General features: G+C 41.9%; 6 protein-coding genes and 2 long non-coding RNA genes across 10 annotated transcripts; 2 read left to right on the plus strand and 6 right to left on the minus strand.

Annotated features, from left to right (window-relative positions):
• Positions 1-3234: 3234 nt before the first annotated feature.
• On the minus strand, positions 3235-39196 carry CUL4A (cullin 4A). Of its 3 annotated transcripts, XM_032100506.1 has the most exons (20): positions 39001-39196; positions 38355-38470; positions 34979-35082; positions 32839-32908; positions 31001-31074; positions 29446-29608; positions 27596-27685; positions 26404-26486; positions 23277-23344; positions 19024-19142; positions 16335-16527; positions 14838-14942; positions 13016-13126; positions 12535-12620; positions 11443-11550; positions 10128-10241; positions 9106-9211; positions 5933-6105; positions 4928-5080; positions 3235-4650 (listed from the first exon to the last, which is right to left on the minus strand). In XM_032100506.1, the coding sequence occupies exons 1-20, from the start codon at positions 39164-39166 to the stop codon at positions 4555-4557; spliced, it is 2298 nt and encodes a 765-aa protein (XP_031956397.1). In that variant the 5' UTR covers positions 39167-39196; the 3' UTR covers positions 3235-4554. The 3 variants fall into 3 exon arrangements, 1 of the variants encoding a protein (XP_031956397.1); XR_004238422.1 differs by lacking the exons at positions 3235-4650; positions 4928-5080; positions 5933-6105; positions 9106-9211; positions 16335-16527 and having other exon boundaries at positions 10155-10241; XR_004238421.1 differs by lacking the exons at positions 3235-4650; positions 4928-5080; positions 5933-6105; ... (1 more) ...; positions 14838-14942; positions 16335-16527 and having other exon boundaries at positions 10155-10241.
• Positions 7681-14192, plus strand: LOC116440140. Its single transcript, XR_004238424.1, has 3 exons — positions 7681-8708; positions 10102-10912; positions 13360-14192. It is a non-coding gene; the product is annotated as an uncharacterized LOC116440140 (long non-coding RNA).
• A 930-nt stretch (positions 39197-40126) lies between the features above and the next one.
• Positions 40127-52583, plus strand: PCID2 (PCI domain containing 2). The gene is made up of 14 exons (XM_032100509.1): positions 40127-40291; positions 41814-41903; positions 42486-42559; positions 43252-43317; positions 43825-43866; positions 44350-44404; positions 46013-46116; positions 46764-46839; positions 46958-47099; positions 48166-48266; positions 50318-50391; positions 50556-50681; positions 50894-51017; positions 51990-52583. The coding sequence occupies exons 1-14, from the start codon at positions 40256-40258 to the stop codon at positions 52080-52082; spliced, it is 1203 nt and encodes a 400-aa protein (XP_031956400.1). The 5' UTR covers positions 40127-40255; the 3' UTR covers positions 52083-52583.
• A 207-nt stretch (positions 52584-52790) lies between these two features.
• PROZ (protein Z, vitamin K dependent plasma glycoprotein) lies at positions 52791-63737 on the minus strand. The gene is made up of 8 exons (XM_032100508.1): positions 63609-63737; positions 61850-62013; positions 60445-60469; positions 57523-57636; positions 56021-56152; positions 54680-54765; positions 54477-54600; positions 52791-53947 (listed from the first exon to the last, which is right to left on the minus strand). The coding sequence occupies exons 1-8, from the start codon at positions 63673-63675 to the stop codon at positions 53436-53438; spliced, it is 1224 nt and encodes a 407-aa protein (XP_031956399.1). The 5' UTR covers positions 63676-63737; the 3' UTR covers positions 52791-53435.
• A 6009-nt stretch (positions 63738-69746) lies between these two features.
• Positions 69747-74854, minus strand: LOC116440139. The gene is made up of 3 exons (XR_004238423.1): positions 74840-74854; positions 74062-74194; positions 69747-71542 (listed from the first exon to the last, which is right to left on the minus strand). It is a non-coding gene; the product is annotated as an uncharacterized LOC116440139 (long non-coding RNA).
• A 1474-nt stretch (positions 74855-76328) lies between these two features.
• LOC116440143 (coagulation factor X-like) lies at positions 76329-84324 on the minus strand. Its single transcript, XM_032100512.1, has 7 exons — positions 84307-84324; positions 83529-83661; positions 81916-82029; positions 81207-81347; positions 79335-79585; positions 78462-78579; positions 76329-77670 (listed from the first exon to the last, which is right to left on the minus strand). Exons 1-7 carry the CDS (start codon positions 84307-84309, stop codon positions 77129-77131), a joined length of 1302 nt encoding a protein of 433 aa, XP_031956403.1. The 5' UTR covers positions 84310-84324; the 3' UTR covers positions 76329-77128.
• A 1478-nt stretch (positions 84325-85802) lies between these two features.
• F10 (coagulation factor X) lies at positions 85803-96730 on the minus strand. The gene is made up of 8 exons (XM_032100510.1): positions 96493-96730; positions 94128-94288; positions 92696-92720; positions 90377-90490; positions 89668-89808; positions 88807-89057; positions 87935-88052; positions 85803-87143 (listed from the first exon to the last, which is right to left on the minus strand). The coding sequence occupies exons 1-8, from the start codon at positions 96560-96562 to the stop codon at positions 86602-86604; spliced, it is 1422 nt and encodes a 473-aa protein (XP_031956401.1). The 5' UTR covers positions 96563-96730; the 3' UTR covers positions 85803-86601.
• Positions 96731-98708: 1978 nt separating this feature from the next.
• Positions 98709-109797, minus strand: F7 (coagulation factor VII). The gene is made up of 8 exons (XM_032100511.1): positions 109637-109797; positions 105019-105179; positions 104429-104453; positions 104224-104337; positions 103172-103312; positions 100233-100339; positions 99607-99727; positions 98709-99416 (listed from the first exon to the last, which is right to left on the minus strand). Exons 1-8 carry the CDS (start codon positions 109704-109706, stop codon positions 98878-98880), a joined length of 1278 nt encoding a protein of 425 aa, XP_031956402.1. The 5' UTR covers positions 109707-109797; the 3' UTR covers positions 98709-98877.
• Between the last annotated feature and the right edge of the window lie 5428 nt (positions 109798-115225).

Consider the following 115225-nt stretch of genomic DNA (forward strand, 5'->3'; position numbering starts at 1 on the left):
AATATGGTAAATAAAGAACATAAGGTTATCAGCAGAGAATGATGTTGACCTTCCATGCTGTGGATCATTAGCTCATTAGGCCTTTAATAATGGTGCAGAGATGGCACAATACCAATTTCCACCTCCTTTCAGTACAAGTATTACCAGGGTGTTTGTTAGACAAATGCATCAAGTCTTGCACAACCATGTTGGCCATCAGCCCCACTGCTTGGTAACTTGTTGGCTGACATCAATCAAACTTGATAGCAGGGTGAGACATACACAAACAAAGTTACAGCTTCTGTAAAAGCTGCTATATACACAGCCTGGAGGTCCAAATTAGTGCTGTCACTGAGGGAAGTGAAATGTAGTCCATACCTAGCCCCTACACATTTCATTTGACAGAGCTGCTGGCCAGCCAACAGGCTCACAGGCCCAGACACAAACCATGATGCACTGCCTGGCCTTTTTTCAGAGCTGTGGATGCAGAAGGGGCTGCTCATGGGAAACACCCAGGAGATGTAGGAGCCATTACTACAATAAAAGCTGTCCTCTGATGTCCAGGCAGACTACAAGCAAGGGAGACAAAATACAGGCTAGGAATTTTTACCAGGAAACAATTTCTGCATAACATGACTCTATTTTCCCACAGCCTTTTGCTGAGTATTACCTGACTTCACACAGTTACTTCCTTTCCAAAGAGACTTGCTAGGAATGGCTAACCAACTTCATGGTACTCTCCTGAACATACCTGCCAAAGATAATAAACCTGCAAACAGAATGGAACTATTTAGGTTGGAAAAGACCTCAAACGTTACTGAGCTCAACTGGTAGCCCAGCACTGCCTAGTATACCACTAAACTAATGTCACTAAGCACCACATCTATAGGTCTTTTAAATACCTCCAAGGATAGTGACTTCATCAATTCCCTGGACAGCTTGATCCAGTGATTGACAACTCTTTCAGTAAAGAAATTTTTCCTAACAAAAATTTTTGCTAAACCTCTCCTGGCACAGCTTGAGGTCTTTCCCTCTCATCCTGTCACTTGTTACTTGGGAGAAGAGACCAACCCCCATCTGGCTACAGCCTCCTTTCAGGCAGTTGTAGAGAGCAATAAGGCCCCCTCCCTGAGCCTTGTTTTTTCCAGCCTTAACAACCCCAGCTCCCAAGCTGCTCCTCATGACTTGAGCTCCAGACCCATCACCAGCTCCACTGTCCTTCTCTGGACACTCTCCAGAGTGTCACTGTCATGTACTGAGGGGCCCAGAATCTGAGATGTGGCCTCTCCAGTGCTGAGTACAGGAGGGACAATCACTGCCCTGGTGGTCCTGCTGGCCACACTATTGCTGATGCAGGCCAGGATGCCACTGGCCTTCTTGGCCACACTCTGGGGCTCCTGTTCAGCCACTGTCAACCAGCACCCCCAGCTGCTTTTCCACTGGGCAGCTTTCCAGCCACTCTGCGTCCCTGCCTAGAGCAATGCATAGGTAGATCTGCGTAACAAGCTGAGACACTGAAGTTACCTGACAGGTGTGTAAGTTTTGGGTTTTTTTGTCCCAAAGCTGTATAACAGAAAGAAAAGATGAAAAAAGCTGCAGCAGATCAAGGGAGTTAAATGATAAACCCAGGTTCAGATACAGTAATCCAGGAGAAGCCAAAATACAGAACTAAGAAAAAAAAGACCCAAGGAGGGGGGAGGAAGGAGGCTGGTAAGGAGAGCTGTAACGGCCAGGCTTAGGAAGCACGTTTAAGTCAGCTCTCAGCCTACATTCCCACACTTGCTTTCCCTCAGGAAATGTTGGGCTATAGAACAGTGTGTCACACTTGGGAAAACTGCTTCTAAAATGCATATAATGTATGTTTGGATAAGTTAGAGCCCCCAGCTGTATCCAGACTCCTGCTGTTATTTTTGTCATTCCATAGAAGCTGCTATACAGTTTGTTCTAAGGACGCTGAATTGCCAAGACCCAGGTTTCCCAGACATACCTGAACATAGATGCTCTACACAGGACATCTGTTACTTTTGTTACTGGCCAACATCTTCAACTCTGGGTGATCTTCCAGGAAGAAATGTTTAACCTCACCCCTGTGGGTACAGGTACACTCAGGGCAATATGACACCAAAGAACCAAGTGATTGAAGCACGCTGCTCAGCCAAATTCCAACACCAACTACTGAAAAGCAATCAAATGCAGCTATTTCACTTTAGAGAAGTGATTTCCATGCTGACTCAAAGTAACTGCTTACCTGTTTGGTTCAGCACATAAAAAATCCCAGTAAGAAAAATTTGAGGAAATCAAATTAAAAATGAGGACCTGAGAAAAAGAGTCACAATGACCTGGCCTGTCAGTTTGTCCCAAAGCTTTGAACCTCTGAAGCCACTTGCAGACTAATCTGGAAGAGTAAAAGTCTTCAGGGATCATTACATTCTCTGTAGGTTCAAGGGGTAAGGGGATGGGTAGAGATCAGCAGCTGGATGAAGGACACAACCCCCGCTCCCACAAGCAGAAAGGCAGAACCAAGGAGAACCCCTCTGAGTACTGCTGCTTGAGGTTATTTGTAGGGGAAGATACAGTCAGGGACCAAGGGCATACAGCACAGAAAGACACTGTTCATAATTTCCACTGCTGTGGAACAACTAATTTTTAATTGCTAGACCAGAAAAACATGGCAGAAGTTCTTTGTCTGTGGCAATTAAGAAAAACGGCACATCTCAGCACTTTTAATTAACATTGCTGCTTGAGGCAGAACCATTTCAGTCATCGTCAGGATAACACCACTGCCTTAAGCTGTTGTTGAAAACCACTGAACCAGAACATTTGGGTTCGGAAGGTGCAGGCAGTACATTCTCACTGCTTCAGAACAGCTACTGCACACTACTGCCAGCTCTCAGTGGGGATAAAGCCTCTCTGGCCATCACATTTCTGTCAGGCACATATTCTGTGAGGCACAAAGTCTGCTAAGATAGAGTTCATTGGTTTCCATACGCACAAAAAGTGAACTACAAAGTGAATGGTGTACTAAAGAACCAACCACACAAACTGAAGTGCCACATTCTCAAAAAGGCTAAGAAATGAATACTTAATATGCATCAAAGATTTTATTTGCATTAACTGAAGATTCAAATATTAAAATAAGTCTATATTAAATTATAATATTAAATATGCTTTAAATACAATAAACTAAACGTGTTTAGTTTTGAAACAAAGGGAACAAAAATGATTCAGAATGCAATACAATTAATGACACCAGAGGACAGAATAAGGACTTTTAATATGTAGTTCCACAAGATGTCAACTCAGCACTGTTTACTTCAAGAAGAGGTGGCCTTTTAATTGATGCACAAACCCCATGTTACATAAACTTAGTAAGGTATCTCTCAAGAAGCTCAGTTAAATCCTCATTTATGTAGTGATCAAAACTCCTTTGGTAGCTCTTTTTCAGAATGAAACACACCAGCAGACAGATGAGGAAAATAAACAGTCTTGCAAGTATTACCAGAAAAGGTGTCTTCTTTATAGTTACAATTATCTAACAGACCTACAGTGTCTTTCACTCTAATTCAAATCAACTTACATATGTACAATATGTAACAAAGTACTCACAAAATCCTTAGTCTTTCAAGACAAAAAGCTATGCTTTCCCAATATTGAGACCATAAAAGTATTTTTTAAAAAAAGGTTTTGTTTTCTTAAAGTGGAGCACACTGTACAGTAGGTTCCCTGGATGTTATTTTCAAGGCAGAATTGAATGTTACAGCAATTACAGAAACAGTGAAATACACCTGCTGCCCTAAAATGAGGTAGGGCCTCTGACTCAGATCTAATCTTTGCCACCCAAGCCAGCAGAAGTAGTAGTAATAGAACAATCCATATTTTAGCTAAATAATCCAACAGCTCAGTACACACATGAATGCAGTTGTCCTCTTGGCACTTCAAGGATCTCACTTCAAAACCTGATTTATCCAAACCAGACTGAAGTTTGCAATAACTTGGAAGAAAATTAACTGAACACAAGTTTAAGGGTTTTCATGGTGCAAAACTGCCAAACTTCAGTGTATTTCAACAACACTGCTTACACATACATGTTCATCAATTAAGGGTTTTAAAAAAGTTACCCAAGTTGTCACTGTAGCTAAAGAATGCAGCATTTAGGGACTTTATGGATGCAGTTAGGAACACCTAAATGAAGAAACCAGACTTGCATCCATCGCAGAAGTATTTCTCACACAGGTGATTTTACCTTTCCATCCAACTCCAATGACATTGTTAAACAAAACTGTAAAACTAAATTCTGAAGAACCCAAGAGAACAAAAGATTAACTAAAGAGTAAAAAAAACCCAGGACATTTAAAATTAGTAAGAAGTCTTGACAAAGGCGATCAATTAACATGTCATTTTGCTGCTTTTCCACAGCAGTGCATGCAGCTGGTTGAATAATATACATCAACCTGAAATCTGCCAAAACAAAAGTCTGGAACAGCATAGGTATTTGGTGTCCTGAAGATATATGTGGATGATTTTGGTTTTTATTTCTTTGCCTTTTAATTTCTTAAAAATAAAACTATTTCTTCTTTATGCAACATAGTGGTACTGATTGGGGTTGTCTTTGTCTCTCTCCATGTAGTCTCTGTCAATGAGAGATTCAATTCTCTTTTTCAAGTCTCCAGGCTACAAGAAAAGATGAGATTAGTGTAACAGTTAGTAATATAAAGGCAAATATATTTTTTAAAAATACTGCTAAAAACTACATAAGAAATGCACCACAGTATATAATTAACGTACTATGGATACTCTGGCTTCTTTCTCTTCACATAATACCTTAATCTTTATGTTTAATTCTATGATATTTCATATTTCTTGCTCTTATGGACAAGCTGAATAGAAAAATATATTACATATATTTAGATAAATCTAGGATGGTTTGACAAACAAAAACGTAAGTTACCTTTACAGGAAATTTCAGCTGATTATACAATTCCGAAACAAGAAGATTATGACCAAGAGTCTTTCTCATCTTCATTATTCGTACAATAGCAGCATCAATCTGGTATTGCCTGTCCTGAAATACTCTTTCAGTTGTGCTGACCTGTTCCTCAACCTGAAGAACAATACAACACCATGAATCTTACCACCTTCTGCTACTACTTTTTATTAATTACATGTCTATAGTTAACCTTTGCAGTAAAATGAAATTCATGCATTCTTACTCATTCTTGAGACAGATGCACACATTACTGCATTCTAAGAGCTAAGTGATTCTGAAGTACTGCTAAAGCAAGTAAAAGAGAAAATTAACAATAATGTAAAGGAAAAAATAATGTGTCTTATTTTACATTATTTGATAAGTTAAAGTAAGTATTAAAAACTTCCTTCAGATTTCTGAGAGAACACAACAGTTTGACAACTCAAATACAGCAGCATTTTGTGTCAAACTCCAGTGTGACTTTTACGGAATTCAATACACAAAGGCAAAAAAGAAACAAGCCAATGTTAATTAAAATATGTCATCTTGTGTCAAGAATGGGGATTCAGATACAACAAAGATATCCACTGCAGAATCAGGGACTACCCTGACTTTTATAGCCCTCTTACCTGCTAAATATAGAAGTGACATGGTGACATTTGATTCATGAGTTCAATATAGTACCAACACTTCAGCAATACCACAGAAACTTCTAAGATGGACTGAAACTTCTACATCCTTTTAGTTTAATATATAGGCATTTAAATTTGCAAGTGCAAGAAGCAACCTAAGTCGTTTTCAATTTCAGTGATTTTAAAGTCTTTATTGCCTCTCTGAGTCATCTTGACTACTCTAAAAATTAAATAGCCTTTAAAATTAAATATTCCTTTCTTTATATGCAAAAATTACAAGAGATTATGTCTTTCCATATGGGACATGTAGATAAACAGTTAATACATAAACTGAATGAATGCAAAAAGTACGTACTGTTTCTTTCATTTGAATCTGGTTGATCTTTATTCTAAACAATTTATGCTTGAAATCACCATTAAAGATGAATTTATCTCCATCTTCTACCTCCTTGCCCTTTGGATTTTTAATCAATACTCGTGCTTTCCCGCAAGCTAAAGACTGCAAGGTTCTTCTTAATTCACTGTCCTCTGTGAAGGAGTTCAAATATGGGAGAAAGCAGAACAAAACATTTACATGAAGTGTTTTATGTGATTAATCTAGAAATAAAATTGAAAAGCTAGTGGTTTTATGTTAATACTTTCTTCCAACTAAGTTCCAATTAGAAAGTAGCTCACAGCCTTCATACTTCATCTCATCTTTCACAGGTTAAGTGCTGAGAGCACACACAGGATTATATAAATCATAAAAGACAGACTTAAGCTCATATCAGTGAGTTTTCCATCCAAAATAGTTTCAGAAAAGACTTCACATTAACACAAACTTAGTTCTATTGCTTTAGTTGTGTGGTAGTAACAGAACTTTATACCAGAAAAGGTCAGTATGACAAGAAACTCAAGCCCCTTATTTTAGTGTTTTTGTCACACAGCAGAAAACATATAATAGAATAAAATTACAGACATCTAAATTGACAGGAAGATGTTTTGTGGGAGGGTAGAGCTGACAGCTGTTATAGTCAAACTTCCCCCAAAACAGGAAAGTAGTAGACACAAGTATGTGAGGAAAACTTTACCTAGTAATATTTAAGGCTTAAAAGCATTTAGAGAAGAAGATAAAATGAAGTCTTAAACATTCTAATAATTATGTAGCCAAGTCTTGTATCAAGATTTTGCATTGAAACAGCCTCTGCAGTCTCTATAATACTTTATTCACAGAATAAAACTATCACTAAATGTGTTGGATCTCCTGAACAGTTTTAGTCTAAAAACTGAAAGAAAGGTTTTGCAATCTAGTGCTGAAGTACAGCTGAGTAAAAGATTAACACTACTGCTATTTTTAAAATACTTAAGCTTTCACACAGAGCAACCTTTTATTTTTTTTTAAGCTTCCAACTGTTCTATGATTTCTAAAAAAACCCCTTTAAACCATGTGGGCTAAACAGGCATTTATATTGTTTGAGACATTTTGTGTGTTTCAACCTCAGTAAATGCAGATTGTTGTGTTTTTGTCCAAACACAAGGATGCTGTTAAAACACAATGGAGCTTTGCAGGTCAAGTCACAGGTTACAGTATGCCCAAGGGAAGGAATTTACAATTACCTATCAATCCCTGAAGTAAAAGCTACTACAGCTCCTAGCGGCTTCCTTGATAATAAGGCAAGTAAGAACATGGAGTATATTTGGACAACACATCTCAAAGCAGCACAATTAGCAGAGAGAAGGTGAACATTCTTTCTCTGAGTAACAGTTTATGCATTTTCTCACTGTCCTAATGTACCAGGGACAATCTCATTAAAGAGACTGAAGGTAGTTTATTTTAACAGTGACTGGAAAACACAAGTTCCAACCATGGCCAGTTAATCCCTACAAGAAAAATGGAGAGGGACTTGTAAATTTACAAGACCATGTAGTGACGTGGACAAGGGTGAATGGCTTCAAACTGAAACAGAATAGATTAGGTATTAGAAAGAAATTCTTTATTGTTGAGGGTAGTCAGGCACTAGAACAGGTTGTCCCGAGAAGTTCTGGATGCACCTTCCCTGGAATTGTTCAAAGCCAGGCTGGGTGGAGCTCTGAGCAACCTGGTGTAATGGAAGGTATCCCTGCCCAGGGCAGAGGGCTGGAACTAGATTATCTTCAAGATCCCTTCCAAGCCATTCTGTGACTCTAAGCCATTCATCCTGGCCTTCCAGAAACCCTGTGGACCATGAACTGTCCTTACTACCTAAGTCTCTATACCTAAATTCTCCATAGGGGAGAGAAATACAGACATGGTGCTCAGTGCAGTGACATATAGGTAGCTCCCAACTATCAATTCCAGCCAGGTGGCTTAAGAACAGTCTACTGAATTCCTTATTCTGTGCTATAATGGAATGGATTTCCATGCAGCAGCTTTATCAGTTGCTGTCAGGCAGCCAGAATGCAAGCTCCAAGGGACAGCAATCCAAGATGAGAAAGCAGGACTTGGATCAGGGCTTGCATGAACCTGTGTTTATTCTGTAAACATTGTACTCCAACCTATTGAGCCTCTCCAGACTATCCTGATGATTACTATCACTGGCATGGATTTTCTTCAGCTCCCTTACCACTAATGGAGAGGATGACTAAGCAACTTGAAGCACTGACACTGAGACAATGGAGCTGTACTTCCTTCTCCCAGGCTGTACTTCCTTCTGCAATGCATCATTCTGAACTGCAAGGATTCTTGGTATCTCCATTTTACAGTATTTTAGTAAATATATTACAATATTTTAGTACTTGTATGGGCTCAAATTCTCTCAGATACTGCTGTATTAGGTTGATCTTAAGTTTCACATGTGAGGGACTATTGGGTATAAGCTGCTGATTGATGCAGAACTTTCAGAGAGTAGTGATGACAGTGTTTTGGCTAACTATTTCAAGAAAGTGTAAGAATTTGGGGGGAAAAACCCATCCAAGAACATAAAAACACAGAAGACAGATACTGCAGATGGTTAAAAGGGAAACTCTACTCTTCCTCAGTTTTCTTGGTCCTTCAGGTTCAAAAGTACAGGGGCAGGCAGCTATGAAGTACACACCCAGCACACACTGCTGCTCTGAACACATCAGACCTGCTGTGAAGGGGCACCCCAGCAACAGTAATGGGCAACAGGCAGGTGAGCTCTCACAACAGTTCCACTGAAAATACTCTCTTGAATCACCCCCAACTGAAAGGGAGCAAAACTAATCTGTACACAGAACAGTCTTTATCACCATTTAAATTTTAAGAATTGCAATGATCTATTTTGTAAATCTAATAGGTTGTTAGGAGTATCACATGCCACACAGCTCTTACTAATAATTTTGTGAAGCATCCATTTTACACACTAAGAAAATATACTAAGAAATACCTGCAGTATGTTTTCCTCATCTTTTGTTGTGTGTATGCTATTGGAGCATAAAGTTAGGCCTAACAACCATGACAAATTTCTTTAAATTAGGCCTTTACATACCAAATCATAATTGGCAATCACTTGACAAATAAATTTAAGAATCAGAAAGTATTCTTCTTACCTACGCCAGTGGCCATTTTAATTTCTTCAAAACTGAATTCATCCCCTTCATTAAACATAAGCAATACTAATGTCTGAAAGAGCGATACTTGAAACTCCTTCTTCCCCTAAAAGAGAAACAACGAATAATAGTAATATTCAGAGAATTTTCAGTTGTACCCCCTACATTTGACAGTTACAGAAAGTATACACTAATTTTTCTATTTCTACAAGAATGGATATGCATTTTAGAATGCCTGGCACACAGAAGAATCAGACTGAATATAGTATTGAGGAAACAGGATATTTTTAAAACCTCTTTTTTTTGCTCTTCTAACAGTAACAATACAGTACACAGCAGAAGCTTGTTAGAATGGCCTGGTATTTACTTCACATCCTTTATTTTAGTTACAATACATGAAATTTTGGTGTTGCCACCATCAATAGTGAATTTCTCTGTACTTTATATTCACAATGAGTTAGTAAAAGAATTCAAGGGTTGTTCTGTCTTTGCTGTGGCTCACTGAAGCTGCACTATTACAAAGCAAGATACTGCATGAGACAAAACAAAACCACATGAACAAACAATGCAGTTATTTAACAGTTAAATAATTCAACAAGCATTTAAATTTTAACCACAGCCATCACATGACTAACACCCTTCAGTCTCTTTTTGTATGTCAAGCATACTAAAAGCATCACCAGGATTTCTACAATCAAAACAATTCCAGATTAAAGATAAAAAATGCTGTGTTCTTTTTCTTGCTTTAATTTCTTGCTTTATTACAACCTAATTTATTTGAATGAGCAACAATTCCTATCAAATGAATATTACCAAAAGGTATCACTGTTGTCTTGTTAGCTAGGTAGTATTTCAGTTTAATTATAGAAAGCCTACTTTCTGTACAAAATAATAGTATTGACGTGATTGTTCCTCCACAAAAATGTTACTACCTTTATAAAAAAATACAATACATTACTAGATTCCAAATAATTGACTTAAATTTTAACCCAACAGGCAAAGCATTATACAAGCAAACTTACTTCCTTAAATTCTGCCTTTAGGACAGCATGTCCTAAAGTGGTCTGCCACTGAAGTTTTCGACCACTGTGTTTCCCCAGGTAAAAGGTTTTAAATACCTCTTGAAGTTTTATCATCTGTAAAGAAAAGAGAGAAAAACATTAGCATTATACCAGTGCAGTGATACCAAATGACTTCACACATATAATTCCTTTATCTTCCTCAACCACGTTGAGGAAAAAAAAGCCACAGAAAATAATAGGCTCTTTTGTGGGAAAAACTTAATCCAAAGAGGAAAATTCTGCTCTCAAGTACATTAGTACTATTATACACATAAGAAAGCCTCAATTCAAAAATAACTGAATTTTCCTTGGGTTTTTATCTTGCTTTTGTTTTAAATAACAGTAAAATAAACTCCCTGTAAAGGGTTTTAAACCTCAGAAATAGATACTGGTTTTGTCCTGGACTTTGAATCCAACCTAGAAATCATGGGACAAAAAGCATACATCTCACACCTTTACACTGGCTAGTACCATGTGCTCTTAAGTTCTTCCTGTAAGTTGTGGATGGAATGGAACTCCAGTCCAATTCCACTAACTTTATGCCCTCTTACTTCCAAGTAAGGGGCTTCAACCCCTCCATTTTCATCGCAGATTGCTCAGGCTGGATCTTTCAGAAGTAGTCTGCCATGGAGGAAAAGATACCTCAGAAGCAAGAGCACAAGACCTTCCATATCTTTCAAACTGAGTGGGAACCCCATTATCACCTCTGGCCCCTGAAGCACTTCCCACACCTCCAGTCAAGCAAGGTATTGTAGGGGACTCCAAATACACATTTCAACCTAAATCACTACTGACAGGAGCTTTGCAAAAATCTCTCAACTTGGAAACAATCATTTTGCAGGCAAATACTATTTAAATGCAGGGGCTATTTTCTGTGTGACACATTGCAGGAAACAGGCAGGATCTTCAAAAAAAAGGAACGTGCAATAACATAACCACTGACTAGTTCAAAGTGCCTAACCAATGTAGTTAAAGATTGACTAAACTGTGGTGAACAGACCAATTACCAACTTTTAAGTGATTGACTACAATGCTGAGGCAATTTTATTCCTATTAATATAAATTATTATAAAAAACCCCACACTAAGTGAAATAATCATCTGAATAAGGTGGATTTTATCCGCTGCATTTTATTTTTTGCAATTCTGGAATCTTTAAAACTACATAAACCCCTTAAATATCTAGCAGAAAAACGTAAAATGAAGGACATTATTTCACCCTGTGACAATGATTCCATTCTGTAAAGTGCATTTATAAGAAGAATTCAAACACTAACCTCAGAATTTAGGTGGACTTCCATAGGTGTATAAGTTGGCCAATATCCCATAGTTAAAATATTTACTGTCAGGTCTATATTTCCTGGGTCACTTTGGTTCTGCATATACTAAAATACAAGAGACAAAAATTATTCAAGTATACTATCTACATACTAAATTAGAAAATGTATACACTTAAATTAGAAATTTAGGGTTAGTATAACAATAAAAAATTCTTACAGGCCACATGCTTGTTTGGACATGCTCTACTAGGATTTTGAGTAACTTTCTAATGACCCAACTTCAAAACACAGCAAGCAGGTGGGAGTCCAAAGAAAAGATCAACATGCCTTGAAATATCCTAGACCACTGTCTATACAGGGTGCTAAGGTCAAAGAAACTTTAATCACATGCAAATAAAGAAGAAAAGCTTTTGATCAGAAGCCATGGCAAGGACTACAAGATGAAAAGGATCTCTTTGGACTTCTACATCTGCTAGACAAAACTTTTTCATATAATTGGGGTAGAGCATCAGTCAAGCCAGACTGCAAAATCTGGGAGAGAAGAGTCTCTACAGTATTTTATTACAGGCATTGTCCTGGGTCAGATCTCTAACCCAGCACCCTGACTTCAGTAAGGCCCCAAAACAAGTACCCAGGGAGAAATGCAACAACACAGTGAGCATATACAGTATTTCCTGAAAGCATTCCCTCGGTCACCAACAGCTTGGAAACTTTGGGGCTGAGACATACACTGTTTCTGTGCACTCAACGACCTTCAGGGAGTTTCACTGGTGTGGGCCAATCACAAAAAATTCATTAGAGCAGCAGCAGTTTACAGAATGAAGGATACAGACTTTCACACGTCAGTCAACTAAATTACTATGTGGTATTTAAACCGATTTACTTAAAAAGGAATCAAAACTGTAAAACTATTGTATACAATAAATAAATTCTGTTGTATAAACAGAACTGTAAGTAGACATTATTATTATTACTAGGACCTGCTCAAAAGCTGTTTTGTTTAATTTTAGCTTAATCCAAGGTATAACACAATTAAATGCCTCCCCGTGACTGTGAAAAATTTAGTATACAAACAAAAGCTACATGTACCTGCTTAAACTGTACCATGACATCTTTGGACAGTTCCATGTCCTTGAACATGCCCTCCAGTTTGCTGGTAAAAGCAGCACCACATTCTGTCTCACAAAAAAAAGCAAAGATCCCACAATTACAAAGAAGCACAGAACAAGTGATAAACATTTAACCTGAGACAGCTGAGCCACATTTACCAGGTTACAGAGCACCCACAAATAGGTACATGTTTTCAGGATTTTGCTCCTCTGTAGGTATATTAAATAAACCAGTCTCATACCAAGGAAGTCTGCCCAATAGTTCTTGCTGAGCATAATGAAAGCTGTTATAAATATATACACACATACATATACACACACACCCCCCTAAGTATTTAAGTAAGAACTGTTCAGGTATTACTTAAAATCTGGCTTATCACTTCCTAAAAGCATGAGAAAATAGGGATTCCAAGTTGCATGCCAAAAAGTAATATAACATGAATACATCTGAAGACACCTACCATGCTTAAGCTTTGACAACATGGACTTCTCAGCATCTACTGATGCACTTTTTCCAACCAGCAGTCTTTTGGCCAAGTCTTTCTTATAAAATGCCTCAAACACATCTTTCCCTGTAAGGAAATTGAAACAAAAAATAAAGTAAAATTAAATGATACATTCTCTCCACATCACTGCCCTTCAGGTTTGTGACATGAGCCTTTCTCATGAAAAGCTGATGAGCAGAACAATATTAACTATGCAGCAGTGAATAAAAACACGTAGACAACTTGTTCTTTTTATATTTTAATAATTTTTAACATATTTTGCAAAATATTTACTTCTTTCTTTCTTATTTCTCCCCCAGGAACTTGGGCTGCCTTGTATTTCCCATTGGAGCAGCTGCAAAACACAATAAATTACTCCGGAGTCCAGAAGAACATTCTCCCTCCATTGGTCTGATTTATTAAGGGGGGGAGGGCAGGGGGAGCTTTTCTGTGTATTAAAGAATATACTTTAAAAGCCTAACGTGAAAAAAAATTTAACCGAAGTCTTCTTACTTGATTTGCCAATAGACTTGAAAATGAAGGAGTCATACAGATACCCACAAACTTTCACACCTTAAACCCAAGCTTCTCCCTATTGACAGTACAAAGATATCAGCAAGGTGTTTCCCTTTTAAGAGGAACAAATTCACTGTAACTCAAGCTACTGCTCGTGTTGCCTGCAATAGCCACTTGCAATTCCTTGCAAACACCTTCCAATTTAGTGCTTCTTATGATAGTCTTCTTCCTTGCCCATCCTGTCCTGGTGAAGTGATGTTTCATGAACCAGCTCCATCAAGATATTATCAAAAAGGCCAGTGCTCAGAAACTACCTAATTATCATCTGCTTTTAAAAGAGCTCTTATGTACTAGACAGTTCAAAATAAAATTTCCGCTTTTAGCTCAGTACTACAAAAAATATGAAGAGTTGGTGAAAGTTTCAGATTAACAGAAATTAATCTCTTAGGCTGACAAGCTGCCAGTACAACTGTTTTCATTCACCATCTCCATCTGACAAAAATGATGCAATTATGATTCAATTATGCAAATGATACTACTTTATGACTTGACTTTCCCATTATATTGTACTTGTTGGGGGTTTTTTATGAGGAGAGAACCCCACAGATCTCAAACAAACTAATACCGAATTGGGTAGTTCCTGCTATTCCACCCCCGCCCAGGACACACATTCCACTTCCCTCAGAACAGTGACCATGTATCTGTATTGGACTGGACCACTGGTTTTTAGGGTATCTAGAAAAAAAAAAAATCTCCTAACACATTCTAGGATTTTGCTCAGATAGAGACATACATGAGGGAAGTGCATTTCAAAGGCAGTGAAACTCAGCAGTTAACACTTTTTGCTACTATTCTGAGCCCTTCTCTGTGTTCCTTCTTAGCCATGATGAGAAAAGTCAAAAGAGAAGTTGCCGGGTTTTCATGCTTTGTACCTACAACATACATAAATGTATAGGAAAGAGGAAGTCTGTACTGTCATTAGAGGAAAGGTTGTGGTTATAGACATGGTTAATTTATGTAAAAAACTTCCAGCAACACCTCTAACTCTTAGGTCTCCACTCACAAGACTCTGAAAGGTCTGTAACTTGCCAATCTCCACAGAACTATTTGTCCTCCCCGGTATATTTATTGTGCTGCTTCAGGTGCAAAGCAACCTGAATTAAAGACCAAGTTGAGCAGAAACTGTTGCTGAAAAAGATCTCTTACATTCAGAGGAAAGCAGCCCTGCTAGTAGCAAGGGGAACAGTTTTAATTGCATCAACAGTGAACCACTATTTCTTACCATGAATGAATCTAAATATGATCATGATTTTGTCAAGGATTCTTTCCAGTTCTTCATCTGTTGCTTCTTTATTACCAGCTCTTAATTTGGAATCCACATATTTTGCTACAAATAAATAAAATTATGTAACAGCTTAAAAAAAGATCAAAAATTACCAACTTAAGCAACTCCTGCTTGAAATATTACTGTGTTAAATACTACTGTATGTTAAAATATAGGATAAGTGCTAAATTTTCTGTTTTCCCTTTTCCCATCCCTATGTTCAGTGGAATGACAGAGCCCTCCTGTATTAGTGGCATAATGGAAAAGTACTGCAAAAAGGAATAGTCCAAGGCAAAAAATGAGCAGAGTATAATAATTAAAATGAATGCATTTGAAATATTTGTGTTATAGTCATAACAAGCACATTATTTGTTGAAAGACAATGTTCTGGAAGTGTACAATGTACATGAATGTATTTTATGAGAAACAAAAAAACAACAAAGAGGACTATATTTTTGTAGACCTTTACCATGTCTCTCATGCTCCTTGGCAGGAGCACATTAAAATTTAAACAAAAGCAATGCTTTCCAGTTAGTAGTTTCAGAATGCCAGAAATAAGGTTAAGCCTTGAGTTTAGCTAAGTATTCATTAAGCCACATTAGTATCCTTATACAACCTTCCGTGTAAGAAGAAAACCTTTGTGGGAGCTGGAACACCATGATCCACAAATGACAACAGCCCATATCATGGCTTTAAACCTGTATCACTATGTTGTGCAATCTGTCCTACATAAAGCTGATTTTAGAAGGAAGACACAAAAGCCAAATAAAGGCAAAAGAAAGTACAGAGGAAAAACAAACAAGCAAGGAGCAGGATCCTCTCCTGATGTAAAATGCCACAGCTCCAGTTTTTCAGTAGGCAATACTGTTAGGACAGCTTTTGCCAGATGAGGGATAAACAAAATAATAGTATTTTTAAAGTATTTGTTATTATCTTTCCCCTTAATAACCACTAATTCTCCTGTCAAGATAGTGGGTTTTTTTCCCCTCTATTAAAACTCCTTGTATCTGAAGGCTTTAAAATTGTCATCCCAACTTCAGCCATCAAGGCAGATGGATGGGCTGTACTTAGTCCTTTTGGAGGGATCCAGAACATCCACAGAACTCCCCTACTACCACAATTAAAGCCAGTTCCCCTCTACTTGCCACAGCTGCTCTTTCCCCATGACCATTTACTCCCGTGGCAGCCCCAGAGCTCCACTGAGCAGTTGTTAGCAGCAGGCCCCGTGCAAGCGGCAGAGCGCAGGGACAGGAGGGTGATGTGCTGCGCCAGACCCCCTAACAGCACACCCAAGCTCTCGGGCCCGCCACGCACCCGGGTTAACGCTCGCCTCGGATCCCAAAACCAGTGCCTAAAGCAGGATGCGACTGCACCGCCGTTGCACTGGCACACTCAGCTGCATTATCATGCCTTCTAGAGAGTTTTGAAATATTTTACAGAAAAATATTTGTGTACCTATCAATTCTGCAGGCTTATTTGGTCTCTTGTTGATAAATGTTTCAAAGGACTCCTTCATCAAGTTTATAAATTTTTCATTTTTCTGAAAGCACACTTCTATGATATGGTCCACTTTATCCTTAAAATCTAGTAGCTCTTGCACCATATCCTTGTCTTTTTCAGGATTAACCACTATTGTTGTCCCAAAGTTCTGTAAAACAAACACTTTTGATAGTAAAATACTTCAGAGTGCTACCTATCTCCCCCAACAGACATTTACCCTCATAAAATTTATCATTAGAAAAAGTAATTTTTTTTTTTACAGAACTACTTATGACTTCAAGTTTTTAAAAAATGAGATGCATTGAAATTTAAAATAAAAACTAGACACACATTAATGGATTTCAAACATTAGTGTTTGATTCAAAGATTATTTACACTTAAGACAAAAGTGAAAAAATAATTAAATAAATACACAGTAGACATGACTATGACATGCAAGTTTACAGTGAGATACAGAACTATGATTCATGTAAAGTAAATTAAATGGAAACTGCCTCAGAAATGTTAAGTATAAAGGAAAACTGCACTGTTTTTATTAAACCCACTAGAGGGCTTACTTGATTAAACAGGTAGCAACAATTTAACTGCTGCTTAGCACTCAAAGATTCTCTTTCATCAAGGGCTCTAAACCAAAAAAATCCTAGCTGACTTGCAAGGAAACAAAACTTTCTCATGCACAAGAAACAGTCACAGACCTGACTTCCTCTTCCTGTTCCTACACTTATCTTAGAGATACAACACCATTTGTTTAATGAACCAAAATATCCTGTAAGGGAGGATTTTTACCTACTGGACAATTTACATTTGCTTAGTAACACCGATCAGTGCTCTGGACAGAATGATCACTTTTCCGAGGTGAGAAAAAGGAACATCAGCACAGCAAAAGCAAAACAGTATTCAATTGGTATATTTTCACCAACTGAAGTATGTCAGCCAAAAACATTAAAAGAGATAGGGGAAAATCTTTCTCCAGCCTCAGAATTTCCACTGTGTTATCTAATTAGCCACTGTCATCTTTCATGGAGATCTCTCTCAAGTTCCCTTTCAGAGTAAAGCTGAACACAAGGCTCCCAAGGCCCTTAGATTCAACAAGTGTATCACAGAATCACAGAATGGCTTGGGCTGGAAGAGACCTCTGATGATCACCTAGCCCATCAGATCGTTCACTTGTCACAACTTCCCCTTCATTAACACAGTATTTGGGCATCTCACAGTTTCCATCAGGTACATTTATATATTGCAGAGCTTTCTCCCCCATTCTGCAAACTGCAAACCAAGATACAGAAAGCTAAATGGCACCTCTGAAATCACAAAAAGGTGACTACAATGGAGTACAGACCTTTACCACAGTAACTTGGCTCATAAGATACACATTAGGAGTCCTTGAAGCCTCTCTTTACTGTCACACAATGTTTTCAAGGAGGAGATTTACTGACACTACAGAAAAGGTCTTCTATGTTTTTGAGTATGTACAAAACCATCTTAAAGCTGTAAGAGGTCTGATTCTGAGAGATACAGGGTATGATAAGCCAATTTAACAACTTCCTGTTGTGAAAGGACAGGTTCCTTTCCTGATTTTCTACCCATCTTAAAACTCCTGCTTCTTTCTTTTGACCAGCACATGGACTTTTCTCTGAGTCTCTTTAGCTCACTAAACCTGGGATGAAACTGACCTTGCCCAGGTATTGTGATAAAACAGATCACAGAAGATCCTATGGAGTGTGGCAGGCAGCACTAGGATTAAGAGAGGAGCCTGATCTGGGAGAAAGGAAGAAGAAAGATGATGCTCCTCAGCCACAGCAAACCATTCAACTGGGCAACACCCTAAGGTGTAAACTCCACCTCAGTTCTGGGGGCAGATGGCAACCACGTTCCACTCCCATGAGCTGCAACACTGGTGGGTCATGCTGAACTCCAGACACAGGTGTGCAGAAAAGGCACCTCTGGAATTAACTGATGTTGTGCACTTAGTCCTGAAGGTTGATGAACACATGGGCAATCCAAGGGAGAGCCACTCCATCAGGAATTATCAACTCCAGGGAGAAAAATCTTCTGTGAAGCTTTCCTGCCTTCTTGGAAGGGCACTAGAGTACAAGCTCTCTGGGCCAGCATACTACATGGATATCATGCCTAACAAACAAACCCAAAGCATCTAAATGTGACCAATGATGGATTATTTTCAATAGGAGCATTCCCTTCCCAATAGCTTTGACACTCATCAGCACTGCTGTAGGCTGGTTACAAGTAGTACTGCTAACCTGCAGAGGAATAGCGACATCTGATGTTTCACTGGTTTTGCAGGTATGTAAACAGTTGAGTGTATTTGCAGCAAAACAACACACAGTACAGTCAGCACACTCTGAACACACGTGCATGTGGCTGTATTTAACAGCAAAGCAACCAAAAACATCCTGTATAACATTCGAACTTATAAGGAAAGCGATTTCCAAGTAGAAATTTAAAACCAAAGCAGGTGTTGCTGTTTCTCATCATGTGATTGTTACTGAGGGGGGAAGCATTAACATCCCTCCCATATTTACTTAGAACAGAAGTTCGGTGATACACCTACATGTTATTCTTGGCTCTGACAGAAGAAATTTCTAACAGCACCAATTTTTACGTTAGTGATAGATCTTTGAAATACCTTGATGTATTCACTCCAATGCTGCAAAAGGATCTGCTGCCCACCTTTTACCCGGCTGAACAGCTGGTACGTCTGGGTCAAGTCTGATATTCTATTTTCATCAAGCAGGTTATCAAGTCCTAAAAAAAATTAAATTAGAAGAAAGAGCAAATTTGAATACAGTTGCATAAATACAGTTAGAGAAATGTCTATGAAATATAACAAAAGACAAGACCCTCCCTCTGGTGGCCTTAAAACATACAAATGTTGTAAGGTTAAATTTCTGAAAGCAACTGATAAGTCCCCTTGTTTAAACTGGATGAAATTATTTACTGTATACTATTTCAAAAAATATTTCAACTGAAATACTTTCCCAACAAGGTGATGATCGTAAGCCTTTTGCAGAATGGTTATGAAGAGAGCTTGACTTCAAGGGTACAGTTTTATCAAGAACCTCTAAAAAACCCAGAAAGCTAAGTAAACTTCCCTAAATGTAAACTAATGAGAAATACTCTACATGATTTTTTTCCTGTGGCACATGGGGAGCCATGTCTTTAGATCAAGAATGTGCTGGGAACAGCCTATGCTCCTACCAATGGAATGACAAAAGATTACAAATTCCTTTCAAGCAACTTTTGCTTTGTTGATTCACCCTACACATTGGACTAACAAATGGAGAAGTGAAGCTCAAGGAATGTAACAAGTAAATAACTTCATGCACATTTTTCCGTTTGAGAGTATGATGAATGGTAGTTCCAGTGTAATCAGAAGTACACTGTCTGGTGTCAGTTACAGAGGCTTTAGTAATACTGGAGCATAGCATCAAAGATTTATGACATCTTTTTTTAAAAAACAAAAAGGTTGATTTTACACACATTGACAAATCATACCATCAGCATAGCTGACACTGTACAACTGTCCTACTTCACCAAATATGTGTCATTAATGCTAATTTTAAAATGATATTAAAAACTGATTTGCAAATCACTACCAAATTAACCCATATTCTACTATATTCTTCAGCTTAAAAATACTTTCACTATATTGTAACTTACTTACATGTTCAGAAAGGCAAGCAATGTTCAAGAATGATGTCAGGTAAACTTTTTTCTACTATTTTGAGATTTCCTAAACTTTTGAGATATCAGAAGAACAGACATACTTTAAATGTAAGGTAACAGACTACACAGTCTCAAATACAGGGTTTTAGGGCTCTTTTGTCATTGAACACAGAATCAGAATCCTGGAAATCAAAGAATCATAGAAAGGCTTGGATTGGAAGGGACCTTCAAGATCATCTTGTTAAAAGCCCTGGCTGTGGGCAGGGACACCTTCCACTAGACCAGGTTGCTCAAAGCCCCATCCAACCTGGCCTTGAACACTTCCAGGGATGGGGCATCCTGAACTGGGCAACCTGTTCCAGTGCCTCACCACCCTCATAGTAGAGAAATTTCTTCCTAACATCTCATCTTGGATCTCTCATTTCTTAGTTTAAAACCATTCTACCTTGACCTATCACTATCTGCCCCCTCTTTTTTATAAGCCCTCTTTAAGTACTGGGAAGTCACAATGAGGTGTCCCCAGAGCCTTCTCTTTTCCATGCTGAATAACCCCAGCTCTCTTAATTAAGAGATGCCCATCCCAGTCAAGCATTACCTCCTATGCATTTAAAGACACCAATACACTAACTGCTTTATTATAACCTAGATCATAAAACTTAGCCTTCCCGCTAACTTCAGCTGTGTGACTGAAAAAATATTTAGTCACACATTTGTCAAATGAAAACAACATGCAGCAAAGTCCTCTGATAAAAGGCTTCAGAGAGCTTCCAGAAAGCACTGCCACAGCCTTGGAAAAATCTACTGTACTCACAAAAAAAACCCCCACCAATATCTAGTCAACAGCAGTTATACTAATGTAAGGAAAAAAAAGGTTTCTTATACAGACTCCACATTTTTAAGCTTTTTTCTTCCTGTATCAAACTCACTACTGTTGTAAAGTATTTGAACCTTGACAGTGTGTCCCAGCCAAACCATTTTTAGTTATTTTTACCAGAGCACTCAGAGTGGGACCAGGCTGGAATTACCCTCACTGGCTTCACCTGGCTTTTCCACCTTCAGCTGCAGCACATCAGCCCCAAGAGGGGTTTTTAAGCTCCAGTCTGAAGGTTCGAGAAGCAAGAGGTGGGGTGGGCATATATCTGCTTCCTGATCTTTGCTGTCTTGTTGTTTGGATTTCCTGGACTAACTTGGCTGCTGATCACTGGATGGGTGTTGTTGCTGTTATCATCTTGATGCTGCTTGCCTGGATCAGGAGCCCCACCTGTTAGAGCCCTCAGGAATTCATCAAGGACTGAAAGGTAAACTGTGCTAAAGTGGAAAAGAATTGGGAAAGAAGAAGATGAAAAGCTAAATACCAAGACATCAAGGAATAGATAAAAAAGGACTGTGCCGCACTAGATTAAAACCAATCATGTTACCAGAAGAGTGCGTGTGGAGCTCATGGACAAAACAGAGAAACCAATCAAGCAATGTGAGATCTCATGCACAGCAGCTGCAAAATGTGTAAGTACTGTCTTATGTAAAAGCTGCAAAATATATAAGTAGAGTATCATGTAAAGGTTGTAAGATGTAAGAGTAACATGTATAAGTAAAACGTATAAGTAGTGTATTAGGTAGAAGTTGTAAAAAGTATAAGTAAGAAAACGTATAAGTAGAGTGATATGTGTAAGTAGTACAAGATAAGTAGGTAGAATGTATAAGTAAGCAAAGTATATAAATAGCGTATGATTTCAAAGTTGTGAGATGTGTGAGTGGAGTGTATTTTAAACAACAAGCAGCTTCTGCGAAATCATATTGATTTGTTGATCAGAAGGCATGAGTTCCCACAGACTACTTCACATGCCTCATCTTAATGAAGAAGACCTACAAAAGGCAGTATCATCTTCTACTTGCAGAGAATACTAAGATGTTATAAGCAAATTAAAACGTGTCCTAGATCAAACGAATACAGAAAATTATGCAATGATAGAAGATTTTTAAACTTTTTTCCAGTGGAGACATACAACACAAGCTGATCCAACAATACTTGAGTCCTAATGCACAGTAACCAGAAAGATAAAAAAATGTAAAAATCTCTGTATTTACATGGATGGTTCATATACATTGTAAACCAAGAAGAAGTTTAGTTTTAAACAAGACCACATACTCCCTGTTTAAGCCACCTGATAAACAAGCTTACCACTGGAAAAGTTACTTAAAAATCATACTTGAATTAAAGAGTAAGCAAAATTGACATGTATCAGCAGGATGTAATTATTCTTACCTTCTGTTTATGATAAGTTTAAGAATAGCTAAGATGAAGTGACCAAGCTCATTTTTATCAATGAGTGAAAAAACAGTGAAACAACCTATCCCCAGGCTAGTTGAGAGAAACTGTGACTGTAAGTCATCTTTAAAGGGGACAAAGGAAGACATGGGAAAGGGTATGTGTAACAACATGAAAGTGTTAACAAACATGGATGTGATGGAGCTTGAAGATACCAGACTACCAGGGACATCTGTTTTGCAACATAAAACACAGATGTAAGGAGAATTTGCTAGAAGATCTAAAACCTAAAATATGGCTACAGCAAGAGAAGGAAAAGATCATTTAAAGTATTAAAAGATCAGGGAATACTGAACAAACCCAGAAATTCAGTGAAAAATGAGAGATTAAAATTTAAGAGGAACAAAGAAATAGTTTGAAGACACTAATGTCTGAATAAGAACTAAGAAAGCTGCAGTTCTTATCTGAAATTGCCAGACAAAACATACAGACAAAGGCATATGAAAGTTCATTGCCTTGAATGCTGCCAGTTCCAATAACTCATGATTCTTAAACTACACAATCACAAGAGTAAGTGAAACTATTGCACTTGAGCTGTGTGATTACCACATGAAAGAAGCTACAACAGTAACTGCAGCTCCCATTCAGTAGTTTACATAATTCTAGGAAATAAGCAGTTCCAAAGGTTTAATTCCTAAGCCACTGCAAGTCAAAGGAGATTTAGAGGCTTAGCAACCTCTACATATATGGAATTAGATTTTAGACATTTTCTTTCCAAATAAACTTGTCATAGTGGGTGTAACAATCACAGGGTTGGCTTTCTGTGTCTGTGGAAGTTTTTCCCATGGCTGATGTACCTCCTAAAGTAAAAGCTGTGGAATTTATAGCTATTGCAGAGTATGAGAATCCATTGCTAATCAAAGATTACATTAATTTAAAAAAAATACCTTTTTGCAAAATAGCTGATAAGTGTTCTCCTAGCAGCTGCTTCTCCACACAAGCAATCAGTGGTTTCCTGAATTAGGCAAGAAAAATATATTAGAAGCATTAGAGCATAAAGGAGTTGCCCTCTGTCACAGTGTATCTGTGTATAACTCACATTATAATGCAAAGAACCCCAACAATTTTCTACTTAAAATAGAGACTATAAATTAGGACAAAAACATCACATGATATAAGAAAGACAACAATAAACTATGTAATTAAAGAATAAATTCAGGTTTGAATACTAAAAAGAAAGTCCTTATACAGTAGAAGACATGCTTACGTTGCAAAAGTCAATACAAAAGTATTACTGGAAAAAAGTCATATTGAATTTTGGAAACAAACAAAACAAGAAACTCCAAGGGCTTGAACTCCAAACCGAAACAACACACACAAATGATCTTCAAAATTGAAACTTTCCAAGCATAAACTGAGCTAGAGCCACAAGACAAATTTGCAAAACATCTTAAATTTGTCCTTGAATATCCCATACCTTTTACTTTTATACATTCATTTTAGACAGAACTGAAAAATAATGGGAAGTTTTTCCTTACGTCTTTCATTGCCTAAAAGATGAAGTAAATGCCTGAAGTGCAAAGGGATAATTAATTTTAATGTTTAAACTTCCACCTGCTTACAATGGGACAACAAAAGACCAACGATTTCTTTATGAGTTAAGTTTTATAAAACTGGTTCTCAGAACTTTGATTGAGATTTCCTAGAAAAGAGATGTTCAACCTGGATTGATGGAAGCCTTTCCTGTAGCAGCATACAAGTTTGCTAAAACAGAAGAGTACCTTTGCTAACCCACTCTCTTTCCTGAAACAGCCCATCAGTGACATGCCTGACCTTCCACACAAAACAACAGCTTAGGTCCTCCATTTGGAAAGGCTCAGAGAAGGGAGCAGGGACAATCAAAATATGCAGCAGCAGCTACAAGAGAGACAACTGCACTTGTCAAGACTTCTTTATGGGAAGGATATGACTTAGGGATACCATTAACAGGCAGGAAAAGGGTGAAGGGAAACTGATCACTTTTCTTTCCAGTGCATGAACTGGGGTCATCAGCAATGGTACTGGATACCAGAGTTACAAGGAGATACTTTATCTCCTGGCGGCTGTGCACTGGTGGAATGCTTTGCCAAAGCCTGGCACAGACAGAAAAGTTGATGTGAATCCCCATGAGAAACTGCAAGTATTTCAGAGATACAAAGACACAAACCACAGCAGGTTCAGAAAATACACTGAGCTGAAAACAGGCAGACACTAAGAGAGTATCAGGGTATCACACACACTTTCTCTATTCATTTCCTTCAGTGGTCATGAGTGAACATGAAATACTGTTTAGATAGACCCTTGCTATTAACACACGGCCATTTTTATGGTAATTTCCATATCCTCTGCCATTTCCAACTACTGCTATCTGCAGCTGCTGGCTGTTTCCAACAGCAGGAGTCAGGGGTGTGTGAAATACCATCCTTTGCCCTGGAAGACCTACTCTGAGTACAGGAGAAGCAGGGACAATTTGTCTGCTTGAGGCCAAGAGGCAAAACACTACAGCCTAGCAAGCAAACAAAATGAGTATCTATCTTGACTGCTAGCTAAGGAAGGTGCAAGAAGGTACCTTCTGTATGACCTCAAAGCCATGTACCTCGGTCATCTACTGACTGACAAGGAGATATGCTTAATCTGGTCAGCCGTCCAGAACAGCATGTACTGCTGGGCTGAAGGAATCCCTCTGTGGGCTGCAAAAACACTTCCCATGTGTTGTTTGAAGGACATGGAATGGTGTTTCACATGATGGTTTTGTCCTACAAGTATCATTTCCATCTCAAGATCAAACCCAGTTACTAAATAGCATCCTTTCTGCTTTTTTCATGCACACACATAGAAAGAGTACGACCACAGGAAAACTCAAGTGCTCTAATTTCAAGAGCTGCTCTTTCTTAATGTAAGGAAAGGAAATTAGTGTGAAGCCTTTTAAAAGTAGGTTTTTAAGCCTTTAACTAAGGGTGAAATTCAACACGCATACTCGATGTCTATCTAGACTGAAAATGTAATGGTATCAATCTACTTTTTAACCTAAACAGTAAATAAATGCATATATTTGCTATAACTTCATAAACAGAAATAGCTCCATATATTTCAATGTGAGTGGTTTCACCAGAAAAAGCCAGTCACCCTGCAATCAGCATTTACAGGAAGAAGATCCAAGTTCAAATATGTGCAATGACACAAAACACACATACGAATGTATATGTGTATATATATATTTTTTAAAACATCTGAAGAATATAAAATGTTAAAAAGATAATTTGTATTCAGTTATCCCTTTGCCATCAAATGAAATGCCAATGAATCATCCAGAAGACTAAAACCCAATAAATTTAACGTTATGTTCTTAACGAAAGAAAAAAAGCAACAGCTTACTACAGGACAAATTATGTATGGATTTATGTAGTGCGTCAGTTCCTGCAGGAATGTGCTAACCCAACAACACATAAACTATTACTTAAAACCCAAGTGAAAAAAGGACAAGCTACCTCACACAGTACACTGGCAGCAGCCTATCTATTGTTAAGCTCACACCTTGGACATTTTACAAATGATACTCATGTCCTCTGTCCTTTTGGGTTTTTTCGGGTTTTGTTTGGTTGGTTTTTTTTGGGCTTTTTTTGTCTGTTTGTTTGTTTTTTGTGGTTTTGCTTGTTTGGTTGGTTTTTTTTCTAACGAGCCTTTCCTTCCCTCAAGGCACTTGTGGTTAAAGATGCTATCAGTACACAAATGGCTAAAATCAGCTACTATTTTGACAATGGAAATTTGAGTTCTTATGCAATGTTTTTTTAGCTGCAGTATACAGAATTAGTATTTCTGAACAAATTTCTTCTTTCTTACTGAAAATATTCTTTTAAAGAAGTAACTTTTGATAAAAATGAAGTCTAAAAAAACAAGCTATTTCACAAGCACTGTCAACAAGATAGTATCTGTAAGACAACGAAGAAATAATCTGTGTCTCTATGATCATGGATAATCATACTGATTTATGACGAATGGTTGACTTACACTGAAAATCATAAAATTTGTACTCACTGTGTGCTGTGATCTAAGTATGTTATTACTCTATCTCCTTCTTCTTCCAAACGTTTATTAACATGGTGAAGATATTCTGGGACCTAACAAGACGGGAACAACAGGTTCAACCACAATGGTATGAAAGGCAGCTAGCTAATCTTGTTCCATGACAATTATTTTAAACTACATTTTTGTCTTGGGGTGACTTTATGATGTGTATCCCATATCACTGCCCCATGCCCAGAAATTAATTTTTGTACCTTTCTATGCCTTTAAACTGAGCCTGAGAGGGGAAGGAAAAACTGAGCAAAACTTTTTCAAAGCAGTTTGCAGCTTGTTCAGGGTCACACAGAGATAGCGACTTTTTTTCTCAGCTGCTGCAGGAGAGCAGGGGAGCACCTGGCTTGCTGCTTTCCAGCCAGCTTTCGGCAGTTTCTTCCTCAGCTCTTTTTTTCCTTCGGAGAGTTGAACTTTCGTTTTCCTGGGACTTCGGTGGTTTTTTTTTTTTTTTCCCCCTTTTCTCTCTGATGGATGGTTTCAACATCAGAATACAATGGGAGAACTTTCCACCAAGGCCTCGGCCCTGGAGGTGGGCCCACCACCCATCCCAGCTCCAAGGAGGGAGAGAGAGATCTACGGAAGGACTCTGAAATTTTCCCAGGTTTCTCTCAGCAGATTGAGAGGTTTTATTATTTAGCATCATTATCCTTTTCCTGTGTGTTTGTAAAATAAATAGTTTTTATCTCTTTCACTTTCTTCGAGGAAAATTTATTTTTCCCGAACCTGGTGGGGAAGGGTGGTTGTGCCTTCTCTCAGAGAATATATTTCTAAATTTGACCAAACCAGCACAATTTTTTTAAAGAGAATATGAATCAGAAAGGACTATTCCACCAGAATGCTGTTATGTACTACATAACCTGTATTTTTATTAATAAATATTATTTCATATTAAAAGTATTATAGCTGTACGACTTCAGCTACAAAAAAATGTCACTGGGTTACTACACAATTTTATCTATCAAGTTCCATGACAACCTGGGGTCTGCTCTCCCTGTTGATATCACACCGTGGTCCACATCAAAACACATGAATACCTGTGTGCCAGTAAATTTTACTAGACATTAATACACCATAGTACAACCAAAGTTCTCATGTAATCCCACAGTCGACAAAACTATCATAAAAGCAGTCACCTACCACATGCACCTACCTCTCTTTCTTGCATTAATCTTTGGCCTTCAGCAGCATATAAACAATTTGTCTCTTCCAGAAACCTCTGTTCAAATGATTCCTTGTAAACCTGCTCAAGAAATCAGTTTAGTTACTTACATTAATCTCATAGTAACAGTAGCATATTTTGTTTGTCAGGCTTAAGAGGGCAGGGAAAATCCGATGGATGCACACAGCTGTGAGAAGTGCCAATGTAACATTACATTAACAAATTCTATTTGCCCACTGGTTTTAGAAAGACTGAGATCAGAACTGACTTTGCAGAGCAGCAATGCTTTGTCTCAGTCATCAGTACTCCAACACTCTAAATTAATAGGCTTCTGTTTAAGGCACACAGCCCAACACCAGTACCCAACATCACAGCAATGACATCTAATCCACCTGAGATCTGAACTCCTGCTGCTATTTCTGTGGCAAACAAACCACTTTCAAAGTAGTGAAACACTGGCACAAAACAGATAACTCTCATCAGTAAAACAGTAATATGCTCAGTAATACACCTTCAGATCTACCAGGTTTCTCTCAGTGGCCCAGGAAAAATAAATTGTATCAAATAAGGTGAACTCTTTCTCCAGGGAACAAATAAGGTGTGTAAAAAACAGCATCAACAACAGAAGCATTAAAAACTTTTGCATAATGACTAACAGTTTATTATAGAAAGGAAGTAAGTCAGAAAGGGCAACTACATAAAGTTGTAACAGTCTGAAGAAGGTAACTAGGGCTTAATATGTAAACAGAGGGACAGTGAAAAGTAAAAGGGAAAATTCCCAAGTGTGGTGGAAGAACAGAAGAAAATTTTCTTCCAAAACATATAACAGAGCTGTAAAACTCATTACATTCTGACCACTTTTTATCTCTTAAGGACTTCTAGTTGAAGGTTCCCTGCCCAATGCCGGGGGCTTGGAGCTAGATGATCTTTAAGGCCCCTTCCAACCCAAACCATTCTATTATTCTATCACTTTCAAAACATTAATTTTTTTAATGGCTTTCCTCTCAAACAGAATAATTTTTCTGGGATGATAGAGGAAGCTACATATTAAAGTCAAGAGGATTAACATGAAAGGCAGAAAACCAGGTAAGCTGCCTAACCAGAAAGGACTTTTTAATGTAGTCTGGCTCTTCAAACTCTTTCAAACCTTCAGCCGGTTTTGTAATGCTGTATGCCACTTTGAAATGGAGCAACCTCAACAGGTTTTAAGAATGCAAGACAGCCCCAAAGTTTCACTGCACATCACGCAAGGCTGCAACATCAACTCAAGGACAACCTATGTGCAAGCCAGAAACACAGCACTCATCAGTCTCCTTGGTTACTTACTATCCTTGCTCATGGAAAGTTCTGGTGAAGTTGCAGCTTGACATGATCTGTCTGAAAACCTTGGCCTTAATATGGCATCCTATTCTATCCTCAGCATTTCTAAGAAGTTGCCAGTAGAGTGATGTTTTTATGATACAGACCCAAGATCTGGACTTCAAAAAGTGACACCTTTTTACAGTTACCGAGAGGGATTTTTCTGTTCCTACATTTCACTGGCACTAGGATGAGACAATGAGTGATTAAGACAGACAAAATACTGCACATACTAAAAGACCTGTAAATCTATTAAGATCCGAGGCCATTACCTTTGCTAAGGAAAACAGGCAAAGAGGTCTCATTTAAAAACAATGTAAGATTGCACACAGGGTAAAGAAGAGGCAATCATACCAATGTAATAGCTGGATTTTAAGCACATTTACTAGATGAACTGAATAATTTTTGCACAAAACATGACTTAGGCAGTCCAAACCGTGTTTCTAAACAAAGCTGGTACTAGTGAATTTGGCTGTACTCACCTGCAAATCTGAGAGCATGCTCAACAAACTCCGCAGCAAACTTCTGTCCACAGCTTCACCATTTCGTTCTCGTTCAATCAGCAGGAGAATTCCATCAATAGTCTTGGTTTGAACTTGCTTGTCACTAATGATATGGTTTCTAAATAACTCTAGCCCCATATCCCTATGTGAATATTGAAAATTAGTAAATCACATTGTGTATTCTTTCAAAAAAATCATAGATACGTTTAAAATATATACACTGTATATATTATACAGAAAGAGAATATATGAATGGTGTGTATACTCTTTTTGACACTGTCCTCTAACAAAACTGTAACAAGAATTATCCTAAAAATCCCAGATCATGTGCTACCACAGGCATATACCTCAGCAGAGAACTGTGATGAGCCTATCCAACTTTCACATAATAAGACTATAAATTTCTCTGCTTAAAGAATTAAATCTGATCATACACCTTAACATAAGATTCCCTGGATCAGATATTGCATGTATAATTTACAAGTTTTGTTCCAAAGCATGAATTCGTTGTATCTTTAGGATCTTACCACCTCTATCAAATTCTTGTTTCATTCTAAGATGATGAGGAATGGCACCTCTATGCCATGAAGCAGCTAATTGTTAAACACTGAAAATTGAGCAATCTTAGATAAAACTTGTTACCTCTGACTTCTTCACATGCATCAGGTTTTCAATAAAAGGAACTTTCCCAGTAGGAGGAAAAATAAGACAAAGTATGAACAGACCTCATCAACAATATTTAGTAAAAGGAAGCCTAACACAGAGTTGGAGGAAAACTCCTGAAGCTGGGAACAAAAGATGTCCACTGGACAAGCAAGAGGCTGGAGAAAGATGCCAGGCTCCTCAGCCAGCCTGAGGAACTCACAAGAACACAGCAGCCAGCTAGGCCAAGAAAAAACAGGCTCTTATTCCAGTACTTTATCTACTTTTTTTGAGGGGAGCCTTTAGATAAAGTAACAATGCCAGAAATTTTTGGCAAAGCTTGGGTTTGTTCACTTGGTAAATGATGTAAAATGCCCCTCAGGAGGGATGCTTTAAAGCAGAATGCCCAAAGATGTGACCATGGTGGGCTGAAAGTACAAAAGCAACATCAAGTGGCCAGTGCTGGAAAGATAATCTGCACCTTGTCACTGTATCTGACTTACTTTAAAAAACACAGCAAGAAGGTGAATGTTGAATTTTGTCAAAACCAGGAGCACCTACAGTAATGCTGGGCCAGTGCTAAGGTGAGAGGCAGCAGTCAAGAGCAGGTTCCCACAGAGCCAGCCTCACCCAGGCTCTGACAGCTACACACATGACTTTTAAGCCTGTGTTCACAGACTTTCTTTTACCCTCACTTGACAATGAACACTCCTGGGGAAGGAGGAAATGACACATGCATATGCTGACACACGTATTTTCATAAACTGACACAAAATTTTAGAGATCTATTATATAGCTCAAATATAACGTGAAATATTTATTTTCAATCCTCGCAAATCTAACAGCATGTCAACACTCTAAAGATTATAGGAATGCTTACATGGATACCTACCATATAGAAGGAAGCATTGAATTCTGAAGCACATATGTACGATCCAAAAATAAGAAAATGCTTCTGATCATGATCTGAAAATATATAAAGAAAATCTTTTTCTCTTCACCACCACGTGATATTTTAAATTATAAAACAACTTCTGAAAAACTACATCACAGGCACACACCTGAATTACTGATGTAAGTATTTTAAACTTTTATGGTGACTTGTACAGGTATGCAATTTATTGAAGTTACTACTATTACTTTATGGTATTCCCAAGTACATCCAAGACACTTTTCAAATTCATAACCATTAACTAAATAGTTTTATTAGTCTGTTAGGAGTTTTATACCACTGATATACATAAGCTATTCAAACAGTACCTCTAATACAATCAGTAACACCCTGAAATAGCATGCTGCTATGTTTTTTGCTTTAAAATTAAAAAAAAAACCCCAAAAAACAAAAACACAAGGGAGCTTTAAGCAGAGACAGTAATAAGCTGTGCAACAGATCTTTTCATAATACAACTTAGCTGCCAAAATTCATGAGAAAAATAGAGATACATGAAATCCAATAGGAGAAGGGAGGTAGAAAAATGTATTATCTCTTTATTGAATTTAAAAAGTGGGAGGAGGAGGTGGTTTTTTAGCTTACTAGTCTTACATTCAAACTCCATTTTTAACTTTGCTCATAAGAAGGCTGCCCAACTCCCAGTTTAGCATTAGCGTAACTCCGGATGTCAGTAACTCAGCCCCAGGCCAGATAGAGATTTCTATTCCCAGCTGTCCACCTACTGCTTCCCTAAAAGATTTCACTGCCTCTGAAGCAATTCTCAAACTGACATAGCTTCTGGCCACACATATTAAAGTAAAACAGCAGCAAGGCTGACCTTTTTTTCTTAAATAGCACAAGTGCTAACCCAGCACATGGGCAAGAAAGCCACTTGCTACAGGTTGTTGCTTTAAGGCAGAGAAAAAAAAAAGAATGCTTACAAGTAATTAAAGCAAACAGTGTTCACAGCAAAAGTCTTTTTATGAAAACACAGGTTCTACATGTAAACTACATTTTCAAGGCAGTATCTTCAACTTTGTTTTCATCAGACTGCTGAATTCAAAGAGTTTCCGTAACACCTTCAATTTTAAATTCAGATAAAAATCACATACCTCTACCCAACCCTCACAGGAAAGGAGAGAACAGTGGATTTGGGAATGAAAATAGAAATTCAACCACATGGGGCATCTGCAGCCAAAGCTAAGCGCAGTGCAATAAAAACTCATTGTAAAATGTTGGTTTGGAATTATAATGCCGCCTTCTTAAAGGCACAGTTCTCACAAAGTGTGTTTCAGAGAGGACTTTTTCTGTAACGTAAGTCACCATGGAGGTAGAAGACAAGAAAGGTAGACAGAATGCAAGTTCCAGTTCTTTATCCTTTCTGTTTCTTAGCTCTATAGTCAGGATAATTATCTCTGCTTTGAAAAAGAAGTCACAAGCTAACCTAGCTCTTGGAGCTATCTAAAAGTGAAGATTCTAAAGATTCTCCAATTACTTAAAATTACGAACAGCAAACAACTTCAGCATTTCTCAGTTACTTTTTCTTTCCACCCACAGAAAAAAAGGTGTCAATTTATTTCGGAGTGCTGTTCAAACCTGGTATGAAGTCTACATGAGTCAGAGTTAATAGAATCTACATTTCAACAACAAAAGGTCACTCAGCCAGCAAAGGGGAAAGTGAAAAGCAATGCTGAAACTTGGAGAATATGCAGTGCAGTCCCAAGTTAAGCTCTGACAAACTCATTTTAGCCAGATTTCACACCTCAATGATATGCACTCTGAACAAACATTCAACTTACCATTTGTCTGCAATGATCTTGCCAGCATTTATTTATCTTCTTTAAAAATAAAAGACTATCCAGAGAATCTGTACAGCACCCATTAAGGAAAACTAGTTTGCCAGTATCTTTAGAGGCCAGATTCTGGAGATGATCTTTGCCAGCCATTAGGCAAAGCTGCTCCATGGATATTCCAATGCTACTGTGCCTGCCAGGGATAAACCGTTAATTGCGGAGCTGCCCAGCAGAGCGGCTGGCAGTTCTCCAAAAGGCCTCCCTGTGTTTTCAAGGAATAACATTCACAGCTCTTCAGTAATACCATCTAGTGGCTGTACTGTGTAACCTTAATATAGATTTAAACAAGAAATCCCACCAGCATCAAACATGTATTTGTCACCAACTGAGGTGAGAGGGATGGAAAGGTTTTGTTTGTTTAATGAGTTCACACTGTGCACAACAGGAGTGACCCTAATCTCTTAAAAGCAGTTACAGTTCTAAATAATCCTCAACAAATCCAAATACCACTCTTTTCATATACATCTCCAGGTCACCCTAAGTAATCTACAGAATTTTCTTCATTACACAACAGATCCAACTGTTACTTACAAATAACAGAATTCTCATGTATCTCACAAGTAAATCTAAATGAGGCTTTACTCTCCTCTCCCGCACATTTATCATCTCCAACTCATTCTGGCCAAATCTGATTAATCTGATCTCATGTCCTTGGGATACAAAGTGGTACACCTGTAAAACACTAAATTTTCAACTCTCCAATCCACCATCACCCTATCAAGATGGCAAGGTGAAAGCAAAGTTTGAAAACACTAGTTTTAAACCATTATTTTCATAACATCATGTAAAGTCTGAAAAAGCATGCAAAAGATGGCTGTACACTGCTTTAAAGAAGACTAAGATTTGGTTCTCAAAGACCAGGTATGCTTACAACTGCTGTACTAATGTGCTATGTAGAAGCCAGATGTCTTAAATGGGACTCAAAAAAAAAAACCAAAACCATACCAAACCCCCAACAAAAACCAAAACCGCACAGCCCAAAACCATGCTGGTGCTACATAACATTAAAAACCCCAAATTATTCTGAGTGTAGGCACCTACCTGGAGAATGCAGTGAACCAAGAAACTGAGTGTCACAATCCACAGCACATTTAAAGCATTCACCTGGAAAGGAGGTTCTTTATTGGCCCTAGCTCTCGCTTCTTTCTACATTATCCTGTCATTTTCTGCCAATAAAATCCATACAGAGAGCTGGGAAACAATGCCAGCAGCCACAGTGCTATAATATCTGTTTAATATGGCACTCTTCATCCAGCACCTGCTTGCTAAGGCACTTTCCAGGAATATGCGGACAGCAAGGTGGACATAGACTATTCATCTGCTGCTCCAGCAAGCACAACCCCACGGCTACTACACAAAAGACACCTATCATATAAAGCACCTTCTCAGCATGCAAAGCTTGACTGGATTCAGGAAAACAGGGCTGGCTACAGCCAGGTGTCCACAGAAGATCTACAGGCACTTCTGTGACCCATTCAGAGAGAAGTCCAGCAATGTAACTTCAGTAAACCATGGGGAAATTTACCATAAAACTTCATCTTTCTATGCATCCCAAGACAGTCAAATGATCTCCTCAACTCAGAGCTCTCTCCCAAGAGCCTCCCAAGGTACACATAATATACCTGAAGGCTTTTTGATTGCCTCTGAGACACATCACTGTTGACCAGTAGTTATTTTTGGTCAAACAGGTGCACTATGTTTGAAAATTTTTTTACTGTTGTTGACAATCACCATGATTTTTTTTTTAAGCTATTGCTGCCATAAGCATCTCCACTACTCACCCATCACAGAAATTAACACCTGCTGAGAAATCTCATAGTGATATTGACATTTCCTACATTATGTGTAAAATTTGCATCCCTATTAAAATGATATATAAATTCTTATTAGCATGCTAGACATCAATACACAAAAATTATTCACCCAGATGACTAAAGTTGCCTGTGACTGATTTAAAAACATAAGTGGTCAAAAAACCTCTTTAACACATTGACAATTACTGGTGTAATTTTTGCAAAGTGTTGTTTTAAAAAATAATGATTAAAACTAACCATTCTAACCACTTCTGTGCATCACAAAAGGATATTCTCTAAACTGAAGGATTTGTGCCTTCACATGTTCTTCACAGACTTGTCGCAACTGCTTGTACAGTGTAGCAGAGACTTTGTAGGAACAGAGATTTTCAACAGCCTAAAAACCAAAAAAGGATTATGAATGAGAAAAAAACCTTAAATTTTTGTGTTTGTGCAATTAAGGCTGACAACAAAGGAAAAAAAAAATCAGCATTATATGGTCAAGCTGTGCACAAAACCAAAACATCAAAATAAAGTTATGTAGAAAAATTAAGACTTCAGGAGTCCTTTTTGATTTTGATCCCTTCTTATTCTGCTAGATTTTGTGTACAAACAAGATCCACCATCACAATCTGGGTCATATTTCTGATGTGCTGTTAAACACTACCAGAATTCTGCCTCCCTCAATACTGCTCAGCAGTAGAACTCCTCCGAAAGGTCCATTCTGTACATCCTTCAGTATGCACACGTGCTTTTTTGGGGCAGGAACACAATCATACCAAATATTTTAATTTCTTAGTAACTTTAAGGTAGACATTTCAACCAGTCTGTCTAAATGGTGAGTACAGCTACTTTCCTGCCTTTTTATCAACTTACTTCTTCCCAAGCATTGCCACTGATTCATGCAATGATGCTAAGGTACATAAACTGAGAGGAAAAAATAATTAAGAAAAATCCCAAACAATAACAAAAAAACCCCCCAAACCAACCCCAGACTAACCATTACATAAAAAGACTTGAACTGATTTATTGGGAGCTCATAGGATTTAGTTTTTATCCTTAGTTAACTAAGGAGACCAATTCTGCCCAAAACCAAATGTTCTGGTGGTCACTATATTAATATCAACTGCCTTTATATTATGAGGCAATACTGCCAAGAGATTTAAAGCACTGCCAAGGATTTAAAGCACTATGTCACCTGGGCAACTAAAACTGACCCAAGAATGTTTTCCTCTGCTCCAGAGGATTCTAACTTACTTAACCTAATTTTATTTCACTGCACATAAAAATGGCCTCCACAATTTTGATACAACATTAAAGCATACAATCAAACAAACAAAATTATAACACAGTGCCTATGTTTTTCATCTGGTCTTAAAAAAGGTAAGTAAAATAGTAACTTACAACAAACAGTATTCAGACAATCACTTTGCAGATAGTTTGTTATGTTACCTCAAACACAGCCACTCCTATCCACGCATACAAATATAAATCTAGTCAGGACTCTCATAATTTTTTCCTTCACTGCTCTACTGTCTTTCCTTTGCTACTACACTGTCCTGTTCTACGTTCTCCACAAGGGCAGCACTGCCCCATTTCAGGTTATTTAGGACCTCGTTGAAAAGGTAATTTTCTTCTTCCATTACTTTTATCACTCACTCCTCATTCGGCAATTCTTTGTACTGCCCCACTTTCTCTATCCCATCAAGTATAAGCTACTTCTATCAAAATCTGTGCCATCTACCACCAATCCCAGACATCATTTCTATTTTAGTCACAAAAAATTGGCTGCCACCCTCCCATTGCTCACTGACTACATCTCTGCCAAGCACCTTCATGCCTTATTCCGTGCTGCCACCAGTGCCTGGAAAGGAGTATCCTTCAGGCTTCCCACACAGCCTCATCATTGTTCTTCAGTTTCTTCTCAGCCACTGTGCCAAATTAAATAAATAAATCAGAAGGTTCAACTGCAGGCTGCTACACCAGCCCGCTCAGTGTACTGAACTCTAGCAGGCCTCGCACTTCCTCCCATAATGTCAGACAAAGACTCAAAAAATCAACAAAAAGGCCTGATAATAAGAACTGATGCACCCAGAGATATTTTCCCCTGTGGATAACTCGGTGCTCATCAACAGGCAGTTAAAATGATCTGTAAACACAGATCAGGTTTCCAATGGATGCTGAACCTCATCTCTTATTCCTCCAGCAGGAGAGTAGTACCTGTCTATGCACAGGCACACTGAGCACCACCACCCACCATGCAGAAATCCTCCTGATTCACTGTGTTACAGACTATCCGACCAACCTTGCACAGTTTTTACAAATAAGCAGACAAAGAGAAAAAGCAAGAAGTACAGTTCTCCCTTCACAGTTTATCTGAAATCTCTCTCCTCTTCTGCCAAAACTCAAGTGTGTACCCTAGTGATTTCATAGCCATATTACTATAATCTCATTTCTGAACCTCTGAAAACAAGTTAGGTAACACTCAAAGCATCTGTGTTTTTTTTTTTGCTAGACATGAAAAAGCAGGGTTTTTCAAATGCTGAATTTAAAACAATAAAACACATTATGTCATTCAAATGCTGCAAGTATTAGTAGATTAATATATTACAAGTTTTCTATTTAAAGGAAATCATTATATTAAGTCAATATACATTTACATAGCCAGCCATTTTAGACCCATATATTACATACCCTAGCTAAAGAGACAAGTATAGTCAGTTCTGAAATCCATCCTGATTTTCTTGAACATGGACTCAGCATGGACTACCAGCCTTCTCCTTTCTCACAGTCTGCCCTTTGCACCTCAAGTAAACATTTAGAAAATTTTAGGTGTGCATAATAATGTTTTCAGTCCTGATCTGGCAAGGACATCAATCTGCAGATCAAATGCCTGCACCTACAGAAAACTCATAACTAACTTATGCTATGTAGCACATCATTAATTTTTTATAACATGATCACTGTAAAATGTTACTACTTCAGTTAAATACCTGAAAGCACACATATCTAAATTAACTTAGAACTAAACCACATATAATTGGAGAAAGTAGAGAGAAATGGCTCAGGACTCCCATCTCTCTTTTGCCCTCCGTAGCCCCTGCTCCAGTAGTGCAGGTGTACCAGAAATTCTTTTTCACCACTTGAATAGAAAAATTAAGATCCTGATTGTAATGAAAATGCAATAGTAATCTGAAATGTGGGTAAGGTGACAGTCTGTTGCCTGCTCAATCAAGATTCTTTTTTAATTCCTCAAAAGGTATAGAAGTGTAATGTTATGATCTAACAACATCAAATACTTCAACATTACTATTTACAAGAGACCATAGCATGTACAAAAATAATCATAAAAGATATAACTTCTTAACCCCGTTAGAGCAACATCCTGTTTTCAGCATGTTGAGTGGGCAGAGTATTGAAGATACTAAGACTTAGATCTCAGCCCTGCCCAGGAATAGCTTTTTGTGCCACCCAACATAAACTGCTTTTTCATAGGCCCAGATCCTGGTAGCTCTCCAAGGAACTGATACGTAAAACTGCAAACTGCCTAGAAACAGAGTATGTTGCGAAGTATTCGATCAGCTTTTAACAAATCAAAATACATTATGTTGTACGTTGCCAAAGCAGTTTATTTGCAAAAAAATGAAACCAAAACCCTATGTGGCTTACCTGGTAGAGCTCTTCAAGGTTGTATTTAATAGAAATACTACTCTGTATTGCTCCCACCGCTTCATGAAGTTTCTGCCAGGTGTCCTGAGTATAATTATCCGGTAATTTGGGTCTTTCTGTGAAGTAAGACACAGGAAGTTTAAAAACAGCCACCCAACGGGACTCTGCAGCAATCTCTCTCTCCCTGCTGCTCCATCAAGTTCTGCCAAGCCACTCTGCGCTTAGCCATGTAACTCTGGCACACTCAGAGGGGTCACTAATTCCACCCGAGCTTTTGCACGACGCGTTTCACCCCCCGGCTGCTGTGTTTGACACCCGTGTTACTTTTAGCGAGGCAACCTGGCTTTAATCAGCGTTAATACTAAGGTGGCTTTCTGCCCGCTCCCTACGGGCGCTGCCCCCGCGCACGGAGCCCCACGCGTGTCCCCGGGAGCCCTTACACGGCCAGGGTGCCGGCAGCGTTATCAGCCCGGCGGCGTTATCAGCCCGCCAGCAGCCGCCCCTCGCCGCGATACGGCGGCGGGGCGGGTGACAGCGGCGGGGCCCGGCCGCGGGCAAGGGGCGGGGAGCGGCCGGGGCCGCTGTAAACAAAGATCGGCCCGGGTGCACCTGCCAGGACAGAGGGCCCGGGCTGCCCCGTACCCACCTCTGAAGTTCTTGATCACGAGTTTCTTGGAGGAGGCGGTCGCGCCTCCGCCTCCTCCTCCCGCGGCGCGGGTGGCGGTGGCGGCCAGCGAGGCGGGCTTGGTGAGCCCGTTCGTGTGTCCCACTAAGGCCGACAAGTGCGGCTTCTTCTGCGGCTCGTCCGCCATCTCCGCCCCGGGCGCCGTGTCCGGCCGGGGCAACGCGCTGGGCTGGGCCGTGCCTGGGCCTGCTGGTCCCCGCCTCCGCTCCCCTCCTCCTCCTCCGCCGCCACCACCCAGCCGCCCTCCCCCACTGCCCGCGGGCAGCTGCCAAGTGCCGCTGGGCCGGGAGGCACCGATAGCCGCCCGCCCGCCTCCGCCCGCCCCGGCGGCCGGCTCGGGTGCGGGCCCGGGTTCGAGTCCCAGGTCCGGGCGGCTCGCGGCGCTCGGGCAGCGCCAGCCCCGCTCACAAGATGGCTCTCGGGCCGGGGCAGCCTCCCGCGGCCGGCAGCAGCCCCGGTGTCCCCCACTTGCCCCGTCTCTGCTGGTACCCGCCGAAGGGCGGCCAGAGCCGAAGCCAAGGAGCCAGCCCCGCTTCCCGACCAGAAAAGCCACGAGCCCGAGGCCACCCGCGCCCTGCTCACCGGCACCCCCCAAACCCAACCGAGCCCAGCCTGCACGAGCATGGAACGTGTCCTTGTCTCACACATCTCCCTAGCGTGCGTGAGCGCCTTTAGGCGTCAACCTGTTCGGGAGTTTAATGCTCGATTCAACTTTTTCGACCCAAGTTCACCGAGACCCCTCTCCAGCGCTCCCCGAGGGCAGAGCACATAGAGAGAAGGGAGGGGAGGCAGGCGTCCAGCACTCTCCCGAGAAAATTCCTGGGCCACTCCGCCACTGGGTTCTTGCCACAGGGTGGCTGTGCCGCCCGCCTCCTTTACAAGCCAAAGGCTTAACGGGCAGCGACACCCGCCACAACGGACCGGCACCCCCAACTGCGGGCCGCGCCTCAGCGCACGCGGCTTACCGCTGACGCGCGCCCTCTGCCCCGCCCATCGCTCACTCCCATTGGCTACCCGAGGTAAGCCACGCCCCCAGCCCGCGGTGGGCGGGGCAGAGGCGACGCGGACCCGGTTGGCGGCTGTCACGTGACTCTCGGGGCTGTTCCCGCCGCCGTCGGATGCGCCGGGATCCGGAAACGCTGAGGGAGTTCCGGGAGTGCCGGGGCTCGCAGGGCGGGACGGGTGTGGGGCTCCCGCCTCATCTCCTTACCCTTTAATGGCGCACATCACCATAAATCAGTACTTGCAGCAAGTAAGCAAGATTTTTTATTAATTTTTTTTTTATTAATCTGTGGGCCTTGTTTGAGTATGCGCGTGTGTTTTTTGCTGTAAATATGCTGCCTTGGTTAAGAGTTACAGCAACGTAGGATAAGTGATGTGGTGGGAAAATATGTTTCTTCAGCGTGTGTGAAGCACACCGTCTGAGTGCCAAGGATGTACACCTGGAATGCCTGAAAAGTGTGGAGGTTTCTGAGAAAACTTATCTGTAAGAGCCTCCACGGAAGGTTGTGTGTGTGTCCAGGAACAAGGGCAGCTCAGGGATTCGAGAAATACAGGGGTCTGAGATGTCCAGAAGTGCGGACACACACTTTGACATGGAGGGTGGAGGGGCAGGAGCGGAGCCCCGGGCACACCGGCTGGACGGAGCTGCCAGTGACAAGCTTTTCGTGTGTCCACTCTGGAGGGTTCTTGCTGCACCATCGTAATCTCATCACTGTTACCATCTTACTCACTTCATCTGGCATCAGTTAAGCCAATTAAGAGAAGGCACAAGAAGGGAGTAATTGTTTGGGTTTTAGTCTCCAAAAATGGGGCATCTGAGATCTCCTAGGATAGCTGTCTGCTCTAAAAAGTCCACGTCTTGTTCGGTTGACAGTCCATTGAACATTTAATATGAAAAACTATCTACAAACATCAAATTATCTTTTCTTTTTCCTGCAATAAAAACTAAACACAAATTTCTGAAGAAGTTTAAGCAGTTGATTTTCCATCTTTTGTTGCTGTTTTAGTCTATGGCGTTTTTTCCCATTTGGTATGAGCTTTCCATACATCAAAAAGATTTTTTTTTTCATATTGGCACACAAAAATATGACAAATAAAGCACAAGCAGTGGGAAAGAAACTCTTAAGAAGCAATACCTAAAGCTACTTCAAGTGAAGAAATTTCCACCTTGATTCACAATAATCTGTCCAGGCAGACTATTTTTAACAAAGAGTTATCTTTAGCAGGAAGCAGAATTAAACCATTCTCCCACAGAATATAATATTTACAGTCTTAGCAGGTTTCAAAAACATTCTATGTTTTTGATGATATAAGACTATCAATCTGATAGCAGACATTGCCTTTGAAGTGATATCTACATGTTAAATCTTCATTTTAAATGTCCTTGTTTTAAAGCATTACTCAAAGATTGTGCCTTCACATACATGTTTGATGCCTATAGCTCCAACTGGAATTTTAGAAAGCTTCAAATCTGGCTGTTGGCTGCTGTTTTACAATCCTAAACCCATGTACATACGTATGTTTGCATCCTACAAATAAGGATAAAACCACAATGGTGTTCTCTCTACCTTCTCCCTGAGACCTTTTTGAAAAACAGGTGTATTGGAAATACAAAATTATTTATTCAGTTTTAAACCTTTAAAATCTCACATTTGATTTGATGTTAATATATATGAACAGTGGTAACTAGATGGTGCCTTCTGTAGTTGTATAAATATGTTGTGTGCCTGTTACTGGGTTTTATTCTGTAATGTGACTGGTTACTTTGGTAGGTACAAGAAGCCATTGAGACCAGAGACGGAACATTTTGTGCAGAATTAGTATCATTTAAACATCCACATGTTGCAAACCCAAGGCTACAGGTGAGAATCTGGTTTTTGACCTTTTGTTTTACTTTCAGTTTTCCTAGTTCTGTGTGTGGGTTCCTTTCCATTGGAGAGGAACCTCAGAAATCTGTTTCACAGGCCGAGGCAGGATCCCCTTGTAGGTTTGCTTCCCTTTTCTTCTTACAAGGATACTATATATAATTTTTGTTTTCTGGTTGGCTCTTTGTGTTCCACTTTGAATTGTTTTCTGGATAAATACAGTTTTGAATGTCCTTTCTGACCAGGTCTGCATTAGTTACTAGCATAGCACAGTGGAAGGCACTATGGAGGAAAAAGCAGTGAGTAGTAAGGACCTGGTGTTTGTGTGTTTTGGATGCTTTTATTTAAGGCTGGCTCTGTTCAGGTTCTGGAGACAGAATGCACACTAGCAATTCATTACTCTGGACATGATTGTTAATGTAATTTAAGTTCTGGGAGGTGCATACTAGATGATCTCCAGAGGTCCCTTCCAACCCTAACAAATCCGTGAGAAATGCCATGACAAAATATGCATATGATGTTCTGTTTCTGGTGCATTGGATGTTCCTTTAATGTTTTATTGCTTTATTGTACACTTAGCTTCCATCTCCAGAGGAGAAGTGTCAACAAGTTTTGGAATCACCATATGATGAAATGTTTGCAGCCCACTTAAGGTAAAGATGGGCCCGGAATGTAAAGTCAGTTGTGAGGTGTAGAGCAGGGATGGGGAAGCATATCCTTAAGTTTACTTGCCTGTTTTAAAGGGCTTACACCTGAAAACTTGGTATTTATTACTCTTACAAATAATGTTAGGATTGCGGAAAATAAAGATTTATTTTTCCTCTCCACCTAAAGTTTGCTCTATGTACCTGGCTGTCATCTGTGTATGGCCATCAGCACAGCTTTGGCATCAGTGCCTGCTGTTTCCCTTGCTCTGCCTACTAGCTACACAAGAATTTAGAGTGAAATAAGTAAGGGAAATAAATATTTTTTAAAGGGAATTATAATCATAAAAGTACTCTTAAGAGAGCTTAGCATCTAAGCAAATCTGTGAGGTTTTACTTAATAATTTTCTGCACCTAGTCTTTTTCAACGATCTTGGATTTTTTTAGTTTCATCTTGATGACAGTTTCAACAAGCATTAGCTTATACAAAATAAATACCTACTGTTCTCTAGGATCTGTTTTCTACAATTATCAAGCTTAGTGCTCTATTAAAATACTTGTGCTAGTTTTCTAGGAATGTTTCTAATCATATTTCTTTGTGCCTTAAATAAACTGTAAAACTTCATGCCTGGTAGGACACAAAAATAAATATTTGGTTTATGTATATTTTCTGATGCACTAATGCATCTTTTGTTTGACAGGTGTACTTATGCTGTTGCAAACCATGACTTCATAGAAGCATACAAATGCCAAACAGTTATTGTCCAATATCCTTTTCCATAAATCTTGTATATTGTTTTCAGATTAAGTTCTTGTAGACTAGATTCTCTTTATGGTTTTTAAAAACCTAATAGAATGTGGTCTGCTTCCAAATACACTTCAGCTGTTCAGGTTTCTGAGCAAGGAAATGCAGATACACTCCTCTTCCAGCTTTCTGTAGGGCTAAGAAGGAATTTGGCACTTGTCTCTAAACTAGAAAATTAATTTCTCCCAGAACATAGGAGAGTCTCAAATCATTATAATACCTTGCAGTTTGTACTTGGCTAGAGGGGAAGATAAAGAAGCTTCTATCTTATCTCTGGCCAGTGTTTCTTGCTGCTGCTGCCACTCAAAGTGGCTGTGCTCACCTTCTTCCATACTGCAACTCAACTCCTCAACTTCTTGATGGTTTTTTGTTTTCTCATCTTTCATGAAGTCATATATGGTACCATTGAACAGCTATTTCTCAAATCTGTGCTTCATTTCATGGCATTTTAAATTTTCCTAAACAATACATCTTTCCTGCGAGCATTTCAGGCGCATAAAGAAGAAAATTGGTGAGTATATCATAGAAAGCTGCTACAAAATAGACTCATCTTTTCCTAGTATAATACCGTAGTAGTGAAACTAAAATTATACCTATAGTTTTTATTTATCCCCAGTGATGCTAAAATCAAGCCTAATTGGCTTTGTTGCCTGGTTGAGTTTTTATGTCCCAAAGTGTGAAAACTAAATGTCGGAGCTTAATTAAGTGCAGTGGTCCCTGTGTAAATACATGAAGGATTTGTTTGAAGAGAAGTGGTATTTTATTAAATCCACAGTAAAAAAGACTTTAGAAATAGTTATTGTAGTGTAGGATTTCTGAAATGCTGAGATCTTGAAGACCTGTCCTTTTAAGTGCATCCTTCTTTATTTAAAGTTAACATATACTTTCCTAATTGTATGACCAACTAGCAAAAAAAAGATAAATTGCTTGTTTCTCATGTGTTACATATTGCTTGATTTGCACCTACTAAGTATACTATGGTTTTCTTTTCCAGGGCCTTACCTATTATGTATTCTGTAGCCCTTGATCTTCGAATTTTTGCTAATAATGTAAGTAGATCTGATTAACAACCTCATTACTTTTGTCTGTTTGGTATTTCCACAATAGAAATATTTTTAGACTTTATTACACAGCCTAATTTTGCTCAGTTCTCTTTAACTCATTGTTTAGGATTTTGTTGACACACTAAATTCATCCAGTTCTGTTGAAAAATTAGTTGCTCAGTCTGCCCACCTCCCATTTGCAGATGGAACTAGAGGGGTTCTGAGGACCTGAATGCAACTCCCAGCAGTTGCTTAGAATTTATGAAGGGATAAGTATTTTCTTTATTGAGTAGCACATGGCTTAAGTCGCTATTTCCATGTTATCCCAAGGATTTGGTGGAAATTGGAGGTATCACGGACAACCAAGCTGATCTAACCATTCAATACATCTGAAGAGGGAAGTTTCTGCTCCCCTTTTCCAAATATTTGCACCACTTTTGATGCTCTTTGGAGCCTTTGGTGAGCCCGTACAACTGCTGACGTGCAAATAATCCCCAAATTTACATTATTTTTCTCAGATCCCTATACAAGCTACTTCAATTCACCAGCCTATTGAGAACTGCTAGGCCAAGGCAAGTGGCAGAGTTGTTCCTAGTCACTTTACCTGAAGAGTTGAAGCTGGAGTTCAAGTTAGGTTAGAGTTTGACAATATCCAGTATTTTCAGCGTTCATCCCCTCGTCACTCTCTGGTGCCCACTTACCCACAAAACCACACATGTGGAATGCTGGCACAGGGAGTATTTTTCATGTGTGTGACTGCTCTGTAACAAGTCTCAATTCTCAGTCTGAATGAGGGAAATCTGTATCTCTGAGATGCATGAGAAAGGGAATTGTTGAATCAGTCAGTGCTGGAAGTGTTTGAACTCTGTCTTCTAACCTTAGTGTATTCAGAGGATTTGGATGCAGAGAAGACTTCTGCAGCAGGATGCATTTCCATTTCTTTTTTTCACATTTCAGCTAGTGAGAATGCAAACACTGTAATAACACGTTCTAGAAAGCATGTAATAAATATCTACTTGATATATTTTTTCTGTTGAAGTTCTGCATTAATCAGTGCATGGATCTTTCCCATATGTTGACACCTGAATTCTTTTTTTCTCTTGCTGTAACATATGTTTTATCTTTCTTCTGGAAGTCTCAAGTCCCAGCAGTGTGTCTTATTACTGGAAAGTATTGAATATGGGTTAGAAATAAAATCTAGTATTTGTGGCTGTGGAGAAAAACTAAGTTATAAATGCTAAGACTCAAACTCCATAATTTTTGCAGGCTCTTGGTCTTTTTACGCTTGAGTTGAAGTGTTAATGCTCCAATTCAGGTATTAAACCTGAATTTAGGTTTCTGAGACCTGCATTAAGCTGAGTGATACCAAAGGCAATAGTGATCAGTGCTGTTTTCAAAGGACTGTCCTTCTGTATGTTGGGCTTGGTACATGTCCAGGAGCCTCTCTGAGTGTTTTGTTCTGTGAGTTTGACTGCCTTCTAGATTTGGGAGATAGCAGCCATGGCTGATGTCTTGCTATAATACTTTATAAAATGCTGTGTTAAAGAACTAAACTTTGCAGCCTAGTAAACCATGTTGTAGAATTGCATATTGTTTCTTGCTGTGTAATGCTAGGCAGATCAACAGCTTGTGAAGAAAGGGAAAAGCAAAGTTGGTGACATGTTGGAAAAAGCAGCAGAACTGCTGATGGGCTGCTTTCGAGTCTGTGCCAGTGACACGTAAGTGAAAGATCCTCTATTGAGCTTGCACTGTTAAATTGTTAAGAACTTAATGAACTTTGCTTTAGATTTTCCAGCTTACTTAGACCATATATGGGTCTTTGAATGAACACTTCTGTGGCTTGTCTTCTTATTTATAGTCTGTTCTCTCTTGACTATTAACTACAGAGGAAGAGCCCTCACTTCAGGTTGAGCATTCCTAGCAGGTATTTTTGGGAGGGACTGATTATGTGTCTGCTTCTCAGGAAAGATGATTAATGCTTCTGTGCTCTGTTAGTTGTGAAGTTTGCTCCATTAGAATTAGATGGAAAAGAGGTGACTGGTTCCCAGTGCTAGCAATTTTAACACTTCGGAAGTGGAAAAAGTGGTTTTTTTCTGGTGTTTCTTTCACCTTGAGTATTATAAGCCACCACTGTGCTTGTGTATGTGTTATCTGCAGACTGGAGTGAGGACCCTGATGCAGATGAATAATATTTTGCATGACATCTTTTCATTACGTTGAGAAAATATATAGCAGTGCTACACCTGTGTTTACCCTAAAAATGCTATGGAGTGAATATCTATGGAATGAATTTACTGTAAGGAAAAAGTCATTATTTTCTTACAATGTTCAGTACTAGCAGGTTTTTTCTTTTTTCTTGTGACAGTCGAGCAGGCATCGAAGACTCCAAAAAGTGGGGCATGTTGTTTCTCGTGAATCAGCTGTTTAAAATTTATTTTAAGGTAGGGTGCAAGTCTGGTAAGCTGTGTTTTGTACTTCATATTCTAAGTCAAACCCACCCTGCTTGTATATGATACTGTCTATCTACACTCTGATTAAAATGCAATTTTTTTTTAACAGATCAACAAGCTCCATCTCTGTAAGCCCTTAATAAGAGCAATTGACAGCTCAAATCTGAAGGATGAGTATAGCATGGCACAGAGAGTTACATACAAATACTATGTTGGACGCAAGGCCATGTTTGACAGTGACTTTAAGCAAGGTACTGTGTGCCAGTAAGACACGTTTAAAATCTTGCTGCTTGGCCTGAAACCTGGCTGAAGGTGTGTGTTTGTGTGACTCAAAGTGTGAGTAGCAGGTGCAGTTGTAATTGCATTGAGCAAAGGAAGATTCATGCTGAAAGGTCCAAAACCCACAGGCTGACACAAAACAGGGATGACATTACATGACACTTTTAATTGTAGTATATGCCCAGCTTTAAAATATTTGTGTCAGTGAAGTTCCCTGCAGTCTTATGCATTGTGTGTGTGCATTACAAAATGTATAAGCATCCAAAACAATAGGTTTGTAAAAGTTTCACAGAGGATCCTTCAACTCTTCAGGTTGCTGTGTGCCACGTAGGAAATCTTCAGCAAACTGTAATGTAGAATTAGTTTCTTGAGGGATTGATTTTGGAAGATGTAGAAACTGCATTTCCCAGACTTCTAATAGATTTCACTAACAGAAATGCATCTAGAGCTAAGGTGCACAGCTTCATCACTAACTGAAATCCCTGACCAACATCTATTCTGGTGCTGGTTCTGTTACTTCAAACAGTGTGTTCTGCCTGTCAGGCTTATCATTTTTTCTCCATCAGTGGAAGCTGCTGAGAGATCTTCATGCTATATGCTGTGTGGTCTTACTGGCACGTTTCTGCAGCTCAGGTGATGTGTGCATTGCATTCAGCTTTCATCTCTTGAAGAACCTAATCTGAATTTAGGAAATAGAGTGTATTACCAGCACTTTTTGAGATTTTCTGCTTCTGTAATAGGAGCACAATACTATTACTGAAATGAGCTGAAAACTCCGGTATTACTTGTAACTGTAATGTCTGACATCAAGACCTTGACAAGTTTTCTTTGACTTTCTGAAAGAGAACTTATCTTTTTGGTAATACTTTGTATTTTGTGTGAATCTCCAATTTTCCTTTATGTGTTTTGAGTAGTATGATGCTTTTTTATACAATTTCAAATGTCATGTGTTCAAGCTGGAGATGGATATTGAGCACAGAATTTGGGTTACAGCTTTAATCCGTTTTTGTTGTTGATTCATGTTACTTGTGTTTGCAGCTGAAGAGTATCTGTCATTTGCCTTTGAGCACTGTCACCGATCAAGCCAGAAGAACAAAAGAATGATTTTGATCTACCTGCTGCCGGTAAAAATGTTGTTGGTGAGTAGATACTACTTTCCTAGATAAGGGGAAGGGGTTACACATGCAGATAGTAAAACTGATGCTCAGTATTTTCTTGATTTTTCCTTACTGGAATTCAGAGGCTATTTTACCCCTGTAAGAGCCAGCATATGCACACCTTGTTGTGGGAGGGCAAAAAGTGTTGTCATTTATAGCAACACAGAAAGGGAAAAAACACAGCCAAATGAGAAAAGTCCACCTCAAACAAAACCAACCCATCCCTCCTTTCCCCCTGCCTTTCTCCCACGCCTTCTAAGGGTGCAACCTGATCTTACTATAATAAAGATGTATTTGAATTCTTTGGTGAAGCACTCAACAGTGTAACTTCTGTCTTACAGCAGAGTGCCTCTCTGCTGATCAACTGCACACAAAAGTCAGGGAAGATGCAGATTCACTAGAACAAATTTGTCTGCTTCTTTCACCTGGTGGAAGAAAGAAGGATGTGCAAACAGATGGCTAAGGACTGTTGAGAGGGGTTTGCCACAGCTGCAGCCTGTCTTTGGGTTTTCTATTTGTATCTCATGCATTTTCCCATTTGAGGCATCTCAGAAGGGTCATGAGGCAGAGCGTTTTGGTTTTGAAAAAATCAGTGAAGACTTGTTACTATTTTATCATTTCGTATTTCTGTTAAAAGAATTAAGCACATCTGTTTCTTGTTCCTGTCCATTCCCATGTGCTGTGCTAACATTTGTGTATCCCTGAATTAGTGGATTATGCTGAGTACTAATTCATTGTAACTGAGGGGACAGGAACTAGATTTTAGAGTTTCCTGTTCTGGCCCTGTTACCAAAATTACCCGTGGAGAATGCTGTTATGACCGGCCTCTACTGAGTTGCCATTTTCCACCTTCCCCCTGACCTGTTTGTGACCTCCCTGCCTTTTCCATTCAGTGCTCCCTTTCCAGTCCCTTGCTATGCCAAGTGGGTAAAGGGGCAGTATAGTGAGTACGATAATTGGCTTCTGTTTTCCTTTTTTAATTTGTTGACTTTCTTAGTGGTTGTTTTCAGATCAATTGTGGTAGGGTTGATAAAGGAAAACTTACTAATAGTCTTCCTAAAAACTTTGTTCCAGTCCTGACTGGCTGCCTTAAACTGGTGTGTCTTTTAGTGCCTAGAATTACTGTGGCTTTTCTGAACCAGTTTTAGTGTACAAGAGGCATTAGAGAAACTAGATAAAGGTCGTTGTATTTACAGTTGCTTTTTTAAAATCAGAGTCCAAACATTAACACTAACTTCAAACTGTACTAAAATAGCTTGTATATTGTTTTTTTGTTCCTAACAGCTCTCAGTAAACCTGCTCAGTTCTGCTCTCAGCTAATCCTCCATTCAGGAAAGGAGTTAGCAACAGCATAGCATGATGTAACTGAAGTCTGACCAAGTCAATGTGCATTCTGATCTTTGCTGTGCAGGGGATGAAAAACAACGTTTCTTCTTGATTCTGTAGATGCTTCAATCTTACCTGATCTAACAATAAGAATTAATTTTGTTTCTTTAAATTTAACCTTTCTCTCTTTTTTTGGAGGGGAGGGGCATGGTGGTGGTGTTTGTTTTTTGAGAGCACATTTTTATTTCTGCATGGAGGCATAGAAAAGAAAAGATCTGTTACAGACTGAGATAGCACTTGACAGGGCTGAGGTACTGCTTGTATTCCTGTGGAAATGCTTGGGATTCCCACGGTTCTTCTGTTTGTAGATTAGATCATACAGCCATGACATAAAATTCCAATCTGCCAAGGCCTCATGTCACAGGATCTTGATTCTACAAGTTTGATAGCTGCTCCCTAACGTTAAGTATTAATAGTCCCTAAATCATGATAAATCAGTAGTTACTGTGAGTTCTGCTATGAGGTGTTCGAGAGGGACAAGGAGGTTGTCTTACAAATAACTTTTATTCACTTCTTATTCTGTAGCACAAAAAAGTGGTTAAATACTCCTCTTTTTCTCTTAACAATTTTTTTTTATAGCTTAGCAGATTCTATTTAAAATGCATTTGACTTTACCCTGGAAAACTTGGACACCATTTATTTTTCAGGGCCATATGCCAACAGTTCAGCTCTTAAAAAAGTATGACCTTATGCAGTTTGCTGAAGTAACAAAGTCTGTGAGGTACGATGCTTGTTTTGCTGCTTTGTGTTCAAAAAATATTAAGTAAAAAGTGTTTCTTTGGGGTGGTTGAGGAAGGCAGGGGAGGCATATTCCTACCAAGTCAGGTAATTTTTTTTCTCATTGGGGTAAGACCTTCTCATTTTTTCTTTTCTTTATCCTTGCAGTGAAGGAAATCTTCTCCTACTGAATGATGCTCTGACAAAGCATGAGACCTTCTTTATTCGATGTGGAATCTTTCTTATCCTTGAGAAGCTGAAAATCATCACATACAGGAATCTCTTCAAGAAAGTGTAAGCATAAGAAAAACCTACACTTTTGCAAAAGCAGATTTAATATGGTTTCACCTGGGACTGGGGTAGAATTGTATATGCTCCTTAATTGTCTCTGAGAGAGCTGACTTCCTGTTAAGGTAAATTTATTGTAGACAGGCCATTTTTCTAAGAAACAGAATTTTTAAATTATTATTTCTCAATAACACTTCTTTTCCTGTTGTTTCTTTCAGATATTTACTACTCAAAACCCATCAGCTATCTCTAGATGCTTTTCTGATTGCTCTGAAGTTCATGCAAGTAGATGATGTTGATATTGATGAAGTCCAGTGTATTTTAGCTAACCTTATATATTTGGTACGTGTTGACCACTCATTGTCTGGTGCTTCCAGACTTCCAACAGTAAAAAATACTAGATAGAGAATAAAAGTTTATGACAAAAAACACATCAGTAGTCCCAGGTTTTCATGTGGTTTTTTTGAGGGACTTGTCCTCAAAGGGAAATATTTTCATTTGCCCTGAGGACTTCCTCTAGTTCTTGCAGGAATCAGTTAAAATTGAAGTTGAATTTCACATTATGATTTCAATACTGACATATCTATATATGCATAAACATTGATTTAAAAATACAAACCTTTTAAGTGGCACCAAAAAGATTTGTTCTGCATTTGAAGTAGGAGACTCTTGATCTTCCCAAATTAGAAAAAAATAGAGCCAGATTTCTTTGGTTTTGTTCCACATTTGTCTTTTACTCTGAAAGAATCTCAACTACTTATGAACAGATAAAAGCTTGAAATCTAAATATTTGTATTAAGTCAGGTTTTGAAGCATCATTGCAGTGTCAGCCAGAAAGTTAACCACTTCTCTGTTTCTGAAACATTATTTGGTGTGGTCTAGGTCACTGGGAGATTTCTTTCACTGTTACAACACCATGTCTGAAAAGGAAGTACTATGTCATTTAGTTTATTAGTTATGGATACTAATTAATTAAAATCCTCATTTTAAAATGAACAAGAGTGAATTTAGAAACACTTCTGTAGAGCTCTGTCTCTTCAAGGCAGTGTAAGCAGATGCATAGGGGGCCCTGGCAAGCAGCTCTGTGTCTGACAGCACCTTTAGTATACAAACGTGATGGTGGCTCCAACTTTCTGCTTACTCTCTAAGACCCACTTATATAAATTGGACCATCATGGATATTTAAGTACAGTAGTGCAGTGGTGATTGAGCATACACAGCTTTGCTGTGGTTAGCTTGTAGGTGTTTGCTTGGGTTGTGGGGACTGTGTTACCAGCTCCAAGTACTAACACCGCCTTTTTCTCCTTCTGCCAGGGTCACATTAAAGGCTACATATCCCATCAGCATCAGAAGCTTGTGGTCAGCAAGCAGAACCCATTTCCTCCATTGTCAACAGTGTGTTGTTGAGTATTGCATCTTAGCTATTCAAGTACTCTTCAGATACTCGGCTTGCCCAGTGGAACTGCTCCCTGTCACCCCAAAAACACTGTAAATGACCTGGTTCTTGTCCAGGACTGAAATACCAGGAACTGTTTGTGGCTCCTTTCCCAGAATGACCAAGGCTGCCAGTGTTACAAAGTGCATTGAGATGAAATGCTGACTTTTAAATGGTAGTTTCCACAGGCTTTCTAGATCATTCAAAGTACTTCATGAAGAAATAAAGCAAAGCATTCCAAATTCCTTCTGAACTACTTAAAAGCATTTATAAAGTACTTTGTGTTACTATTTCTGTGTTTATCTTTCAGGAAGAAGTATCAGCCTTTGTTACTTGTGTTAATCCATTCTTCAGAATGGAAATAATGGGTTTTTTTATGGTTTCCAATTTTTTTTAAGTCTCAGTAATCTTGCTGGTATTAAATACTCTCTTCAAACTTTCTCTAAAGCCTAGAGAAGTGTTTGACACCAAAAGCTTTACTGTGTCAGTAATACTTATGGGTTCAAGTACATGTGGTAGGTGCCCACAGATGGCTTTGGGATTTTTTTTAAAATTCTGGTCATATTTTGTTTTAATTTTTATTATGATGAACAAAAGCTGATGTAGCTAAATTATCCAAACTCTGTTTTATTTTGCTTCTGGGGAAAACACTGGATCCAGTATTTTAAGTGTTACTACCCTGGGAGTGGTACAATATAACTTTGTCCAGACTGATGAGATTGTAGTTTTGGGGGTTTAAAATTATTTTTAAAAGAAATTAAACATTTTTTTCTTTTCTGTCTTAGAAAGGTTTTATTTTACCCTCTAACTGACATGGACATCATTCACAAGGGAAAACATAGATTCCATGTATGAGGGGAAGCATTTTTTAGCATGATGAAAGTGTCAAGTCCTACCTCAACATAGACATTTAAAAGCTTGACATTCCCCATGTCTTTGTAAGTTTTACTTGTATGGATCCTGAAATAAAAATACGACTTTGCTGAATCAAACCTCAGGGTACTAGCAACATTTTAAAATCACAGAAAAATATTCAACATGTTTTGAGGTTTAGGATGAACAGTTCTAGGAAATTTGAAGTTAAATCAGTTTTTAGTTAAACAACTAGGTTTACTGCATCATGACTTTCACAGTACTGTAGTGTGTCAGCAGAAGGAAAGACAAACAGGCTTTTCTGTATAAACTGGAGTTAAATACATGCCATTGTTGCAACTTCCATTGCTGCGAGCTGTAGTAGAGTCTAAGGGGGGTACTGGCTGCATCCATATGTTTCCTTGCAATGATTGGTAGGGGCTCGGTGCTTGAGAGTTGGTTGTGTTTGTGTCTTACTTTACTTTGTGTTTAACCCATATCATATACCTTGCAGTGTTGGTGAAAAGCAATGTTTCCCAGTCAGCATCCTGTAGTGGCCAGGAGCCCAGGATACCAGTCAGAAACCACGTGCCCTTATACTCAGTAGCCAAAAAGCTTCCTCCAGCCAGGCGTTTGCCTACGGCCTCCTGAAGGTGCCCACAAAACTGCCTGTTTGTGAGGCTGATGTTGAGTATTTGTTTGCAGTCCTCGGCAGGAAGGTAGGAAACCTGCAGCTCTTCACCTTGAAGTTCGTCACCTTCCATTCTCCAGCCACTGACTGTCCCAGCCAGTTTTGGAATTAAAACATGTTCTGCAAAGTCTCTTTCAGGGTTGCACACAGGGAGGTGGTAGTTGTCACACTCAACGTGCTCTTGAAGCTGTAGTAATGCAATGTTGTTCTCACCAGTGTCTTCATCATACCGGATGTGTACGTGCTTCTCGCTAACTTGCATTATCTTTCCAGTTCCACTTGTTCCATTAGGCCCTGTGAAGCAATGACATTTCAGTGCTCTTAGGAATAGTTTATCAGAGACCTGAAAGCTGCATGCAAGCTGCCTGGTTGTGCTGAGAAACACGTGCAGCAGAGTAACTAAAGGCGCTCTTCATCGAAACTGCTGCAATAAAGGGAAATGAGGAATAATACACTGGCAGCTTTTTAATGCCGTGTAGGGGTATGCATAATTTCAGCAGTAAGGACGAATACCCAACTTTGATGTGAATTTTGGCATGAAACTAAAGCCACCACCAAATCCACCATGTTCAGCAGGTCCCTGGGTGCTGAGTCCTGAACTGTGCTTGAGAGGCGGTTGCCTCTGCTTGCCTTGTATAGGGGAGCATGGGGCAGCAGTAGTTCTAGCTCAGATACTTTACTGAGGTGCATACATGAAATGATAGCATATTTGTTTCCTTTAACAATATTTTTATGCAGCAAGAAGTTTAGTAAGGTGTTTTAAAATATAGCTTGTCAATACTGAAATGCCCTGCAGCAAGAGAAAATGTGTTGGATCACCTACCAGCACCAACCCTGATTTCAAAATAGGAGTGCAGAAGGGCACACTCCGCTGTGGTCAACACGAAGTTACTTTTTAGCAACACTCCTCCACAGAAGCCTTTCCCTTCTGAGTTTAGCAGTAGTACCTAAGAAAATGCAAAAAGACAATAGACAGCACTGTGCATATGGGGGTAAGTGATAGGTTTCATGAATTGCTAGGAATACCTGCCAAGGAAATCTTTCATCACTTTTCTTCCTGGTTTCATGTATAAGGTTATCACTGTCTTGAAGTCTGCCACATGCACATGCATCTACCAAATGAATTAAAAAAAAATCAAAACTTCAGGCTGTATCATTTCAAGATAGCTAATACCTGCAAATGCCATCTTGTTCCACCTTGGTTTTTTTTTACTTTGGGGTTCTGTTTTTGCAGAAAGAAAAAGGAGAATGACAATTTCTAAGCTGGTGAAAAGTGGAATAATTTGTTTGGCAATTGTAGTCATAATAGTTTAGCAATGGGCTGAACATTTTGGGTCACTGCGTTAGGCTTGTAGTGACCAGGTGTCACTGTGCCTGTCACTAATGAAATGAGGCTTCCTCTCCAGCCAACCATCAGCACAGCTTGCTTTTTCATCTTTGTGTCCTGTATTCAAATTGTGTCAAATACCTAATGGCTGTCACCCAGTCTAGACATGGTGCGTCCTGGCTGGTCCTTGTTACAGCTGTCACTCTTGGGGCATATGTGCCTTTCTCATCTGGTTCAAACAACACACACACTTTTCAGTTGGATCACCCAAACAAATCTGCATTTGTCACACTTCCGGTTGCTTTGGGCTTGGGTCCCACAGACTGGGTTCTGTTCAGGTGAAGCTAAACCACAGGACACCTTCCAGGAGCACACATGACCTGTTCTCAAAGCTGTCGGGTGCTTAGTCCGCAGGATTGAACTAAGCCACTTTGATGTAAAGCACTGAAGTGTGCACAGTGTGGACATCAGTCTATCACCACCAAAAGCATGGCTCTACAGCTGAGCTCTGATTTGGCTGCCCCACCTGTGCTAATACAGATACACGTCTAAGTATACTTCTGTGTTTTTAGTAGACCTGCTTTGTAAGGGGATGAGATTGAATGAGATACCTAGTAGAAGACTGGAGAAATGAAAAGGACTACTGCTTCAAGCTAATTAATATGGCAGCAAATGTTTCCCTTCATTTATCAGACTGTTGGTTGCCTGATGGGAATCAACTGAATCTAATTCCTAAGCAAACAGGTGTTCAGCAGAATTACTCTTTACCAAACATGGGAGTGGAAAATGTGGTCCAGTGAGAGAAATGTAGAGTGAAGCAAATCCTTTCTGCTGATTCAGATTCAATTACTCCAGTCAAATAGTGCTTCTTTTACCATTTGGCATCTTGGGTGGTGGTCCCTAGATTCCTTCTTTTTCTACCCAGCAATATTCTCATCACTTTAGGCTTGAAGCATGCTGATCACATGTGGATGTCAGACGGTGGCCTGCCCACCCCAGCCCTGAAGAGATGCCCCCTGTACTTCCATGCTCACACCTACCTAATGCGATGCACTGTTTTTTATCCTTCCCAAGCTCATAGCCATCAGCACAGGAACAGTGATAGGAATTACTTCCCGGGTAGCAGAAGTGATCACATCCTACCTTTGCTTGGTGGTGACATTCATTTTTAGCTAAACAGAACAAGCAGAGGAAAAACATTGACAACAGTTCACCTGGAGTATTCTTTCACAGCACGAGTCCTCTGGTTTTTTTCTTATTCACTTTGTGTGGAGGAGGGTAGGGACTCTGGCTTGATAGCATTTACCACTGGGTGGTTTTTTTTCCCTTGTTATGCAGAAATTGGAGAGAGCTGATTCTCTGCAGCATTCACAGACTCACTGCAAACTCTGCTCCCCCCTGCCCCTCCCTGCACCAGACATTGCACCTTTGACTTCTGGAGAGCATCAGCCCATGGGTCAAACTGGGCCTTCCATGTGAATCCATGGAAGGATTCCATGGGTTTTTAAGCAAAACACCAAGTACCTGCAGCGAGGGGAGCTGTTGCACGTGTTAAGAAGACAAGTTTTGCTTGAGGAAGAAGGCAACTAAAGTTTCTAGTTTTGAGAAATAAAAACCGCATAGCTCTCATTTTGCACACTCGTTTAAATGATCAGCCACCAAAGATTTGAAAAAAAGAAAGGGAGTATGAACTTTGAAACATGCACAATTTTCCATAGCTTGGCAAACACCTAAATCTTTAGCACAAAACAACAGCTATTTGATCTAGCTCATAGGTAGCAAAAAATCTCATATAACATGGCTGCCTAAGGCTCACACTGAGATGATCTAGTTCCCAGCACTGGTCTAAGCTGTGTCACCTTCTGTGCTCCCACAGAAGCTGGTCACAGTCACACCCCTTATACAGAAAATGACCCTGCCTTGCTGCAGCCAGGGCGTCTCCCATCCCAGGGGACCTCTGAACCAGCAGAAATACTGATGTAAGGGCTGGAAAGAAGAACCTGGCAGATGTAAAAATGTAGTATCTGGCCCAGGGTTTTCCTGTGCCAGAAAGCATCTGTTTTACTTAATGCTTCTCACTTCCACTGGAAACCGTTTGTTTTCTGGAGTCCTTCTGTCCTGAGGGACTGTCTTGTGGGTGTGTGTGGCCTCAGAGGCCCCAGGGTGCCTGGGAAGCCACTCTGGCACTGCAGCTTTGGTCCTTCAGGCCACACACCAGGGACCCCAGCAGGACAAGCAGTCAGGCAGTGCAGGTGGCAGTGGCTGGGCTGGCTTTGGGGTCTACCCGTGAGGTGGTTTGGTTTCAGCCCTTTTGCCGCATCCCCAGAGAAGGGAGGCTCAGGGCGCAGGGACAGCCTGTGTAACCTCAGGATGCCATGATGTTCTGTGGACAGGCAGCACACATCACCCCTGCTCTGCCAAGAACTGTGTGTTCTAACCACAAACATGGGAACTGGCATAATGGGGTAGCTGCGTATGGTTTCATGGGGACACCCTGTGACAGGAGGAGATGGGGCTTTTCAGAAGGGGGGCAATGCCTCACCGAAAGCACAGTTCTCTCCCTCGTAGCCCTCGGCACAGGTGCAGGTGTAGCCACGGATGCTGTCCTCACACACGCCGTTGTGCTGGCAGGGGCTCGAGGAGCACCTCCTGCCACCTGAAGAAATGGAGAGGGAGGAGTCACCACCACTGATCCCAAATTACACAGCCCCCTTTTTGGCACATGAGCTGCTCAGAGAAGTGTCGTGAGAGCAGTTTGGAAGGAAATGGGCTAAGTGTCACTGAGCTGCTCCTCAGGGGTTATTTTAGCTCAAGTCTGCTTCCAGAGACACTCTCGGAGCCCCTGTCAGAGAAGCTGGGAGCTGCCCAGAGGCAGAGTCTTCTTCTGGACAATGGATGCTCTGAGGATTCAGAGAAAAGGACTGAGTTACAGTTCCTGTTTTGTTACAAATGTGATATGAGACAGGTGTTTTAGGTCTCCCATGTTAGATTGATATGCACTGGATAGAAAAATCTGGCATCAAAATTATGTAGCAAGAGTACAGCAAACAACATCAAAATAGGAGGAAATGTAACTTTTATATATCTGCACAATTATTATACAGCAGCTCAGACACTAGCAAGTCTAATCTTTCTGATGAACTGAACATTGAAATGAGAGGGTGTCCTCACTATGAGTGAAGCACCAGGCAGAGCTGCCAGTTTCCCTTCAAGCTCCTAAACAATTTGAAAACATGCTCCAAGTAACAACTACTTATTGTAGGCATAGGCTATCAGTAAGCAAGCCAGAAAAGCCTAACCTGGGACATGTTGTCCAACCTTTCCAAAAATTAACACTGTCACAGAGGTTAACTCAGTCAGCAAGCTGCCCTAGCTGATTTCAGGGATGGAAAAGTGAAAACTGTGCCTGCTACTGGGAAAAAAACACCAATCACTATCTGATTAGGCTGTGGGCACACATATCTTTGAGTGTTAGATGTACTAAAATACTGGCTGAAAGAGTTACCACCTTCAACCCATCTGCAGTCAGATGCCACCAGCACATCCAAGGACAATGTAGGCCTCCAGGGAGGCGTTTTGGGTGAATTAGGGGGATCTCACCTACACAGTGAGCAGGCAGAATTGAGGAGCTGGAGCTAGGGAAGGGTTACCCCTGCAGCCTGAAGCAGCTAGATGGATTCAAGCCTCTGAAATGCATGCTGGGACGGAAATAAATCCAGCACCTAGCTTTATTAAAGGAGGAAAGAGAAGATTCAAGGAAGTATAGAGAAAATGGCCTGATTTCTGTTATTGAAAGGCTACTGGAATTATTAAACTGTAAGCACCCAGCAATACAAAAAGGTGGTAAGTAAAAACCAACATACATTTTTCAGGATCAAATAATTCAAACCCTTTAAATCTAATCATATTATAGGATAAGGGACCTAGGGGGAATCAGTGAACATCACAGAATAGAAATGTCTCCAATGACATTGTCATTAAGTGAGCAGACTGTTATAAGACATGCACAAGACTTTTGGAAAATGATGTTTAAAGAGAGTGATGTCAATGGCTAAGTTTCTACTGCTGATAGAAGAGGATCAGGAACCCTCTACAGGAACAGCTGTAACAAGTGTGACCTCAAAGTGCCCCAACAGCAGACATCCAGCAGATGCCACCACATCAGTTTTGACTTGAAGGGACAAAGGTGGAGCAGTATGAAACAGAGCTTGTGGGTTTCCCAGCAGTTAGGTGGGTGCTCAGCCTTTCTCCCCAGCCCTCTTTTACTCACAATGAAGATTTATCCACTGCACCCTGGACTTTTGGGGGAAAGCAACATGCATACCAGAGGTTTAGAAAATGAGGTTGTTGGAAGACAGGATGAAAAATTGTGGTTGATTAGTGAGGAGGAAAGAAGCCACTCTTCAAAATGTTAGAGAAACATCACAAAGAAGGAAACACACACTGCTGTTCTTTAGGAAGAAGACAGAAAACATGGCTTTTAATTACAGCAAGAAAGCCACCCCTGAGGCTGAAATGGGTAAGGTATCCTGATTGTGGCTAAGCTTGTTTGCAGGGACCATTCTGAACTGGTTGCCTTTCTCTCCTCCTAGGCTAGAGAGGAAGCCTGCATGACATGCTTAGTCCAAATATCCAATGACTCAAATTAGAAATTAATTCCTCCCTCACAGAAGTAATAAAATGCCAGATATTTAGCATCATTCTTCATAACATTTATAGCACTGATGGGATTCTTCTATGCAATGATTCCCAGGACTCAGTGGTTTAGTGGCTTGTGCAGAAAATTATTACTGACTGCTGGTTTTGCCACCTCCTTATCCACTCTTTAAACCTAAGATTGGAAATTAATAATAGCTAAGTTAAAAACAAGAGAAAAACTTTGGATGAAGCATACAGAAAAAAGGGAGGGAATAGGGCATAGTCACCATAAGCTGGTGCCACAGGCTCCATGTTCAGCTGACATTAATTACATCAGGCTCTCAGCTTCTACAGATTTGTTTCTCACCTTGGCACCTGACAGGGAATGATGCAATCCCAGTGTGCAGAGTTTTTAGACAACTCAGTAGCTTTTAATACCTATTTATCTCACTCAGGTTTAAGTGCTTATTCTGTATTTGGGAGATTTTGCTGGTAAAACTGTGCTGCTCTGTTGTATCAGCAAAACATACTGTCTCATGTTTCAGAACAGCTTTAGATTCAGGAAAAGAAGTAGCCTATTTACGGGGATAACCTTTACTCACCTTCCACTTTTATTATTTTTGCAGCTTTAAATAGTTTTTCCTATATATTACTTTTTAAAAATCATTTCACATCAAGAATTTTCCTTCTGCTTTACTGCAGACATGATAAACAGAGACTGTTCATTTCTCATAGAACAAACTCATAGAAAACCAGTATTAGACTGAATCATAATGTTCATAATGTGACAGTACTATGAAGGAGAGAAAGCAAGAGGCCAGCTTACCATAGTAGATATCCCAAAACATTTTCTGGATAAAAAAAAAATAAAGAAGGAAATTAGATTTTAATTCTCAAGTAATGTAATATGCCATATATATTTTGCTAAACCAAAAACATGTAATGAGAGAATACAACGGTTTAATGTTTACAAAGTTGCACACCTATGATTTCTGCCCTGCTAGCAAAATATGCATGAGAAGGGAGGGGCTTTGCCTTCTGCTTATTTTATTGTTTCTTAAGAAGCTGTAAAGGAAAAGAAGCACTTCACAGGCGAGAGAGGAACAGCTGGATCCTTTAACAATACAGTTTCCTGAAAAAACTGGCTGGCTATTGTCTCTCTGGTGTGCAGCAGCATGGGAAGTGACCCCATCCTGTCCCACCCCACTTGGCCCCCACAGGTGCTGCTGGAGGCAGAGCAATCAGCACAGAGCAGAGCTGCAGGGCACCACCACTGGTCACCACCACCATGCGCCCTGCATTTCCCTGGCTACTGCAGCTGGCCCTGATGCTTTCCCCAAAGGGACACCTCTGCCCACCCCTTCCTTCCCCAAAGAACCATGGCTACCCACAGGCAGCCCTACAGCTGCTTCCTCTACTTTCCCTGCAAACAAAACTCCACCCAGAGTCCCATTAAAGAGCACAGCATCCATCTGTACATGTCCAGAGAGCCTCTTGTGCAAGGGAATTTGCAGCTACTCTCCAAGTGAGCTTCTATCTATAGGTCCCACTACTTGCTGGTGCATTGATTCCCTCTGTCCCAGTCATAAAATCACAGAATGGTTTGGGTTGGAAGGGACCTTAAAAATCATCTAGTTCCAATCTCCTGCCGTGAGCAGGGACACCTTCCACTAGACCAGGCTGCTCAAAGCCCCATCCAGCTGGCCTTGAACACTTCCAGGGATGGGGCATCCACACCTTCTCTGGGCAACCTGTTCCAGTGACTCGCACAACTCTAACTCCTCTCATTTATTCCCCATACTGCATGCACTTGCACAGAGGCATTTGAGATGGGCCCTGATGAAGCCAATTTACTAGCTGGAGTGGCTGGAATTCCTTTGTGCTGCCCTTCAGATGCTCTTCTGCTGACCAACACCTCTTTGCCCCTCCTGGTCCCTAAGGGATACTGAAGCTGCATTTCTGTGTGTGGTCAGGACGGGACAACAACCATGTGATTTAGTAACATAAGGAGCATGACACATCATTTTCAGGAGAGGACTTGAAAAATATCAGAGCTGACCTCCTCATTTCCATTTTGACCACGGAAGACACCTGCTTGCCACCTGCTGAGATTGCAAATGCAAAGATTTCACATGGAGAGAAATCCAAAGAAATGAAGCAGTCTTGTGTTTCTTAAGTAAAGGATCAAGGCAGTAGTTTTTATTGTGCATGCAGGAAAACAAAATACTTACAAGCATTTCATCATTTTCAAACACTTCTCTTGCTTCTTCCTGTGTACATCTCTCTTCCAGGCATTCTCTTTCCAAGCTGCCTTGAAGGACCTCCTCCAGAAATAGGGAGCTGGCACGCCTCTGTCTCTTGATAACACTGTTTGCATCATTAGCTGATATAAACACTGGAACATGGTATGACAAAACACCTATGTAAGTACTTAGATTCATTTCCTTAAATACTTTGACCTTCTTTTTTAAGATAAATAATTTTGGTTGATTTGGAGTTTCTGACACATAGAACTTCCATAGAACTTAAAGAGCTCTTCTGTCTTAGCCCAAATTCAGCTGAGGAGTTGTGACCTTTTACTTTTGGGGAATGCCTGACTTCCCCCCAAGCAGGGTGAATTTGAAGCCCTTCCTGGCACATTACTTTACTACATGAGACATACAGGGCAGAGTGCAGTGCCACAGCCAGGGAAAGGGGAAAAACATTATTATAAAATGTTTTGGGAGACTGCATAGGGGTTTCAGACTCATTGGTAGAAGTGACTATTAGTTGTATTAAGTTATGATGGTGGATCCAAACTGATGCTCTTCAGTCTTAGTTCATGGCAATTTTTTTTTTTTGCTGAGCAGCAGAGCCATGACATGGCCGAGTTCTCAATAAATTCTCTCTCAAAGAGAATAAATAAAAGCTACCCCTCAGCAATGCTGGTAGTTAAGAGAGCTATATCACATACCACTGTTTATGTGGAAGACACTGCAATATTTTGGATTTGAGTAAAGAGGAGGAGAGACCAGAGACATGAGAGTTAACAGATCTTAAAACTCTTCTTTGCAAATGATACCTCCATCAGAAACTGCCTGCCAGCTGGGCAGCTGGTGCTTCCACATGAATCAATACGTGACCATGTGTGCCAGCACGTGTTTATCAGTTCTCCTGTGCTTGGAAAGTAAATGTGTTGGGGCAGGGAATATTTGGGGTTTTGTCTCTTTTATACTGTTTGGGGGGGGGGCAACACTGCTGGTTGAAACAATCAATAATCACAGATCTGGAAAAAGTGAGAGGAATAGCAAAATTATTCTGAAACTGTGTACAGATGTTTAGTTACCTTTTTGAAGGATACCCCATAAGCAACAAACTTGCACATGATATTAAAAAAGGAAAAGCTTCATGACTCTGTTCTGCACTTTAAATGCTATCTGACCCCCAGCACACATTTCTGCTGTGCAGTGATTCTGCCACATCCAGCACAGCTGGCAGTGAACTTCTGCAGGGTGTTCTGACCTTCTTAAGAGATCACCACCTTTTTCTTCCTTGCCTGGCTCCTCCTTATTTTTGACAAACCATGGAGGATTGATACAGAAACATAAATTTCTTCAAGCTATAACAAGCATAGAACCTCTTATTTTTATTTCTCTTTAATAGGCCTCTTTCATAGGACTCTCTTATTTTTATTTCAGCAGCAACTAGAAATATAAAATAAAATTCTCTTTAATATCTGGTTCACTCTAAAAATTGTAAGGAAAGACAAAATATTACCCTGGCATAAATGATGGTACTTCAAAACTACAGTACCCCATTAGCCTACAGCAGTTTTCACTTAGCTGCATGAAATAAACAGCAGAAATGTAAAGAAAATAAGGAACAGACTGTTTTCAGTGACGTCACCCTGTGCTACAAAGTAAACATTATACGAGGTACAAAATTACTGGTGTTTTTAGAAAAGCAGAAGCACAAATCAGAATTAAAGGTCCAACAAAACAAAACCCATACCTGTCTGCTCTGTCTGAAGGAAAAGGGCAGAGAGAAGGAACAATGTTATCCAAGAGCACCTTGCCATTGTTACCCTCTGAGCCTAATGGTGCCTGCCTGCATTCCTGCAGCTCTTGTGGGAAATGGCTACAGGAGAGATGTTAAAGTTTAAAGTCCAGCTGTTCATGAGAAAACAAAACCTCTAAGGGCAAATCCTGGCTGCAATGTCAACACATGGAGAAAAAAAACCAAAAAACAAACCCAAACCAAAAACTTCAACCCTTAGCTCAGTAGTGCAACAGTGCCCCGTCTCTCCGTGCCCTGGCTGACTATGGGGCCCTTTACCAGTGCCCCTGAGAGCTGCTCCAAGATTTGGGCGTTCCTCCCATGCCCCAGCATCCACTTACTGTAGCACAGCATGGGTGGAGATGGACAGCATGAACATTTCTTTGTACCATAGCAAAGCACAGGCTGGACAATGACCTTAGGGACCAATTATATGACGTGGTTCTTTTATACGTTGTCTCCACAAAACACGTACCAAGGCTTAGCTGCAATGGGCAAATCCCACCAGCTTTTGGAGCCACCAACCCCCCAAATGTAATTTTCCCCCTAGGGATGCATCTGAATGGATATGGCATTTTTCTTTTTCACTCTTAGGTTTGTAATGCTCAACCATGAAGGAGAACATGGAAAATTTTTCCTGACGTCAGGATTCCAGTCACAGAGATGCACAGACAGACAGATCCATGAAAGGAGGTGTAGGTACGGAGAGGACATAAACATTCCCTGGGCTGCTGAGCTGTGCACCCGGTGGATGGGGTGACCCTGCTTCCCAGCCCTGGACAAGAGGAAGGATAAACCCATTGGCGTGCAATGGCAATGGTGCTGCAGGGCTCCCAGCACAGGCAGCCTCACGGGAAGAGCAGGAAACCATTTCTACACTCAGAGCAACAACCAGTGAGAGGAAGAGTGGTTTTTTATTTAATTTGACTCATGAACAGAGATTATTCTGTGTTTTCATGTCATAAATCCTCAGCTATTATTTGAGTATGCAGTTCTTTTAATAAAGCATGGTTGATCTGAACATCCGTGGGTAAATCCCTGAATAAAACTTCACTTGCCATCAAGTGCACCTTTGAAAGCAAGCTTCAGCAAGTATTGAGGCTGATGAGAGAAAGAGACCACATCCCTCACCAAGGTCAGTCCTTACCAAGCCAGGGCTGATGTTACAGCTCACATCATGGGCCCTAATACCTGCTGCAAATAACCAACCTGCGCTTTGAAACTCCATTGTGGGAGGGTTTTCCTGCACAGTTTCCACAAGGCTGTTCTTCCAGAAGCTCACTTGGAGTTAAAACCCTTCTAATACCAAGCTTAATTTTATTCACAGCCAGTTCATGACCTTACATATTTGTTTTGCCCTCCTTGATATTTCTGCAGAACTAATTAATACAGCCTCCCATCCTCTTAGGTTACCTGTGTGTCCAGCTCTCCTTAGTAAATGAGCTCTCCATGCTCTCCTCAGTCGCTGAGGCCACCAAGCCCCATTGTACCTGTCTCAGCCAGAGCTTTCTTGGCTAGGAAAGGGAGAGCTGTTGCCAGTGGTCACATTTGGTGGGTGCTGGGGGCTCAGACAGCACCTCCAGGAGTCACTGTGGAGGCTCATGTCACCCTCCTTGCCTTGCACGGCAGTGGCTGTGTTGCTTTTCCACACTCCTCTGGCTGTCCATCCCCACGGGAGCACCTGCCAGTGAGGCTGCTGCTGTCATGCCCCAGTGGCCTGGGGCTACTCGCTTTTACCTTCCTGTGATAATGAATATCATCCCACACATACACAGCACAGCCAGTCTGGCTCCCTTTGGCATGAGAAATATGTCACCACTTGATGTCAGCACAGGACTTTGCAGAACCCAGCACAAAAATGTGGGTCCGCAGATTTTTTTTTTTAAGAGACTGTTTACATTTCGCAAACCTAAACCTATGTCAATTAAGGAACTATTGTAGGTGTAAGTAAGTTACTCAAATTGGTTTAATATTACTAACACAGAGCTTCAGAAGCTATATTCTCACAAGATCTTAGTTTACATGGTCTTTTTTCTCTTACTGTGGGATTTTTTTACAAAACATATCCCCTGCCTGAGCAGCTGTGTCCTTAGGAACGGGACACGGTGTACTCAGTACATATGGCAGTGACCTTGCTTCTTCTGTATTGATATCAATGCAACAGGTTTACATTTTAACTTTCATATGACTTTGAAAAACTTCATAAACAGAGGGGTTTAAAAGGGCAGTCCTTTCCTCATATGTTTCTTTTTAGTTACTGGGATTTCTTTTTCCATTCCTTTAATTACCACAGTGGGCGCATGGTGACATGTTTCATTATGGAGTCCTGCACCCTATTTCCTGCAGCCCTGTTTAGGGATTGCCTTCCCCTTGGAGGGTTACTCATTCCAGGATGAAGCCTGCAGGCAGTGTCAGGTATGAAGTCAGCAGTTCCTCAGGACGGAGCAGCTGAGGGAGTTAGTCGTGCTTTAGCAACTGGTTTGCATGGAAGTTGTTCCCTGCCCAGTGCAGCAACCCAGGGGAAGTGGGTTTGCAGACCAGCTGCCCAGACAGTGATGGGGCAGTGACGGGGCAGTGATGAGGACATATCAATTCCACCCATCCCATGCTATGGGCTGGCCATCAGCCCTGCTGCAGCATGATAGGCCAAGGGCAGCTGTCCTGAGTAACTCATCACATGCCTTTTTGGAAATGCATAGCTCAGCTAGTGAGCTGCTTTAGTGCAGTTAAAAATGGTCATGATTTCAGCTAAACACCTGGATTGCAATCAGCCAGGTCTGTTCACCACCTGCAGAAAAAAAAAAAGTTTTTCTTGCCAAATCCAAAGTGTATCAGCATTTCTAAATGCAGGAGGAACTTGCAGCTGTTTCAAAAGAGCATCAGCACTATCTTTGTGGTTTGTTTACAGATTGCAGGAAACACTGGAGGAGTGAACAGGGGAAGGAATGTAACCCCAGGGAGTTCTGATTTTCTTCTTTAGGTGCCAGGCTCACAACAAGACTGTGAGCCTACCCTCAAGGATGTGCAAGTCTCCGGATGCAGTGAAAACAAAAGCTACCTTGGAACTACTCTGACATTTGCTCCATCCCTGGAAGTGTTCAAGGCCAGGCTGGATGCGGCTTTCAGCAACCTGGTCTAGTGGAAGGTGTTCCTATCCATGGCAGGCAGTGTTGTACAAGGTTATCTTCGAAGGTCCCCTCTAACCAAAACCCTTCTATGATTCTATGATCTCTGCAGATGCAAGCTCTGACATTTCCTGTTTCTGTGCATATATTGTTAAAAATAGCAAATGCTGTTAATATTTCATTTATTGAAATACATTATTTCTTCCACCTTCATTCTTCTTTACCTTTTCCCTCCCTCAACTTTTATATTAAAATTATTTTCCCTACTAAAATTCCAACCAGTAAAACTGGTTATGGAAGAACAAGAAGATGGCAGAGCACGTACATGGACAGCACCACAGCACTTCAGCTCCTAGCTACAGTTCCAATGATGGATAAGGAGGGGTTGGTAAGGTGCTTACTTTTGCCCTGAGATGAGGAATATTGCCTCATCCCCTGTGAAAAATGAATCAAAATCACTTTATAATCTATGCCATTTGGATGAAGACTTTTTTCCTCTGATTTTGACTGGTAACATCTCCCCATTGCCTTAACCTGGAGTTCAGGATAAAAATTATTAAGGATGGCTGTCAGAGAAACCTAAACAGCAGATTTTTCAGGCAAACTCCTGGAACACTGACACAGTCTGAAGTGCACAATGAAGAGATAAGAAAGAATTTGGACTTTACCCAGAATTCAGACTTTTTAATGCAGTTTCCTGTTCCTTTGTCTTTCCTCCTGACTCTCTCCACTGAGGACATGGGGCAGGCAGCAGCCCTGCAGCTTTGTCCAGATGTTATGATTTAAATTGTTCCTTTGACCAACCAGTCACTTCTTTTGCAACAGATGCAGCAGGAAGGAAGTCCTAACCTGATCTGAAGCACCAGTGCAAAGACTGCACCTGACATCTTCCACCCACAGTCCAGACATATGTAACTGGGAGGTGGAACTGGCTCCTGCCATAAACCTGGCTTCCAAGCCATGGGAGACATGGATTCTGTGGACTTGTGCAACTGTCACACTGCTGGACTGCTTTTGGAGATTGACTTCTGCATTTATGACAGGAAAAAAAACTCCATCCATATTGAAATAGGATGGCAAAAAAGCTTATTCAAGTTTCAAAGTACATCCTCCAGGATGACTTGAGTTAAAACTCTATTCTGTCTGTGCAGACCCAAAGAGCATTTGGGTAGAGCACTGATGATATGTGCCTGGGTATATGTTTTGAGTGAGGATTGCAATTCTCTGTGCAATGAAGCAGCTATGGTAAGTGTCCCTGCAGACAGAATTTGTTCTTATCTAGTACTGAACATCTGAGGATGTCGATGATGGTGTTTCATGCCTGGCAATGCAAACTAGGAGGTGAAGGAGGAGAAGCTCAGATGACTGATTCCTCTGAATGCTTGTTGATCTAAAGACAGCAATCAAAGCCCATCAGAGGTGTCTGTGCCCTCTGTAACTGGTTATGAATAAACCAGGAGTGCTGCAGAACTGGGGCAAGCGGCCATGGAGAGCTGGGTGGGAGGAGAGATGGATGGCAATGAGGGAATGAGTCAGCAAGTGCAAGTCCTGTGTTATGGCCTCCCTATAGTCCCTGGGACACATCCAAGCATGGCCCACAGCTCCATATATCAGGTTTGCCCTCCCTATAGTTTAAGGGTGAACTATAATTAGAGGCTTCAACAGAGGTCCTATGGGAATTCACACAGGGGTATATCCTTTGAAGCAGTGATGTCAGGAAGGGATATATGCAGCCATCAGGGGTTGAACTTCTATCCATGGCTTGAACACCATGACATACAATGCACTGTCTCTCCTGAATTGAGTTCATTTAGCAGTCTGAAGTTCAGGATGTTTCAGAGGAAAATGGCAGAGAAATAATACAAATGGGACAGACAGAGTGGGTTTTCTGAGTTTTTTATAGGGAAACCAGACAGTAACCATCGCAGAACAAAGTTAACTGCTCTATTCCTTTCAAACTGATCAACAAATTCAATTATAAAAATCATCCCAAACTGGTGACTTTCACAGTTGAAAACTGGATATGGTGAAGTATTACAGGTGGTGATGGGGTCCGAGGCTGTGACCCAGGAAGAGATGACCAGTCCGGGGAGATGGTCCCAAAAGGAATCGCCTTCCTGAGGCCCGGTGTCTTCCTCTCAGCTGCTGGCAGAGGAGCCCTTGCAGAGACTGTCAGCTCTTTAGTGATATCAGCTCGTGATTCCAGCTCAGCTCTGCAGGGCAGCCTACAGGCCAAGCCAGACCAGAGAGAGAGATGAGAAGGCCCGTGTGGCTGGTTCCGCACGAAGGGAGCTTTATTGTGGGTCCCCTCCGGCGAAGGGGAGAGCTGGGGACGAGCTCTCTCTGAGCCACAGGGGCCCATTGATCTTGCTTTTATAGGGATACAGGGGATCAGCAAGGGGACCAATGGATTACAGAGGGTCTGGGACAGACCAATGGGTTACAGAACGATCTGCATAGTGTCTCCCAAAGGATTGTGGGTCTACCTTTCCTCGCCATGACCCAAAGTAGTTGCCTTTCCAGGGAGTCCAGCTGGGAGATTGCTCAATCTCCTTATCTCAGCAGACATCCCTCCAGGGCAGTGGCTGGGCACACCCCACAGTGAAGCTAGGGAATGAGGAAAAATTGCACATTTTATGTCACAATCCAATTTGTGACATCTTCTTCCTGTCTTCCAAAACATGTACTGACGCACTTTTTGAAGTACAAGACAGAGTACTTTTTCTGTAGAGGCTCAAATATCTCAATATCTGCTTCACAATTTTTACATACCACTGAACTGGCTGCAAAACACATAATTTTTTTCTCTGGATTGAAATAAGGCAGAGGATGTCAGGTTCAGCTGGTAAGAGAGTTAAGCTTTTATTAGTCTTGAAGTATTACTTCCCCTTGTAGAGTTAAAATATTTTCAGTTGCGAATTATTTAAATAATACTTCATATAAATAATAACATATAACAATATTGTAATTTTTAGGGTATGCAATGCATTCACTTTATTATAGCCAAAATCATTCTATCAATAACACTGGTGAAGAAAGTATCTCAGAAAGAAAAGAAGATATCAGAAGAGCAGTGATTTTGGTGACGATAACCAAGCCTTTCCAATTCAATGAACTTCATCTAACAGCTCATTTCACTCAGTGACATGCACAGTTAATTAGACTCTTGTGGATACATGACTGTGGGGAATCACAAAAGGTGGAAAGGATTTTAGGTGCGAGAAATAGAAGCAGACCTCAGGAAATAAAGTAAGGGATTTAGAATTCAGCTTTGCCTGGGAAAATTAGAAGAAGATACAGTTATAAGCAGCAAGGACATTAAAAGACAATGGTTAGTTCTTAGGCTTGGCCTAGATGGATGCTGAGGTTGCAAAAAGTATATTTTGTTAGAGAGGTAAGTTTAAGCTTAATAATGGGATGTTGTATGTTATTATATAAGGCATAACAAGTGACTGTTGTGTACAATGGAGGTACATGCGGTATTATAGATAGGTTAAGACAGATGTCTGTTACTTTTAGAAGCACACTATTGGCCAAAAAGGCTTTTAAGAATGCTTTGCAGCCAGGAAATCAGGGGATGTCTCTGTGACAGCATGAGCTCTGTACCAACTTTGTCTCAATTCTGTATGTGAGACTGATAAAAGCTCCTGGAACACTTGTCCCGGCCCCCCGTCCCGTTTGCCGGAGATCGCCGGCACATGAGTGGTTTTCACATTTTCTAGGTTTTTTCCTGTATACATGCTTATAGATCTAGAAAATCAGGTAGCCTTTTCAGAGGCTTTTAAAGCGCTGTCCAACTCTGATACTGTCTTGCTTTGATATTATTCTAGTCCAGCTTGTTTCTGTAAAGAATGTACTGCCACAGAAACATTGAAGTAGTTCCAACTTTCATGGCAATGGTCAATTTGAATGAAGGCAAAGTGTAACTTGTTATTAATGTATTTAGGTTGCCACGTGTTAACTGCAGAAAACCTGCAGTTGTTAGAAGAAAAGAGAAAGGCAGATTGTGTTTCTTTCAAATTGAACATGTGATATTTGACGAGAAACAAGTGAGTTATAACTCAGTCATATTATGTTACTACCACTGAGATGATGATGAATCCTTGTGAACTGTGTACTGTAAAGGGAGAAGTTTCTTGGATTTCCACTTATTTGGATCTGTAGGTGTTCAGCATGTCCCAAAGACCTTGAAAATAGACACCAACTTTTATCAATCAGAAATCTAACCTGTTACTTTCTAATAAAATCCTCCATAGCATGAAAGGCCTGTTTCAGTCTTTGGGAGAAGAGGAACCTGAGCCCTGTTGTAATCACCAGCTTCTGATATGGCTTTACCCCTGCCGGGACATGGGTTTTGTAGTCCCCTGAGAGAACACACTCAATTGCACAGAATACTTTCTTGAGCTATTTTTGCTGCCACACATCCCTCACAGCTGCATAATTTGATGTTACTTAGAGTTACGTCCTTTAGCTAAGGTCTTACTAAATTTATTATCAACAGCTTAAGTAAGCCATGTGAGAGGCCTGCACAATTAACATTATTCTTTATGCTACAGTGGCACTGCAACACATCAGCATTTCCCAAACGTGGTACAGACGTGATGTGTCCCATAGAATGAACTATAAATGTGGCTTTGTACCTACAGAAACACAGGTTTTGTCATTGCCCAGGGCATAGCCAGCAGCACAGGAATATAAGACTCCAGCTTCAGTTTTGCAGATGTGCTCACAGTTCCCAAGTTGACCTTGCATCACCTGGTATGACTACAAAGGAGACAAAGGCAGGTTACAGATCCATGGTGACCTCATAAAAGTATAAGCAGCTTGTAAAAGCTGGCTCGCAAACATCAGTCAAACACCCCACTACTTCAGGAAATACAGTACAATTCCTGCAAGAGGCCTTAATAATAACAACAGATGTATTATTATTTTAAAAATGGTAAGGTGTCAACATTAGGTAGACCACTATTATTCTACATCTAATGCTGTGTTTCCCAGCTGTAACTAACAGCCCTTAGAGGGCAGTTCAAGGAGCAATCTGTACTTGCCATAGCAGCCATCGTACTAAGGCAAAGATGAATGTGGGTGTGGGTAAGAGGCAAATATTAGCAACAACTAAAGCATCAATAATAAATGAGGTATTGGACTCTTAGTAGATCCTTGCAATATTCCTTTGTCATCTGTATATGGCTCATGCTACCTCAGCTCAGTCCTGGTATTGCAAGATCACAGAGTGAGAGAGCACTTCCTGGCTCCAACGGTGCAAGAGCAAGTAAACTGGTCCTAACAGATGTTGTCTAACCTGTTCCTACAGATTCATAATGAGATTCCACTGCTCACCCACACAGCTTAACTCACTCCTTAATTAGCCTTACAATGTCTAAAAAGTGTTTCCTAACATCTAATCTCAGTTGCCCTTATAGTGATGGGATCCCATTACTTCTTGCCCTAGCTGTTCATCCTCATGAAAATGAAGAAGTCTGGCTTTTATTATACATTTTACAAATTTCTGTGGTTGTGTGTTGTGGGACCAAAGGTGAAATTTTGGTTCTGTGTTTACATAATTGCCTTCTATCTATGCTGGACCACTGTTTCTGTTTCCCAAGACTGCCTCAATGCTCATCTCCACTTATGGTAGTCCTTCCAGTCTGAAACGAGGTAAAGAAGCAGTGAGTAAACACTCTCTTCTGTCTTGCATGTTACTGTGGAAAACACCAGTGTCAGAGGCCTTCAGGCTTGCCTGTGTGGAGCTTTGCACTCCATATGATCTTTCAACCAAGTGGCACCGTTTCTTGACCAGATTTGCACCAAATTTACAAATGTTTCTCTTTCTGTTGCGATAAGTGTCAGATGAAATGATGTTAGAAGCCTCCTTTAAAGGAGAGACCTGAGGCTTACTCCATCTTTTGCAGCCATCCAGCCTGTTATCCTGTCTTTGGAGAAAATTGATGTGATTTTTCTCTTGGAGAAATTTGATGTGATTTTTTCCTGACTAGTGGAATTTGGCAGTTTCTTTCTTCCTTCTTGAGTGCAAGTTATTTGGTACCTTAAGGAAGAAAGACTTCCTTCTCCATCGGGCACAGACTAACATTCTTCGGCTTTCTTCCTTTATTCATATACTTAGATCAGCTCTTGATTTTCACATCATGTTTATCTTATTATATTTACTCCTCGACTTTTCTGGTTTTATGTCAGGATGTTTACAATTCTTTTATACAAAGCTAGGCACTTTTATACTTCCTTTTGGAGGTCAGGTCACTGAAGGTCTCAGAGTTTTAATCAATTGTCCTGTCCTTTCCTGACCTTGGGACAGTTTTGATATATGCCTTAAACACTTTGGGGTTTTGTGGGGATTTTAAAAAGAGACTCTCTTTTAAAAATATATTAATTATATTCTCTTGTTCTTTTTCTTTACTTCATTAATGAGCTCTGTCATTTTAACAGTTACCTTTATGGAAGTCACCTTCCATCTTTGTTTTGTCAGCAACTTCTAGTCTATATGTATTAACAGTAAATGCACATGAGTGCACTCAAAATTGCTTTCTACATGTTTATATGAGAAGATTTTCCCTGAAACATTCTGAAGACTGTCAGGGCACCCTGTATCCCACTAAGTACCTCTCCCATCTCATCTTTGGGATGTCAAAATCTACCTCTAACTCATAGCTCTTATAATGGAGATGACTCAGGTGTTTGTTCAGTTGTCTCCAACCAGAGACAACAGCAAAATTAAAACATAAGGCATGCAACATATCTGCAATATGATTGATAAACTTGGTCTGTAGAGAAGATCTCAGGGTCCAACCTGAAAGAGAGGTGGGATGATTTATCAAGTGGAGATGTGAAAATTTTGTGGAGATTTACAAAAATACAGTGGGTAATGGGGTAGGGTTCTTGTTCCCCTCTGCACAGTTAAATATGGTGGGTATCATTTTGTCCCTCAGCAGCTTACAAATGGAAAGTAAGGATTATTTAGCAATCACATTTCTTGAGAATATGAAAAATAGCCCATTACTTGTGCTGTGCTTTTGAAAACACTACATGTTGACATACTGACCCCATAATTTACACTGACATAATTGTCAGTCCAAAATGGTATTCCCCATGTGCCTGAGCCCTGGATCTCATTCCACTGCAGCTGGCAAAAAGAACCAAGGTGGGTGAGACAGCAAAGCTACTGGCTGTTCACTCATGCCCCCTGCCTTGCAAAGCAAAAATATTGACAACTACCTGTGTGGTTTAGGCAAAGCAGCACAAAGCCAAGTTAAAGCAAACGTCTCTACCTGTCTGCATCATCTGAAGGAAAAGGAGGACAACGGGAAGAAGCCACATTGTCCCGCGATGACCTGCCATGCCCATCCTCCGAGCTCTCTGCGCATCACCCACCGCTTTCTCGGCAGGGCTCTGGGGCAGCTGCTAAATGAGAAACACCACGGTGCAAAGGTCATTCACTCATGAGAAAACAAAACCTCTAGGAGCAAAGTCTGTACTCAACGTCGCCATGGCACAGTGTTAAGACACACAAAAAAAGTGAGTGTGCTGCAGCAGTGCCACCCTGATAGCTTTGTGCTGGCAGAGCACCTCTAGGAGGCTTTCCTCTGGAAATTTTGACAAAGCATCCCTAAGGCAGCTGGACTATTTGGGCAGCAAGGAGCTAGAGTAAGTGATGTGGCTCTTGCCCTTGTCCCAGGGAAGGCAAAACAACCAGAAACAGAGCTTTGTGCCTCCTGCAAGCTGGGCCAAAGCAGGAAGGCACCCAAGAAGAGAGGAGCAGATCAGGGCACAAAGTTTGCAGGCCTTGGCAAGCACATTGCACAGATGTTACCCACCAGCTCCATCACAAGCACCCGGACAGAGCACACTTCCCCAGATTCATCAATTTCCATCTTATTATGAATGTTGGGGGGTGGTGCGTTTTATGTGCTGTTTTCTCTTGGTCAAACCACTCCAAGGGAACAGCTCTTGACAGGGCACTGTGCTCTGGGAATCAGCCTATGGAAGACAATCCTGCAGGGTGAGTCACCTGTGCCAGGGAGCAGTACACAGGAAGCTTGTTCTTACCATGCTAGTGCAGGTCACAAAGCCATGATCCTAACAGTGACACTTTGCTTGCGTTGCTCACCTGGAAACACAGAAAACAGGGGCTGCAGAGACCTCCAGGGGCACCCAGTCCAGCCTACTGAGACAACAGGGGGTCAAGTTGACCTCTATTATAGTTTGGCATGTTTGCCAAGGCTCCAGGGAAGGAGCTATCTGGGAAGCTGCTTCCCGTTGGACACTGAGCCTGCTGCAGTGTGTTTTTTCTCCCATACTGTAGGATACCCCAACAAAGGGCAGCTTGCCCACATTTGCTCCTTAGGGCAGCCCCCATCGTGCTGCACACCTGACAGCTACTTACATCTCCCACTCTGGAAGACAACTGGCATCAGAGACTTCACTGCCCTCCTGGGAAAATCTACTGCAGGGCTTCTCTAGTCACAGGGCTTACTTACCATCCTTCTTTTCTTCCCTGAAGTCTCAGAACTGGCTTTTCCTTGAAGGCAGAAGAAGCATGAGCACTAGAGGGTAGCTTAGAACCTCTCTGCCTGCCGTCCTTGGTACAGGCATGGAGTACACGTCAGCTTTTGCCTAAGCCAGCTGTGGCTGCTCGTCAGGAAGAATTCTGGTATCTTAAAATCCACCAGTGTACTCAGCAGCTGTGTGCTGTACCCCTTTCCTGGATTTTGCAATCTGTTCAAATTTTGCTATGTGAAATTACTCCCAAATCATTTGTCTACATTAAAAAAAAGTGTGCTTGAATTCCACCTTTTCTTGCAGGCCCTAGGGTTGGTTATGACCTTTGACAGGAGGCCCAGAGGCAAGCAGAGGTTTCACTCATGTCCTCTCAGCATGGCAGAGATGCTGGCACACAAAAAGCAATGGCCATCAAGTGATGCCTTTGGCTGCCTCAGCACCATTGCAGCCCAGTCTGTGTTTTGCTTCAGTCCTTAAGCTCCACTGAAGTAGAAGAAAGCCCTCAGCAAGAGTATGTAAACGGGATTTGGGTAGGACCCAGACCTCAGGTTTTCCCTTGAAGAGGGATCTTTCACCCTGATTGAGCACAAGGCAGAATACGAGAGGGACAAAGGATTTGAACAGGAATCCAGGGCACAGAAGAACTCAGGGAACAAACATTGCTGAATAAACACTGAAGCAAGCCCACTGAGGAGTTATAGAGGTCAAGACCATCACGCTGGGGTAACTGACCTGCCCACTCACCTTCCTGCCCACAGTTAGTGCTGACTGCAGCAATACTTGCTGTTTGCAGAGTTGTATTTTGAGTTTGTCAGCCTGCTTTGCTCACAGCACCTGCTACATGAAATGAACCAGCACCAGCTCAAACCCTGAGAAAGAAGTAGCAGGTATCTAATGAAGTTCCTCAGAGAAGAGGGGAGCATTAGAGATTGCAGGAGCCTTGGAAAACCCACCAGGATGGTTTGTTATGGGGAGAGCACACAATGGATAGAGGCTGATGGGGCTTGTTAGGACAAAAAACCCAAAAAACAAGAACAAAAAAGGAAGAATGTTTTATTTCAAATGCTGGTATACATCAGTATCACACCTAACAGAAACACCTAGAACAATACCTGTGCAAGGAGCTTTCCAAATGTCAGCCATACAAAATCCAGAACAAGATACAGAAAACGGCGACCATACACATATATTTTTTCTGATGAGCAGAGTGTTCAAATTAAACTGAAGTGAAGCACAATCCTTATAAAGCAAAACCCCTTTATAATGAGCTGATTGTGGTCTGAGCAGGCCATTTTGTGGCACATGTGGTTATTTAGCATCACACTTTGAAAAATTAGTTGTGTCTCAGCTTTTGCCACGCAAGATCCCCCGCTCCCTTATTCTTCTGAACACATCTGAAGGTAGAAGCTAAACAACTCCAGCAAGGACGAACTCCCTGCTGAGCCAGGTGGCTGCAGTATGAGGATTAACTGAGTCCTGTCCTTCCTGCTTTCATCACAACTAGTGAATGTTCATAACATGTTTAGGAGCCTCTGGCAGGAGCACTCGTGTCAACAGACAGGCACCAAAATGGCCATTGAAAAATGATTAAAAGAAGCCAAAGACCCCGCTGAGCAGCCATTTGGTTTGGGGGAATTCCCTCATTCAACCAGCTCCAAACACCACCACAGTCCACAGAGATGTGCTTTAAAGCCAGCAATAATACAAATGGAAGCAGCACCATAACTTTACGGAATCGGATCTCAAAATGGGCTTAGCAGATGCGGGACAAAAAAAGTTTCCATTTCCCATCCTGCACCATGGCAGCTAACACAAGGACCAAGGGACACACCACCTCTACATATTCATGACCGTTTTTACCCAGCGCAAGAACCGGGACAGCTTGGTATAGACACCATATTTGCCTTTCCTTGCACATCCTTCGCCCCAGCTAACAATCCCAGTAACAAAATAAGTATCCTTATACCTGGTCACATGGGGGCCACCACTGTCTCCTTGGCAAGCATCTTTTTGCTCTGTGTCATAACCAGCACAGAACATGTTCTCAGTTATCACAAAGTTAGTGGATTGCTTGCAGGTGCTCCTATTAACATAGGGGACTTCAAGCACCTTCAGTTTTTTTGGGAGTTGTCCACCATCAAATTCACGCCCAAAGCCGCTAACTCTCCCAGATCTTTGGGTCATCAGAACTTCATTAGCAAAGTCTGCTTTGGGGAGACACGCTGCCACAATGTACTCCGAAAACATGACAGGTTCCTTCAGCTTTAATAAGGCGATGTCATTATCGTAAGTCTCAGCAACAAATTTAGAGTGAACAAATATTTTGTCCACAGTATGCATTGTTTCAGACTGTTCTTTCTTCTCTCTGTCCACTTCACCTGTACAAGAGTATTAAAAGGGTCAATAATGTGCAGAAAGTATAAGAATTTAAGAACAACCTTGACAGAGGCAAAGAGTAGCATATTCATTCTGAGCACTTGGCCCAAGGCCTCAGACCACACATAGAAACTGTAAACAGGTATGGCAATATTTCTTAGCGGCAACTGGATTGGCTTTGGTCCTGAGATTTGGTCTATGGAGACTTTTGTACCAGTTCACATAAAAGCACAAGCTGATTCAGCTAGACTAATGCAACTTTGTGTGGAAGCACTTACAGGAGCTTGAGCCTGGCTTAGAGAAGAGCACGTGGTCTGGGTCAAGACTACAACAGTGACAAGATAAGGCTGGGTTGATCCTGTGTCCTGGCTCAAAAGTGAAGCAATGATAAATCTGAGTTTGTTCTTTTGTGCTCTATTCAATGGGCCATAGCTTTCCTGAGTGTTCCTGCAGGAACAAACGTGGATGCTTCAGAAGCACCAGGAATGATAAGCTTCCTGCAGAAGCACTGCTCTGCTGAACACATTGATAGCCAACATTTCTAGAACATTTGACCTTAATCACTTCCACCTAGCTGGCAGAGAAGAACAACAGGCACCACTATCACCTTCCACATCAGCTGCCCCTGTTCTTACAAAGCAGGATGCTCACAATAACAAGACAATCTAAAAAGCAGCAAAAAGGTAACAAACCTTAATGAATCACGAGTGCATCTCATGGGAGGTTTAGAGCACAGAAGGTTAGGCACAACAGATACTCCCACCTCACAGGAGTAAATTAAATAATCGCTTACCAACAACAACTTTGATTTCTTTGGATTGGTTTATGCAATGAGCTGCAGTAAGTATAAAATTTTCATTCAGAATAGTTCCACCACAAAACTCTTCTCCTTCCTCGTTTAACAGAACAGCCTGTGAAGCAAAAAGGGTAAGGGCAGAAGGAAGAAGTGCAGTTGAATGGCGATCAGCTACACACAGGTAACTGATTTCTCTGTGCACCACAGAGATGATTCTTACTGCAACATGTACGTGGCCCTCCAGGTCTCCCCTAATATTGCATTCACAGGTGCAGGGGCCACAGATTGACGCCTACTGCTACAGAGTCTCAACTGTCTTCTTGTGAAGTTAGCATTTGGCTTCCATGTTACCTCACTCCCAATGCTGAGTAATGTCCCTTAGGGCCCTGACTGACTGAGCAGGCGGAGTGCAGACGCTGGATCACCTCACGCCTTGGACTTACCTCCCCAAAGAATGTCCCAAATACAGGAATTCATTTTGGCTGGTCCAAACTCAAGAGTAAAACTGAGGCTGAGGGTGTATTTGTCAAGCAAAACACCTGCTTTATCTGCTTTATCACCCCGCTCTCGGGAGTGCTGCCTGAGTGGACGGTCTCAGACAGAACCAAAATGTAACCTGCAAAAATGGCCTGGGAGGCCAGCATGACCCCAAAATCCTCTCTGGTCTAAAATGGCACAAAGTCTTTTGTTTTGACACTGTGAGGCTGCAGTTTGCAGAACCGCACATCCAATTGCCCAGGGTCACACAGTTCAGCTACGCCTCGCTGCCACTGGCACGTGACATGGCCAACCAGCTGGAAGGAGCCACTGCTCCCCTTCCCTCAGAGACACGCTCTGACCACATGCAGGGCAAAAACTCCCACCATTTACCTGCCACGGGCATTGGCCAGGAAGACACTCATCCCCACCTACTATCCTGGTATCGACATTTGGTTTCCTGCTGTTTGTTCTGTTGTCAGGCTGAGGGGTTGGGCTTTCTGTGGTAATTACAAAGTCCTCCTCTGTGCTTGTTTCATTTGTGGGGAGGCCTTCTTGATCACTCGTTCCATTGCTATAGTCAGCGGGTAAAAGAACAGACCTTTTTTTCCTTGTCACAAAAACTTTTCCACAAGGGTATTTTACTGTAAAGAGAAGAACATTAAAATTGGAGATGGAGGGAACACCAGCACAAGAAGAAACTTCTTGGAAATACCATCTCACAACATATAGTGCAGCTTCCTTGTTTTCCAAACAATAGCAAAGTCTTGGCACATGCAACAAAGGAAAAAGACTATATGGTTTGAAAAATGAATGCTATTTTATCATCATGAAACTTCTCCTTCACCTTCCATCTCATGACAATGTTATGAAAGTACTTAATACATCATCTTCAATTATTTACGTTGATATATTCATGTAGTTCCTCTTAATAAAATGTTCTTAATTTGGAAACTGAGTGAAGTGCTTTATTTTAGGAATAGTATGGCTAATGACAGCAATTTACTATTAGCTATAAAGGATATAAAACCTGACATGATGTCTAAATGGTTGACTTACTCCTCCCCTGTGGTATTTTGAAATAAAACAAAACTGTCCATATGTACATAGCGCTAATCATAATTACCCAATCTCTTCAGTTACTAGTTGATAAGCTTAACTGCAATCTAAAGTATGATTTTTTTTGCGAGCTGCTCTTTTGTATGGCCTGTAAGTGTTTATGTAAAGGAGATCGTACTGTGATCACTTTTCTCAGTGTGTCCTCACCTTGAGTGCCATGTACAGGTTTTGGTGTCTAAATATATGAAAGATATAAAGCTCTTAGAGAGCGTCCAAAGGAGGGCAACAAAGATGGTGAAGGGCCTTGAGGGGAAGCTGTGTGAGGAGTGGCTGAGGTCACTTGGTCTGTTCAGCCTGGAGAAGAGGAGACTGAGAGGAGACCCCATTGCAGTTACAACTTCCTCCTGAGGGGAAGAGGAGGGACAGGCACTGATCTCTTCTCTGTGGTGACCAGGGAAAGGACACAGAATCACAGAATCCTTTTGGCTGAAAAAGACCTCCAAGATCATTGAGTCCAACATTTGACAGATCATTACCTTGTTACTCAGACTATAGCTCCAAGTGCCATATCCAGTTGTTTCTTGAAAATCTCCAGGGATGGTGACCCCACCACTTCCCTGGGCAGTCCATTCCATTTCTGGACAGCCCTTTCCATGAAGAAACCTGAGAAAATGGCAGGATGTTGTGTCAGGGGAGGTTTAGGTTGGATATTAGAAAAAGATTCTTCACCCGGAGGGTGGTTGTGCAGTTGAACAGGTTCCTCATGGAAATGGTCAAGGCCCCAAACCTGACAGACTTCAAGAAGTGTTTGGACAACACTTTCAGGCACATGGAGCTATTCTTGGGGCAGTCTAGTAAAAGACCAGGAGCTGGACTTTGATGATCATTGAGGATCTTTTTCAAAGCAGGATATTTTGTGAGTCTAAGAATTTTTGATTCTCTTGATAACAGCGTAATTTACTCTGAGAGGCCTCACTGAGAGGCACCTTGCAAAGGGTCCAAATCACCTAGAATTTGATCCAATCCAGCACAGCACCTCACAATGGAAGGCTTTGGAAATACAAATCACTTGGCCTCACTGCCGAGTCTGTGTCATGTAGGATACTGGTGGTTCAAAAGACATTCTTCAGCTGTGAACCAAGACATCCCTCAACACTGAAAGAAGCCTCACCACCATTGCTATTGGTTTATCTCGTGGCTTCTTACCTTTTGAGATACAGTGTTTGCCATCCTCTGCTAGAACATACCCATCTGCACAGGAACACAATACATCCTTCGGCCCATCTCTTTTGACAGTGCAGAACTGCTCACAGTCTCCGTTGTTTATTCTGCAGAACTTTGGTATGACTATAAAAGAGATGGTGGGAGAAAAGGTGTACATAAACACTGACTTCACAGAAGGTCTGGGAGTTCCCCAAAACAAAACACACTCTTTAAAAGGGATCTTTATCTCCATCTGCCAAGCACCTGAAGCACCTTTCAGGAATAATGTGAGCGCTGAACATCAGCTTGTGCCTTACAAAGCAGCCACCTCCAGCACACAAAAAGTACTTGCCAAGTCCAAGTGGGCTCAGTGGCCATGGCATGGTGAGCTTAGAAAAGCAGAGACAAATTGTCAGGGGAAGAATGAACAAACCACTAACAGAGAACACGATCGTGTAAATCCTCACACGATTCCTCCCTCCTGCCCTAAAAAACTCAACTCCTCATCACCCACCTTGGTCCTGGGACTGAACTTCAGTTCCACACTCCCACTCTTACTTCTGGGCTAATGATACCCCCTCCAGTGGCAATGTCATGGTGGTAGCTCTATGCCACACAAGCGAGACTCAGGAAGGATCTCCATGCAAAACATGCTTCCTTGTAAAGCTCCCTGGGAAGTTCACCGCCACAGTTCTCTAAAGCAGAAACTTACCAAATTCACAATTCTTGCCTTGATAACCATCCAAGCATGAGCAGGTGTAGGAACCAATTCCATCTTTACAGTGGCCACCATAGTGACAAGGATTTGAGCTGCACTGGTTCCCATCTACAAAAACAAACCAAAACCCAAATTGTTGTAGGTGTGCAAGCATTTTCAGTGAACACGGAAGGGCTGTTAGTTTTCTTAAGCCATCTTTCATCCTTCCTTTTAAAAGATAGGTCCTGTGAGCTGCCACATTCCAGATGGAACAAACAGTATAAATGCAATCATTCCTAACCTGCAAAGATTCATCTACATATCCTCAGTTTTGCAATCTCTTTTTGGTGGCCACTCTATGACGGTGTGTACACAAACATTTTTTTTGTGGGAAGGTAAAGTTATACATAGTGGTCAGAGTCTACATAATTTACAGTGAATTCTGTAAAACCAGACAGGACATTTCTACATTGCAACTACTGGCTAAAAACCATCAACTTTTGTTTCATTAAAGGTCATCTCAGGCCTTGTGCATGTCTTTTGTCTGCAGAGCTGTTCATTTAATGACACACATACCAGTATATTAAACAGAAGATAATAAAGCCCCCAAACTTTACAAAACCCTGCCAAATTCACACAAGGGGGAAAAACTTCTGTTTTGGACTGTTTAGAGCACCAAAATTTCCCCACTGTATCCACTGAGGTACGAGCTTGAGCTTCAAGTTATTACCTCTCACCTCACACTGCCCACATCTGTGCTGGCGTCTCAAGTTCTGCAGCCTTTCTTCCTTTCCCGGCCACAGCTGGTTGACCTGACTCCAGGGCCCCAGCCACACGTATCTCATAAACTCAGTTACATGGAGAACAGGGAGGTAACTCTGCATTTGGAGACACATTTCATGCAGCAGCCTTCCTCCCACCCCATCTCATTCCTTTTCTGATGCTCACTGACTGACATGGTCTTTCCCATTTCGTGCTCTCCTGCAAAAAAGGCGTTCCCCCCTCTCACTTGTTCTCTGGGATGCACTGTTTCATAAAAAGTAGGATATCCAGCAAAGTGACCGTTGCTTAATAATTCATTGCTATAGACAAGACAAATTTTAAATTTCTATATTTTACCACCTGTTCTACCTCTGTTTGGAGCAGGGTCAGAATAGCTGGGACAATTTATTTTATCAAGTACAGCTGTAATGTTTGTGTGGGAATTAAGAAAATCAGAGTGAATAATGGGTAGGGTTCTTGTTCCCCTCTGCACAGTTAAATATGGTGGGTATCATTTTGTCCCTCAGCAGCTTACAAATGGAAAGTAAGGATTATTTAGCGATCACATTTCTTGAGAATATGAAAAATAGCCCATTACTTGTGCTGTGCTTTTGAAAACACTACATGTTGACATACTGACCCCATAATTTACACTGACATAATTGTCAGTCCAAAATGGTATTCCCCATGTGCCTGAGCCCTGGATCTCATTCCACTGCAGCTGGCAAAAAGAACCAAGGTGGGTGAGACAGCAAAGCTACTGGCTGTTCACTCATGCCCCCTGCCTTGCAAAGCAAAAATATTGACAACTACCTGTGTGGTTTAGGCAAAGCAGCACAAAGCCAAGTTAAAGCAAACGTCTCTACCTGTCTGCATCATCTGAAGGAAAAGGAGGACAACGGGAAGAAGCCACATTGTCCCGCGATGACCTGCCATGCCCATCCTCCGAGCTCTCTGCGCATCACCCACCGCTTTCTCGGCAGGGCTCTGGGGCAGCTGCTAAATGAGAAACACCACGGTGCAAAGGTCATTCACTCATGAGAAAACAAAACCTCTAGGAGCAAAGTCTGTACTCAACGTCACCATGGCACAGTGTTAAGACACACAAAAAAAGTGAGTGTGCTGCAGCAGTGCCACCCTGATAGCTTTGTGCTGGCAGAGCACCTCTAGGAGGCTTTCCTCTGGAAATTTTGACAAAGCATCCCTAAGGCAGCTGGACTATTTGGGCAGCAAGGAGCTAGAGTAAGTGATGTGGCTCTTGCCCTTGTCCCAGGGAAGGCAAAACAACCAGAAACAGAGCTTTGTGCCTCCTGCAAGCTGGGCCAAAGCAGGAAGGCACCCAAGAAGAGAGGAGCAGATCAGGGCACAAAGTTTGCAGGCCTTGGCAAGCACATTGCACAGATGTTACCCACCAGCTCCATCACAAGCACCCGGACAGAGCACACTTCCCCAGATTCATCAATTTCCATCTTATTATGAATGTTGGGGGGTGGTGCGTTTTATGTGCTGTTTTCTCTTGGTCAAACCACTCCAAGGGAACAGCTCTTGACAGGGCACTGTGCTCTGGGAATCAGCCTATGGAAGACAATCCTGCAGGGTGAGTCACCTGTGCCAGGGAGCAGTACACAGGAAGCTTGTTCTTACCATGCTAGTGCAGGTCACAAAGCCATGATCCTAACAGTGACACTTTGCTTGCGTTGCTCACCTGGAAACACAGAAAACAGGGGCTGCAGAGACCTCCAGGGGCACCCAGTCCAGCCTACTGAGACAACAGGGGGTCAAGTTGACCTCTATTATAGTTTGGCATGTTTGCCAAGGCTCCAGGGAAGGAGCTATCTGGGAAGCTGCTTCCCGTTGGACACTGAGCCTGCTGCAGTGTGTTTTTTCTCCCATACTGTAGGATACCCCAACAAAGGGCAGCTTGCCCACATTTGCTCCTTAGGGCAGCCCCCATCGTGCTGCACACCTGACAGCTACTTACATCTCCCACTCTGGAAGACAACTGGCATCAGAGACTTCACTGCCCTCCTGGGAAAATCTACTGCAGGGCTTCTCTAGTCACAGGGCTTACTTACCATCCTTCTTTTCTTCCCTGAAGTCTCAGAACTGGCTTTTCCTTGAAGGCAGAAGAAGCATGAGCACTAGAGGGTAGCTTAGAACCTCTCTGCCTGCCGTCCTTGGTACAGGCATGGAGTACACGTCAGCTTTTGCCTAAGCCAGCTGTGGCTGCTCGTCAGGAAGAATTCTGGTATCTTAAAATCCACCAGTGTACTCAGCAGCTGTGTGCTGTACCCCTTTCCTGGATTTTGCAATCTGTTCAAATTTTGCTATGTGAAATTACTCCCAAATCATTTGTCTACATTAAAAAAAAGTGTGCTTGAATTCCACCTTTTCTTGCAGGCCCTAGGGTTGGTTATGACCTTTGACAGGAGGCCCAGAGGCAAGCAGAGGTTTCACTCATGTCCTCTCAGCATGGCAGAGATGCTGGCACACAAAAAGCAATGGCCATCAAGTGATGCCTTTGGCTGCCTCAGCACCATTGCAGCCCAGTCTGTGTTTTGCTTCAGTCCTTAAGCTCCACTGAAGTAGAAGAAAGCCCTCAGCAAGAGTATGTAAACGGGATTTGGGTAGGACCCAGACCTCAGGTTTTCCCTTGAAGAGGGATCTTTCACCCTGATTGAGCACAAGGCAGAATACGAGAGGGACAAAGGATTTGAACAGGAATCCAGGGCACAGAAGAACTCAGGGAACAAACATTGCTGAATAAACACTGAAGCAAGCCCACTGAGGAGTTATAGAGGTCAAGACCATCACGCTGGGGTAACTGACCTGCCCACTCACCTTCCTGCCCACAGTTAGTGCTGACTGCAGCAATACTTGCTGTTTGCAGAGTTGTATTTTGAGTTTGTCAGCCTGCTTTGCTCACAGCACCTGCTACATGAAATGAACCAGCACCAGCTCAAACCCTGAGAAAGAAGTAGCAGGTATCTAATGAAGTTCCTCAGAGAAGAGGGGAGCATTAGAGATTGCAGGAGCCTTGGAAAACCCACCAGGATGGTTTGTTATGGGGAGAGCACACAATGGATAGAGGCTGATGGGGCTGGGCTTGTTAGGACAAAAAACCCAAAAAACAAGAACAAAAAAAGGAAGAATGTTTTATTTCAAATGCTGGTATACATCAGTATCACACCTAACAGAAACACCTAGAACAATACCTGTGCAAGGAGCTTTCCAAATGTCAGCCATACAAAATCCAGAACAAGATACAGAAAACGGCGACCATACACATATATTTTTTCTGATGAGCAGAGTGTTCAAATTAAACTGAAGTGAAGCACAATCCTTATAAAGCAAAACCCCTTTATAATGAGCTGATTGTGGTCTGAGCAGGCCATTTTGTGGCACATGTGGTTATTTAGCATCACACTTTGAAAAATTAGTTGTGTCTCAGCTTTTGCCACGCAAGATCCCCCACTCCCTTATTCTTCTGAACACATCTGAAGGTAGAAGCTAAACAACTCCAGCAAGGACGAACTCCCTGCTGAGCCAGGTGGCTGCAGTATGAGGATTAACTGAGTCCTGTCCTTCCTGCTTTCATCACAGCTAGTGAATGTTCATAACATGTTTAGGAGCCTCTGGCAGGAGCACTCGTGTCAACAGACAGGCACCAAAATGGCCATTGAAAAATGATTAAAAGAAGCCAAAGACCCCGCTGAGCAGCCATTTGGTTTGGGGGAATTCCCTCATTCAACCAGCTCCAAACACCACCACAGTCCACAGAGATGTGCTTTAAAGCCAGCAATAATACAAATGGAAGCAGCACCATAACTTTACGGAATCGGATCTCAAAATGGGCTTAGCAGATGCGGGACAAAAAAAGTTTCCATTTCCCATCCTGCACCTTGGCAGCTAACACAAGGACCAAGGGACACACCACCTCTACATATTCATGACCGTTTTTACCCAGCGCAAGAACCGGGACAGCTTGGTATAGACACCATATTTGCCTTTCCTTGCACATCCTTCGCCCCAGCTAACAATCCCAGTAACAAAATAAGTATCCTTATACCTGGTCACATGGGGGCCACCACTGTCTCCTTGGCAAGCATCTTTTTGCTCTGTGTCATAACCAGCACAGAACATGTTCTCAGATATCACAAAGTTAGTGGATTGCTTGCAAGTGTTCCTATTAACATAGGGGACTTCAAGCACCTTCAGTTTTTTGGATTTTCGTCCGCCTTCAAATTCACGCCCAAAGCCGCTAACTCTCCCAGATCTTTGGGTCATCAGAACTTCATTAGCAAAGTCTGCTTTGGGGAGACACGCTGCCACAACGTACTCCGAAAACATGACAGGTTCCTTCAGCTTTAATAAGGCGATGTCATTATCGTAAGTCTCAGCAACAAATTTAGAGTGAACAAATATTTTGTCCACAGTATGCATTGTTTCAGACTGTTCTTTCTTCTCTCTGTCCACTTCACCTGTACAAGAGTATTAAAAGGGTCAATAATGTGCAGAAAGTATAAGAATTTAAGAACAACCTTGACAGAGGCAAAGAGTAGCATATTCATTCTGAGCACTTGGCCCAAGGCCTCAGACCACACATAGAAACTGTAAACAGGTATGGCAATATTTCTTAGCGGCAACTGGATTGGCTTTGGTCCTGAGATTTGGTCTATGGAGATTTTTGTACCAGTTCACATAAAAGCACAAGCTGATTCAGCTAGACTAATGCAACTTTGTGTGGAAGCACTTACAGGAGCTTGAGCCTGGCTTAGAGAAGAGCACGTGGTCTGGGTCAAGACTACAACAGTGACAAGATAAGGCTGGGTTGATCCTGTGTCCTGGCTCAAAAGTGAAGCAATGATAAATCTGAGTTTGTTCTTTTGTGCTCTATTCAATGGGCCATAGCTTTCCTGAGTGTTCCTGCAGGAACAAACGTGGATGCTTCAGAAGCACCAGGAATGATAAGCTTCCTGCAGAAGCACTGCTCTGCTGAACACATTGATAGCCAACATTTCTAGAACATTTGACCTTAATCACTTCCACCTAGCTGGCAGAGAAGAACAACAGGCACCACTATCACCTTCCACATCAGCTGCCCCTGTTCTTACAAAGCAGGATGCTCACAATAACAAGACAATCTAAAAAGCAGCAAAAAGGTAACAAACCTTAATGAATCACGAGTGCATCTCATGGGAGGTTTAGAGCACAGAAGGTTAGGCACAACAGATACTCCCACCTCACAGGAGTAAATTAAATAATCGCTTACCAACAACAACTTTGATTTCTTTGGATTGGTTTATGCAATGAGCTGCAGTAAGTATAAAATTTTCATTCAGAATAGTTCCACCACAAAACTCTTCTCCTTCCTCGTTTAACAGAACAGCCTGTGAAGCAAAAAGGGTAAGGGCAGAAGGAAGAAGTGCAGTTGAATGGCGATCAGCTACACACAGGTAACTGATTTCTCTGTGCACCACAGAGATGATTCTTACTGCAACATGTACGTGGCCCTCCAGGTCTCCCCTAATATTGCATTCACAGGTGCAGGGGCCACAGATTGACGCCTACTGCTACAGAGTCTCAACTGTCTTCTTGTGAAGTTAACATTTGGCTTCCATGTTACCTTACTCCCAATGCTGAGTAATGTCCCTTAGGGCCCTGACTGACTGAGCAGGCGGAGTGCAGACTCTGGATCACCTCACGCCTTGGACTTACCTCCCCAAAGAATGTCCCAAATACAGGAATTCATTTTGGCTGGTCCAAACTCAAGAGTAAAACTGAGGCTGAGGGTGTATTTGTCAAGCAAAACGCCTGCTTTATCTGCTTTATCACCCCGCTCTCGGGAGTGCTGCCTGAGTGGACGGTCTCAGACAGAACCAAAATGTAACCTGCAAAAATGGCCTGGGAGGCCAGCATGACCCCAAAATCCTCTCTGGTCTAAAATGGCACAAAGTCTTTTGTTTTGACACTGTGAGGCTGCAGTTTGCAGAACCGCACATCCAATTGCCCAGGGTCACACAGTTCAGCTACGCCTCGCTGCCACTGGCACGTGACATGGCCAACCAGCTGGAAGGAGCCACTGCTCCCCTTCCCTCAGAGACACGCTCTGACCACATGCAGGGCAAAACTCCCACCATTTACCTGCCACGGGCATTGGCCAGGAAGACACTCATCCCCACCTACTATCCTGGTATCGACATTTGGTTTCCTGCTGTTTGTTCTGTTGTCAGGCTGAGGGGTTGGGCTTTCTGTGGTAATTACAAAGTCCTCCTCTGTGCTTGTTTCATTTGTGGGGAGGCCTTCTTGATCACTCGTTCCATTGCTATAGTCAGCGGGTAAAAGAACAGACCTTTTTTTCCTTGTCACAAAAACTTTTCCACAAGGGTATTTTACTGTAAAGAAAAAAATGCTAAAATTGAAGATGGAGAGAAACACCACCATAAGTGAAAACTACTTGGAAACATCAAGGAAAAAGAGTGAAGTAACATGGCTCAAACGAGGAATTTGTTATTTTTATAAAGGATGTAAAGAACAACATCACGAGGCTATGTTTGACATCTCTGATCAGTTTTCTTGTAACTGGGCAAAAATGTGCAGGTGTAAGTAGCACTACATTTAACTATCTAATGTTGTCAGTTTCTATAATAAGAAAAATTTTGAAAAGAAATGTTCTGCAGGCTGCTATTTTATATGCATGTATGTATTTAAGAAAATGAGTTATTACTGCAATTAATTTTCTCTTGACAACAGCAGATTTACTCTGGTAATTTGCTTAGAGGCACCTTGCAAAGGGTCCAAATCACCTAGAATTTGATCCAATCCAGCACAGCACCTCACAATGGAAGGCTTTGGAAATACAAATCACTTGGCCTCACTGCTGAGTCTGTGTCATGTAGGATACTGGTGGTTCAAAAGACATTCTTCAGCTGTGAATCAAGACATCCCTCAACACTGAAAGAAGCCTCACCACCATTGCTATTGGTTTATCTCGTGGCTTCTTACCTTTTGAGACACAGTGTTTGCCATCCTCTGCTAGAACATACCCATCTGCACAGGAACACAATACATCCTTCGGCCCATCTCTTTTGACAGTGCAGAACTGCTCACAGTCTCCGTTGTTTATTCTGCAGAACTTTGGTATGACTATAAAAGAGATGGTGGGAGAAAAGGTGTACATAAACACTGACTTCACAGAAGGTCTGGGAGTTCCCCAAAACAAAACACACTCTTTAAAAGGGATCTTTATCTCCATCTGCCAAGCACCTGAAGCACCTTTCAGGAATAATGTGAGCGCTGAACATCAGCTTGTGCCTTACAAAGCAGCCACCTCCAGCACACAAAAAGTACTTGCCAAGTCCAAGTGGGCTCAGTGGCCATGGCATGGTGAGCTTAGAAAAGCAGAGACAAATTGTCAGGGGAAGAATGAACAAACCACTAACAGAGAACACGATCATGTAAATCCTCACACGATTCCTCCCTCCTGCCCTAAAAAACTCAACTCCTCATCACCCACCTTGGTCCTGGGACTGAACTTCAGTTCCACACTCCCACTCTTACTTCTGGGCTAATGATACCCCCTCCAGTGGCAATGTCATGGTGGTAGCTCTATGCCACACAAGCGAGACTCAGGAAGGATCTCCATGCAAAACATGCTTCCTTGTAAAGCTCCCTGGGAAGTTCACCGCCACAGTTCTCTAAAGCAGAAACTTACCAAATTCACAATTCTTGCCTTGATAACCATCCAAGCATGAGCAGGTGTAGGAACCAATTCCATCTTTACAGTGGCCACCATAGTGACAAGGATTTGAGCTGCACTGGTTCCCATCTACAAAAACAAACCAAAACCCAAATTGTTGTAGGTGTGCAAGCATTTTCAGTGAACACGGAAGGGCTGTTAGTTTTCTTAAGCCATCTTTCATCCTTCCTTTTAAAAGATAGGTCCTGTGAGCTGCCACATTCCAGATGGAACAAACAGTATAAATGCAATCATTCCTAACCTGCAAAGATTCATCTACATATCCTCAGTTTTGCAATCTCTTTTTGGTGGCCACTCTACGACGGTGTGTACACAAACATTTTTTTTGTGGGAAGGTAAAGAGATTAGCTTAGTTGGTTAGAGCATGGTGCTAATATGGACAGGGTTGTGGATTTGATCCCTGTATGGGCCATTCATTTAAGAGTTGGACTCAATGATCTTCGTGGGTCCCTCCAAATCAGAATATTCTGTGATACTGTAGTTGTGGTCAGCATATATATACAGTGAAGCCTGTAAGAGAAGAGGACATTTCTACATTGCAATTACTGCCTAAAGATATTGAACTTCTGGCCTCTTGCATTTCCTTATACTTTCTGCACTGTTTCATACAAAATGCAGGATATCCAGAAAAGTGATGCTCGATAATTTTCTGCTTTAGATAACATTATCTTATCCTCCTATTTCACCACCTGTTCTGCCCCTCTTTGGAGCCCCTGAAACAGCAATGCCCATAGTGGAAACAACATGCAAGAAACTACTCATCCTAAGGATGCAGCATGCTCCCTCTGTGGTATTTCTGGACTGTGATCTCATCTGCTGCAGCTTTGTCTGCCACAGGGAACAATTACCGGGCTTTGTGTCCTGCACCCTTACATTAAGATCCCTTTTCTACCTGCATGTGGCCAAAACCAATAGCTCTCCAAATGCTCCAGCCATGGAGGCTCTGGAAACTGATGTCCCTTCCAGAGGGAAGGCAAGACCAACATTAACCAAAAAAAAGACAGACTCAAGGCCTACATCATAACTTCTGGTTTCTTCCTCCTCTGCAGTGCCATAGCATTCTATTCTGTAGTGATCTTACCTAAGCAGCATCCTAGTGTTAGAAAACACACTTATTTAGTCTTACCCTACACTGTAGCTGCAGCTGTGGTAATGAGTTTTATATCAATATTGCACAAATTGCATAATCCCCTACAAAAAAGGAAGCAAGAGCAAATTGTTCTAGTAACTTGGCTGAACGTAGCTGTGGTTTTCAATACTTCTGAACACCCATTAAGCATTTGAGGGCTGTGGTTTAAAAGGTATGAAAACTGACATTTTTGCTAAGAGCACTGGCACTGATATTCTGCTGCTTGTATTCTCATGAGAAAATGGTTTGAAATATTCCAATCCTGTTTACTGTAACACTGACACAGGGTTTGCTTGAAATTTCAGTCTGTAGGTTGCAGAGTTCATCCCCTGCTTAGAGGATTGTGAAAGTCTGTGTCTTCTTCATGGCAACTGTCTTGGTTTTTCTGCAGATTCCAAAACACAAAGCTGAGCTGTCTTTGGTCAACATTTTTGAGGTACTCCTCCTAGGGTGCAAACTGGACATATACTTTCTGGGGAACATGTTATCAAACACTAATACATTAAAAATCTGTTCCCACACAGTACTTAAAAATACTAGAATCCTAAAAAATAAAACTCACATATTTAGATAAAAAACCAGAAAAGACTGTTAGGTAGTATTTGCTGATCTACTGGCATATTTTCCTTGAATACCAAACAGTTCTGTAAAAAACACATCCCACAAAATGCTCTATAACACTCTGGCATGGAAGGTGACAGGAAACCGGCAAGTGACTGTGCAATGCAATTTAACTTTGTGTTGGTTATGGCATTTAAGAGACATCCTTATCTGTGACTCTTTGCATCTTGAAAACACCCATCTGGGGATGCCCCTCTGAAAGAAAACTATCTGGCAGTCCTACACAGAGTTTCTGCTTCTCACTGTCCTTTGCATGCAAAGGACCACTGTTCTTTTTTTGAGAGGACAAAGGTCAGCCCAGCAACTGGAGACAGCTGAACCTTACCTTCAAATGAAGCGATTGGGTTCAAGTAACAGCAGGCAGTAAATCAGATTCCTTTTTCAGAGGAAACACAATGTGAGGGTGTCCCAGAGGGAAAAGAGAGGAAGCAAGGGAGCAGGAAGGGGTTACTTAAGAGGTGCATCCTTTCAAACTTTGCAATAAAGAAGCTTAATCTTCTAAACAAACACAGATTGTTTCTTACCTACATAGATGTTCCAGAATTCCTCCTACAGGTAAGTGTGGGAAATGGGTAATAAAAGGAAATAGAGTTAGATAAAAATTACTGGAATCCTCAGAAAAATATTAGACTTTTCATACACAGGATATTTGCAGCTAACAATTATTAAAAGAAATATTTACAATATAGGTACATACAGTGCCTTGCAGCCCACCACTACCATTTAATAACTTAAAATCATATGATCCATATGGTGCCCAGCTTTACAGAAACAAGGCTCATGCATTTTTCAGAAATACCTGAACCTCCTTAGAGATTTCCCAGTGTGACTCATTCAGCATAAGCCACTTGATTTCTTGCATAACTATCTTTCCACCAGTTTTGACTGAATTCACTTATATTCCCATAATGTCAAATTCTCAGCCTCGATCTCCACCCCATACTCCCATCAATCAGGACCTCACAGATCCTGACATTTAAAATACTTTGTCTGATTTGTGTTCTCCTTTCTGTCTGCACTGAGGACTGCAGGATGCTGTATGTCCAAGACAGTGCTTTCCAGTGACATCTGGCCACCAGGCAGAACAGGCTGTGCCGGTTCTGTTATAGGTAAGTCAACATTCATGATCTGAAGTACACTGGCGATGCACCCGCGACTCCCCACCCAGGACACCTCAGGGCCACTCCAAGAATATTCTGGCCATCGAGTAATGCTAAAGAGAAGTGAATCTGGCCTTAGCTCCAGTTTCAGAGCAGTTCTAAACAGCCACATAGCTACAGTCTATGTTTGCAATATCACCTTTTCTACTGACTCCAGGCCACACAGCTGCTCCATCTCTTTAACTTTCCCTTGAGCTTGGGAACAAATCACATTTCTGTCTAAAGTTAAGCAAGCCATTGGGGTAGGGCAGGTGACACAAGAGTCACACAAACTTCATTCCAATCAACATTGAGGCATTTAAGAACTGTTCACAGTACACATTCTCTCAATTCACATAAAGAGTGCTACAAAATTACAAGCAAAGCTGCTTGAAGTAAGTTCAGTTAAATTCCACCATGAAGTCCCATGTCAGCATTTGCCTTCTTAGACTTCCCATGGACTGCCTTGACCACAATCATGGCACTCAGCTATGTCACACAGATAGGCTGAACGTATTTCCAACACTGGGAGCAATAAAGCCATTGAAGATCAAACAACTCTCAATGGCAATTAAACAGATCAGAACAGGTAAAAGAATGGAGGCTTTAACACGGGCTGGCCTTGCAAGAGCTAAATTAAGTCTGTTATGGGATGATAAATGCCTTTGCAATTCCACCCACAGTCAGTCACTTTTTGTTCTTCATGTTAAGTGATTTGGAACAACTTGTGAGTTTTGATGACTAGCTCAAAGGACTTGAATAGTAATTTTAAAACAGGAAATATATAGACCTATGTTTAATATTAGTTCATCCTTACAGTTTTCTCCTGGTCTTCGAAAGCTTCTCTTGCTTCTTCTTTTGAGCAGCGCTCCTCATTGCACTCCCTTTCAATATTCCCTTTCTTCAATTCCTCGAAGAAAGAGTTAGCACGTTTTGCTCTTTCCAAGAACTTGTCAGCATTTTCTTTCTTGATGAATACTAGATAGCAGAGAAAAATGATACAGGCGGGTAACATTTGGTGGTGCAAAAGAGTCATGACAAATAAGTGAAGTAGAAACAAAGTCAAAACAGACCACAGCATCTGTACACAACATTACCTGTGAGGTTAGTCCTCACACAGGCTGATACATCCCAGGATCTCTCAGAGCAGTCTCTCTCTGAGAATCAGTAGTCTCAGAACAAAATGTAGGCCCCCAAAGTTCTCTCCTACTCTTTTGAATCTTGAAAATAAGAACATGCAGGTTGTCAATGAGGGCTTATATTACTGTTGCTCCTGCTCAAGACTCAGTTTTGAATAGAATGACTTTCACTGAATGCTGGGGAGATTACATTCCTTGATTTGTTTTTAAAGCTGACCGCCAGGCAACACCACGTTGTATGTGTCTGCTCCATGGGCTTGTGTTGCAGAAACTAAATGCCACTCAAGAGGCAGCAATGAGTCTTCTAACAGATGGAAAAAGGCCATGTATGAGTTCTATGGCTCTTCACCACTCCAAATCCCACTGCACTGCCCTGGGATCTTCGTACCCTCTTGACAGGACCTCCCAATTGCCTGTAAAAATGTACCTGCCTTCCTGATATATGTGCATGGAGAGCTAAGGCAGCTACCTTATAAGATTTTACAAAGAGCAGAAGTAAATGAATATCAGCTTTAGCAAGAAAGTACAGCCTTAAGTCAGTTTGCTGAGTTGTTTTATTTCTGAAAAGCTTGGTGTCACATCAGCCTGAAATCTGCTACCTTCAAGATTCAGGTAGCTGTTGATTTAAACTGGAGGATCAGAGACATTAAACTCATCTCAGGCACTTGCCTGTGTGAACAACAGCATTACTCTCCAGTGACTTGTGAACAACTTACCAGGCAGGAAGAATAAAAACAGCACTGGAGTCAATAAGTTGCCAACTACCCTGTAGAAAGTATATGTTGTAGGAAAGTGTGAAGAGTTTGGAATCTGGCATTTAATCAAATTCTGCCACCTGGAATTTACATTGAAAAAATACTTTCCAATCACAGGCTGGAGTGTGGAAGAGTGTCCTACAGATGAGACTTCAAGGACAATGGCTTATGATCATTGGGAGGCTTGCACATACCTTCTGGAGCATTCTCCATACAGTTTAATTCAATGATAAATAAACTTGCTAATAGTAATTATATACCCTAATATCCTCCAAGTGAGCACAGAGGAGACTTATTCTGCTTTCACTGAAATTGGTGGATCATCCACAGGGAGACAAATTCTATTTGTGTTATTTATATTAAGCAATCCCATGCCTAATTTGAAGCCCCACTTACTTTGAAAAGGCTCAAGGAAAGCTTACAGAAAGTGCTTTTAACTTGCAGCTCAGCAACTCTTAGTTCATTCACCCACTATCTTATTTGCCCTTAAATCCCTCTCTTCAGTGACAGGAAAGTGACAGGACACAGCCGGTGGGGTTATCACCTCCATATTCCTTTGCTTTCATGCCACCCGCGTAAGCGGATGTTTTTGAAAACTTGACCTAGACCATTAGTCTTCTGAGGCTGCTCGTTCCTTTTCCCAAGCTCTCTGTCATGCTTCCTTCTTTAGAGACATCAAGGAGCAGCAGGCATTTGTCAGCTGAAGCAGGGTTCCAGAAACATGCCAAAGACCTTGTTTTAAACCCCAAGCAGTCTGACTCATTGAAGGAAGAGTTAACAGCTTTGGAAAAGTCGCTTGCTGATGCTGCCTTGGACTTAGGCGTTGACCCTGGTGGCACAGAGGGCAGCGGGACCTGCTCCCCCCTGTGCCCTAGCCCCTCCACGGCCAAATGCATCCAACCAAGGCTTGGCCAGATTTCCCCTGACACACGAGAGCATCTCAGGCTGCGAGGGCAGCTGTCCTCCCGATGCGAACGACAGGCAATCCCATTTCCCTACCCCATCCCCGAGATGCCCGAGCAGCGCCCTGCCCCCGGCGTGCGGGGTCGGCACAGGTGCTGATAAGCCTTCAGCCGTGTGGAAACCGAACCCGCCGGGGAAGACGAGCCGTGGGGTGCCCGCTCCCTTTCCCCGCCGCCGCGGCTCCTGCGACTCTCCCGGTGCGCGCCCCCGGCCCGCAGCATTGACCCGCCACCGGCGTTCACCCGGCAGCCCCTTGCCTCCCCCCGAAGACTGCCGGGAATGGGGAATCCCCCCTCCCGAAAACATGGGAAAGGAGCCGCCTTACCGCCTCCCTGAGCGCGGAGCTGGGCGGGCAGCGCGGCGCAGAGCAGGAGGAGCAGCAGGCGGCCGGCCATGGCAGCGCGGCGCGCCCGCGGATGCCGCTCCCGGCACGGACGGACGGGACGGACGGGACGGACGGGAGCCGAAGTCTTCAACCCCTCGGGCGGGGTGAGACTGAAGCAGCGTTGCTTCACCCTGCCCAGAAATAGCGGAAGCGCCGGGACAGGGTGACAGCCTCGGCGGGATTTCTCAGTCGGGAGGGATGAGGCTCCTCTTCTTTTTGTTCTTTATTTTTTTAAAGCCCAAGGCAGCGTGGGGTTTGTTTTGCTTCGTTTTGAATGGCACCTTTTATTTTGGAGGAAGGGAAGTGAATCGTCCCCTGCACGAGCTGGCGTGGCCCCGGCCCGGCGCTGGGCGAAGCCAGACTCCCAGCCCATAGCAGCCGCCATCCCTGCTGCTCCCAGCCGTGTCCCACGTCCAGCACCGTAACCCCTGGGCTCCGCGCTTTGGACCAGTGACCTCGGCCGGGCGCTCGCCGGCAGCTGGCCTCAATCTCCCCTTTCTTGCAGGGAGTTCACAGTGCGCTGCGGAGGCCACGACTTCGGTGCTTCCAGAGTCAGCCATCAGGTCTCCTTTATCTTCTCGGCTTGCTTAAGCAAGCTGTTATATGAAAAATATATCTAAAACCCAGATTTGTTTTGAAACGTCGCTTTGTACAGCCATTATTAGTACTGATTTCTTTCAGCGTTTTACCCTTTTTCTACAAGATGATTTGTTCATAAATGTCAGTATTTTCACTGAAATGTTACAGAGGAGAAAGCATCTTGTGAATCATGAAATACACAAACTATTCTACCTTGAGGGGTCGTCAGGGATGGATTTACAGTGCCGAGCACTTAATCTAAGTGAAAATGAGACTTTATTTGCTGGTCACTACTTAAAGCTTTGTCCTTGACAGTTGACTCTCTTTAGGAGTAAGGAGAACCTCTAGTGCAGGTTTGAATACTGTAACGTCTCTTGTTTTTCAGGTCTCTGAAATTTGCTGCCTTTCCCAGTTCATTTCACTACTTCAATGAACAGTATAACTTTCTTCTCCGCCAGTAAAGTGGGTATAGGATGTTCAGTATTGCATGGTATATGTGCCATACAATGACACTGTTTTCCCCTAATAATAGAGTATGATCAATTGTGTTCTATTTGCTGATAAGCTTTTGTGATTGAGTTGATATTCTGCATTATTTGAACAATCTAGAACATAGATTCTGCATGAGATAGTTAAACTGTTTTCCAATCTTCTAGTTCAGTTTTATCTTCCTCACCTTATCAGTGTTTTCATGCTAAGGTTAGAAAGTACATTTTTTAACTGTATATGTTTTCAGAGAGCTTCAGGTTCTATCATTTATGCCTTAAGACTTTACTGAATGGTATTTAGTCAGTGTTTCACAGAGAGTTAGACAATTACCCTGTTCTGGATTTAGATCTCAGGATAGAGAGTACAATTGAGATTATACTGGACAACTGATAAAAAAACCCCATTCCCTTTCATTTGTGCTCTTTGTATTTACAAGCGTAATACCAAGGCAAACATAAGATTAAATCAGTGGTATTCTTCACCACTTATAAATATAGGGTTAAATATTGCACTTACTAGCCTTACAGCAATAATGCTTGGTGCAACAAGATTTAAATCAAGTTTTCTTAGCAGACCTGTAAATATGGAATCAACCTTTTCCCAGATTTCTTGTCCTGGAGAGTGTCTGCAGTTCCTCCCCCTCAAATCTCCCTGTTGCCACTGCAACTGCAGGAGAAAGCTATTTTAACATAAGCTAAAAGAAACACATTTTCAATTTTTTTTTTCTGCTATTTCATCATTATATTGCAGGATCCATAGCATAGGAAGTTATGAAAGCCAGAAGCATAAATGTGTTCAAAGGAGATTGCATACAATTACGGACAACACGTTCATTCATGACTGTTCAATCTAATGCAACTTCTGGCTCAGGAAGTCTGTACTTCACTGATTACCAGAAGTTGAGAGAGTAGCTGGAGGAAGGCTTATGGTCTGCATGACGTGTTGCTGACAGTCTTTCTCTCAGCATCTAGCTCTGTTCTTTAGCAGAAATGGATGCAGAACAGGAGGAACATTGTGCCTGATTTGTTATGGTCATTCTGTGCCTGCTAGACAAGATATAAAGTTGACAAACAACACTGAGAGGGAAATTATTTTATGTATTCAAGTAGGCCTTAGGCTTACTCCAAATTTTTAATAGTGTTGTGGGTATGACATATATCACATATCTAAGATAATGAAGAAATCCTTCAATAGGAAAATGGTACAGAGGGATTGGGGGGCAATAACACAACCTGGAAATGTTCTGGCTCAACATCATCAGTCCATGTGCTTCTTCAACCAATCAATGTATTTGGATACCCTTGTGTAAACCCCATAGCTGCCTTCAACAGCACAGCCCTTTCCCCAGCTGACAATCCCAGTCAGAAACCAAGTGTTCTTGTACTGTGTAGCATGAGGACCACCGCTGTCTCCTTTGCAGGAGTCCTTAGCCCCAGACAGGTCTCCTGCACAGAACATATTCTCTGTAATATTTAAATTGGTCTCCTTTTCACATTCTTGTGTCTTCACACGTGGCAGATCAACTCTCATCAGAACAGAAGAGGTGGCACCTCCATCTATTAGGCGTCCCCATCCGCTTACTGTGGAGAACTTGATGGTGGACAGTTCATACACAGCAAACCTTTTCTCAGGCAAACATATTGGTACCACATAGTCAGTGAGGTTCACTGGTGTTTCCAGGTTCAGGAGGGCAATATCATTATTGACTTGTCCATTTGTGTATCCTTCATGAATGATCATCCTGGCGACTCCACTTTCTTGCTCGGTTTTCTCATCGACATTTATTTTGTGTTCACCTGGAAAAGTTATTAATTGCAAGTCACGTCAGGTAGCTCCTTGATTCCTGAGAAGTTTGAGGATATAGAGTGTTTCTTGTTTGACACCTCTAAGGACAAGTACCTTGTACTACCAAAGCCTTCAAATCTGGTTTTATCAGGATGAGAATCTGCCACCACCTTGATAAGATGAGGAGGAGAAGATACATACCCAGTCTCACCCGAAGCTGTTTAGGGTGCATATACTCCAAACAGTGAGCTGCAGTGACCACCCACTCTGGGGAAAGCAGGGTACCACCACACTTTTCTCTCTGATCCTGTATTATAAGGGCCTGCCAACATAAAGCAAATTTGTCTCATATCAAATGTGCTTGACATAAATCTCAGTAGAGATGGGTTTCATATTGCTTCTTTCTGTCCCTTTATGCAACTGTGTTTGACAATACCATGCTGACTGCATGGAGAACTTAGCAGGGGAAATCTTCCCATTGACATTTTCTTCATCTTGCAGTATGGACCCTACCTATTATGGCCCAGAGTGTATCCCTGGAAGCTGCAACTAAAATTCTTGCTGGCAGTAAAGGACTAAAGAGTCAGGAGATAGAGACAACTGTGCTACCACTCTACTCCTATGCAACCAGGTGCTCCAGAACAAGGCTAAAGTGCCTAAGTGAAATAGGTGGATCTGCTGCCTATGGATGAAGAAGGAATTTGGTTATCAAGACATGGCACTTTTTATGAATTTTTACATGATAGATTTAAAGCAATGAATTTAAGATAGTGATTCCAAAAGGAAATTAAAAAAATAAAAGCAATTAAAGATTTTTGAAAACTCACTTGCCATGGACATTCACCTGGAGGACAGATTAAACCACCTACTATTCTCCCTTTTGCAGTTGAATTTTTTTTTGCCAGCACTGGTATTTTTCCACATGGGTATTTCACTGGGAAAAAAAAACCAAACAAAAACAACAAAAACAACCAAACAAACAAAACCAAAAACCCCCGAACCAAAACAACAAAAGGCAGCAAGTGGGACTGTACTGAACTGAATTCACAGCAAAATGTGTAAGGTCTTCAATAAAGCTACATTAGCTGAAAAACTGAGTTCTAGTCTAGGAGCATGGATTCTCAAAAATAATGTAAAGCAGCTCAGCAGGTGAGTAGACTTTTTCATTTGGAAACAGCCAGAAATGCTCTTACAATTAGAGTTCAGGCCCTTACAGCATCATTGGCATGTATTCACCTTCCATAGGTCTTTGCAAACAATTAACTTGCTTAAGATACATGTCAACACAATGAGGTAGGCTGCAGGCTGGAGCGCAGAAGTGACCCTGACAAGCTCTGTAGTCCACACATTTTCATTGTCCCTGCTGACTTTAAGTCAGTTGTATCAAGTGCACAGCATCTATGGCAGAGTGAGACAGAAGCTTAATCATGGGGTGTACATCTTGCAATCGTTTCTTTGGGCAGAGCCAAAGATGTCCTAAGAGCAGACACTGTCTTCTGGTATGCCTCTCCCAGAATACCTTGTTTTCTTGTGTCCAGAACATGCTGGGTTCTTCCAGACTGCACGTCTCTGTGTTCTGCCTGAGCCAGCATGTGAAGACTGGCACTAAAGGGAACCAAATCCTGACTGAACTTGCAATAAGCTGTAGTGCAGAGGAAGTCTTGGTGTTTTCAGTACATCCTTCACCCAACCAAGTTTTCCTGTAATGGGGAAGGTGTACCCTTGGGGGTTCCTGTGTGCCATGTGTCTGTGCTGTAACTGACCACACCATCCCTTCTGTCTGGCAGTCACTCTGTGAAAAAGCTGGGAGTGCCCTTTTTCTACCTCTTTGGGAGTCAGGGTCCTATAGTCTCTGCTGAGCTGCATGCAACATCTCCATGGATCTGTAAGTACTTCAGCTGACATGAAGACAGCATCAGGGTTTTACAGGTCCACATGAGGTATGGAGAAACGGGACTAGCTTTTTGGTGGTGGCTGGTGGAAGATTAGAACAGACACAACACATAATACCCACAGTTTCTAATGCTGTGTGTAAGCCAACACAAATCTGGATCACTGTGGGAGATGACACAGGGGCAGTGAGGGGACTGTCAGCCTGGCATTTACACAGTTTTCTCTATTTGCAACACATGGTCAGTTCTAAGGCTATTTTGGTTCCCAAGAAGCAAGCAGCAACAAATACATCTTCCTTGCAGGGAAAGATGCACTGAAAAGCCTGTGAGGAATTTTGAGTTCTTTGTTCTCAACTTTTAACAAAAGCAGCTTTCCCATCATGTGGTATTGCAGAATCTGTTAATAAGGGATAAGCACATTAGTAGACATTTTTTTCTAATGAAATTTCTGCTGTTGAGAGCTAGGTTGTCATTACCAGCTCTCTGCATGAGTGCTCCATTGAGGTGTGTGTAGGGGGTCATCACCCCTCAGAATTACTTTGCATACTCCCTGCAGCTCTGTCCATTATGTTGTTCTATTCATATCCCCAGAGGTCTCCTTTTCCCTCTAATAAAGTACTTCAAGTAAGCATTTGCAGTAGAGTCAGGTGCCAGCTTATGTATTGACAAAATTATTAACTTGCACTACCCTAGTCCCAGTTGAAATTTACCTTGCTAGATGAGTGAAAGAAATACCTAGCCACAGTGTCTATAGGGATACCAAAAGTGTATTATTCCTAGCAATTAGGAAAAGAAGAGGAAGAAGAGGAAGAAGAGAAAGAGAGAGAAAGAGAAAGAGAAAGAGAAAGAGAAAGAGAAAGAGAAAGAGAAAGAGAAAGAAAGAAATACAGAAAAAGAAAGAAAGAAAGAAAGAAAGAAAGAAAGAAAGAAAGAAAAAGAAAGAAAGAAAGAAAGAGAGAAAGAAAGAGAGAAAGAAAGAAAGAAAGAAAGAAAGAAAGAAAAAGAAAAAGAAAAAGGAAAAAGAAAAAGGAAAAAGAAAAAGGAAAAAGAAAAAGGAAAAAGAAAAAGGAAAAAGAAAAAGGAAAGGGAAAAGGAAAAGAAAAAGAAAAAGAGAAAGAAAAAGAAAGAAAAAGAAAAAGAAAAAGAAAAAGAAAAAGAAAAAGAAAAAAGAAAAAGAAAAAGAAAAAAGAAAAAGAAAGAAAAGAAAAAGAAAAGAAAGAAAGAAAATAATGTAACTGTTTTTCTTTGGTTTTAATAGACCTCTTCCTCTCTTGACTCCTGTACTGAAATAAATATAGTAATAAAATCTAGTCACAATTTCAGATTGGAGAGACAACACTAAAACAATTCTGCTCCCAAAATATTTTTCTACTATGGGTGTAAACTAATACAAAGAAAGGACTTGTGAGCCCCAGAGCCCCTCCACTCACTAGAAACCACTCAACCTGACCCCAAATCCCTGACCACCTGCTGCCCTGCCTTATTTAGATCACCTGGTGAGGAGTTTGTCTCCACTGCTCAGTTCTTTTCTACTTGACTAGTGGTGAGTGTGCTCCCAAAGGAAGAGATGGGTTCAGCTTCCTCCTAGCTCTGAGCAGGTGGGATGGTCCAATTTCCCACATTCCAGAGGAGTGAACCTCTGGGGCCAGGAAGAAGTCCAGAAGGATCTCTGCTTGGTGGGCATGCTGACAACTGCTCTTCTGGGGTGGCTAACTTGCACCAGAAACCAAATGTACAATTTGGGACTCTGCCCACGGAGAAGAGGTGAGGAGCTGGTATCTGAGGGTTATGCATTGCACCTCCTGACATGTACACATTGAAAACTTTTCTTCCAGAGCTGGCTTAGACTTGGCATCAGGTTGGTAGTGTCTTACCTTGAGGGATGCAGGACACGCCATCACTCGCTAAAGTGTAATCATCATCACAGAAGCACAGTCGTCTTTTGGAGTGCCTGTCAGTACAGTACTGTGTGCAGCCACCGTTGTCTAAAATGCACTTCAGTTTGTCATCCACAGCTGAAGTCAGAGAAAGAGCATTTAGGTTTCAAGACCTGGATTTTTGTGCTTAACATTGATAACTTGCAGTTGGAATGTTGTCAGGAAAGCAAGGCAGGAAAAAAAGATTTCTGTGATTTATGCAGAGCAACTTCATCAAAAGTGCCTTCCAGCAAAAGCTAGGCAGGCCTGGATCTCCAGGGATTAGGGAAGAATAGGCTTTGCTTAAGAAATATATACCTAAAATTAAATCAGTCAGCATTTATACAGTACCTGAGCTGTCTCAAGAATGGAGATATTGTAATAGTGTGGTAACCATCGTAATATATGACTGATAAATTATAATTCTTTGTATTTTGCCATTTAGTAGGAGGATGCTCTGGGATGACTGTTGAGACTGCTTTCCTAGACTTGATGAGTGCCTAGCCCTTGTCCAGACTCTGAGTGTTTTGAGGATGTAACACTCAATGTGCAGTGTCCTCTGAAATCAGTGGAAAGATGTGTATTCATAAAACACTGGATCCTTCCCTTTGGGCTTTGTACCATGCATATGCTGTGCAGTTCTCACATACTGCATCGAGCTTCTAAATCAAAGTAACTTCAGCACTTGAGTAAGAAATAATTCCTCTTTTCCTCTCAGATGGTACACAAAAGGCAGTTTTAATTTTTTTTCCACAAAAAGTACCTTGCTGCCTTGCAGTGCCTGACTGCTATCTGGTTAGATGCATCATGCAACACCAAAAGCAGTATGAACAGTAGCTGTCACAGCTAGAATGATACAGAATCACAGAATCATAGAATATCCCAAGTTGGAAGGGACCAATGAGGATCAGCAAGTCCAAATCCAGAATTCTAATGATTGCTACTCTTTATCTCAATGCCTTGCATTTGAATTAATAATAGCATTTTTATTTTGTTATGTCACAGCTGACCTTTTTCACAGTTTTTGCCCTCGTATTCGACAGGACAGCGGCAAACATAATCCTGAAACTGGTCATCACAAATCCCGCCATTCTGACAGGGGTTGGAGGCACACTGGTTAGGGTCTGCAAAACATTCAGTGTCAGTCCAGCTCACACAAAGAGCTGCAGCAGTGGGAGTGTTCCACAGCTGTTAGAACATCCTGCATGATCGTACCAGAATAGTAGCGCCAGAACTCTTCCTGGAAGAAAAAGATGCGAGATTTAATTAAAGAAAAATCAACTCAAGTCTTACAGCCCTTGTTGCACAGGATGGGTTACCAACAGTCAGAGTGATGCTGCTTCTGCCTTTATAGTCTGTGACAGTTAATATCCATAAAATATTCTATTTTCTGGATTGTACATTATTTTCATATACTAATAGAGAAGGGCCTTGTTTAACACACATGAATGGGTCATCCATAAATAGGCTCTGTATAGTTGAGGTGGGATTGACTGAAAAAGATGTTGCACAATACAATAATTTAAAGTATTGTCAGGGCAGACATTAGTGGGGGTTTGGGGAGATGACTTAGAGACCATCCATTTTGCCACCATCCCCTAGATGGGTACTGCCTGGGATTACCCATGCAGTGTGCTCTCCTGCAGTTCACTGCTGCTGTGCACCCCTGTAAATATAAAAGAAAAATGCAAACAGCAGGACACAAAGTGCTTTTTTAACTCTGGTGGCTTAAAGTGTCAAAGCACACCCTTGAGTAGGGAGAGTCCTTATGACAATGAGTGCTCACCCAGCCCTGTGTTACTTACTGTCCTTTCAACATCATGGTAAATCTCTCTTGCTTCCTCATGGGAACACTTTTCTTCTATGCATTCTCGCTCTAGTGACCCCAGCTTTATCTCTTCAAAGATGCTGTTGGCTCGTCTTTGCCTTTGCAAAACGTTGCTTGCCTCTTCCTGCTTTAGAAAGACTAAAAACAGCAGCACGTTCAGTTTGTCATACAACTGTGCTTGCCAGACAGAGAGGATGGGGGGGACGATTCCCCCTGACAGCTTTTCTACTTCCCAAGATTTTTCTGAAACACTTTAGAAAAGAAATGGGCAAATGTGAAAGAGTCTCCTTCCTCTGGCCTGCCTCACAGGTAAAGTGACAACACAGGAATTTTGGAGATCCTGGAGCTTAGGAGAAGATGGCGTGTTACAACAGCGGTGTGTGTGTGTGTATGTTGTATGTCAGTGACTCCTAAGGTACTGTTGCATGTCATGTGCATCTTAACATGTGCAGCAGTTTCTTACAGCTGTAGCAGCTGCAAAGCCTGTGTCACTTTATCTAGCACTGGTGTACGTGGCAAAATCTGATTTTTCTGTACTTGATACAGTCAGTCACAGTGACAGGTGGACTATAGTCGTGCCCTCACTGACAGTCACATGTTATTTTACACCCCTCCACTTACTGGACGTGAAGAAGGGATTTATCCCACCACTAGTAGACCACAATTTAAGAACCACTGCTTTAATATATTATCTTTGGTTTTCTTCTGTGGATGAGGTACATAGGAAGACTAGACAATGCTGATTGCATTTCCTAGTGGAGCCTGTGAAGGCTCCTAGCTCCTGCCATCACCACAGACTACAGCCATGAAAGGGTCTTCTTGTGTGTCTCTACCCATGCTTTGGAAAGACATTGGGTACATAGGTCTGATAGCAGGCATCAGTAGAGCTCATTTCTTAGAACTGCACCAACTTGTAACTGGCAGAAGTGTGCACTGGAAACACTGATGTCATTGTCACCATGCTGACCTGCTCCTCAGCCTCAGGATGTAAGCACATCACACAGCTATGCTCTCCCAGTGTAATTCAGGATAAGGAACAAGAAGTCAGAGTGCTGGCATGTACTTTTGCTCCATGCACTACACAGAAAGTGTCTTGAAATTATTCTTTTTTCTTTTTTTTTCCCTCCTATATGTCAGTAGGGGAGCTTCTGGAGCTTCATGCCAACAGCTTAGATTTCAGCACTTTAACTATTTCACCTCTGCTTGTGGGTAGATTTGGGGATTGAGGCTGATGCGTATCTCCTGCCTTTCCCGAGGACATTCTCTCTGAAAGAGCGGAAGTTATCTTCTACCTGCTGAAAGGGCCCTGAGAGATGCTGAAGGACAGATTCATGTGTGTCCCCACCAATATACATCCAAACACAGATGCTGAGAGGATTTATTCCAGTCTGAAGTGATGCAAGGTGTCTGCATAAACATTTGTGTCTAATTCAGGATATTTGCATAATCACATGCAGAATAGTGGTAATTTCCCCCTGTATTTCTGTTGGGGTCCCTCCCCTGCCGTGTAGCCCTGGGAGAGGGGCCCTGAGGGCACAGACACGGGGTTTCCCTGCCCCTGCTCAGCCTCGTTCCCATTGGTTGGTTTGTGTTCCCTGCGCGGGCAGAAGGACCCTTGGTCCCGTGACTGGAACAGTTCCTCAGCAGAGCCCCGGCCATGCGGCTGGAGAAATAAACATCTCTCTGAAACAGCTATCAAGAATCTGTCTGTCCATATATATTTCCTTTCCACGGGACTCCTGGTTTGATATATGCGTGTTGCAGGATCCCCACTGCAACAAATGGTAGAGAATTGTGAGCAGAACGATCCCCGATCCCTAAGCGACTGATTTGTGTGAGTAAACCCTGGAAACTTTGGATTCCTCTTCTTGGTTTTGCTTTGCTATTCCATATCTAAACTACGGAGGAACCGTGGGAAGACTCTTGGCTCTCAGAGCCGCATATGGACATTTATCTTAAACTTAAAATGATTCTTGAACAACGATTTGTAAATTTTAGCTTGATTCAAGCTCAAAAAGAACTGAAACACTTCCTGGCATGGTTGTTTAAGAACTTTTTCTATGTTTCTTGGGATTTAATTATTACCAAGGGCTTTTGGAAAACCGTTTGGACACAGTTAATATTGGAGTCAAAATATATGCCGATGGAAGAATATTTTCGTGAATATTATTTAGTTACCGAGACTGTTGAGCGATGTCAGCTGTGTCCTGGCGCAGGGACCGTGCGGCCCAGGCCACGTGCACCGAGCGCTCTGCGAGCAGCAGCGAGGCAGTTCCCGCGTGCGGGCGGAGCCACGCGAGCCGCAGTGTCGGTGGCGGAGCGAGGCGCGGCGGGACCCGGCGGTGCCCGCCCGGTCCTGTGCAGTGAGTGGTGGAGCGAGCCCCGTGAATGCCCGACCGAGAGGGGCGGCGCGCGGGCGGCGGCTGGCGGCAGCGGCGGTGGAACGGAGCCGTGCCCAGCCGAGACGCGCGCTGGAGCAGGGCGCGGGGGGGTCGTCGCTCGGGGGCCCGGCCGAGACGTGGGTGCAGCGCCCGGCAGCGGCAGCGAAGCTGCGACCAGAGGAGGCGACGCACGGAGAACTGAGCGGCGCGGCCCGGCCCGGCACGCGCAGCCCCGAACGCGACCCCGGGAAGAGCGCGCAGGCACCAGCAGCCCCGACAATTCCAACACGGGAGCGACCGAAGGAGAGAGCAAAGACGCAGCGAGACAGAAAACAGCAGCCACTCGGAAAAAGGAAAAGATCATAGAAACTAAGATCTTAGGGATAGTAAAATGGTATAATGTTAAGCAAAATTATGGTTTTATAACAAGGTGTGACAACCAGCAAGACATATTCGTGCATAGAACTGCTATTAAAAAGAATAACCCTGAAAAATGCATCCCAAGCTTGGGAGATGGAGAGGTGGTAGAATTCAAAATTATACGAGGTAGAAAAGGGTTACAAGCATCGCAGGTCACTGGGCCTGATGGTGTTCCTGTAAAAGGCAGTATATATGCAAAAAATCGTAGTCATGTTAGACAGTATCTCTATTGTAAGTCCCCCCTACAGTCTCCCTTTCCTAATCCCACCTTTCCCTTTTACCCTATGTCCTATTACCCCCAGTGTATTCCCAATCCGTTTTTTCATCCATGGTTTCCCTCACAAAACCATGCTTTTGCCAATTGTTTCCCCAAAAATCCCTTTCCAATGCCGAGTGGGGGATGAAAAGGGGGAGGGAAGAAGTTAAACCCTCTCCTGCCTCAGTTTCCCCACAAAGCATGCTCAGAGAGTCCTGTCTCCCTTCTGTCAGCCCTAAGATGTTCCACAGAATCTGTTTGGACATTTAAAGACTCAGGAGGGTGGCTTGTTTTGTTTTGAAACTGTTCTTGTTATGTTTATCCAGTTGTTTTCATTCTCCTTTTATTAAAATAAACGGGTGAAATGTTGGGGCCCTCCCCCGCCGTGTAGTCCTGGGAGAGGGGCCCTGAGGGCACAGACACGGGGCTTCCCTGCCCCTGCTCAGCCTCGTTCCCATTGGTTGGTTTGTGTTCCCTGCGCGGGCAGAAGGACCCTTGGTCCCGTGACTGGAACAGTTCCTGGGCAGAGCCCCGGCCATGCGGCTGGAGAAATAAACATCTCTCTGAAACAGCTATCAAGAATCTGTCTGTCCATATATATTTCCTTTCCACGGGACTCCTGGTTTGATATATGCGTGTTGCAGGATCCCCACTGCAACATATTTCAAAGTTACTTAGAGAAATAAAGTATTGTGTGGCATGTACTGAGTTTATCCCTGGGTGCTTCATAAACATTTGGTCATTATAGGAATGTCAGCTGGGTCTTTCTTGATTTCAGTCAGGCTCTATGCATTTGATATGGCTTTCCTTAAAGGATTTTAATTAACCTTATACTGCAGACACATGGCACATGTATCAGTGCTTGGGCACAGACTCTGATAGAAGAGCAGACCTGAGCACATGGCTGGGGATAAGCACATGGCTGGAGATGTCCAGCCACTCTTATTTTGGCATATCCACTTATTTGTATTGGATCACTTCTGACTTTACTACCTATTTTTTCACCTTTTGTCACTGCAACACAGAAGACCCAGTCAATGGCTAACTGTGAATCTGAGAGCACTGGATCTGCTTTACTAATATGGGAGCTGGTTTTTGGACACATACTGAGCAACTGAAGAGCTACCTCCTCTCTGCCTTCTACTGCTGCTGAAACAGGGTGGATCCTCTCCTCTTTAGTTACTCATCAGCTGAATGACAGGCTATTGATGCTTTGCTTTGAAAAATGTCCCAGTTCTATATGAAATAACAGTAAATCCTAGTTCCTTTCTTCATGTAGACAGCTGGTGGTTTGTCTGCTGTCTGTGCAGCAAGATAATAAATTAATTTAGCAGTCTAGAGGTGCTTTTCCTTAGTTGGCAGAACAAGTGCATGGAGCCATTGCTGAGAATAAATAGAGCTTTAGAAAAACACACAGGCACAGCAGAAGACAGGATAAACATGCAACAGTGCTCAAAACTTGAAGTGGAAATCATCTCAGTAACAGGAAAGAGGTCCATTGCCAGTAAAGATAATTACAGCCATATCCTACAACATACCTGCATCCAGAGAATGATGAATCAGTAGCAGAAAGCAGAGAAACAAAGCCACGCACTGCCTGGAAATCATGATGAACCCTGTGAGCCAGTGTCTCGGTAGTGTATTGACATTTCAGCAAGGACTGTTTGGCCAAAGGGCTCAGCTTCAAATGCTTGGAGCCAGAGGAGGGGCTGGCGAGTCATGGAAGCAGCAAAAGATCCATGACAGCCCGGCGAGCTGAGCAGAGGGGGGCACATGCAAATCCTGCAGTGTGCCCTTTTCACACAAGCAGGGAGCTTGGTTTTGAAGTGTGCTCTCCTGACCTGTGCAAAGGCTATGCTGATTACACAGGCTACTACCCCCGGCCCTGCATTTTCCATTTAATACACCTTTTCCATGAGAAACACGAACGCTGGGACCCTGAATCCATAGGACAGGCATTAACTTGGCCACATAGCACCACATGCAGGGAGCAGTGTTGTGATACTTATCTTGCATCAAGATACAGCCTTTCAATGCTTTTGAGTATGATTGTACCACTGGCATCTGTCTATTCCCATTTTTCTATCACCAGTTGAAACTCTGCACTTCTGCCTGAATTTGCTTGGAGACACTAATTAACCAGCAAGAGACACCCTACACTGGTTCTCTCCATCTTTGCTGCCAGACCCATGTGACCTGCACAGGTTGTACCAGCTGGAAGTGGCATGGAGCTGATCCACGTTGTACTTCATTAGTAACTACAGGGGCTTGAGGGGACACTCTACAGACAGTGTTTTATCTAGAGCATAAGCAGTCCCCTGATTTAATGGAAATCAATTAATGGCATCAGACTGGAGAGCTGACAACATTCTTGGGGAAATATTTACTTAAGATAGCAGCAATGTAAAGAGCATGTTTGTCTGTGAGAAGTGAAGCATTGCCTGAAGGCTGGAGTGTTTTCCTGGCTGTTCTCCCTTTCCTGCATGGAAAGGAAGGAGGGTGAGCCCTGCACCTGAATGCTACAGCAAAGGAAATCAACAGCAGGATTTTTACTTTGCTGCCAATGCTCAACATAACTCCTTGCAGAAATTGTGATTGCTTAGGAAAGTCAGGCTCCTGGCTGTTGTTTCCATGCAGTCCTGTTGTCTAGGGGCAGTACACACAGCTGGATATTCTCCTTTGAAATCACTTTCCCAAGAGGCGGTATCCAGGCACTCCTCTGGATCACAGCCTGGCTAATTCCCAGCAGCCCAGTTCCTGGGACAGCTGGGAACAGATGGCATGTCCTGTCCCAGACAGAGGAAGGAGGCCAGTTACTGGCATGCAAAAGAAGATACAGCAGCCCTATGCTGCTTTTTGGGAACCCTCTCCATACCTCACAACCTGCCAACACAACACTTACTCCTTCTTTACTTGCCTGTCGCAGTGCGTTGAAAATAGCAAGTGTGTGTTCAGATTAGCAAGACCAAACCTAAGCTTGAAAATTTCTTTTTAGCTCATCTTCTTGGAAAAGATCTAGCCCCATCTAGCTGCATGAGTCACACAGATCAGAGAATGAAGTTCTGCCTTCTCTGCCTAAGGCCAGCCTGAGTCTGCACCTATGCCCCCCACTCCCTTTGTTTCCTTGCTGGGTGGGTGTCTCCCTGCCAGGGAGGGTGGAGTGGCTGCCACTCCACAGTGGCATTGCAGCAGCTCTGCAACCTCTGCCTTCTTTGTAATGTGCAGATCCTGTAGGAGTCTGATGCAGTATTTTCCTTTTGCCTTCCTTCCTCTGCTGGCATCCCTTAAACTGGAAAGGTTTTGCTTTTATTTCTTGGGAATACAGCCAAACAGTTATTTTTAGAGCCCAGGAAGAAGCCCAAGGGCTGGGAACAAGAGTCAGTTCATATGGGGACCATCCTTCTTCCAAGAAAATTAATGAAATTAGGCTCCATCAGGATAAACCTGAGAAGGGTCACTGAGGATTCAGCACTCCCAGGACCACATTACAGCTCTTTAAGAATTTCATACTGACAGATCTCATCACAAAGGTGTTTCTTACTAACTTCAGCTGGGTTGAAGTAGTTTCCTACTTTGTTGCTTAAAGAGCTGTGTTTTTAAAGAAGAGCTCCCCTTCCTTACAGTCTTAGACCCCAAATGTCCTTGGTTTCAGCTGGTATACAGTTAATTTTCTTCTCAGTAGCTTGTACAGTGCTGTGGTTTGGATTCAGTGTGAGGATAATGATAACACACCTATGTTTCAGCTGTTGCTGAACAGTGCTTCTCCTGTCAGGGTCTTTTCAGTGTCTCATCCTCTGCTAGCGTGGAGCTACACAAAAAGCAGTGAGAGAGCATGGCCAGGACAAGTGACCCAAACTGACCAAAGGGATTTTCCATAGAATAGAATGTCATGCTCAGTACATAAACTGGGGGTACTTGGCTGGGAAGGGAAGATCACTGCTTGGAAATCGGGTGGGCATTGGTCAGTCGGTGGTGAGCAATTGTATTGTGCATCACTTTTTCTCTTGGGTTTTTTCTTTCTCTCTGTGTCTCTGCTTTTTATTCTACTAATACTATCACATTAGTATTATTAATATTATTATATTTTACTTTGCTTCAATTATTACGATGTTCTTATTTCAACCTGTTTTTCCTGATTCTCCTCCTCATCTCCCAGGGAGGTTGGCATTGAGGGAGCAGCTGCCTGGTACTTAGTTGATGTCTGGGATTAAACCATGACAGTCCCCTTGGTGCTCAATGTAGGGCCTGGAAAGTTGAGATGATGTCTGATCTGACCATAGAGTATTAAAACAAGTTTGTTATAAGCCTTCATTGCATTGGTTTAATAGTCACTGGTCACAGTGCTGATTTATTTGCCACCAGAGTGGTTGTGCTTGTTCTCAGGGTTGTGTTATGCAATACTTGCAGCATTTGTTTGCTGTGTTGGTGCTTGTCGCCTTCGGGGCCTGGGTTGTGTTGTACTTCCTAGTATCGGCTTTTGATCTGATAGAATCTCTGGCTGCGAAACGAACCCAGTGTGTGTTCTCAGCATCACTGTCCCCTTTGTATTTGGGGAGCCATCTACTGGGAACTATTAATAATTACACCTAGCCCCAAACCCCATGACAAGCACTGCTACGCGAAGGAAGAGGAAAGGGACTCAATTTCCAGCAACAGGCTCTAAGTTACACCAATTCTGTTAACGAGCATTGGCGCTACTCACACTCCAGCTGATTTCACTCGGGGGGTTGTCCAGCACACCCGAAATTGACTGCCCCAGGGGTGGAAGCACAGCCCCACCATCCACCATGGACAGACCAGCAGGCACCAGAACAGGGTGAAGCTTCAAAACACCTGCAGTATGTTGGTGATATCATCGTGTGGGGTGATACAGCAGAAGTTTTGGATAAAGGGAAGAAAATAGTCTAAATCATTCTGAAAGACGGTTTTGCCATAAAACAAAGTAAAGGTCAAGGGACCTGCACAGGAGATTCAGCTTTAGGGAATACAACAGTGAGATGGGTGTTGCCACATCCCAATGGATGTGATCATAAAATAACAGCAATGTCTCCACCAACTAACAGGATATACAAGCTTTCTTAGGCACTCCAGGTTTCTGGAAAATCCACATTCCAAACTGCAGTCTGATTGTCAGCCCTCTCTATCAAGTGACTGGGAAGAATAATTTCAACTGGGGCCCTGAGCAACAAGCCTTTGGACAAGTCAAGCAAATGGTAGTTCTTGATGTAGCCCTTGAGCCAGTTGGAACAGGGCAAGATGTAAAGAATGTGCTTTACACCACGGACAGGGAAGACAGTCCTGCCTGGAGCCTCTGGCAGAAAGTACCGGGGAGACTCAAGATTGATCCATATGCTTTCGGAGCCACATTGACTCCAGAGGATTGAAAGCTACTGTACTGTAACTGATAAAGAGCTCCTGGCAGCTTATGAAGGCATTCAAGTGGCTTTGGAGGTGACTGGTACTGAAGCACATCTCCCCCTGACACCCTGGTTACTGGTGCTGCATTGGATGTTTGAAGGAAAGGTCCCCTCTTCACACCATGCAACTGATGGTTGTGCAGTGATGATGGAATCAGAACTGTTTTCAGCATGCAACAATCAAACACCACGTGCCGTATTTCCTGCCCTGAAAAATTATTATGAAAGATGAGGACCAGGGTCATGGATTGAATGAATACAGTGGACTTCTATAAGGATGGCCTATAGACCAAGAGAATGGTATCTGTGTAGATCTATCAAAAGATGGAAAAGGTGATGGGGTATTTGGAAGTGTGGGACCTGGCATGACACAAGTGGTATGGAATAAGGGTTGGGTACTGTTCTGGTTTCAGCTGGGACAGAATTCATCTTCTTCTTCAATGCAATGCTGGGCTTTTTGGATTCAGTATGAGAATAATGATAACACACTGATGTTTTTGCTGTTGCTCAGTAGTGCTTACCCTAAGTGAGGGACTTATTTTTGAGTTTCATGCTCTGCCAGTAAGCAGCTGCACCAGAAACCATGAGTGAGTATGGCCGGGACAGATGACCCAAACTGGCCAAAGGGATATTCCCTTCTTAGAAGTCAGGCCCAATATATAAACTGGAAGAGTTAAGTGGAAGGGGATGATTGCTGCTCAGGGCTGGGCTGGTCACTGGTCACTGGTGCTGAGCAATTGTATCACTTGTCCTTTCTTGGGTTTTTTATCTCTCTCCCTCTTACTACTAGGGGTATAATTAGTTTATTATCATTATTATTATTATATTTTACTTCGTTTCATTTATTAAAGTGTTCTTGCCTCAACCCACAAGTTTTACTTTTCTGTTCCTGATTCTCCTCCCTAGTCCACTGGGTGGTGGGAGTGAGCAGCTGCATGATGGTCATCTCCTGTTTGGGGCTAAACCATGTCACCAGCCAGAGGAGGAAACAGTTTGCTTTTCTTCCCCAGAAGATCCCTATGTGTTACTTTTTTTCCTTCTTGTGTGGTCTTGCTCTAGTTCATGAGATCAGTCCTGTAGTTCTGCTCTATAAATCTCCTTTCCAGTGTGGGCTTCAGCTTTGGCTTATGTTTTCTGAGCAATTCCAAGAAAAATGAACTGCAGTTCAATTGAAAATTAATATATATTAATGCAGACATGTACCCCTAATGCTCATGGGTGCTACTAGAATCAGTCTGGGAACAGCTCTTTAGAAAATACGATTTAGGATATTTTTTGATGTGCCGAAGTTTTTTATTTAAAAAAAATAAGAAAGTTAAAAAATTAAACATGAAAAATGTTAACAATATGGAGTAAAATCTAAAGTAGAAACATGAGCCTGAAGACATGATGTTGTCTCAGAAGGTGTCCTTCTTTATATTTGCTTTGTTTCCTGCTGACATTTTTAAAAGAAGCACTCTTACAACTTTGTTATTTTTAGTTTCATGTTTTAGGTTGAAGAGGAGGTATGTATGGAAGCTATTGGGAACTGGGCAGTTTGATCTGATCCAACAAGTCACTGGTCATTTCAACATGAGTTTTGTCGTCAATACTCAGAACAACTTAAAAAAATAAATCAATATTAATTCCATTTTGAAGAGGCAATCAGAGATCATTTGAGTAAACTGACAAAGCTGTGTCTAGGTAAGAAAGCTTTAGGAACAATCTGCT

Source organism: Corvus moneduloides, chromosome 2 (genome assembly GCF_009650955.1).
Source record: "Corvus moneduloides isolate bCorMon1 chromosome 2, bCorMon1.pri, whole genome shotgun sequence".
In the NCBI taxonomy this organism is placed as follows: domain Eukaryota; kingdom Metazoa; phylum Chordata; class Aves; order Passeriformes; family Corvidae; genus Corvus; species Corvus moneduloides.

Coding starts and splice junctions, on each gene's coding strand:
- CUL4A (XM_032100506.1), bottom strand. CDS start 39,166: ATGGCGGACGAGCCGCAGAAGAAGCCGCACTTGTCGGCCTTAGTGGGA. Junction 32,909..34,978: donor CAAATCCTTCAGTTTAGAGA/ATATCCTTTTGT, acceptor TGGGTGCTGTAC/AGATTCTCTGGATAGTCTTT. Junction 31,075..32,838: donor AAGATCATTGCAGACAAATG/GTAAGTTGAATG, acceptor ATATATTTTCAG/ATCATGATCAGAAGCATTTT.
- PCID2 (XM_032100509.1), top strand. CDS start 40,256: ATGGCGCACATCACCATAAATCAGTACTTGCAGCAA. Junction 44,405..46,012: donor TTCGAATTTTTGCTAATAAT/GTAAGTAGATCT, acceptor GTGTAATGCTAG/GCAGATCAACAGCTTGTGAA. Junction 50,392..50,555: donor GAAGTAACAAAGTCTGTGAG/GTACGATGCTTG, acceptor TTATCCTTGCAG/TGAAGGAAATCTTCTCCTAC.
- PROZ (XM_032100508.1), bottom strand. CDS start 63,675: ATGGCAAGGTGCTCTTGGATAACATTGTTCCTTCTCTCTGCCCTTTTC. Junction 60,470..61,849: donor TTGAAAATGATGAAATGCTT/GTAAGTATTTTG, acceptor TTTTTTATCCAG/AAAATGTTTTGGGATATCTA. Junction 57,637..60,444: donor GTTTTGGGATATCTACTATG/GTAAGCTGGCCT, acceptor CCATTTCTTCAG/GTGGCAGGAGGTGCTCCTCG.
- LOC116440143 (XM_032100512.1), bottom strand. Junction 78,580..79,334: donor CTGGCCAATGCCCGTGGCAG/GTAAATGGTGGG, acceptor TTTGCTTCACAG/GCTGTTCTGTTAAACGAGGA. Junction 77,671..78,461: donor AGAAATCAAAGTTGTTGTTG/GTAAGCGATTAT, acceptor ACTCTTGTACAG/GTGAAGTGGACAGAGAGAAG.
- F10 (XM_032100510.1), bottom strand. CDS start 96,562: ATGGCCGGCCGCCTGCTGCTCCTCCTGCTCTGCGCCGCGCTGCCCGCC. Junction 92,721..94,127: donor TCGAAGACCAGGAGAAAACT/GTAAGGATGAAC, acceptor ACTTACCTGTAG/GAGGAATTCTGGAACATCTA. Junction 90,491..92,695: donor ATTCTGGAACATCTATGTAG/GTAAGAAACAAT, acceptor TTGTTTTTGTAG/ATGGGAACCAGTGCAGCTCA.
- F7 (XM_032100511.1), bottom strand. CDS start 109,706: ATGATTTCCAGGCAGTGCGTGGCTTTGTTTCTCTGCTTTCTGCTACTG. Junction 103,313..104,223: donor GGGCAAAAACTGTGAAAAAG/GTCAGCTGTGAC, acceptor CTCTGACTTCAG/CTGTGGATGACAAACTGAAG. Junction 99,728..100,232: donor CAGGTGAATGTCCATGGCAA/GTGAGTTTTCAA, acceptor TTATGTTGGCAG/GCCCTTATAATACAGGATCA.